The following is a 144,179-nucleotide window of genomic DNA, read 5'->3' as shown; positions in this document are numbered from 1 at the left end:
AAGCCTAAACACACAGGCCTTGCTGGGTTTAGATAATGTGCTTTTTGTCCAATCACATTTCTACATGGTTGTCTATCATGCCTATGTAATGCAGTCTCCATAAACACCCAGGAGGACAGGGTTTGGAAAGCTTCAGGATAGTGGAACTCAGGAGGTTCCTGGAGGGTGGGGGGCTCCGGTGGGGGGTGAAAGCTCTGTGGCCCTTTCCCCATACCTTACCCTATGCATCTCTTCATCTGTATCCTTTGTAATATTCATTATAATAAACCAGTAAACATGTTTCCCTGGGTTCTGTGAGCCACTCAGCAAATTAATCAAACCCAAAGAGGGAATCGTGAGAACCTCAACTTGAAGCCAATCAGTCAGAAGTTCTGGAGGCCTGGACTTGCGACTGGGGTCTGGAGGTGGCAGAGTGGGGGCAGTTTTGGGAACTGAGCTCTCACTCTGTGGGATCTGATGCTACTTCCAGCATCAATGTCTGCTGCTTGGTGTGTGGGGAAAACCCCCCAAGCCTTTGGTCACAGCTTTCTTCTGTGTTGATGGTTGTGGTGGTGGTGTGAGAGCAGAGGAAAAACAGTTTGAAGAGTTTTCCCCAAATAACTGAGGATGGTGAATACAAAAGAACTTGTATAATTTAAGGAGCCTCTCAAATGGCCTATTAAGTATTCTGTGTGATACTTTGTATTAAGAGCGATCCTCACTGAATCGTGAAATTAAAGCCTAAGTGTATCCTTAGAGAAAAGCAACTATTTCCGAACCATATTATTAGAGGTTTCCTTATTATATTAGTCTGGGTTCCCCTAGAAGCACATCCCAAGACAGAATGAGTACAAGTGATTGATTCAGGAAGTGATCCCAGGAAGTCAGGGAGGGGAATGGGACAGTGAGCCAGGAAAGAGCATAAGCCCAATATGGTGCACATTCATGAGAAGGAGACCATTGTGGGCAGCTGGAGTGCAGGCTAATTGGCAACTGATAACTGCTGGGTGGGTGGAGGTATCCTACCAGAGGGGTGAGGCAGCCAGTTGTATATACTGCAATCCTCATTTGTCATTGGTGAGGACTGTCCCCTCAGTCAAAGGGGATCATGGGAATCATGGAAGAGTTGCTCCCAAAATCTACATGGAGAAGTACGTCTGTGTAGCAAAGGAGTGGACCGTGGTGGCCATGAGAAAGCTCCTCACAAACCTCCAACCTCAGAGAATATCATTGATTAAGGGCCCCAGCAGCTGCTCCCTGAAATTGATGTGCTAAGGCAGACCCTTTCCTGGAAAATGCAGGGTGCCTCTTACAGCAAATTGTGCTCAAAGCCTCTCCAGGTACCTTTACCAAACTGCCCTTAGACTGGACAGGGGTCTAGAATGCTTCTGCCCACCCTCTCTCCTTCGCTGGAAGATTAGATTTGCATTGCAGGCAATGGCTCTCTCTGCCTTTTCCAGATCCCTCCTCACTTTCTCTTACATGAGCATTTTCCCTAATAAAATATTGCATATTTAATTCCATCTTGGTGTCTGCCTCTAGAGGACTCAGATTAACAAAGACAGTAAGTGTAGTGACACAGCAGCACTTTGTACATAGTATTGAATACAAATACATTAGATGGATAGATGGTGTGATGGTTAATTTTATGTGTCAATTTGACTGGGCCGTGGAGTGCCCACATACTTGGTCAAATATTGCCCTGGGTGTGTCTGTGAGGGTGTTTTGGGTGAGATTAACATTTAAATTGGTAGACTGTGTAGATTACTCCCTCTAATGTGGGTGGGCCTCATCCATTCAGTTGAAGGCCTGAATAGAACAGAAAGGCTAAGAGCGAATTCTTCAGCCTGACTGCCTTCAAACTGGGACATCACCATTTTTACTGTCCTCAGACTCAAACTGAGCTATTTGCTCCTCCTCGTTCTCAAGGCTGTCAACTCACCCTGCAGGTCTTGGGACTTGCCTGCCTCCATAACCACCTGAGCCAATTCCTTATAATCTCCCTCTCTCTCTCTCTCATATATAATATATATTATATTATATACTAAATTATATAATGTAATAGAAAGAGATTTATGAGGATGTTTATTATAATTTATACACGTAGGTGTGTGTGTGTGTATATATATGTAAGGGCTCAATAGGCTCAGAAATCTCACTTCTTATATTCTACAAAAAAAGGGTTTGGAATCTGTTGAATCAAAACTCAGGTCCCATTTTGTGATATGAAACAGCTCATCACAAAACATTTTCACAGCTTGTTTCTAGATTTTAGGGCTTGATATTCATATGTTTGTGTAAGGGCTCAATACTTTTATATAGGCTTAGAACATAAAATATATGTTCTGTTTCTTTGGAGAACACTGACTAACATAGATGGGTAGAGGGATGGATGGAAAGTTGGATGGATGGATGGATGGATGAATGAATGGATGGATGGATGAATGGATAGATGGGTTGATGGGTGGGTGAGTTGGTGTGTGGATGGATAAATATGAGGTCATGAAGGAGGATATCTCTGTGGTTCAGGGTCATCAGGGAAAGTTTCCCTGTGGAGGAAGGACTTGAACTTGAAGAAGGACAGGAGAGAAGGAGGAGAACATTGGGGAGTGGGAGGTAGAGGAAAGAAATCATGGCCAGCAAACGCTAAGAGGAGGCAGACTCAGAGTATTTGGGGACAGTGAACAAACCAGTGTGGTTGGATCCAAGAGTCTGTAAATAGGAAGAGTGTGAGTTATATTTAATGAGATAATGAGGCTGAGATTCGAAACCAGTTTGCTTCCCCGTAGAGTACTCTTTCACACCATTCCCTTAACTTCCAGGTGAATACCTTTGGTCAAAGAAAAAGATGTGATATGTTTACTCTTTTCCAAAAATATTTTAAAGTGCAGTTCCTTCAAGAGGCATGGAGGTCACCTCCTCAGGAAAGAATTCCCTGTGTAACCCTGTGTAACATAGGAACTCTCATCATGTTCTATCTTAGCACCCAACTTCCTTCTTTCCCAACGTTGATCGTAATTTGCACATATTTATTTGCATGCTCATTAACTGACTGTTTTTCCCACTCATCTGTCAGTTCCATCAAGATAGAGACCTGCACTATTCACCCCAGCACAGTGCCTGGTTGACTGGATAAAACACGGCAGTTAGAAATGTGAGATTTAGGACTGGGCACGATAGCTCACACCTGTAATTCCAGCACTTTTGGAGGCCGAGATGAGTGGATCACTTGAGGTCAGGAGTTGAAGACCAGCCTGGCCAACATGGTGAAACCCCATCTCTACTAAAAATACAAAAATCAGGCAGGTGTGGTGGTGGGCATCTGTATTCACAGCTGCTTGGGGGGCTGAGGCAGGAGAATCACTTGATCCTGGGAGGTGGAGGTTGCAGTGAGCCAAGATTGTGCCACTGCACTCCAGCCTGGGCAACAGAGTGAGATTTCATCTCAAAGAAAAAAAAAAGGAAAAAGATATGTGAGATTTAGGCTTATTATACCCTAGCTCCATTAATGACTCTAACAGCTTGACCTTGGGCAAGTAACTTCGGCTTCAGTGTCTTCATCTACAAAATGAATGATAATACCTCACAGCACTATCATGAAGATTAAATAGGATAGTTTATATAAAGCACAGTGCCCCGTACATGGTAAGCATTCAATAAAAGGTTGCTATTTTTTGTTATTACACCTCAAGACTGCTTGGTGTCATTTTTCTGCTGGGTGAAATTGCCTCTGATCAATTAATTATGACAGACATTGAGAAAGAAGCTTTAAACATTTGAATCATGACATCTAGATCAATGACTCCTTGAACTTTTTTGTGACAGTAAATAGCCCTTAATTACTTCAAAAAATTGTTAGATCCCTCCAACATGATAATAATTGTGTATTTTTAAAACTTTGATTGAAATACATATAAGACCAAAAAACTCTCTAAATTCAATATTGCTTTAAATGTATTTTATTGGCCTTAACAGCATTGATATGTGTCTTAAAAATAGCAGGAAGGGATGGCCACAGTGGCTCAATGTTTATAATCTCAGTGTTTTGGGAGGTCAGGGCAGAAGGATTGTTTGAGGCTAGGAGTTCTCGACCAGCCTGGGAAAAATAGGAAGACCCTATCTCTCTAAAAAGTTTTTTTAAAAAAAATAGCCAGGTATGTAAGAATGTGCCTGTAGTCCTAGCTTCTCCAGAGGCTGAGGTGGGAGGATCACTCGAGCCCTGGAGTTTAAGGTTGCTGTATTAGTCCGCTTTCACACTGCTGATAAAGACATACCTGAGACTGGGCAATTTACAAATGAAAGAGGTTTATTGGACTTATACAGTTCCACATGGCTGGGGATGCCTCACAATCGTGGAGGAAAGCAAAGAGAAGCAAGTCACATCTTACGTGGATTGCTGCAGGCAAAGAGAGAGCTTGTGCAGAGAAGCTCCCATTTTTAAAGCCATCAGATCTTGTGAAACTTATTCACTATCATGAGAACAGCACAGGAAAGGCCTGTCCCCATGATTCAAGTATCTCCCACTGGGTTCCTTCCATGATACATGGGAATTGCGGGAGTTACAATTCAGATGAGATTTGGGTGGGGACACAGCCAGATGTGTGTGTGTGTGAGACAGAGCATTTATTCAACCAGAGACAATGTTTGGTGGGCATCTGGGTTTAAGACCCCATAGGCTTACCTCCAGGGCCATCCCAGGATCTGAGACCCAGTGGGGTGGAAACACTGATTTTGTTGGGTAACTGTGCAACTCAGAAAAAAACCTCACCTTTTCCTCCCTGTGGGCTTGAAGTAAGTGTCCTTCCCTCTCATCCTTCCAACAAGGCAGCCCTGCTCAGACAGGTGTGTGCCCATCTCAGACTTCCCTCAGCCATCTCCTTTAGAGGGGCTGCCTGTTCATGCACATCAGTCATTTGCTCTTTTATATACCCCATCATGAATATGTGACTATGACTATGACTTCACATCACTTCATTCTCAGAACCATATTTCTGAGTGCATTGGCCAGAAAGATGAAAACCCTGAGGAGACCACACATGAGCATAATGTCCAGCTAATTTTTGTATTTTTAATAAAGACAGGGTTTCACCATGTTGGCCAGGCTGTTCTCGAACTCCTGACCTCAAGTGGTCCACCCGTCTCAGCCTCCCAAAGTGCTGGGATTACAGGCGTGAGCCACCACGCCCAGCTGAGATGATGGCAATTTGAACTTCTGTGGTGATGTGGATGATGTGAGAGATATCTGGCAGGTAAAATTAGTGGGTGATAGAATGGACGTGCAGGCTGGGGACGGGAGGTAATGAGATTGTCTCCTAGATCCCTGGCTTGCACAGCTGAATGCATGGTAGGGCGATGCACTAACATAGGAAGCACATGGACAACAACATCAAAAGGGAAAACCTTTGTCATCCAGTCACATGCTTTGTCTACATGCCACTCATTTTGTCAGTTTATTGGACTAATTCCCCAGCCCATTCACTAAATTGATAGATGCTGGAGCAACTATCATTTGACCAGCTGCCATGGTACCACAGAAATGGTCCCCTGGATACCATGTGATGAAAAGGAAGGAACACAGATGTTGAAGTCAGAGAGTTATGGTTGCAAAGCTCAACATCCTGGTTACTAGGAGATTACAGTTCGTGCTTTGCTAAATCTCAGGTTCCTCATCTGTAAAGTAAACTTACCTTGCATGAGTGCTTTTAGGATTATAGGAGTTACTGCGCATAAACTGCTAAGTGCAGGTGCTGTTCGGGCACTGCTGAAAAATCTAAGAGAAATTGCTCCACTCGCTGTGTGAGTGCAATAATTCTCCATGAAGGCAGTGAATCATCGATGTGTTGGATGGCAAGAAGACACACTTTGGTGAAGAATGCCTTTTGCAGAGTGCTGTAGGTCTGAAAATTGGGAATGAAGGGTGGGAGGCAGGAGGCTACAGGTATCTGAGAGGAGTCTGAATATATCAAAGAATCCCAAAGGAGTTTTCTCAACCATGGCCATAACCCCAAAGAGGTGAACTTAGTTTATTAATTAGCATTTGCAATTGTAGCCTAAAGTCTAAGAAATTTTTTAGTTAATTAACACTTGTATGAGATTGGATATGATCTACTCAAGAAAAAACACACACATATTTTTATGACAGAAAATGTAAAAAATTCATAAAATCATATAGAAGAACATTTAAAAATAATCCATAATCCCACCAACTAGAAATAATTACTATTAATATTATGTCACATAGCTTTTCAGACTAAAAATACTATAAACACTTTAAAAACAAAATTGTGATCACACAGAAAAACAAATTTGTAATCTATATTTTAATTATATCAATGTCATGAACATTTTTGCATACTATTTTTGCAAATTGTTCTACAACATGACTTTTAATTAATTAATTTTTTTTTGAGATAGAATCCCCTATGCCCAGGCTGCAGTGCTGTGGCAAAATCACCTCTCACTGCAGCCTCAACCTCCCAGGCTCGAGTGATCCTCCCACCTCAGCCTCCTGAGTATCTGGGACTACAGGTGTGTGCCACCACCCCCAGCTAATTTTTTGTAATCTTGTAGAGACAGGGTTTCACCATGTTTCCCAGACTGGTCTCAAACTTCTGGGCTCAAGTGATCTGCCCGCCTTGGCTTCCCAAATACTGGGATTATAGGTGTGAGCAACCACGTACGGCCTTACAACATGACTTTTTAAGGCACAAAGTAGTATAACCTAAGTGCCATAATTTGTTTAGCCAGTTTCTTAGTATTGGACAGTTAGATTGTTTTTTCAGTATTTGTTATTGTATATAACTCCGTATTTTAAGTTATATACAAGCAAAGATCTTACACATAACATTTTGTGTACATCTCGGATTACTACTTTAAGAAAAATTACTAATGGAATTATTAGGCCAAGGCATATTAACATTAAAGATATTAAAATATTAATCCCCCCAAAAGATTATACAAAATTCACTCTTGCTCACAAAGTTCAAATGTACCTGTTTCTGGTCCTGCTTCAAGGATGTGATAGCCTGTTTGTTAAAGAGTATATTTGGGTTCAGAGATTTTGACCTTCTCTACCTGAAATCCGATAAATATATAGTGATATTTTCTTCTTGCTCAATTTTATTTTCTGTTTTTTAAACCTCTCTGGAAAAAAAATTGATGTATGATGATGTGAACAACATTTGTTCATTCCCTCACTGATTTAAAATAACTCCTCCCCCTTGATCTGTTTCTAGTTTGTTTTGTTTGTTTGTTTTTTAGTGTCATTGACTTATTTGTGTGCAAAAACTACTATATTCATCATGGAAAAGTCAAAATATCTGGCAGTGTAGCTGCCTCATCCCCCTCAGTCTTCTTTTTGGAAAGAATAAAATAAAAACAGAAAATTACAGCAAATACTTTGATACCACCTACCGCATATTATTAAATGTTAGTATTTTAACATAGTTGCTTCAAACATGTTTCTTAGAAAAGAAATAAAATATGACAGATTGATTCAAAGTCCCTTAGGCTTGGTTTTCCCACTCACTCCCCTTCCTCCCACCCTAGAAGTAACCGCCAACATGAACTTGGCATGGAAACTTCCAGGCCATGTGTTAAAACTTTAACTTCATATATATCTGCCCATAAATAAAATATTGTGTTGTTTTGTGAGTTTTCAGTTACATAAATAATCTTCTAGATGAATTTTAGAATCATGCCGAAATCCCTGTAGACTCTTCTTTTGGATTTTTATTGGAGAGGCATTAAAGGAATGTATTACTTTGGGGAGAATTGACATCTTTACATTATTAGTTTTTTCCTCTAAGGACTAAAGTATGTTTTTCATTTATTCAAGTCTCTACTCTGTCCCTTAGCAAAACACTGTTATTTTCTTCTTGTATGTCCAGCACATTTCTTGCTAAGCGATATCTTTTTTTGTTTGTTTGTTTCCAGGGCCCAGTGTTTATTGCTAACTTACTTCTAGGTATTTTATGATTTGTGTTGATACTGAGAATAGGATTTTATTTTTGTATTATAATTTCTAACTCATTATTACTGAGATGAAAGAAAGCAGTTAACTTTAAATGTTTATTTTGTAACTGGCCATATAACTGGATTCTTACTATGTGTATCTAATACTATAATTTTTCAATTGATTCTTTTGGGTTTTCCTGGTAGAAAATTATACATTATGTATAACACTAAAGATTTGTAAATAATGATAATTTGGTCTGCTTCCTACTGACAGTTACACTTAATTTCTTTTTCTTATCTCTATGAATTAGCTTGGACTTCTACAACAACAAATTACAATGATGATAGAAGGTGTCCTCATCTAATTTTTTATGTTAAAAGGAGTTCCTCTAACATTTAATACTTACATAGAATGTTGACTGTTGCTTAAGACAGCCTTTATTATGTTTTTTCTTTTAGTATAATGAACATTTTTCCCAATCTGTATATAACTGCAAAAACAGAGTGATTTTTGAAAATTGGAACTCAACTACAATTTTTGGTAGTATTTGTAAAATTGAAGATTCAACCCTCAACATTAGTATTTTTGGTTAATCATATGAGAAGGAGTGTTAGGCTATTCCTAATCCTGGCTTTAAAATGAGTTAATGATTTTATTTTGATCAAGTCCTCTCACCTCTCTGGGCCTCAGCTTTCTCCTTGTAAAATGAAGAGTTAAGATAATTGCTGAAAGTTTATTCAATTGGGTAAGAATCCAAGCCCTATTTTAACAAAAACTTATTTTTTTTTAGTCAAACAATTTTACAAAGTCAGCCACACCTAATAAATTCACAAGGCTGAAGAAGATTGAAAGTGGCCAGGTGCTGTGGCTCACGTCTGTGATCCCAGAATTCTGGGAGGCACAGGCAGGTGGATCACTTGAGTTCAGGAGTTCAAGACCAGCCTGAGCAACATGATGAAACCCCATCTCTACCAAAAATACAAAAATTAGCTATGGTGGCATGCACCTGTAGTCCCAGCTACTCAGGAAGATGAGGCGGGAGGATCTCTTGAGCCTGAGAGGTGGAGGTTGCAGCGAGCTGAGGTTGCAGCGAGCTGAGGTTGCACCACTGCACACTGTGGGTGACAGTGAAATTCTGTCTAAAAAAAAAAAAAAAAAAAAAGATTGAAAGCTTAGGTTTAGTACACAGAAAAATGAACTAAAAACAAGTTCAATATAAGTGGACTGTGAAACCTGCATAAAGTTCATAGCTGAAGTTTTAAAAATAATAACTACTACCTATTGAGTATTCATGATGTCCCAGGAATAGTGTTTTACTTACAATATAAACTACTAATTGTTTATAACAATGAAGTAGGCAAAATCAGTTTTCCTATTAGAGACAAGGAAACTGAGGTATTGTAGGGTAAGAACGCTGTAGATTCACTCACTCAAAGTCCAATCCAGCCTCCTTCTGGTGTGTTTCCTTCCTATGTTGGATTACCCAAAAAGCTCAAGTCCAGATATCCCAGACTTTCATGTAGATAGCATTCCTGATAAGATTTAGGTTGCATCAATAAGCTTCATTGGCCAGAGACTTGATTTTGAGACAGATCTAGGCAGAGAGAAGTGGCATGCAAGACTCTGCTTTGCAGATTGTTGTAGTGCAGTCTGGGGCCTACAGTTCTGGGAGTGGCTTTCTAATCTCCAGATCACAGTCAAGGCAGGGTACCTGGACCCAGTGGCTGGAATAGCAGCTCTCTGAGTCCTCAGAATGAGATGGAGAAGGCAGTCCCCTACACAGGCCAATTCTAATGTGTCTTTCTGGAAGCCATTCACAGATGGCCTGTTTTTCCAGCCCTTCCAGCAATGTTGTAAGCACCTAGAGCCCTTCTGAAATCCCTTTCTCCTTGAAGTATCTAAAGTGGTTTCTATTATCTGCACTTGAACTCAGATAATTATAAGAGGTGCAATCTTGCTTTTCTTATGTGCCCCATTCAGCTAAAATGACCCACCACATAGTATAATGGACCCGGGATTAGATTTGGATCAGGTACCCTGGCTTCTTAGTCCCAATTGTTATTTAATAGCTGCATGACTTTGGGTAAATTTCTTCAACTCTTCTGGGACTCAGTTTTCTATCTTTGACATAAAGAAATTGTCTTTTCTGGTGTTAACAATGTATGATTATCATTGACACAGAAGAAAATGTAACACCCTCGATGCAGATTTCCTGCTCAGCAGTTCCTAGTCAGCCAATGACAGACCTGAAAATAGCAAGCAAGGCTATTTCCCAAGTCTTGGCTCTTCCTTGATTTAACGCATCTGGCAGAATGCCCTGTGGTGGGCGTAGAATCCAGACCCCTTCCCAGGTAGGGACTTGAACCACTGCAGCATCACCCTGGGGGGCAGGGTATGACACCAGCAGGACTTAGCATCATTAGGAAGTCACTGAGCAGGCAAGCTGAGAGTTACAAAGCCTGTGGCCACTACAGATCAACCCAAGCAAGAGGTCAGGAAACTGGAAAATGAAGACAGGACCACGGAGAATTCTGGGGGCAGAGGTCAGTCACAAGTCAGCGATAGAAGTCAGGAAGTCTAGCCTGAGGCCATGGAATCTACGGTTCATAAAATTCTGGTCAAACAAGGAGACAGGGATGTGGACAGGCACTCAGGCCTCACTAGTGAGGACACAGAATTCACAGTGCAGTTTACCAGGTAAGATGAGGTCCCTCATCCACTCTCTCCCTGTCCACTCAGATTCAGCTAACTCAGCACTGGGGCCGTAGGTTTTTGCCTGGTGTGAAAGGAAACTCAGAAATGATTATTGCATCAAATTGACTTGAATGAGTTAAGATCTCAGGGATCATTACACAGAGTAAACCTGGTCCCAGAACAGATGTTTCCAGCCCCCACGATAAGCAGGAAGTGTTTTCAGAAGTGAGCAAATCCGTGGCATTTGGTTAGAATGTCTGGCTGACTGAGGACAAGATAATGAAGTGCAATTGAATTCTGGCAATTGTCTGGGGGTGGGGAAGGGGAGGAAGGGAACTGGATGGGGTGGTGGGTGCTCTGGCCATAGGAAGGTGGTCTTCTAGTGTCCCACCATCTTTCAGGAGGAATGAAGATACATTCTAACATTAATAATGCCTTCTTAGTTTCCTATCTTCATGTGTACAGTTCTCTATCAACTCTAGCCCAAAACTCCAAACACTACCCTTTTCTATACCTGCCTTCAGATACAGAAAGGGTATATCTTTCTATATACCCTTTAGAAAGATTTAGATTTAGAAAGACTTAGATTTAGAAAGGGTATATATCAGCCTCTTACCTTCTCAGCAAAGAGGCTGATAAATAAATCCATAATGAGATACCAATGATTAAAATAACATAATTTGTTTCCCTTCCTAGAGGTTGTTGCCTTTCTATAGGCAAGGTAACAATGATGAATTTAGAACTGTCAGGGAAATATTACGGAACAAGAACACGGCTGATAGACTCTTACCCTGTCAATCTTCATTATTTACAGATTTCATATTTATGAATTTGCCTCCTTGCTCAAATGTATTGGTAACTGCAAAACCAATATTTGGCAGGGATTTTTTCATCATTCATGGACATGCATTGTGGCAAAAAAAGTGAGTTGCCCAATGGGAATGTTCCCAGATGAGGTTGAACAAGGCAACACTTTGCCTTCTTGTTTCAGCTCCTATTCTAACAAGTGTCCTTTTCTAGGTCTACATAGTGTCACATTTTTCCCATATTTGTGCTTCTTGTTAGTTTCACTGTATAAAATGGCCCGCACTACAGTGTATGGCTACAACGCTGTCTGGCCTTTTAGAGGAAATACAAAGTATGTGTGTTAGAGAAGCTTAGGTCAAGCATGAGTTATAGTGCTACTGGCCATGAGTTCAACATTAATGAATCAACAATATATATTAAATAAGGTGGACCGGGCGCAGTAGCTCACGCCTGTAATCCCAGCACTTTGGAAGGCCGAGGGGGGCAGATCACCTGAAGTCAGGAGTTCATGACCAGCCTGGCCAAAATGTATTTTTAGTCTCTACTAAAAATACAAAAATTAGACGGGCGTGGTGGCGGGCGCCTATAATCCCAGCTACTCAGGAGGCTGATGCAGGAGAATCTCTTGAACCCAGGAGGTGGAGGTTGCCATTGATTGTGCCATTGCACTCCAGCATGGGGTGCAAGAGCGAAACTCTGTTTCAAAAAATAAATAAATAAATAAGGTGTCTGTAAACAGAAACACACACAAAACAAGGTTACGTATTGATCCATTGATGACAATGTTGTGACCAGAGGCTTGAAGAACTTAACCCTGTATTTCCCCAGAAGTAATAGTTCCCTACTTTCTAATTCAGCATTCGCAGAGACTCTACAGAACCTAACTACCTGAATAACAAGAACAGACTGTGCTCGGTCTCCACCGAGTGACTTGCTCAGCCTAACGCCGTTCCTAAGAAATGCTCACAGGGGCCCCTTGCATGACTGCTGCAAAGAATTACGATGAAAATACTTGGAAACATTTTTCAAAATCTTTACTTCTTAACCTTTTTACAGGCGTGGTCCAAAATTGTCACTGACAAGCCATGAATGGGATGGCCCGTTTAGGATTGGATGTGCTGTTCCGGAAACTGAGATAAAAGCAGCTCTGTAGTAATTCTGTCTGAACTGCTTTTTCTGTCCGAAATGTTTTTTATGTCCTCTTCAACAGATTCCGGATGTGAATGCAACACTCTTAAAAGAGGCAACTAAGTAAGGAATAATTTCACTAAAACGTTTCCACATAGACTTCCCAGGTGGAATCCTCAGCAGGAGGTTTGGCTCAGGGCAGAAATGCGTTGATGGAGGTTTCCAGAGGGCGCTGTTCATCCTACTCTGGCAAATTGGAGGGGGTTTATTGATTTATTTATTTATTTTGAGATAGAGTCTCGCTCTGTCGCCCAGGCTGGAGTGCATTGGTGCGATCTGGGCTCACTGCAACCTCCGCCTCCCGGGTTCAAGCGATTCTCCTGCCTCAGCCTCCCGAGTTGCTGGGATTACGGGCACGCGCCACCATGCCTGGCTAATTTTTGTATTTTTAGTAGAGACGGGGTTTCGCCATGTTGCTCAGGCTGGTCTTGAACTCCTGACCTCAAGTGATCCACCAGCCTCAGACTCCCAAAGTGCTGGGATTATAGGTGTGAGCCACCATGCCTGGCCAAGAGAGTTTAATTTGGTCACCAACAGAGGGAAATCTTTCTTTGGCACTTAGTACGAACTGTTTCTGTCCCTTGAAAAACTATTCTGACTGGAATTGCAACCTGACAATGGCCTGGCAAGAATCAGTCCAATGACACCAGGACACAACTGCCCCTATAGAAGCCTGGTAAAGCTTCTTCATCATCCTTAGAAGACACAGCCTACAACAGGAATCCTGTGTTTATTTTTAAGCAGTAGTACCAGATAGGTCACTTCTCAAAATTGTTAGTGCAAATGTCAGCTAAAAGTTTTGTTTTTCTGGAAGGAAAGCATTTCAAGGTGACACAGAGTCCCTTTCTCCTGTATTTTTCTTTTCAGCTAAGTGTTGCGAATTTCTTTTCTTTGCACTTAAATTCATGAGATAAAAAGAAGGCTCCCTCCCCATCATTCACTGCTCCCTAGACTCGTAAATGCCACATATTCTGAACACCACATCTCGGACACAAATTTCTCACAGAAAAGAGCTGAAAGGCCTCTCAGTGAGGCCTCCGCCAGCTGAGGGGCCCTCTCAGCCCGGCCTCCCTCAGGGCCTTCCCAGCGCCTCTGCAGCTCCAAGCACAGCGGTTTGTGTGGCTGAGCCTAGGGAGGAATTTGTAGCTGGGGACTGGGGTCATGGGCCTTCCGGTTTTCTACTTAGTGACACGCTTTCTCACACAGGGGTCAAGAGTTAGGGCCTCACCAGTGCATCCTTCAAGATGAGCTGCTAGAAATGTTTTCTTAATAAGAGTCCTTTTCTTTTCCCTTGAGACATGAGGGTTTGAACCCTAGGCCTTTCAATCCCTCGATAGAAGCTATAAACCACAAACGTGCTTCATGTTGAAAGGATATGCAAGTGACCAGCACTCTCTTCTGCTTTCTGCCCCTACACCCCCCGCCTGTCATATGTGCCGACAACACTCTCTTCTCTTCCTCAGCCGACTGCTCGACTGCTTGGGCAGTCTGCCCATTCTGGTGGGGAAAGAAGAGGGGGAAAGCTTCCTCTGTCCCCAGGGGGCCATCAGGACCACATCAGCTCTGGCGGGTGGTCTCTAGCAGGCCTTTTCTCAGCCCCTGCCCCTGGCCCCAGACATGTGCACCATTCTCCGCTTGTTTGTGGATGACCTGCCTTTTTAACACATCCTCTAAGAGTTCTGTCTGAGAAGTCACATTTGCCCCGTTGCTGTGAGGCAGAAAAACCCAGCCGCTGCTCTACGGGGAGAACAGGAGAACCAGCCCAGCTCTGGAGGGACGGATGAACCGGAGCACACCCGCACTTGTGCTTGCCCCTAAAGCCAGCCGATGAAGATGAATTTGGAATGTTGGAACATATCACAGTGCAGATTTTCTTCTTCTTCTTTTAAAAAATTTTTTTTTGCAAATATTTTTAGCAAGTGTTAAAATGTGTGTGTGTGTGTGTGTGTGTGTGTATTGGGATTTTCTTTTTTTTTAAAATTAATTTATTTTTTTGAGACAGAGTCTCACTCTGTCTCCCAGGCTGGAGTCCAGTGGCACAGTGGTGTGATCTTAGCTCACTGCAACCTCCACCTCTTGGGTTCAAGCAATTCTCCTGCCTTAGCCCCCAGAGTAGCTGGGATTACAGGCACATGTCACCACACTCGGCTAATTTTTATCTTTTTAGTAGAGACAGGGTTTCACCATGTTGGCCAGGCCAGTCTCGAACTCCTGGCCTCAAGTGATCCGCCTGCCTCAGCCTCCCAAAGTGCTGGGATTACAGGCATGAGCCACTGCACCTAGCTGGGATTTTCTTTATTTAAAAAAAAAAAAAAAAAGCCTGAAGAAAATGCAGGAGGGTAAATAGAGACGAAGAAGAGGCCAGGTACTCAGCTAAGCAAGTGAGGGCAATTCTTGACCTCCAATGCTCAGTCCCCCTGCTGTCTTGATTGGCGCAGGATGTGAAGGGATGACAAGAGAGGATGGCTAAGAGCAGTGAGGGCCTGAGCAGGAGCCATGAGCTCTGTGTTGCTGGATCTGAAGTCCCGAGCCTGGGCCTTCACTCCATACCCCACCCCTGCACTGACTCTACCCCAATCTGCCTCTCACTCTCCCAGCTCTTTGCACCTTGTACTTCCCAGTACAAGCTGAAAGAGCCTCTGACGGCTGTCCCGGATGTCACAGTGACACAAGGTGTGGCTGGATCAGGAAGGACAGAGCGGCAGTCTCTGTGGTAGCATCTCAGGCATGAGGAAGGTTCCCAGTTCTCTCCTGGGTCCTGCTCAGGTTCCTGCCACCTGAAATTCTCTCCTCACAAATTCTGTCTTGTGACTTAAGCTTATAAGAATTTGTCTTCTCGAAAAATGCAAATGTTCTCAGGATGGGATAGCACTTTAAAAATTATGACTACAGAGATCTTATCATCCAAACACCAAATCAGAATATTTTACAAAGCACATTTCTTATCTTTTTTCACTGGATGAATTTTATTTTCTAGATTTTTTCCTATATCAAAGCAAGTCATAAATGTTATTTAAAAATTTAAACAAACATAAAAGGAAATCTACTCCTAGCTACACATCATTTCCCTGGCATCTACTTCACGAGAAGTATAACCATGGTTAACAATGTGTGGTTGTCCTTCTAGATGTTTCTCTGTGTGTGCATGTGAGTGTGTGTGTGTGTGTGTGTTGTTGTTGTTTTTAACAAAAATGTTATTCCACATTACATACTGCTGTGGTATTTGGGTTTTTTTCCCCCATTGGAACACTAGAAACATCTTTCCAGGAAGAACTTTTTTTCAGTCTATAAATATTGCTTGAAAAATCTTCAAAAGTTACATTTCATTACTATACTTTTAGAAGATCATGGGATTTTATTGTTTGTTTTTGTTATCATTCTTGGCCTTTATTAAACAGAGTAAAATTATAAGAAGTCAGGGATTGTCTAGGGCAGTGTTGCCCATTCAGGCTTTGTGTGATGCTGGAGATGTTCTTTACCTGTGCTGTCCAATACAGTAGCTGGCAGCCACTTGTGGTTGCTGGATACTTGAAATGTGATCAGTGTGACTGAGCAACTGACTGTACAATTTGCTTAATTTTAATTAATTTAGATGTGACTTTCAATAGCTGCATGTGACTCATGACTACCGTATTGGACAGCGTTTTTTTTGGACAATCGATCATTCACTCCTAAAGGACTTATAGAAAGAAACTTTGAAGCCAAATGTCCTGGATTTGAACCCTAATTCCTTCTACTTGCCAGCTGTGTGACTTTGGATAACAATAGAAACACTTTATTGGGTTGTTATAAGGATTCAATGAGTTAATACTTGCAAAGCAATTGAACCAGTGCTTGCACATGCCATTAGAGCTCAACAAATATTAGGTATAGAATTCTTTCCTGAGAACAGGAACGGAGAGGAAAGAAAACTTTGGGTCAGGAAGGGGAGAAGGATGGAGAAAGGAAGTAGTGAGTGAATAAAAGGGTGCTTTATTCCCACATTAAGGGTAGGGCAGAGTGCTACCAAACCACAATAGCCTCTCAATATTGCATAGAGCTTACCTTGACTGCAGTCTTAAAAACATGAGGGAGGCAAAAGTATTGCCTGGAAAGTCGATTTTTTCAACCCTTTATAAAATTCCTCTTTTCTCTTCGGCTCTTTATTAAATTATGATAGGGTTGTGAGCAGCTCTGCAGGGCACCTCCCCTGCATGAACCCTGCCCAGGGCCAGGCCAGACAAAGCCCTGCTCAGGACAGCCACTGATTCACTCTCTAAGCCCAGGTGGCTGCACAGGCCTCCCAGAGCCTGTGGCAAACAGCAGGCACAGTGTCTCCAGCCCCCAGGGCGGTCCTTGTCCTGCAGCTGTTTTTAAGGCTAATCCCAGCAAAGGGTGAGAAAGAAGAATCTAACTTTGTCACAGAAGCAGGATCCTCCTTCCCAAGGAAAAGTGGAGTCTGTATAGTTAGACTAAGTTGATGAAGTGAAGCAAGTATTTTTCTCGTGGGCTGTTTAAGAGGAGTTTACTAATTCAGACTGCAGGCCCCTCCTGCTACACACACACACCACCCCCGCCCGTGTCTAGGCTGTCTGGAATGTGTTTCTCTGGTTATCGCCACCTCCTGAGACACTACTTTGAGCAGCAAAATCAATTGACTTATTTGTCTCTCTAACCCCTGCCCACTGAGTGATTCATGAATGATTTTTCAATGAGTCCTTAAAAATCCATTTCTATCACGTATGTTCTCTGAACACTAAGCATCTTTAACATTAGGAACAGGATTTAAAGCAGGGGGGATCCATTGTGTTATCAGTCTTGAGTTAGCACAGATTGTAAAATGCACCCCTTTCTTAGGGAAAGGCATCAACACTAAACTGGTCATTGGGATGCCTGGGTTGACAATCAAGCCAAGATTGCCCTCCAGCATGAATCTCAACTTCCTTTTTTGGTAAAATGTGGCAGAGACACAGGTGACCTTCAAGATCCCTCAAACTTACACACATTGTACACTGCCCCAAGCTCTCAGGGTTGAGAAGATCCTCCCCACCTGGCGCCATTTTCCCAGCCAGGCAGCCCTTTTTCAGGACTTGCGGGATATTGTTGCTCTTACTGCAGCTTCTGAAAAAAGGGCCAGTTATTCCAGTGGCACAACAGAAAGGTCCACAACGGTTGTCTTCTATGGGAGCCAAACCCATCCCTCCAGGCCCTAGCTACAGTTCCGATCACCTCAGTTGCTTTTGAGGGGGGATTTTCATTTACAAACCCCATTCAGAGGCTTTTTGGATGCCTTCTGTCCTGGTGCAATGAAGCAGGCTGCCTTTTTTTCCACCAAATGTCCCAAAGGGAAATGACATTCACCAAGAATTTGGACAAACTTTTTGAGAAGAAGAAACAGTGTGAAAATTGCACAGATCCTTGTTACTTAAAGCATTTGAGAAGAAAACTGCAGGAAGTAGTAGATTCGGGACATAAAGGACATCATTTGCCTGCCTTATTATCTCATTTTTCAGTGAAGCTGACAGGACAGCTGCCTGTTATTACGGGGCACACCAGGAAATGTTTAGCTGCCAAACAGAAAAGAACGAGTGAGGGATTAGCAGCCCTGTTCATGCCACACAAATAGAATTCTTGCACCTGGTAGTCACGCAGTTAGATTTATTATTTCATAGGGTATGTTACTTAAATCCCATTTACAAAGAAACAAAAACAACCCAAAAAGGCACCTTAATGATATTGTAATTATGAGAAGTATTAGTAACCATTTTGCAGTTTTTAGTCTAGATTAAATTAATTGGTGGTGGTTTTCATTTAATCACACTCATCTTTTATTTGGTTTCTATAATGTCGCAAATTTACTATTCTATGTTGCAAATCTAAAGCGTTCTTAAAAATGAAAGATCGATAACAGTTTAATCCTCCACAAGGCTGCTCTCATTAATGATGTTGTGTAACAATAGAGAGCTCTTTGCAAGGTGGCAGATCACCTACAGAAGTGAGATTTCAAAAAAGGAAATAATTTCCATCTCAGCTTCATTTCTAATATTAGGAGGTAGAGGGGACAGTTGGGGGGAGCCAACTCCTTGAGCTGCTATCAGAGATCAGAGAGGCTGCAGGGGGGATGGCAGGGCTCCTAAATGGCTTTTTTGTTCCCACCCAGAGTGAATTCACTTCCCTCGTGCCAAACTCCAGTAAGGAACCTGACAAGAGAAAAAGTAAGTTTAAGATCCTGTGAAAACCACCCTTTACTGTCACTGATCATGTACTTTATCAGATGATTCTTTGAATTAATTAAAAACAAAACTCCTCATGGAGACTTGCTGCTTAAATCCTTAAAGCATTAGGGTAGAAGCTTGAGATTGTTAACTCTTCATTTTCCTGTAGCATCTGTTATGGACTGATTGTGTGTATCCATAAGATTCATAGGTTGAAATCTTAACTCCCAATGCTATGGTATTAGGAGGTGGGGTCTTTGGAGGTGATTAGGTTAGAGCCCTCTTGAATAGGATTAGTGCTCTTAAAAGAAGAGACACAAGAGGGTTCTCTCTCTCTCTCTTTTCCTTTCTCTCTCATTCTCTCCTCTCCACCATGTGAGGATACAAAGAGAAATAGCCATCTGCAAACCATGAAGGAGGCCCTCACCAGACACCGGATCAGTCTGTCCCTTGATCTTGGACCTCTTGAGGCTGGGAAGGATCCAGATACAGATCCTTCCAAGCCTCCAAAACTGTAGAGTGAGAAACAAGTGTTTGCTGTTTCAGCCAGCCAGTCTGTGGTGATTTGTCATAGCAGCTCAAACTAAGACAACATCTACTAAGGCCTCTCTGTACCAACCCTAGATATTAAAAAATGAGTCCGAGTCTGACCCTGTAGGGGCTCCTCACAGTCGGAGATCACCAACTCTTCTTGGAGATATCAGGAATGTCTTGGTTTTCAAGGGCAGTATTAGTTTTTCAGGTGGGCAGGAGTCAAGGACATCCCAGCCAGAAAGAACCACAAAAAGGGCATGCAAAAGGCTTGAGAGGGGAACTGTTAAGTAGTCGGGTGTGACTAGAACTTGGGTGGCTATGGGTGAATGAAGGGAGGGGAGGCTAAGCCAGCACCCAGGGCCTTAAATGTCCTTTTAAGGGATGTGGTCTTTGCCCCCAATGTGATGGAGCATCATAAGCAGCAGAGTAATATAGCTTCGTGTTGACTGGGAAATTTACTCCTATGGCACAGGGGAAGATGAATTTGAAGGAAAACATGCAGAAGATGGGAAGATATAGGAGACTCAGGATAGTCCAAGTAGGAGATGCTCAGGTGGGTTAGCAGTAAGAGTGGAGAAGAAAGAACAGTTCCCAGAGAGCTTTGAGACATAGCTTTAACAAGACGCCAAAGGGATATAGAGAAGAGGTTCTAGATTTTTCTCCTTGGACATATGGGTGAAGAATGGCACCACTAATATAGATGAGGAACTCAGTAGAAATTTAGATTAAGGAATGAGGGAAGAGTGGATCTGCTCCATTTGAGCATGATAAGTTTGAGGAACGGTGGCCTGTGTAGGTGGAGATGTCTGGTCCGGTAGCTCAGAAAAGAGTATGAGCATTCAGGCACCAGAGACCTGGTGCATAAAGGGAGTTCAGGAAGCACAGATTTGGGAGTCCTTGTTAGAGCTCTCTTGTACTTATCTGAACAGAGATAGTGGTTGAGTCCACCAGATTCAGTAAATTCACTCGAGGACTGAGTGTGCACTGAGACTAAACACGGGCTGAATACCAAGGTTAGAGACACCACTCTAAACTTGTACATACAAAGAGCCAGCGAAGGACAGCAAGCTGGAGGCCAGAAGCTGAGGAGAATCAGGTTTTCATGAAAAAGAATGTGAGCAGCCACGTCACCTGCCAGCCAGGCCGTGTCCGTGTCTATGGGAGTTGGCAATGAGGAGGTCATCGATCATCCTGGCAAGCGGTTCTGTCTCTTGAGGTGCACGAGGTGGGAGGTGGGGTGCCCGGTAGGGTACAGTAAGGGCACCGAGTAAAAGAGCTGAATTTCACTGGGATGAGGAGAGAATAGAGGACAAGAGCATGGAGACCACAAACAGAGACTTGCTTTTGAAGACTGTGATAGAAAAAAACAAATATCCACAAGGAGATACAAAATTATGGAAGGAATTTTTTTTTTAAAGATGGAGAAAACCTGAACATGTGTGTGAACTACTGGGAGAGAACCAGGAGACAGAGAGAGATCAGAGATGGAGGAAAAGACAAATTAGTGTGCAGGTGTGGCAGCTGGCCTTGTACTCCTGCTGTAAACCCTGTCTGTGGGGTCAGAAGTGGCGGTGCTGGGAAGAGAGTGGCTGAAGCGCTGGGTGACTGTGTCAGGCTGGCTTTGCACATGCTGATGCTCTTATCCCTGTCACAAGGGCTCCCCTTCGTCCTCTGCCCCTATCACCTCCAAACCAGATTCTGCATACTCCAAGGCCCCTTACGTGCCCTTTTCTCTGAAGACCCCCTCATTCCTCCAGCTGTAAGTGATATTTCCCTTATCAGAACCTGGGCACTTCATCTGTTTTCTTCCTCATGGGCCAACATCTTGTATTATTATTATTTGAAATCAGGGCATAACCCCATTATTAGATGTTTAGCTCTTTGCGGGAAGGAACCTTGTCCTAAATAATTTCATGCCTCCCATATCCACCCACATAACCCAGAACAGTGTGTTACACATGCTAAGTATTCAATAACATTCTCTAAAAGGACAAATGCATAACTTGAAGCTAATTTTAATTTCCTACTGGCTGCAACCACTTCTGGGCCACTTCTTGCCATCATCAATTTCTATTTTCTAAAAATGTAAATGATTTTCATTTTAGCTTGGATGAAATTTATTGGAAAGATAAATCTACTGTAATCAAAGTCAGATATACAAATATTTAAATTATCTCTGCCACCCAAGGTAAGTTATATAATATCATGGGGTATTTTTTTATCAGTAAAGTAGAAATAATAATACTATCTATTGTATGAGGTTGTTTCCATCATTAAATGAAATAATGTATATACAGTGCTTAGCACAAGACCTGGGATATAGTAAATGCTTAAAAACAATAGACATTAATAATAACAGTTATTAGCCAGCTAGATAATTTCTAAGACCTATTCCAATTATGTTTGTAATTCTCTCTCTATTAGTGCAGACAATTAAGAATAGATTTTAAACATAAAATATGCACATATTTAATAATACACCATAGTCATGATGGTATGGTTAATCCTACATTTAATGTTTGTGTTTTGTTTGTTTGTTTGTTTGTTTTGAGATAGGGTCTTGCTCTGTCACCCAGAGGTGGAGTGCAAGTGGCACAATCACAGCTCCCTGCAGCCTCAAACTCCCGGGCTCAAGCAATTCTCCCACCTCAGCCTCTCGGGTAGCTGGGACCACACACACATTCCACCATACCCAGCTAATTTTTGCATTTTTTGTAGAGATGGGTTTTCTCCATGTTGCCCAGGCTGGTCTCTAACTCCTGGGCTCAAGTAATCCTCCCACCTTGGCCCCCCAAACTGTTCGGATGACAGGCAAGAGCCACTGCGCCTGGTGCCTACATTTAAAATTTAAAGTAGGGGAAAGAAAAACCAACTCAGAACTTGAAGCAAACTGGGAACATAGCACTTCCATGTTCCTCTTTGTAAACCTTCCTGTGCGATCAGTGGCTATGACAGCTCATTCATTTGTTCATTCCACAAATATGTTTTGAGCACTTACGACATGCAAGTTTCTCTGGAAGAAGCCACAGGGGAACACAAGGATGAACACAACCCAGGCTTTGCTCTGAAGCATTCTGAGGTGGGAGGAAGATAAATAAGTACACACAAAGCCCAGTATTGTGCGATATGACAAGATACTGAAGAAGACAAGCTACAGGAAGGAAAGTCATCAGAAAGAAGGGGAGGGGACCACAACATAACCTTGCACCAGGCACATCGATTTAGAAGCAAAAGCCTTAAGATCTTGCCTTTCAGAAGACGCATGCTCTTTGTATGAGCCTCCTTCTCTCTTTTTTTATTTATTTATTTATTATACTTTAAGTTCTAGGGTACATGGGCACAACGTGCAGGTTTGTTACATATATATACATGTGCCATATTGGTGTGCTGCATCCATTAACTCATCATTTACATTAGGTATATCTCCTAATGCTGTCCCGCCCCACTCCCCCAACCCCACAACAGGCCCCGGTGTGTGATATTCCCCTTCCTGTGTCCAAGTGTTCTCATTGTTCAATTCCTACCCATGAGTGAGAACATGCGGTGTTTGGTTTTTTGTCCTTGTGATAGTTTGCTGAGAATAATGGTTTCCAGCTTCATCCATGTCCCTACAAAAGACATGAACTCATCCTTTTTTATGGCTGCATAGTATTCCATGGTGTATATGTGCCACATTTTCTTAATCCAGTCTATCATTGATGGACATTTGGGTTGGTTCCAAATCTTTGCTATTGTGAATAGTGCTGCAATAAACATATGTGTGCATGTGTCTTTACAGCAGCATGATTTATAATCCTTTGGGTATATACCCAGTAATGGGATGGCTGGGTCAAATGGTATTTCTAGTTCTAGATCCCTGAGGAATTGCCACACTGTCTTCCACAATGCTTGAACTAGTTTGCAGTCCCACCAACAGTGTAAAAGTGTTCCCATTTCTCCACATCCTCTCCAGCACCTGTTGTTTCCTGACTTTTTAATGATCACCATTCTAACTGGCGTGAGACGGTATCTCATTGTGGTTTTGATTTGCATTTCTCTGATGGCCAGTGATGATGAGCATTTTTTCATGTGTCTGTTGGCTGCATAAATGTCTTCTTTTGAGAAGTGTCTGTTCATGTCCTTTGCCCACTTTTTGATGGGGTTCTTTTTTTTTCTTGTAAATGTGTTTGAGTTCTTTGTAGATTCTGGAATTAGCCCTTTGTCAGATGAGTAGATTGCAAAAATTTTTTCCCATTCTGTAGGTTGCCTGTTCACTCTGATGGTAGTTTCTTTTGCTGTGCAAAAGCTCTTTAGTTTAATTAGATCCCATTTGTCAATTTTGGCTTTTGTTGCCATTGATTTTGGTGTTTCAGACATGAAGTCCTTGCCCATGCCTATGTCCTGAATGGTATTGCCTAGGTTTTCTTCTAGGGTTTTTATGGTTTTAGCTCTAACATGTAAGTCTTTAATCCATCTTAAATTAATTTTTGTGTAAGGTGTTAAGGAAGGGATCCAGTTTCAGCTTTCTACATATGGCTAGCCAGTTTTCCCAGCACCATTTATTAAATAGGGAATTGTTTCCCCGTTTCTTGTTTTTGTCAGGTTTGTCAAAGATCAGATGGTTGTAGATGTGTAGTATTATTTCTGAGGGCTCTATTCTGTTCCATTTGTCTATATCTCTGTTTTGGTACCAGTACCATGCTGTTTTGGTTACTGTAGCCTTGTAGTATAGTATGAAGTCAGGTAGCGTGATGCCTCCAGCTTTGTTCTTTTGGCTTAGGATTGACTTGGCGATGCGGGCTCTTTTTTGGTTCCATATGAGCTTTAAAGTAGTTTTTTCCAATTCTGTGAAGAAAGTCATTGGTAGCTTGATGGAGATGGCATTGAATCTATAAATTACCTTGGGCAGTATGGCCATTTTCACAATATTGATTCTTGCTATCCCTGAGCATGGAATGTTCTTCCATTTGTTTGTGTCCTCTTTTATTTCGTTGAGCAGTGGTTTGTATTTCCCCTTGAAGAGGTCCTTCACATCCCTTGTAAGTTGTATTCCTAGGTCTTTTATTCTCTTTGAAGCAATTGTGAATGGGAGTTCCCTCATGATTTGGCTCTCTGTTTGTCTGTTATTGGTGTATAAGAATGCTTGTGATTTTTGCACCTTGATTTTGTATCCTGAGACTTTGCTGAATTTGTTTATCATCTTAAGATTTTGGGCGGAGATGATGGGGTTTTCTAAATATACAATCATGTCATCTGCAAACAGGGACAATTTGACTTCCTCTTTTCCCAATTGAATACCCTTTATTCCCTTCTGCCTGATGGCCCTCGCCAGAACTTCCAATACTATGTTGAATAGGAGTGGTGAGAGATGGCATCCCTGCCTTGTGCCAGTTTTCAAAGGGAATGCTTCCAGTTTTTGCCCATTCAGTAGCTGGTTTTTTGAAAAGATCAACAAAATTGATAGATCGCTAGCAGGACTAATAAAGAAGAAAAGAGAGAAGAATCAAATAGATGCAATAAAAAATGATAAAGAGGGGGAGGGATAGCATTGTGAGATATACCTAATGCTAGATGACGAGTTAGTGGGTGCAGCGCACCAGCATGGCACATGTATACTATGTAACTAACCTGCACATTGTGCACATGTACCCTAAAACTTAAAGTATAATAGTAAAAAAAAATGATAAAGGGGATATCACCACCGATCCCACAGAAATACAAACTACCATCAGAGAATACTATAAACACCTCTATGCAAATAAACTAGAAAATCTAGAAGAAATGGATAAATTCCTGGACACATACATCCTCCCAAGACTAAACCAGGAAGAAGTTGAATCTCTGAATAGACCAATAACAGGCTCTGAAATTGAGGCAATAATTAATAGCTTACCAACTAAAAGAGTCCAGGACCAGACGGATTCACAGCCGAATTCTACCAGAGGTACAAGGAGGAGCTGGTACCATTCCTTCTGAAACTATTCCAATCAATAGAAAAAGAGGGAATCCTCCCTAACTCATTTTATGAGGCCAGCATCATCCTGATACCAAAGCCTGGCAGAGACACAACAAAAAAAGAGAATTTTAGACCAATATCCCTGATGAACATTGATGCAAAAATCCTCAGTAAAATACTGGCAAACCGAATCCAGCAGCACATCAAAAAGCTTGTCCACCATGATCAAGTGGGCTTCATCCCTGGGATGCAAGGCTGGTTCAACATACACAAATCAATAAACGTAATCCAGCATATAAACAGAACCAAAGACAAAAACCACATGATTATCTCAAAAGATGCAGAAAAGGCCTTTGACAAAATTCAACAACCCTTCATGCTAAAAACTCTCAATAAATTAGTTATTGATGGGACATATCTCAAAATAATAAGAGCTATTTATGACAAACCCACAACCTCCTTCTCTCCTTAGCTCAAGTTCTTCACAAAGGTCAGGAAAGAGGCCGACTTGTCAGCATTAAGTACCCAGTGGGGCATCAGTAGACTAGTTCCACAGGGACTTCTATTATTAAGCCAGCTGGATTATCCTGCTCTCAGGGGCAAAGCAATTTCTATACGAAGGGTTGGTGGTGAATCTTTTTTTCTCCTTTTAAGACCCCAGAAGAGCTAACAGAATCAAAATCCTCTGTCTGAAAGAGAGGTAGTTTTTGGCAGCCTATGGAAGCCTGAGTCTTCCTTCTATTCAGGTGTCTGGCTGGCTCCCCATCATTGGGAAAGAAGCCTCATGCTTCAAAGAAAATAAATCCTCAGAAAACTGAGCATCATTTTAAAAATAGAATTTCCAGACCATTTGCAATTTGTAATATAGACTTGGGCTCTTTTGGAGAGGGGAAAGTGAACAAATTGTTGGGACTCTAATTGATACATGGATCGGCAGATATCCTGGAGGAACTTCAGCCTGTTGGTTTATCAGGTGGCTTGTCCCTTCTGCCTGTGATGGGTTTCTGGGAGGTAAGCAGGTGGTGGTAGTGACTGCGAGGCCACTTGTGGAGACTGTTGGCCAGTTATTTACAGATCATATGCAGGAGTATTTCAGGAATAACCTGAAGATTATGCCTTTGAAAGTTTTAGCACAAGCGGTGTGTCCCACACTTAAAAAAATGTTCTTTGCTTTAAAATGTCTCTAAACTTGCTAGATACTGATAACAATTTGAATTGTTTATGTCAATATCAATTTTTGGTGGCCTTAATGGAAACTTCAGGGCATAATGAAGACTGTTTGCAGATACATTGGGTTTTTTAATTAATATAAAATTAATTAAAGGAACACATTTTAATTCTAAAACCTAGTTTTCTTAAACCTTGAAGTTCAACATAGAAACCTTATTACTCCATTTATAAATTGAGTAGAGTTTAACCATCAGTTTCAAGGAAATTAAAGCTCTGTCAACTAAAGCTGCAGGAACTAACTTTCCCAAACACTTTCATTTACATATTGAGTTAATTAAATCCTGTTAAAAATTTCAAACTGCATTTACATACTTAATATACTGGACCTTTTTCAGCACTTCAAATGCTTCTATCAAACAAAGTGTTCTCAAATATATGACTCTAGCAAAATGTAACTATAGTAATGGTTTAGAGCCTTAGTAAAAAGGTTTTTAAAGGCCTCCTTATGCCTTTCAATTAAAAATTACAAATTAGACTCTTTAAATTGGGATAATTCCCTAAAAGGTGAAAACCTCCCTTACTAATATTTGAAATACCAAACAAATACATATTATCCTCAAAATCATAAAAATCTCTTCCTGACTTTACATAAAAATGCTAACCCTATAGATTTGATTTACTTCTCTACCGCTCTACTTTAAACCTTAACAAAGTTAAAAGACAGATTAAGAAAATAGCTACACCACCCCAAACAAAAGGAAGTCACTACTTTAGTGGAACAAGCATTCATATTGGCCAGAGGTTTTTAGCTGAGGCATAAGATTTGATTCTCTCCGTGGTAATGACCTGCAACACAGTGAACTCTTTTTATAGTTGCCATAGCAAAAGTGACTCCAAGTCCATGCCCTTTAGATATCACTGGTTTTACCTGGTTTCAAGATACAACCTTACCGGTCTATCTGCAACCCAGACCCTGCACCAGTTTGCTTACCACTTTATTCGCTAGGATAAAGAATATTTATGCTTGATTCCATTCTGACTGTTTTTCTTATTCTTCCATTCTGACTCACAAATATCTAAATGATACCCTATAAAATTCTGCATATCTCTCATCATTGCTCTAACTGATGGCCTCAAACCAAGCTGGTCCCCTTCACATGACCCAGCCAGTCTCACAACATGAGAGACGGTTGACACATGTTCTCTTCCTTTTCCCATTAGGTCCATCTCACACATAAGTCTCTTTGATTGTTCCCAAAGAGATTGACCCAAGTTCAGACACAATAGATAAAGTGAGGTGTGGAAAGGGGCTCTCCTTTAAAGACTGCCTCTCAAACTGTAATGTACATATGTACCACTGAGATTTCATTCAAATGCAGAATCTGATGCAGTAGGTCTGACCTGGGCCCAAGACTCTTCCTTATGAACAATCCTGTGGCAACCCTGATCTGTTGGTCCTCAGACCACACATTGAATAGCAAGACTGCATAGTTGATGGTATGTGAACTGTAGGGTCAACTTGGCACCTCGATTCTATGAATTATGCAAGCAAACATCTTGTTTCCCTTCACTAAAGTCCTTCCGTCTCTTTTGTCAATCATTGGTCCTCAGCTTACATTTTTAATTTAAAAAAATTATTGGTGTAAAATTCACATAACATGAAATTAACCATTTTATTTATTTATTTTATAATTTCACCTTTTAGATACAGGGGGTGTAAGTGCAGTTTATTAAATGGGTACATTGCATGATGTTGTGGTTTGCGGTACAGATCCCATCACCCAGGTACACCCAGGTACTAAGTGTAGTACCCAATAGGTAGTTTTCAAACACACACTCCCCTCCCTCCCTTCCCTCCAGTAGTCCACAGTGCCTATTGTTCCCATCTTTATGTCCATGAGTATCCAGTATTTAGCTCCCAGTTATAACTGAGAACAGGAGGTATTTGGTTTTCTGTTCCTGCATTAATTTACTTGAGATTATGGCCTCCAGCTGCATCCATGTTCCTTCAGAGGACATTATTTTTCCTTTTTAACGGCTGCATAGTATTCCCCGGTGTATATGTACCACATTTTCTTTATCTAGTCCACTTCTGATGGGCACCTAGGTTGATTCCATGTCTTTACTGTTGTGAATAGAGCTGTAATGAACATACAAGTGCATGTGTCTTTTTGGTAGAATGATTTGTTTTCTTTGGGGTATATTCCCAGTAATGGGATTGCTGGGTTGAATTGTAGCTCTGTTTCAAGTTCTTTGTGAAATCTTCAAACTTCTTTCCACAGTGGCTGAATTAATTTACATTCCCACTAACAACATATAAGTGTTCCCTTTTCTTCACAGCCTTACCAGCATCTGTTATTATCTGACTTTTTAATAATAGCTATTCTCTGCAGTGAGCCCAGATTGCGCCACTGCACTCCAGCCTGTGTGAGAGAGTAAGACCCTGACTCAGAAAAATAATAATAAAAATAATAATAGCCATTCTGACTGCTGTGAGATGGTATCTTATTGTGGTTTTGATTTCTCAGCTCATTTTTTCACAAGTATTCTCTCTCTGAGACACACACACACACATACACACACACACACACACACACACACACACACACACACCAGGTCCTTTTCCTAATCCTTTTCAAACCTGCCAGTGAGAATCTAATGCTTTAGTCACTTGAAAAGTACTCTGTATGCAGATTTGAAAAGAAGGCTATATAGAGAGAACACTGGGATAGTGCTACAGTTTGGCTGTGTCCCCATTCAAACCTCATCTTAAATTGTGGTTCCCATAATCCCCATGTGTTGTGGGAGGGACCAGTGTGAGGTAATTGAATCATGGGGGCAGTTATCTCCATGCTGTTCTCGTGATAGTGAGTGAGTTCTCATGAGATCTGATGGTTTTATAGGGGGCTTTTCCCCACCCTCACTCGGCACTTCTCCTGCTGCCATCATGTGAAGAAGGTTATGTTTGTTTCCCCTTCCGCCATGATTGTAAGCTTCTTGAGGCCTCCCCAGCCCTGGGGAACTGTGAGTCAATTAAATTTATTTTCTTTGTAAATTGCCAGTCTCAGACATATTTTTACTAGCAGCATGAGAATAGACTAATACATATAGTAAACACAAACTTCAGCTATGTGTTAATAATAATGAGCATTTATTATGTGCTGATTACATGTTTGTCACTAGAAGTATTTATCTCATATAATCCTACGAAAAAGGTATCATTGTCACATGTTAAAGGAAGAGAAAACTGAGGTTCAGAAAGGTTAAGTAACTTGTTTCAGGTCAAAGCATTAGTACATGACAGAGTGGCAGATGTCCACACTTCTTTGAAGCTCATCCCACCAGGCTGGCCTTGTGAGTAGCTTTAACTGATAGAATGTAGCAGAAAAGACTTCCAAACTTTGACCTCAACAAGGCTGGTAGCTTCTGCTCTTGCCTTTTGAACACTGCTATCTCATGAACAAAATTAGGCTCACCTCCTTGAGGAAGAGAGACTTTACAGAGATAGAGGCTCAGTTATCCCACTGTGGCAGCCAAACCAGACATATGAGGCAAGTGAAGCTATGTGGGACCAACCATCCTTCAGCCTATTTGCAAGCTAACTGTGGACATATGAGTGAGCCCAGGTGAGCCATCCTAGGCTGAGCCCTGCCTAAATTGCCTACACATTATGGAAAATAAAGCGTTATTGTTTTGACCCAGTAAGTTACAGGATGGTTTATTATGGAACAATATACAACTGAGCTAAGATTTGAATTATAAGGAAGTCTAGCTCTAAAACTCTTCTGAGCCCAAAGCCATGATCCATCATACACTAACTCGTGGTCCATAACTGATTTTGGTCCTGCTTGTTCCTTTCAGAGTTCTAGCTCTAGACCTGGTATAATCCATATGTCACTTCTGATTTTTCTGTGCCTCCAACACCTTCACCACCCTTGGGCTGACTGTCTTACCTTTCTTATCTTTGGGCTCCAGTCCTCCTTCAAGATTGCCCTGTGTGTCCTTTTTTGAGCTGTCTGCCTGGTAATCTGTATGTGGGGGTTCATGTTCTGATCCTGCTTGGGGTCTCTAGGAGACTGTTTCTTAAATTGTACTGTGCTTACACATCTAACGATTTTGTTAAAATGCACATTCTGCTTTAGGTGGTCTGGGGTAGGACCTGAAATGCTTCATTTCAAATAGGCTCCCAAGGTGATACTGACGCTACTTGCCAAAGGATCACACTTTGAGTAGCAAGGCTGTAGGCTACTCTGCAAAGAAACTATTTCACTGTTTCCTCATTCACATAAATAATAGTCATAGCTGATGGGGATCATGGCTGGATTCTTCAGCCAAAGAGGGAGTCTCAGCTGTGCATTTATCAGTGACCTGCATGCTTGCCAGTTTAACCCAGGGAACAATGTTAAATGGAGGAAAAGATAAAAGATAAAGATTCAATTTTCAAAGTATTCATTCAATAATACAACAAATATTTACCAAGCATCAATGCCAAACCACTATGTGGTAGCATCTAGGTAGGAAACCTCAGGACAACCTCTTCTGAGGGCTTGGATCACGTAAGAAAATACCATTTTATAATGAAATGTCCTTTCTCTAGTCACCTCACAGCCCCCTGAACTAATTAGCTGAACTCTTTGAGCTTTATATATAACGCTGACTGAAACAATTTGTTTGTAATGTAGCAGTTTGAGTTTGGGAACCAGTGTTACGTTTGCAATGTAACAGTATGGTTAGTGTTTAGTTATCTGTACATAGGTGAATGATCAATCTTGAAAAGTATATGCCTTGGCAGCCCAACCCCTTTCCTAAGAATCAGAGATACATTGGTGGGGCGCAGTGGCTCACGCCTGTAATCCCAGCATTTTGGGAGGCCAAGGCGGGCAGATTGCCTGAGGTCAGGAGTTCAAGACCAGCCTGGCTAACATGGTGAAACCCCGTCTCTACTAAAAATACAAAAATTAACCAGGTGTGGTGGAACACACCTGTAGTCCCAGCTACTTGGGAGGCTGAGGCAAGAGAATCGCTTGAAGCTGGGAGGCGGAGATTGCAGTCAGCTGAGATCGTGCCACTGCATTCCAGCCTGGGTGACAGAGCAAGACTCTGTCTCAAAAAAAAAGGATCAGGGATACACATGATACATGTAGGTAACCCTGTAAATAGGGCTAGATAGGTGACTTATTTGATCTGAATCCCTACATTCTTTGCGTCAGGAGTCCCCCCTCGAAAGAGAATGTCCTGGAGCTCTCCAGATAGATACCACCATATACTGTTTGGCATAGGTGTCTTGTGAATAATTATTGTATTATCGAATGAATGCCTTGAAAACAGAATCTTTATCTTTTATCCCTTTTCTCCTTTTACCTGGTAAGTCCTTCTAAGACAAGTGCTGTCTCAGCCCTGACTAGATGAAGGACTCAGTTTCCCTAGGGACCAATCAGCTACAAGAACCACTCCACCTTCCTCTACTCAACACACGTGCCTGTACCTGGAATGGTGAGAAAGTGTCATTCTTTTTTTTTTTTTTTTTTTTTTTTTTGAGACAGAGTTTTGCTCTTGTTGCCCAGGCTGGAGTGCAATGGCGCGATCTCAGCTCAAAACCTCCACCACAAAGGTTCAAGTGATTCTCCTGCTTCAGTCTCCTGAGTAGCTGGGATTACAGGTGCCAACCATCACACATGGCTAATTTTTGTATTTTCAGTAGAGACAGGGTTTCACCATGTTGCCCAGGCTGGTCTCAAACTCCTGACTGACCTTAGGTGATCTGCCTGCCTCGGCCTCCCAAAGTGCTGGGATTACAGGTGTGAGCCACCACACCCGGTCCGAGAAACTATCATTCTTAACTTCTCTCTCCTGCCAAGAATCTACCTTTTTCCTTTTCTTCTAGACCTCACAAGGAAAGGGATGAGAGCTTGCTTTGTTTTACCCAGTCCTGGGTTTGCAGTGCAAAGGCCTACTTCTGGAATGATAAACTTCATCTTTAATTAGTCTAACACAGATGGGATCCAGAGAAGCAATGTGGTGTGAGACAGACAGGGTCCCTCCCCTCGAGATGGCCCAGTGAGAGATGGAGACAAGCTGTTGGGCACTACAGGTATGGCTACTACAATGGGGGAACACACAGTATTCCTCTGAGCATTTAGGAAGGCACCCACTCTTGTTTTGGGAATGGGATTGGGGTGGGAACAGGAAAGGCTTCCCTAAGAAGTTATCACCTAAGGTGGATATTAAAGAATAAATAACAGTTAGCCAGGCAAAAAGGAAGGAAAGGGTGGTAAAAGAACATCCTGAAAGAGAAAAGCCATTGTGTAAAATAATTTGAAGAACAAGTCATTAATTCAAGTGGCAATGGTAATTTGAGATATGCAAAACATCCTATCTCTTAGTATTTGAGATTTTGCTCCATCTGTTACAATTGTGCTTACTTTTAGAAAGTGAATTCCATAGTGGAAAGCTTCCCTGAGGAATATGTGATAATTGGACAAAGCTTTGCTGACATTTACCTTTGCTGCATCTACAAAGAAATAATTTGCTGAGATAACTAATAGAGCAACCAAAAGCAGATGTACCTAATCTACTTCAAGGACACTTTTTTTTCAGCATTTTGTAAGCACACTAAATGCAAATTATATTATGCATAAAATTAAAAATCAACCTCATCTAGTCATCAAAACAAGTTGTGGCTTAACATCTACCAGGAAACAGCCACTATAAAAATAAATTTGAATTTAATTGCACAATGCAGCTTTTTAAAAGCCCTTTCCTTTTAACTTTGTATTAAGTTATATTAAGTTAGCCTGACCTTCTTGTAATTTATCTCACCTACAAGGTTTCACCAAATTTGATAGATGCTGAATTACCTGTGACTGACTTATGTTTTTTGTTAGCTTTGAATATGAAAAAGGAAGTTTCCAAATTCTTTTGTTAGTATCGGTTTAAACAGGACTATAATAATCAATCAAAATAAGCTCATTTATTAACACAATTTGAATATCCCTTTTCCTAAATACATAGGATCAGAAGAGTTTTGGATTTGGGATTTTGGGGGATTTTGAAACATTTGCATATACATAATGAGATATGAGACCCAAGACTAAACACAAAATGCACTTATGTTTTGTATATACCTTATTCACACAGCCTGAAGCTCATTTAATACACTATTTTAATAATGCGCATGAAACAAAGTTGTGTACACTGAATCATCAGATGGCAAAGGTGTCATTATCTCAGCCACTCATGTGGACAATCTGTGGTTGTTTGACATCATCCTTATTCCTGACTTTGAATTTATATGCTACAAATTAACAATCATTTTCACTTATTCACACATAAGTACTTAACAGTAAAAAAACAACATCCCATTAATACAGTTAAAAAATAATATGTTCAGGGTAACTCAGCAGCACAGTAGCTTCACTAGAACACCTGCATCAGCTGCTAAACAACAGTAGCAACGAATAACAGCAGGCTTTCAGCCTCCACCTATGATGCTGTGTTGTGATTAAAAGGTTACTGTCCACTGTATTTTATATTTTTAGGTGAGAAGAAACATCAGAAGAAGTCGAAGGACCAGGAAGTGGGTCTTCTAGGGACTAAGAGGCATTCTGCTGAATGGCTTTTAAAAATGTTTCCTCTAGACTCTTCTGCCTCATTAACAACAGTTGCTGTCTCAGAAGTCTCTTTGATTTTGTAAACTGTCATGATTTCTCATTCTTGAATGAATGCACGCTGCTCTAGTCCTTCAATAAGCCCATCACACATTTTCACCATGTTGTCTATAAGCACTTTTTCTGTAGTGTTAACAAAATCAAATTTATGACTATTATGACAATTACCTTGATTCAGAACCATTTTGGTTATTCTACCATCAGGTGGTGAATGAACAACTGGAGCCTCATTATCGATGTCAAAAACTTCTTCAGGCTGGGCATGGTGGTTCACGCCTGTCTTCTCAGCACTTTGGGAGGCTGAGGCAGGCGGTTTGCTTGAGCCTAGGACTTCGAGACCAGCCTGGGCAATATGGAGAAACCCCATCTTTGCCAAAAATACAAAAATTACCTAGGTGTAGTGGTGTGCACCTGTAGTCTCAGATACTTGGGAGGCTCAGGTGGGAGAATCGCTTGAGCCCAGGAGGTTGCTGTTGTTGTGAGCCATGATCACACCACTGCACTGCAGCCTGGGCAACAGAGTGTGACCCTGTGTCAAAAACAAAACAAAACTTCTTCAATAGGCCGGGCATGGTGGCTCACACCTGTAATCCCAGCACTTTGGGAAGCGGAGGTGGGAGGATCACTTGAGGTCAGGAGTTTGAGACCAGCCTGGCCAACATGGTGAAACCCCATATCTATTAAAAACACAGACACACACAAATTAACCGGGCATGGTGGCATGCACCTGTAGTCCCAGCTACTTGGGAGGCTGAGCCACGAGAATGGCTTGAGCCAGAGAGGCAGAGGTTGCAGTGAGCCAAGATCAGCCTGGGCAACTGAGCGAGACTCCATCTCAAAAACCCCAAAAATGGCAGGGTGTGGTGGCTTATGCCTGTAATCCCAGCACTTTGAGACGCTGAGGCGGGCGGATCACAAGGTCAGGAGTTTGAGACCAGCCTGGCCAATATTGTGAAAACCCATCTCTACTAAAAATACAAAAAATAGCCAGGCATGGTGGCGGGTGCCTGCAGTCCCAGCTACTTGGGAGGCTGAGGCAGGGGGAGTCCCTTGAACCTGGGAGGTGGAGGTTGCAATGAGCTGAGATCGAGCCACTGCACTCCAGCCTGGGAGACAGAGCAAGACTCTGTCTCAAAATAAATAAATAAATAAACCCCCAAAATGAAAAAACTTCTTTAATATAAGAAGAAAGTAAAAAAACTTCTTCCAGCTTCACTAATGGACTCCGAAGGTATATTTTTTGCATATGTAAGAAGGCCAGACATCATTTTTTTTCTCACTTGACATACAGAATCGTTCAAACTTGTCACCTTGCTCGTCATCATCACTGAAGACAGTTGCAGGCCAGAAGTTGTGCCAGACATGCCCAACCATGTGTTTAGTCATTGTGTTCCAAGCACTGGCAATAGCATATATAGTATCCTTCAGGCTAAACTCCTTTTGAAAACTTTCCACAGCCACGCCTCTGTTCACTATTGCTAGCATGCTGTTCAAAAAGTTTATTGATCTAAGGATAGCATGGTCATATGGCTAAATTAATAAAGTCATCTTTGTGAGAAAGTATATGACATAAACATTTTTGCTGAGGATCTCAGGTGAAGGATGAGCAGAACAGTTGTCAAGGAATAACAAGATCTTTGAGTGGACATCCGGTTCAGCTTTTCTGCAGTGTGCATGAACCACTGGTACAAAATATTTGAGAAACTGCCAGAAAAAAATGTCCCTGGTGATCCATGCCTTTTTGTTGGCATAATAATGGACTAGTAAGAAATTCACTCCTTGTAAACATCAAGTATGCATGCTTTTGCCTATCACAGCAAGTTTACACTCTGTGTGGCTGTTGCATTAGCACATCCCAGCACAGTTATTCTATCCTTAGTATCCTGAATTCCTACAGGAGCTGCCTCATCAGCTGTAGTCAGAGTCTTCCTGGGGTAATAATGCCAAAACAGAGATGTTTCATCAGCATTATAGACTTTTTCTGGGATAAGACTCTCATCAGCAATGACCTTGTCAAACTGATACACTTTTATGTGTTTTATTTAATTTTGTTTTTTATTTTTTAAGAGACAGGGTCTCACTCTGTCATCCAGGTAGGAGTGCAGTGCAGTGGCATGATCAGAGCTCACCGTAGCCTCAAATTCCTGGGCTCAAGTGGTCCTCCAGCCTCAGCTTCTGGAGTATCTAGGACTACAGGCATGAACCACCACCCAGCTAATTTTTTTAAAAAAGATTTGTAGCAATTGGGTCACGCTATTTTGCCCAGGCTGGTCTCAAACTCCTGGGCTCAAGCAATCCTCCTGCCTCACCCTCCCAAAGAGGTGGAATTACAGGCATGTGCCACTGCATCCAGCTGATGCTGGCAAACTCATCAATGAATTGCTCCGCTGCTTCACGATCAGCAGAAGTTTTATCACCACAAATCTTTAAAAATTTAATGCCAGGTCTGTTCCTAAATTTCTGCAACCAGCCTATTGACTACTCATAGTTCTCTTCAATTTTCAATTCATCGTGACAGATCTTTGCTTGTTTCATGATCTACATACTATGAAGTGGCATGTGTTTGTTCACTGCAACACTGACAAACCCACTCTTTCAACACATGATTGAGGTCTTTATTTTTAACTTTATGCCGTGTTTTTCTATTTTTAATTAACTTCTATTCATCACTTTCAGCATAGAACTTCAACAGTCCTGTTTCTTCATGTCATACAGGGTGGTCATTCTAACACCACACTGCTGTAAGATGTTTCACACTTATACCACTGTCCAGTTTGTCCAATAGCTTGACTCTCTGTGCTATAGATAAATATTCTTCCTCTTTCTCTTACCACTGTTACCCATAGGGGTATCTGTAGGGCTTTTTGATATTTTCAACAATATCTTTACAGAGAGTAAGCAAAAATAAAGTAAGTAATGCACGTGGGTCTTGGTCCCATGTGGGGCATCATGGGGAACCTGCTGTTGGCATATCTGGCCTGCACACATGCCATGTTATTACCTTTTGTGGGTGTGCTTGCATGAAGGAATCTGGGCATGCCTAGAAAATATACATCACAATTAAAGGGCCTGGGAGGGTGTTTCTTTGCTCGGGGACACTGAAGGAATTGTGTGTTGTGCATCTGTGTTTTGACTTCGACTCATCACGTGAGGTCAGCTGTGAAGTTTTCCACTTGTGGTGTCATGTCAGCACTCAAAAAGTTTCAGATTTTCAAGCATTTTGGATTTGGGGTTTTCATATTAAGGATGCCCAACCTCTTTATTCAGTTGTCTTATGGGGAATTGAGTCCAGTGAAGGGTATCAAGGAATCATAAAATGTTGAGCAGGGAAGTAGTTCAGAAATTTCCAAACTCAAAGTCCTCTAGAGAGATGAAGTATTTCCCCTAAGTCCACGATGCTTAGTGAAAATGTCAGTACAGGTTCATCTTTTTTTGTTGCAATTCTGAAATCTCAAAGTTGAAATCTTAAAATCCAAAGTTTTGTTTTTTAAAAATTTAGTGCCTAACTTATGCAGCAAAACGTGCCCTACACCAACATGAGGCTATCCATCCTACTTAATATGAATATTCATACATTTTCCTGAAGACACGCTGATGTGCTGGATTACAGAAACCTTTCCAGGACCTCCATGGAGGTGTATATACACCATGAAGCTTTTCTACAGTCTGAAGAATTCTAAGTTACAAAACAAATCTGGTCTCAAGGGTTCTGGATAACAAGTTTTATGAATCCCTAATAATAGTCATTAATTACTGGGCATTTGCTTTGCACCACATATTGTCCTACAATTTTAGATGCATTTTCATAACTTTGATTTGACACATTCCACTGACCTCACCTGCTATCTTTCCAGCTCACTAATTCTATTACCCCAATTCCAAACCTTTTAAACCAAGGGTCTCTCCACCATTGGTCCTTCTCCCACTTTGCACTTGAGGTCCTATCTTCTCTTTATAATCACCTGACTTAAATGCTTTGGTCAATTATTATGCTGTAAATACTCACTTCAGAATCCCTCAAATCCGTTGCCCTTCTCTGGCTTTGACTTATTTGTTTAGCAAAACACAACCCTAGTGAAACCCACCTCTTTCCCTGCACTGGAATGGTTGAATATGTCTGGTGAAAACCATGCTGACTGATCTCGTTTTGAGTTCATAGTCATTAACCCTTAACTGGGCCCTTAATGCTGCCTGGCATTCATAGCCAGGCATGAGGTTCACAGCAGGATGAGGTTCCCCTCATCCATTCACTCTCCTGTTCTCCTAGAGAACAAGCTCATACTTCCTTCTTCCCCTCAAGAATACTCCTTTCCCCACTTACTCTTAGGTGATTACTATGCTACCTATTTCTCTAAGAAAAGTGAGAGAAACAGAAGAAAACCTCCACAGACTCCCACAACCACATACTCTCCTACCAGTCACTGTACCCACACTCTCAGCCTTCCTGCCTAGTTCCTATGAAAACTCCCCGTGAGTCCCTGGCACCAACCCCTCTCATACTCAAGCACATTCTCCTCTTTCCTGTATTGTCAATTTTCACCCAATCATGCACAGAGTTAGATCAACAACACAAACCTCCCATAGCCACCCACCCACATCAGCAATCTGTTAAATGGTTAGACGGGCTCCTCCATTTCACACCAAGCTCTGACAATAGCCTCAAGGTCCTATACAACCTGATCTGCAGTTACTTCACTTCTGCCTCTCCAACCACTCTGTCTTCTCTGATCTTTGCTGTCAAACATGCCTGGCATACACCTGTCCTCTGGCCTTTGTAATGGCTCTTCCCTTTGCCTTGAATCTGCTGCCTCTAGATATCCACATGGCTTACTCCCTCACCAGTTTCACATCTTTGCTCATGTTATCTTCTCAATGGAGGCTACCCTGTCTCCCCTATACAAAATTGTAACCCACTACCAGCCTCCCATATCCCCCAACCCTGCCTTTGGAACCCTTACCCTGCACTGCTATTTTCTTAGCACACAGAACTTCTAACATATTAATATATTTTCTTATGGTTATGGTGTTTTGCTTCCCATCCCCCTCCCCTCACTAGACTGTACATGCCACAAAGACAAGGATCTGTATTCTGTTCACTGACATATCCCAAACACCTGGAACAACGCCTGACACATAGTAGGCATTCAGTCCATGCTGAATGAATGTCATAGTTTAAATTTCACAAAAATCTAATGTGTTAGGTTTTATATTATCTTTATTTTATATATGAAGAAACAGACTAAGTTTTAAAAATAGGCCCATGGTCAATTTACAAGAAAGGGAGACAGCCAGGAGCCCAGTCTTCCTGATTCCACAGTCTACTTGCTAAATGGCCAGGCCATGTGGCCTCCCTACAGTGCACTTGCCTCAAGGTTTGGAATAAACATGCTGAACTGCATCTACCGTCAATAAACCATCATCAAATGCCACAGAATTTTATTGTGTCCTCTTGGGGTACATGACAGCTTGGTAGTTTTGATCTAACATCAAATTCTACTCAATTTACTTCCTGACTCCAGAAGATAACAGGTCCAAAAGCTCATCTATTCTAGGCCAAAGAGGTTGGTTTCATTCATGTATCTTTTTTTTTTTTTTTTTTTTTGAGACAGAGTCTCACTCTGTTGCCCAGGCTGGAGTGCAGTGGCACGACCTCAGCTCACTGCAACCTCTGCCTCAGTCTCCTGAGTAGCTGGGATTACAGCAGTGCACCATCATGCCTGGCTAATTTTTGTATTTTTAGTAGAGACGGATTTTCACTATGTTGGCCAGGCTTGTCTCAAACTCTTGACCTCAAGTGATCCACCCCTGCCTCAGCCTCCTAAAGTGCTGGCCAGGCTGGTCTAGAACTCCTGACCTCAAGTGATCCGCCTTGAGGTCACTTGGCCTCCCAAAGTGCTGGGATTACAGGGGTGAGCCACCGCGCCTGGCCATTTATCCACTGATTCATTCATTTATTGAGCACCGACATGCTGAGGGTATCCTGTAGATGGTTGATTTGGATGCAGTCAGTAAACCAAATTTCTCGTCTTGAAACTACCATGAAGGAAAAAATGCCCACATCATTTTTGGAACTAAATCCACAGATGAAAAATCATCTTTTCTCTAACTGCATCAGAACTAATGCTACTCCCTCCAGCTCAGGAAGAGCCTCCTATCCCAGCCCCTGTGCTAGAGCCTCCATTCCAGTGGAAGTAAATGTGAGCTACATGACTGACAGCTTACTAGTTCTGAATAGCTTTGTACTGGAATTTGGAAGGAATATGTATAGTGCTCAATATGAAGCTCAGTTTGGCTTCAGGGACCATTTTAATTAAATTAATTATCTCTAAAAGAAACACTTAGAGCTGTTTAAGCCCAAACAATAGGTACTTGTTCTCATTTCTAATAGGAGTCACATTGTTCAGAGAGTTCTCTTGGTGAGCTGAGGACAATGTTACCACCAGCTATTTAAGGAAGGCCTTCCCCTTCTTGCCCCATGCCTTCTCTCTCACACACAGGAGAGAGGCTTTCAGAGAAGTGGGATGGAGAGCCTGGCACATTAATGTACCAAATCTACAAATGCACTCCACTGCTTTCTTTTTTGTTGTTTTTTGATTTTTTTGTTTTGTTTTGTTTTACAGCCAGAGGTCTTTTATTTTATTTTATTTTATTAACACCTACGATGCCATGAATTCACAGGGAATAGGTTCCAGCAGCTCAGGCTCCTTCCCACAAGCTTTCACAAAGTGCGCTTCTCTGGGTGGAGCAGGCTGGTGCTTCACTTGTACCCAGGTACCTTCTTCTTTGGCTTCTTTCTTTTTCTGATCATTTTCCTTCACACATTTCAGGAAGCTATCTCGGCTCTTAGAGTGCTTAATGTGCTCAATATGCACATTAATTCTCTTGGCAAGAATCTTACCCTTGTTTGTTTACGACAATGCCAACAGCATGCTGGGGAACACTGTAGACTTTCAGTTTTGCCATGGTAACACCTGTGGGGCATTCCCTTTTGAACAGTATCCATTCCGTTGATGTGTACCATACCACCTTTCTTATAGATTCGCATATTTGTGACCAAAGGAACAAGTCCACGTTTTCTAAAAGGCCTAGAGAATGTATATCGGTGCCTCTCCTCTTCCCCCTTTGTGTTCATCATTGTGGCAAATTACTGGAAGGTGGCAGTTTTGGCCGAAAGGAAGGACTGCTTCCTTAACTTTCCTAACTCATATGTGTCTTGTGTTTGTTTCTGTTGTGGATTCTTAGTCACATGGTCTTGTTCTGTATGGTCTGCATTTTCAGGAAAAGGGTCCCAGCCTAAGTGGCCCTTGTTCCCGTGAAGAAATAGGCAGTGTCACTTTTACTTTGTGTTCTCCTTTCCTCCACCATTTCCTCCTAGTGTGTCCTTGTTTTCAGAAACACTAGACTGATTTTTAAAAATAATATTGTATACTCCGCCTCACTGCAAGAAGACTCAATCTGGCTTCTTCACTCCATTCTTTTTTTTTTTTTTTTTTTTTTTGAGACAGAGTTCGCTTTTTCGCCCAGGCTGGAGTGAAGTGGCGCAATCTTGGCTCACTGCGACCTCCGCCCCACAAGTTCAAGTGATTCTCCTGCCTCAACCTCCCGAGTAGCTGTGATTATAGGTGCCTACCACCACGCCTGGCTAATTTTTGTATTCTTAATAGAGACGGAGTTTCTCCATGTCGGCCAGGCTGGTCTCGAACTCCTGACCTCAGGTGATCCACCTGCCTCAGCCTCCCAAAGTGCTGGGATTACAGGCATGAGCCACCGCCCCTGGCCTCTTCATTCCATTCTATCTGTTCTTTTTATTATTGCAGTACAAAGAAGTAAAATGATATCTCCCTCTCATCTTCTGCTCCTCACAGTCAGCCATGCCCCCACAACCTTGTCATCACTAGGAAAAGGAATGTAGGAGGGCTCTCTTCACCCCCGACATTCACTTTTCAGAGCTGTGTGTTATTTTTAAGGATGCATCATGGCTTTGTGGGAAAGCCTTAGTGTGTGTGTGTGTGTGTGTGTGTGTGTGTGTGTAATTCCAGTCAAAGGTAAGAGTGTTTAAAGCTTTTCTGTGTTGTGCTAAGCCCTTCTCCCTGAGTCTTCTCTCTTAGATACAGTGTGATCCATCTAACTCCAGTGACTCCTTAGCAGAGCTGCAAATGGCCATGCCAAGTACAGGGTGTTGGTCTCTGTTCTTTGGTCTCTCTCTCAGTGAGTGAAGAGTGGACAAGGCACACAAAAGAGAACTCTAAAGGCAGTCAATCAATACTGCAGACTGACTGACAATGGCAGTATTAAGTGCCATAGTGGTTGGGTTTACTGGAATGAGTGCAAAATAAGGACCAGAGCTGGCCAAGTTAGCTTTACATAATAACACTAGGCAATTGGTATTGGAAGAGATGGCTAAAGCCCAGGCCACAGGATAAGCAGGTCCCTTCCAGCTTTGACTATAGTTTTGGTGTTTGTTTTTTTGTTTTGTTTTGTTTTTGTTTTTTTGTGAGACAGGGTCTCTATCTCCCAGGCTGGAGTGCAGTGGTATGATCCTGGCTCACTGCAGCCTTGACTTCCTGGACTCAAGCAATCCCCCCACCTCAGCATCCCAAATAGCTGGGACTACAAGCATGCCACCATGGCTGGCTAATTTTTGTATTTTCTGTAGAGACAGGGTTTTATCATGTTTTCCAGGCTGGTCTTGAACTCCTGAGCTCAAGTGATTTGCCTGCCTCAGCCTCCCAGAGTGCTGAGATTACAGGTGTGAGCCACCGTGCTCAGCCTTCACCTTTAACTATCTGTAGTTATTTAGCAAGTAGGACTTGGTCTGCAGCACAGTGGTAATTCCACTACTCTTTAACTAAAGTGAGAAGTAACAATGACACTCAGAATTATTTTTAATTTACTTTTGGTATATTCTAATTCATTAATGAGCAAATAACTGAAAAAAGAAGAAAAACATGTTAATCTTCCATCGTTATTGGAAAAAAACAGCTTTGTTGTAACTAAAATTTCATGAATTATTAATTTGAGACAAGGTCTCACTTTGTCACCGAGGCTGGAGTGCATGGAGTGCAGTGGTGTGATCATGGCTCACTGCAGCCTCAAACTCTTGGGTTCAAGCAATCCTCCCACTTCAGCCTCTAAAATAACTAGAACTACAGGTATGCACCACCATGCCAGGCTAATTTTTTAAATTATTTTTTGTAGAGACAGGGTCTTCCTATGTTGCCCAGGCTGGTCTCAAACTCCTGGCCTCAAATGATCCTCCCACGTCAGCCTTCCAACATGCTGGAATTATACTCAGCCTCATGACTAATTGTTAATGTCTGTTTTTTTCTTTCTTTCTCTAGAATGACCCAACCCATTTGACAAAAAACATTGTTTTGAATGCACAAATTCCAAATCATATCAACATCACTTGTTTACAGATAACAATCAAGTGGGTAGGCCAAATCCAAATAACCAATTTTTAAAGTTTTTCTAATATGCCTTGGTACCATGTATTTTGTATCTTAACAATATTGACCTCTACAGGTACGGAAGCAGAGACCTAGTAAAGATTAATGGCAAAAGTCAGTGCGTTAACAGATTAGATTGCAGCAACCCTTAATCACGAACTGCTAAACTTTAGACCATGAGCTACCTGTTTCCTAAGATCATCTTAGTGTACAGAAGAGTTTCCATATTTGAAAACAAATTTTGAAAATGGGGGAAAAAGTGAGGTAAATGAGGGTATTAATCACACTCTGCTTTCCATGTTCTAATGCTTAGTAAATTTACTTGGCACACACACATTCTTACATTAGGAAATACATTTAAGTGAGTCTAAGTTTAATCGTTTCACTCACTGAAAAAAAAAATCTACTTTATACAATTTGGAGAAAGGAAAAGATTATTCTGTAGTTGGAAAGGCAAGTATTATACTCTTAGGCTACCCTCTTAACTCTGCTTTGGACAAACACAATAAAGGATAAAAATGTTTATGCTGCTTTTCTTCCCTGTGTTTTCCCCATAGGACAGTCTGTATGTGGTCTAAAATCATGACCTATCAGAGACTTACATATTTTTAAAGTAGACTGGAGCCTCAGTGTCATCTCTCTTCATCATGATACTGTATTACCTTTTATCAGCCACATCAGGGAAGTATACTTGTTCATTTAAATCAAGGGTCAAACCAAATACTCACATGTGTGGGAGGAGTTCTTTTTATAACATGACAATGTGTCTATCTTTTGTTTTGGCCTGTATTGATGATTTAATGATGAACTTCCTCCCTGATGTTTATTCAAAGACATTATTATCCTTCTTTTCATTCTAAGGGATTTGGGGGCTATTATCTTTTAGCAGTGGCTGGTATAGGTGAAAGCAGTGACAAAGCTTCTCAAAGCAAGGAATAAGGCAGTGAAGCCACCGACACATAAAGCCATGGGAGAAACAAGGCCATGGGAGAAATATGACTTTCCTCAGGTTAAAGTCGTGGGGTTAAAACCCTTTTATATTAAAACAAGTATGATTATAAAATGTACTTATTGAACAAACATTTATGGTGCATTTATCATGTGTCAGGCAATATTCTTGATTCTGGAAATATACTGGTGAAAGTTAAGGTGGCCAGACGCGGCACCCAATTTCATGGAGCTGGTATTCTAATAGAGAATGACAAAAATATGAATAAGAAATTCAGATAGTGAAAAGTGTAATGAAGAAAATATACAATGTCACAGTGACAGCGCAGAAGAGCTCATTCAGACTGGCAGGTTGGGAAAAGTTTCACTGAAGAAGGGACATTTGAGCTGAGACCTGAAATCCTAAGAGGAGGGGGTCATTCTAGGCAGAGACAACAATGAATAAACAACCCCAAGGGAAAACTAACTTTGCCTTTCTGAGTAACCGAAAAAGACAATGCAGTCAGACTGGAGTGGGTGGAACACTGATGATAAGAAATGATGTCAAAAGGCAGGCAATGGCCAGACTGTGTAGAACACTGGGAGAATAGCTAAAGAGGCAATTGCAATTCAGGTAAGAACTGATAGAAGATAACGGAAACTTAGAAAAAATGAAAAGCGATGGATATGAAGGAAAAATTAATGTACTGCAGGTGTATTTTTGAAGTAGATTATGAGATTATGGGAAATGGAGGAGAAATGACAGCTCCTGGGTTTTTGTCTGAGTGAAATATATGAGTGAAAGGAGAAGGACCATATAGTGAGATGAGGAAGAATGAAAAAAAGAACCATTTCACAGCGAGAAAGTCAAGAGTACTGTTTTAGCCATTTTAAGTATGAAACACCTTTTTATTATTCAAGTAGCGAACGGTCAAGTGGGCATTTAGGTATCTAAAGTTATAGCTCAGTGGAAAGGTCAGAACTGGCAATATAAATCTGTACATAAGATGGTATCTAAACCATGCAATTAGATGAGATCAGTATAAAAACAGAAAAGTCTTAGGCCTGAGCCTGGAGCACACCAACACTTAAGGCTTAAGAGGAAGACCTACAGCCAATGGACAGAGCAAGAAGCAAGAAACTGGGAGAGCATGCTGTTAAAGAAGCCAAGAAAAGACAGACAGTGCATGAAGAGGACTTAATAAATGCGGCAGGAGTTAAGAGAGAGATGACTGATTTGGCAAAGTGGAGGTGTTTGTAATCTTGACAAGAGCAGTTTCAGGGAATGGTGGGATCCAAAACCTAATTTTAGGGTCCATAGAGGTAAGCTGGAAATGTGAGGAAATTTTTGAGCAGGTTTCTGTGAAGGTGTGAGAGAAGTGGCAAAAGAAGATGTGAGGTCAAGGGAAGGTGTCGTTTTGTTTACAAATGGGAGGCAGAAGAAAATGTTTGTATGCTGATGGAATGGTCCAGTAGTCAGAGGCTGGTGTTGGAAAAAGGTGAAGAGGGAAGTTATGACACAGTAATTTTGGAGAGGAAGAGAACAAACATGTTTGTGAAGCACAGTAAGATCTTTGGGTAGTACCTATTTGAAATTTGTGGTAATGGATTTAAAATGAAATTAGTCAGCATTGGCTTTAGATTTTTCTCCAGCCCCATTCAGCTGTTAGGTGTAAGCGCAGAGTAAAGAGATGGAGCAGTGCTTAAAACAAGTTAGGACTCGCAGGTAGGAGACTATGACAGAGAGTAGATGAAGTTGATACGATTACAAAAAAGCAATTGCTAATGATAGGCTATGATAAATTCCCAACATATGTGTTTATTAAATGTTTGATGAATGACACAGACCTGGAATCAGACTTTACCCCCTTCCTAGAAGGGTAAGTCGCTGAACTTAAGTCAATACTTCCTTTACAGAATTTCTGAGAGGACTTAATTATAATTTTTGTATAGTGCCTAAAATAGGACCTGGCATTGAACAGTCACTCAATACATGTTAGTTTTCAACTCCACTTTCCAAGCACAATTTCTCTTCCTCATTCAGTTACTCAACAATCATTTCTTCAAAACAGTCTGTGCCAGGCACATACTGGGCGCTAAGATATAATAGCAAGGCTGATAAGAACCTGCTTTCATGGTATAGCAGGAGAAACAGATATTTTACAAATAACTAAACTTAATATTTATGTTCAGTTGTGATAAACACTGTGAAGACTGACCTAGGGGGATGTTGAAAACAGATTTTTAAAACTTTTAAACTTTTGTAAAAATGTTCAAAGAGAATCCGTTGTTAGAAGTTTAACATTCTGATTTATCTGTTTTGAATACGAAAAATACAAACTCAAAGTAAACATCTAAAACATAAGGCAAATCTATCCATATAGAAAAGGAATAAGAAGGTACTGACCAATGAAGTTGAAACAACACTGTCATATTAATCTCAAAAATGGACCAAACTGGCCTTTATTTTAGGGTCAGAATGCATGTGAGAGTTGGGCTCAATTCTTTTAGAATTGTTCCTTAGGATATTTCTTAAGCTTTAACTTTATGCCAGGCATTGTGCTAAGTGACAGAAAGAGAAAAGCAGCCCTTGGCATCCAGGACTTGGCTTGTTATTACCAGCTAGGCCTTGGTGTTCTCCTGTTGAACATAAACAATCTCACAGAAGACCATCAGTCAAGGTTACTCTGTGACCATGATGAAACAGAAAAGACCTCTTCACATCTTGTGTAATAAGACAAAAACAAAGTCGCAGTGCAAAGCACAAAATACTAAATATGAGTGACTGCTGCTTCTTTACAAATTACAGCTTTAACTTAGCTTCGTGTCTCCCACCTCCTAAATGAGATCTATTCAGACCAATCATAAAATTACCCCACTGCCTTACAGAATCGAAATCCAGTGCAAACTCTTGCTTGAATCCTTCCCAAATCACTCATCACAAGCCCAAATCCTAAAAGAAGGCCTTTCCAGCACTCAGGATTCCCTACAATGTATCTCTAGTTTCAACAAACAAAAAAACTCAACTTTGTTCAACTCCTTGTGTGTTCCTAGTGGTCTCCTGTGTTGAGTGGCATTACCAGTGGAATATATGCATTATATTGTATAATCCTCATAAGTATTTCTTGAAACAGGTACTATTAACAAATCCATTTTACAAATGAGGAAATGGAGGCACAGAGCTGTTAAGTAACATTTCCAAAGTCACACAGCTGGAGAGTGGCAGAACCAGAATTAGATTCCAGTCTGACCCCAGTGAAATTCCCTGATAATGTTCCAGATAATTATTTAGAATTGTTAGTAGGCTAGTCTTTCAGTTTAACAAAGGGCAAAACAGTCTTTCTATACCTCTATTCCTTCCATCTTACATACATACTCTTTGGTCTCATTGCTAAACAGTGAAACAGTTGAGTTCTTTATTTAAGGAATTTTTACTTGCTAGCTTTCCAGGTTAAAACAAATTAACACTGGAGCTTGCTAATTTTGGCTTATTTCAGGGTCAGAATGAGCTTCATCAATGACAGATTTGACCAGGTCCACTCACATTCTCAAAATCTTTCAATAGCTTCAGGCTAGAGTTAAAAAAATTTCAGCATGATACACTTGTCCCTTCTCCCTTTTCTGACCTTATCTCTTGATGCTTCTGCACAATTCATTAAACAGGTATTTTGTACCAGACCATCTCCCCATATTTTCCAATCATACAGAAATCCTCCGTACTTTTTTAACACAGCCTTTTCATGTGTTAAGCTTCAACCCATGCAACCGATGACCTTTCCACCCCAAATATATTGCTCCTTTGAAGATCCACCCTATCACTTACTTTCCTTGATTATTAGCACTTTTCATACCATGTGCTTATTCCTCCAGCCTCAACTCTTTAGAAACCAAAAGGCATTATTCTCTTTGCTATCCTTTATACTTGGCATGATGCCCGAGATTGGGCCAAGCTTAGACCTTAGACCATTTCTTCACCAAATTCAAATGTCTCCAATTTCTTTAGTAATTGGTATGGTTTGGGTCTGTGTTCCCCCACAAATCTCGTGTTGAACTGTAATCCCCAATGTTAGAAGAGGGGCTTTGTGGGAGGTGATTGGATCATGGGGGCAGATTTTTCCCTTGCTATTCTGGTAATAGTGAGTTCTCACAAGATCTGGTTGTTTATAAAAATGTGTAGTACCTCCCCCTTCATTCTCTCTTCCTCCTGCTCTCTCCATGTAGGAAGTGCCTGCTTCCCCTTTGCCTTCTGCCATAAGTTTCCTGAGGCCTCCCCAAAAGCCAAGCAGAAGCCGTCATGCTTCCTGTACAGCCTGTGGAACTGTGAGTCAATTAAACCTCTTTTCTTTATGAATTACCCAGTCTCAGGTACTTCTTTATAGCAGTACGAGAACAGAGTAACACATTTCTAGTTCTGTTACTGCACTCAAAAAATCTAAGTTTAATAAATTGTGCATTAGTCATAATGGAGGACAATTGGTTTTCAGATTATTTTCCAAAAATTTATTGTGGATCAGAAGATAACTGGATTTTTTGGGTGTGTGCTTCTCAACCAGCAATGTAAGTTCAATAGGTCTTTGGGTTACAGCAGTGTCAACTCTTAAAGTAAACTACGATTTTTTTTTTGAGGAAGTCTTCTTCTGCTTTGCCAGGCCACTGGTTATACGTGATTAGGGGACACAGTGTAATAATGAGTCTCCTTGATAATCAGTAATAATGAATCCTAATACCAAAATGCCAATACCAAAAACAAAACACCTCACAGTAGAATGATTACTTGGGGAAGCAGACTGAAGAGAATAGAAACTAGCTACTACTCTCTTTTGTATATTGAAACTTGAAATTGATGCAAAAGCAATAAAAATATTCTTTAAAGCTAAAAATGTAGTTGCTGGGGATAACAGAAATAAAGTCATACAGCTAGTGTGAAATAACTGAGACAATTTATCTATTTAAATATAATGGGCTGTCCTATGAAGAAAAACATATCAAAAGAGTGGCTTTTAAGCATAGATTAAAAAAATTGGTCCAGATTCCTTTCAGTTTCAGGAAAAAAGGTTAATCATGTATTTCAAAACTGTTAAAACTAGGGACAAAGAAAACACACTTGGCATTAAAATGTCAGTAAGTTTTTGAAAAAGATTACCTTGGAAAAGCAATTTTTGTGAGTAAATAAATTTGCTGTAATAGTATGTTCTATCTTGTTCATATTAGCAGTCTCTTATTTCTATAGGATTTGTTTTAAAAACTTCAACAATTATATCAAAGTTTCAAAAAGTTCAAAGCCTTAAACCTCTTGTTGAAGAAAGCAAAAGAACCATTTTGTCAAAACATAAAAACTCAAATTCTGAAATCTAAATGTTATTCCAAGACTATGATTGACTTCCTCTATCTCGCCAACACTTTTTAACTATTTAAAAATTGTCTTTTTTGTTGTATTCTGTTTTAAGCTGTTATAATTTTATATATCACCCCAAAATACTCTAAATAATTTTTTTTTTTTTTTGGCAGGGGGACTGGGTCTCATTGCTGCCCAGGCTGGAGAACAGTGGCATGACCATGGCTCACTGCAGCCTCAACCTTCCTGGCAGCTGGGACCACAGGTATGCACCATCATTCCCAGCTTTTTTACATGTTATTTTTATTTGTAGAAATGGGGTCTCCCTATGTTGCCCAGGCTGCTCTCAAACTCCTGGGCTCAAGGGATCCTCCCACCTTAGCCTCCCAAGTAGCTCGGACTACAGGCGCATACCACCATGCCTGGCTAATTTTTAAAAGTTTTTTTAGAGATGGGGTCTCACTGTGTTGCCCAGGCTGGTCTTGTGGGCTCAAGCGATCCTTCTGTCTCAGCCTCTCAAAGGGCAGGGATTACAGGCGTGAATCACTGCAGCCAGCTCTTTAAACAAATTTTAACATACTATTAAATTATCAGTAAATAGGTTTTAACAATGTCAGTTCCTTTACTTCATCTTCCTGTTCAATTAATTAAAACCATTCTCTAATTGATTTTGAATGATTTAATGTCATTTTGACCCTGATACAAATTTATTCCAAAAATGCAATTTTGATGAGAACATTAGAATTTTAATTAATATGGACTTACTAAAAAAGTAGTTCAATAGGGGAAACAAAGGAAAGAACCAAAACACTGTTCATGTCTATCCACTCATGTGTGAAAATGTAGCATTCAAAAATGACAGCACATTTGAAGCATAATTATAGGGACACCATAGTGGTGGAAGAAGACAGTGTAAGAAAGACAACTGTCAGAGTGCGGTACTCTGGAACATCAAAAGGCTATATTTGTCATTGATGGCTGTTTCTTTGAGAACTCCCAAACTATGTAAGTTTCTGAAACTGCTCCAGGCATTCAATAAAGCAAAAAGTACACTTATAAAAGTGTTTAAAACTTCGTGATTTTTCAAGTATATTTTATAGTTTTATCAAAAATATATCTAAAGTTTTTTTTTAAGTAGCTAAATTTTCAAACTGCACAATGACAAGCTCTTAAATGGGGGATTCTGGTCAAAAGGCATTCGGTCAGCAAAAACAATTTTAGATACTGTAGTTTTCTGCTACTAGTTAACACACTTGAATTTTATATGATACACAATTGTGCTCGCAGGAAATATATTCCTCAATCATGGTCTAAAGCCAGAAGGTTATTAGTACTGATGCCAACAACCAAAAGTAGGGCCTTTCCTGTCATTTCTCAGGCACCTGCTTGTCATTTACCCTCAAATGACAGCCTGCGGACAGCCAGGTCCCTTGGGCATAGAGTTCTTGATTCCAACGTTTCAATTCATTACACTAGTCAGCCACTATTTCCCGCACCACACTTTCAAACTTTTTCTAACTTCACAGAACTTCCCAAAATATAACTTGTTTCAAAGAATGGCAAACTGAAGTTGAATAATTGTCTTAATTTCTAGTTAATATTAATCATAAAATAGTACATTTTTATATTGCTAATTCATTTTCAAGTAGATTAATTTCTACCCATGTAGCTGCAGAATTAGAAAGGCAAGTCTCTGTAGAGCTGGTTTACTAAACAGCTGAGGAATGATGCTCGAAGTACCCTTCATTATCCCAAAGCATTTGTTACATAAGAAAACATTATGTAGACTTTATGTGCACATTATCTACAGAGAACGTAAAGTAGGTTTTACTAAAATTAATGTCACTACACATCACAGCTTACGTTTTAAAATAAAAAGAGAAATCAAAAATAAAAAAAACAAAGGATACAGTTAGCACGATTCACTTGTTTGCTTGGAAAATGCAATGAGCACACACACACACACAAACACACAAATCGGTATTTGTAGACCTGCCTTTGTAATTTAAAATGTTAATGAAATGTAAATTTTTTCAGTACAAAATTCATGACTGTTCATCCCTAGGCTGCATTGTGTCCAACCTTGTAGGAGTCCTTTTTTAAATTTTATTAGTCCCAAAAGTCCCTCATTGTCCCTTTCCCTTCCATCCTACCAGCACCAAAGAAAATACATTTGACAACCACAATTGGATCGGTGGCAGTAAAACATAAAATAATTTTAATTTAGAAAACAACACACCCCTTGCACTTTTTGTCACGAAATTAAGTTTTTAGGTTCCAAGCTATTCATCATGAAGAGAATGTGTTTAATCTGATGTGAAGTTGGCTACCCGACAGTCTAGTCAGGCTGTAGAATGTTTAACTCGGGGTCTGGTAGGCTGCCAGCCATTCTAAATGTTTTCACACGGACAAGCAATAAATAATTAAATGTCTAAGTCACAGTTCTCAGATTGGGCAGTAGATAGAACTAAAACTTAACCACTTACAGAGAGAGATAAACAATTTTTGAGTGGCTGGAATCCAACAATTTACCTTTCAGTTCCCCAGGCATAGGCGATGCTCTTTCAGTTACAGTGAGCCAGTTGTGGTCATGCTTTCTGACAAGGATTCTAAATGATCACTTTTGGGATTTTTAAAAATCACTAACAACCTGCAATGGAAGATAAGTGACAAACTTCCTAAGCCTTATTGTCATTATAAAATTAGGTTAGAGAGGTAAGGGAAGATATCTTTTTTTAAAATTTTTAAAATAAGAATAGAGACAGGTTCTTGCTATGTTGCCCAGGCTGGTCTTGAACTCCTGGGTTCAAGTAATCCTCCCACCTCGGCTTCCCAAAGTGCTAGGATTACAGGTGTGAGCCACCACATCCAGCTGGAAGATATAATTGATAAAAATATTGAAAATATACATGGTCTTCTTTCCTTCCTCCCAATTCTAACGTGGAGGGTAGAGCCAAGTGTAGTTTTAAAACCAAACTACTGGGCTGGGCACAGTGGCTCACGCCTGTGATCCTAGCACTTTGGGAAGCTGAGGTGGGTGGATCATCTGAGGTCAGGAGTTCGAGACCAGCCTGGGCAACATGGTGAAACCCCATCTCTACTAAAAATAAAAAAATTAGCCAGGCGTGGTAGCAGACACCTGTAATCCCAGTTACTCGGGAGGCTGAGGCAGGAGAATTGCTTGAACCCGGGAGGCAGGGGTTGTGGTGAGCCAAGATCACACCACTGCACTCCAGCCTGGGTGACAAACTGAGACGCTGTCGCAAAAAAAACAATTAAGCCCATATTAAAATTCTAATTTACTCATCAAAATTACAGTTTTGGAATGCATTTGTATCAAGATCAAAATGACATTCATTAAATCATTCAAAATCAACTGGAGAATGGTTTTAATTGAAGAGGAAGATAAAACAAAGGAGCTGACCCTGTTAAAACCTAGATACTTGAATAGTATGTTACAATTTGTTTAAAGGGCCAGCAAAGGACTCACGCAGGTAAATCCAAACACTTTGAGAGGCCAAGGCAGGAGGATCGCTTGAGCCCAGGAGTTCAAGAACAGCCTGGGCAACATAGTGAGACTCTGTCTCTTAAACAAATCTTTAAAAATTAGCCAGACATGGTGTGCTCATCTGTAGTCCCCGCTACTTGGGAGGCTGAGGTGGGATAATTGCTTGAGACTGGGATATGGAGGCTGCAGTGAGCCTTGATCACACCACTGCACTATAACCTGGGCAACAGAGCAAGACTCTCATAAATAAACAAACAAACAAACAAAAAACTTCCCAGCTGATTTTATGCACATCTCCACTAGATACTTCCAAGGTTTCTTCCAGCTCTGAGACTCCACCTTCTTTTAGATGGATGTGGCCTATAGCTTAGAAGCAAGACCCAATGCTAACAGAATTTGGGAAACAAACTAACAAAAAATGCCTCTCCCATCCTCCTCCCCCACTCTTTCTTCAGAGCTCTTTCTTGACACACCTGTCAACAGTTTTGATAGACAGATATAAAACATGTAATGCATTTGTTTATAGATGACCTAGTTTCATCTTTGCTCTAAAATGCATATAGAAGAAACGCTGGTCAGATGATCACAGCAGAATTACCATCCAGCAGATATGTTACAAACAGAAGACTATAAAAAGCTGGCTTTGCAGGACTAATAAATCTAGAATATTTCTAGTAAAACTTATGTATCTTCAGACAATAACTTAGAGTTTTTGTAACATGCTTGATGTGCAGAATACTACACTGCTAACATCTTATGTAGACAAACGGGTTTACCTACCTGTCAGGGTTTCTCAGCATAAGAGTTTTAAAATTTAAAGTCAGTTCTCAATATATTGATTCCAACTTGAAAAATACAAAGCTCTCAATATTTAGTATAGAAATATGTGTTTTTTCTATCTTTCACTTATAATTTATTCATAGCTGTTTTTCTCATTCTTAGAATTTTTAACTTTAGGATTACACAATGGAACAATGCTGTCGTTAATATAGAAACCATTGACAAATACAGTCAGAACTACAAGGCTGGAAACAGAAATTCATACTTATATTTTCCAATACTTATATTGTCTTTAAGCTGAAGTTAATTTTAAAAGCTTTAAAAATATTACAGGGAGAAAAAACCTCTTAAGTACAAGTAAATTAAGATATAAGACCAAAAAAAGTTACATTTGGCCTGGAAATTGAGATTTTATCCATTAAAGCAAAGTAACTGACAAGCACCCTTTGCAGGAAAAACCTACTGAAAAAGGCACTGTAAATACAGGAATTAAGAATTTCCTTTTCAGAGTTGTTTTTATTTTATTTTATTTTTCCTGTTCCATAGAAATAACAAGGCTATCCCCCTAGGCAGTGGCCCAGTCTCACCCTTTTTCAGATGTTTTTATAGATTTCTATTTCCCAGTGATTGCAGAAACTCTCTGCAATTATTTCTTGCAAAGACTATCAGATCATCCAACATTAGACTGACAGACTTCTATTTTGCTGAAATAACAAATCGTGTCAAAAGAAAGTCATTTTTCATCTCCAAATACTGCAATAAAAACCTAAGAAGCTTCCCTTATGATCAATTTTTAATTTCCTAACGTCTATAGAAACTTTTCTTCACGGTTTTTATATTTTTGGCATTTCTAACTTAAAATATCTAAAACTTTAAGTTATATGCATGAAGCATTTGTGCTTTGATTTAAAAAAAAAGTTAATATCATGCTGTTTGAACAATGTGAGCCATTAAAGGGTATGACTGTGCTACCATGGTATTCTTTTTTTTTTTTTTTTTTTTTTTGACACAGAGTCTTGCTCTGTTGCCCATGCTGGAGTGCAGTGGCGCGATCTCGGCTCACTGCAAGCTCCGCCTCCCAGGTTCACACCATTCTCCTGCCTCAGCCTCCCAAGTAGCTGGGACTACAGGCGCCCGCCACCACGCCCGGCTAATTTTTTGTTTTTTAGTAGAGACGGGGTTTCACCATGTTAGCCAGGATGGTCTCAATCTCCTGACCTTGCGATCCACCTGCCTTGGCCTCCCAAAGTGCAAGGATTACAGGAGCCACTGCGCCCGGCCCATGCTATTCTTTAGCACCTCCATGCACTGCAACCTGAGCAAACCACCTCGCTGGTTAAAGACACATCTAGTTGGTCTCTTTCCACTCACAGATGGAATACTTGGGTTTCTTTGGTAGGAAGACAGTTTTTGGAGTCTAAAATATGACACAAAGTAAGAAGCATATAACTAAAACCAATTTAATCTAGTTAATAGCCTCCTCACCTAGGAATACATTCCAACATTTGAAATACACTAGTCCTCAGAACCAAAAGAACTGGTCCATCCATAGGTTATCCTTTACAAGACAATTTCAGGTCATAAGGCACAGGAAGTGTGGCCTCAGTCATGCTCTAGGAAGGACTCAAAAAAGAGATTTAGAACTGATTTTGCCACCTCAGAAATTTTCAAGCCCTGTACTAATCAATGAGGTAATCTTTGGTGTGCCAGCCTAGGCTCCAAAAGTGGGTGGTCTTTGCAGAGGGAGGTGCTCACTCACTCTACCTCTGGCCAGAGCCAGTTCCTGCAGCTGGACCAAGGGCAGCCCACAGACTGCACTCGGCACATTTCTTCATTTCTCACTTGAGTGCCCTTCTTTAGTTTCCTTTCAACTGCCCACTTTATATCGGCTTCATTACACCACCGCTCCATTTGTAATGTAAATTGGGAAACTCGGGGAAGTTTTTCTTTTGGCCTTGTCTACGAAAGAATACCGAGAGGTATTCAAAACGTATTAACACAAATCAATGGCAGCAATAAAAGCAAAATCTCCTTAGCAACATAATCTTGATTGCAAAAGGAGAACTGAGAGCATTTAGCAGAACAGTGGCCCACATGGAATACGCATTTGTCTGGAAGAATCCAGCACAAAGCCTAAAAGAGAGATTTTGAAGAAATCCAAAATTAACTCACAGGGAACAGTTACTCTTTTTTTCAAAAGTACACAATTGGCTACATTAAATCTATCGTGTGCTTTTGGCTCAGCAACATTGTATCACACCGCTTTGCAAACTGAAATTACAACACCCTGCATGCTTCACATGAGTTAGAGGGTGTTTTTTGTTTGTTTTTTTTTTTTGGATTTTTTTTCCCTTGGTTGATTTCTTTAGTAGAGCAAACAAAAAAGTCTCAAGAAATATTCATCTCATACACAATGCAAAGAAAATTGAATGGCTATCTAACAATATCTAAGACTGTAGGTACAAAAGGTTGTGCTATCTTTTGGGCTTTCTGTGATGGATTCTAAGATAGTAACTAGTGCAAGCAGCAATGGCATTTTTTGCATAGGTCTCTATTTGTGAAAAAAGAAGCAAGGCCCTTCTGAGAATGCTCACGTTTTTCTGGTCAGGATGAAAAATTTGAATAAAAGAATAAAAATTCAGAAAATAAGTTATCAATTCTTTAAAAACTACAGTATGATGACTCAAGGAAACAAAACTAACTCACAAAACTTCCCTTTAGTTTTTGTTTCATATAGAATCAACTGTCATTTTGTATTTTAACTGAAACAATCCAGGTGATGGAGTTACCTTTACTGTCTACTGCAAAGAGATGTCTTAGTGTACTGAGTCACAGTTACGTCATCTTTGATTCTGCGTGTGTATGTGTATGTGTATTTCCATATATGGATCTATATTAGTAAAGGTTTAGACTGGAATCTGGGTCAATTGAGTAAAATGAAAAATTTGTATTACAAATAGTCACTTGATACAATGCCACAGATAAGCTGTTTTAAATAGTGCTAAACGTCTATTTACAGAAGTGGCAACTGGAATTATTTCTGCCTCCTATTGAAAGCTTAAAAACTGAAACAGGATAATTGAGAATCCTATTTACAAGCTGCATTAATTTTAAACTTAAGGGATAACTAAAACACCATTGTGGGGAAAAAAAAGGTAATATTATATAAGCTACATTTTTCCCCTATTCTTTTTTCCAACTATGATGTAAGTTCATGAACATATAACATAAAACTTTATTTAAATTCATTGTACACAGTTTCTAAACTCATATTCATAATGACGTCAATTTAATTAGTTTTTCCCCACACATTGTACAGGTCAAATCTACAGAAGCAGGTGTGTGTGCGTGTACGCATTCATTCATATTGCCATTTTAATAGACATTATTAGTTTGGCCAATTTTCTTTAAAGTGATTTGATCTAAGTTCCAGATTCCCTTTTCCAATTCCAACTACATTGGCTTACGATCTTATTTAATATATTATATTCTTTAAAGACAAAATGCTGTGAATTAGCCCATATTTTAGTTTTGAATATGGAATGGTGTGTTGAAATGACATGTTGTAGTAGACTCACTTAAAAGCAACAAAACTCAACTAGCCAAAGCAAGCCAAAATTGGGGAAAAAAAAAATCCCTAGCTCAAATTAGTCTCCATTTGTTTACTAAAAAAAGAACAATCAATACAATCAATGAAGACTTAATTTTACAAGACTAAATATACTACAACCAACACAGGACCAAAAACTAAGCCACCTTAAATATAACCCATTATGTATTTCTTCATAATTATGAAGGCCAACAAGTTTTTATCTAACAAAACAATCTCATTTTAAGAAAAATAGGCGGGGTGTGGTGGCTCACACCTGTAACCCCAGCAGTTTGGGAGGCTGAGGTGGGCGGATCACTTGAGGTCAGGAGTTTGAGACCAGTCTGGCCAACATGACAAAACGCTCTCTACAAAAAATGCAAAAATTAGCTGGGCTTGGTGGCTCACGCCTGTAATCCCAGACACTTGCGAGGCTGAGGCAGGAGAATTGCTTGAACCTGGGAGGCAGAGGCTGCAGTGAGCCAAAATCGTGCCACTGCACTCCAGCCTGGGCGACAGAGTGAGACTCCGTCTCAAAAAAAGAAAAAAAACCATGTTTATTTGGCAGTGGGATTAATATCTTAATAATGAAAGCAAAAACATAATACACACCTTTGACATTCAACTTTATATTTTACCAGTTATCTTCATTTTCTAATGTTACTAGACTTACCTGAATGCTGTATAATTATCTGAAAGCATATTTTTAGGGACCCTGCTCTTAGTTCTACATAACTGCTCACCATCAGAAATTTCTGATGATCTTATATGAAAACTATTCCATGTTCATTTAAGGATATAAATTACGTTAGTGGCAAAAAAAAAAAAAAAAAAATATAGGAACAAATTCCTGGAACCCTTTTTTTTTTTTAATGGTCACATTTATATTATAAAAGATAAATCTAAGTATATTTGTTTCAAGGTAGCCTCCCATTATCTTCTCAAAAGACATGATGATAAAGGAAAATTCTATCTAGAATAATATTTTTTCTTTTTCTTTAAAAATAATTTCCATTGTAATATATAAAGAATGTATAAAGGAAGCAAAAAGCTGTGTGCAATTCCTGACCAATGCATAACATTCACCCTTGTAAACCAAAGAGTAGGATAATAATGCAGTTATTTCTCTCAGCCAGTAGATTTCAGCATTTTGCCTTCCAATCATGTTTGCCTTGCTTCTACTGCCTCAACCGGTAAGTTTCACAATACTTTACCCTTCTGAGAGGGCATAATGCTAATAACCTCAACAAACATAAAAAGAAATACAGAATTTAAAAGTGCTTTGATACTTGCGTTAAACAAGCTCCTGTTTATAAAGACTTGGTGGCCATGTAATGAGATGTTCTAATTACCTAATTAAATAGCTGCTACTAAAGGAAGAGGAGTTCTTTAATTTAGAGCAAAAGGTTTCTTGAGGAAATACTCTTTCCTTCTCGAATATTTTAAATCTATACAGAATTTATGCCAAGAAAAAGAAATGGAACCAGTTATACTAAATTAAGAACCAGTAGAAGACACAATAGGATAGAAACTCTGCAGTCTGAGGGTACGTTATGTCTCAATAAAGTAGAGTAGACAAAACACTGACCCATCACTTATGTCTCTTGAAGGCTGCTTAACACTATGTTTCTTTAAATAAAAAACAACAGAGCAATATACAGCTTATTTGCCAAAATTAAGGATACCGGGTATGGTCACTTCATCAAAATACTTTCTAAGATAGAGAGCTAGGAAAGCAATATACTGGTTTTCATAAAGAGAAAAAAGTGATCAACTCAATATCAGAGCACCATGTCTATGAAATAGAGGGGATATAAAAAAAGGCATGATTTTGTTTAAGTATCTCAGACGTAACTATATTTTTAAAAATCTTATTAGAAACTTTCTTCAAAGTACTATATTTAATGTTTCCCTGATTTTTAAACATGCAAAGCATTATAAGTATATATAGGGAATACCCAATCTCTTCCACTGTAAATGCAAAACCTGACAATAATTCAAGTTTGCACTGACTTTGTAAATAAATTGAAAAACCTATTCAATCATTATTATTAAACATCTAACTACTTACTTTTATATAGGACTTAATAACAGGAAAATAAACTATCGAAAAATATTGCTTCACAAGGTAACACCATGAGGTAGTCATAGTATCTCCCTGCTTGGGAAATGAAAATGAAACCAAAAAGGCCAAGTAGCTGGATGATCTTGTAGAATATCAGAAATGAGTTCCAAATCAGGATCAACATCCTGAATTTCTGTTTTCAGTACTACCTATTAAGATTATAAACAACCTCTGTTAGTTCAATATGCCATTGGGGTGGGGGAGATAATGCTCCATATTACAGAAACAGAATTATGATTAATAATACCAATAATATTTAGGCTTCTCTTAATTATTATCTAAAGATCTCCATAGAAGTGCAGAACAAGATAACTCAAGATTTAAAGACATTCTTCAAATCTCAAGATATATTCCTAAAAACAACATAAAGTTGGCCATGATATCAAGGAAAAATTAAGAGTTACTTTATTTAAGAAAGGGTTAAATAAACACAAACGGCTATGGAATAATTAATAGTTTGGTTTAAAATTAGCCTATTCTTTCCTCCCAAAAACTAATTATTAATCACCTTCTTTCAAAAACAGGTTTGAGAAGCAACCCCATGTCCAACCATCCTATTGTTCCCTCCCTAGAAAGCGTGGACCATTAGGGTCTTTTCAGAAGGAAACATCAATTGCACCACTGCATCAATTAAGAAATCTCTTTTTAAAATGCATTTTTAAAATGCAAGTACCACCTTAGCAGAACTGAGGGTGTCAGCCATTCATCACTTAATGCGACTTACTTTAATTGGTCTTCTAAACACCTACCTAAGAATACAAAAGAATTACTGTTCTTATTTTGGGAGGCCGAGGGGGGCAGATTGCTTGAGCACAGGAGTTTGAGACCAGCCTGGGCAACACGGTGAAACCTCGTCTCTACTAAAATACAAAAAAAATAGCCGGGCGTGGTGGCGGGCGTCTGTAATCCCAGTTACTCGGGAGGCTGAGGCAGGAGAATTGCTTGAACCTAGGAGGTGGAGGTTGCAGTCAGCCGAGATGGTGCCACTGCACTCCAGCCTGGACAACAGAGTGAGACTCTGTCTCAAAAAAAAAAAAAAAATTACTGTTCTTACTGGGAGCTTTGAGGAAGAAAGATAAAAATGCAATTCTGAACTATGTTCAGGCCTAGGTAAAGACTCTGGACATCAGGAGGACAGCAAAAGAATCCATGGTGTCCAAAAGGATAAAAAGAAAGAGGATGCAGGACTAGATGCTGGAGTTCAGTCCAAGACAGCTTTAACACACTATAGTTTTGATTTAGTACTACTGATTAACAGCAAGTCAAAGCAAATATTTACAGTGAAACATCAAGCATGCAGTTAAAGGTTATAATTGTGAAGCTAAATACCACAAAAGTTGAAACAGTCTGACTATGTACACAGTGTTATACAAAACTAGTAGTTTGAACTCATGCAACTGTGGGTCCAACTGTACGTATTACTATTTAATGTCCTTTTACATCCAAAGATAGAGACACAATATTGTCAAAGATTTTTATGGTTGGCCTGGGTCTATTAATATAAAGAAACAACCAGAAGCTCTCTACCACTGAAAAAATAACACTAAAGACAAAACCTTGGGGAAAGCTGGATTCTTCCTGATTTAAAATTATTCAATTACAAAACTAGTTTTTCTCATAAGAAAAGAAAATCATTGTTTACTATTATTCAAGGCTTTGTTGAATTTATTTTGTTGATTTTAGGGCAAAATGACATGTTTATATTTTAAATAAATGAAATCTAGTCATTAAAGAGTCTTAATAAAGCATCTGATGATCATTTTAGATAGGTAAGGTGATCTCCATGTAAGGGAGGGCCAACATCTACCTTAGAAGCTAAATGTGTCACATCAGTTTTACTATAGTCATTAGGCTTTGGAGTATCATTTTAACCCAGATAGCCAGAGTTATATATTAAAATATAACAGGGTTGTCAACGTACATTTGTTGAGAAAAGAATGTTTCTATACAGAAATGGTGACTGATTGTAAAATGCCAGTAATGTATTTTAAAAAGACCATAAGTTATTTACCTTAGCCTATGTAGAATCCATATACCAAACTTTCTGCCAATAATATTTTTTCTTGGCCAGTTTAAAAAGCTCTACAGTTTATGTCCCACAAACTTTAAGTCAGAAAACAGAAGCTGAAGAAAAATCATCACTTTAAATATTTCCTTAGACTGATGTTTACTTAATATGGGCATCTCTACTATCCAGTAATGTGGGCACTTAAATTCATGGTTCAAGAAAGGATACAGTTATACTACAGGCTACTAATGAAAATCCAAGCATGAAAATCTAAATGCCCAAGGCATAACTGGCTTATAATACCACATATTAAGTATTCACAGTTATTTTCTATATATACATTGGAAGTGTATGTTTCTAGGGAATCTTTAAGCAAATGGCACATGGCTGAATAGAATCAGAAAAGCTTTTAAAGATTCTGTACTTAATATCATCAACTATGAAAATTATCTTACAGTTAAAATATCCCTAAGGGAATATAGTAATTTTAAAATTATTAACCACAGTAGACTAATAACAGGAGAATAAATTATATAAATAGATAAGTTCTTCTCATAAAGCTTATCAATATGGTGCTCTATGGATTTATACAATTTTATACAGGGAACACTGTGTTGCATAGTTTACACAGTTATTATATTTTTTCTGATCTTTCTGAATCCTGAGGCAGATTTAGCGTTGTATGAAGATACAATTATTTTTCACACTGAAACCACAGAGGAATACTGAAGTTTCTAGATGGCATTATTTTTAATTGCACTACTTTAAGGTGGTAGGACACACCCTAGATACAAGTTAAATAAAATAAGTATTTGAATTCTTTGTACTTTGAACTCTTCACAGGAAAAGTGTTCTACAAATTCAAGTTGTTACTTGGGGGGCAAGGAAAACATATAATTCTCAAACAAAAAAAAATCTTAAATCCTAGTTTTTAAGATAGCTCCTAATATCCAAGACAGGATATAGGACATGAGATACTGGCATCTGACTATTCAAATTTATATAGGATTACAGTACTTTGGTAAGTACAAAGAAATACTTTTAAAAATACAGGTATATAAATTAATGAAACTGGTATTTAAAAGATTTAATACAGGAAAAAAGTATTGTATAGTGGTACCAATTCTCAATACAAATTATTAAGCATAGTTTATATAATTCCAAAAGTTATTAACATTATTGCTCGATACCACAGTTATATGGAACAAGTTCTTGACACACGTTAAAACTTGTATAATTTCTGGTTTATAAAAACAAAAATTTACACATAGGTCATTCACAAATCTAAAAGTTTAAAAATGCATAGAGATATGCACAACAAAAAGGAGAAAAAATTATATGTATTTGTGTATATGTATATTTAAAAGAAACAAGCTAATCTGATTTAACATGTATGTCACACTCTCAATCAAAACAAGTATACATAACTGTACTGAAAGTGAACTAGTGGATAAAAATAGTACTAAATGCATACTCCATTTCTTATTAACAATCTTTTCTAAATATCAACGGGATATTAAATACCAGCTTACTTTTAGTTCTAGAACTTTTGCTTTGTTTCAAAAACTTTTCAGAAACATATATCCATTCTACAATTGTGATAGATTGGAAGAAATATTTTCCTTAGAAATTTTGTAAAGGAATACTTCCACTCTTTTGTATGTAAGATTTGATAAACAATAAAAACCCAAGTAAGGCCATTATTATCATCTTGATCAAAAATATACACAGATCGTGATGCTACTATATTTTGTGATCCTGAGTTCTAGTAACCACTAGATACATGCATACCATTCACTGATTTGTCTATTCTAATAAAAATTTAATACTGTCTTACTACCTTTGAAGACAGAAATACTTTTAAAACTTTTTGATAGGTCTTCATAACGTTACAGATTATCTGCCATAAACAGAGCATTAGGAATTGTATGAGAAAGGGTATGTCAGGTTCCAAAAGACTATTAAAGAAAACTTACTATTTTAAAATAATGACAATATCAAATTTTAAAAGAAAGAAAAAATGACAGAAAAAGTGTGCTTGCTGGAATAGGTAAGTTGAGCCTTACAAAGGTGTTTTTCTCTGTTAAGGAATTTATAAATAAAGGACTGTGTGTACCTTGGTGACAAAATAAAAAAGGCTGGCCACTTTTTATGCTAAGTTCAAATGTATTTTTTTGATAATACAAAAAAGTAATCCTTGAAAATCAGAATACATAACAGAAAAGAGCACAATAACTTAAGTATTAAACATCTGTATGAAATAACTGTTGCAAAGATTGACAAAAATGCACACTTAGAACATGCGGTTATTTAAAAAACAAAACAAAACAAAACAAAAAAAACACCACACGATTCTGTAGAACCAATGTTATGTCACCACCAGGAGAGCACCAAGCAAGGCACCATTGGAAAGACAACATACTTGGAAAGTCTCTATAAATAAAGTGAATGCTAATCTGGTCGAAAAATCGGTGTCTTTGGTAAAAATTCTATGAGGATGACCTGTAAAAGGAGAAGAAAAAGGTTTTAAAAGATTTAAACAAAATTTTTTCTTAAAACTTCAATTATACGCTTTCACAATTTTTTTGAAAATCCATTCACATTTTAAAACGCAACTTTGCATTACTAAAACAGATCTTTATCTGATAATGCAGAGTTCCATCACTGAGAATTTTTCTTTTTATTTCTGGACCTTTACCAAATACACGAAATACCTTGGCTGTATGAAAAGGAAGACAAATAAGCAAGTAAAACCACCAAAGTCTGAGAAGGGTGATATAGATAGTGCCCCTGATACACTGGAGGAGCAAACATGCACACATGCACGCTCCCCTGCACTCATGAGAAAAGGGGCTAGTATTTACTTAGAACTAACTGAATACCAGGTGTTCCATACTACATTGGGTCTCTTTAAACCCAACAACTTTTCTATGAGGCAAGTATTATAATCCTTATTTCACAGATGAGGAAACTGATGACCCAGAGAAGTTGTATCACAATTGAATGTGGACTCACTGTTTGAATAAAAGACTGTCTTAACTCCAAAGCCTTGCCCTTTCTACCACCCTACGTGACTGCAGCTCACCCAACATTTTTCTTTAGACTTTCTCCTTTTTAATCAACCCAACTACATGAGTCTTCTCTAAGTTCTAGAGTTGCTCTCATTTTACTCTACCAGAATATGTAATCTTTAGATAAAAGGTCCTTTATCTCTTAATTTTTTAAAAAGTCCATTTCTTCTTAGGTTAGCAAAATTAAAGGCTAAAATTTGTTCCAAAAGGCCTTTTAATAGGAAACTAAAGGAAAACCAACAAAAACAAAATATGGTAACACAGAATTACACAAAGTGACCAGAGCTAATTTTTCCAAATTTGAATTTTCTTAAATTACAATCAACTCTTTCTTTTGCTCCAAATTTGTATTAAATAGATGGTGATTTAAAAATTATTTGATTTTAAAAGTTTCTAAGTCTAGTGAACTCATCATTCTTTTTCAGAAACTGTGTCTTGCTTGATATGACCTCCAGATTTCAATACTTCTACAAATTAGCTGTCTGGGCCAGGAATCTTCATTTTCACTCTTCAGTTCTCCTGGCTTTTGATCTGCCTCAATAAAGAAGATACACTTCTGCACCTGGCTCAAAAATATTCCTGTCCTACTCTAGGTATCCTGCACTAAGGCTTAGCTGTCACATTTGCCACTCTCCTGACCTGTGATTTGCCTACAAAATATTCACTAGCTCCCTGTTAAAATACTTTCTCCCAACTAGCTTCTTCATTTGAGCTAGATTTTCCTGTTTCTCAGGTTTCTTATCTATAAAATAAAAGCATTGAACTAGATAACAAGATTCTTTGCAGCTTTAAAATTTGACAATTAAATGTTTAAACTACTTAGGAGTCAACATTAAATAAATAATTTTGCATTTCAAGTATGTCCTCAATCAGTCTTTAATTTTAGTCCCCAGGTGTGGGCATCCCCACACTTTATAATATACACTATTAATACATAACATAAAATAAAGGCTATCTTTGCCTACATTTGAACTATTAGTTTTTAAATAATATATTCTACAAATTTTTCCTTCAGAAGCCACACATAGAGACTGGCCACTTGTCTCATTTATTCTAAATCATCCATCTCTACCATATCTGAACAAAGAAAAGTTAGCGCCAAGGTGGAATATATATATATATATATTTTAGTATCTCCAATGTTCAAATTATAATCAAGGATAATTATTTTCTTTTAACAAAATTAAATTTCTGTAAGTTAAAGAAAAGTTGAAGAAAAGAGGGACACATGGTTAAAAAGGCCCAAATTCATTAGATAAAATGAATTTTATTTGCTAGTTTAACTTTTAAAATTCATTTTTATAAATTTTTTAAGCTACATTATTCTCACTTTCAACTATCACAAATATATATATACTCTAAGAAAATCCAGCAGAACACATTTTTTCTCCCCAGCTTATTATTATTTTTTTTTTAAAGAGAGGCGGGTATTGCTATGTTACCCAGACTGTCTTTGTACTCCTAGACGCAAGTGATCCTGCTGCCTCAGCCTCCCCAGCTAGACTACTGGCATGCCCACTACACCCAGCTTTTTCCTAGCAATTGAAATATTTATTTTATCTTTACTACTCTTCTGGGTATCTTCTATGATGGAGTGAAAATAATATAATGGCTTTAGCAGAAGTGCTTAATTATCTAAAAATTCAAGGAAACTTATTTGACAAACAAAGCATATAGTTCAGAATGTTTTGGAAGGTTATAAATTATTTTATGAATAAATTATAGTCATATAGTTCTATCTGGAATTCATAGCATTGGGATAACTTTTATGTTTTCCTTTCCAAAGTAAATTTAGAAATGCACGAAAAAATTAATACCTCAGTTTTAAGCTTAGTGTTTGTGTTATAAATGTAGTAAATATTTTTTTCACTAAATTATTTACATCTCCTATCCATCCCTCTCCCCAAAATATATACATAAACCCTCTATCTAAGATGAAAATACAAGACTAGTCTCCTCACCTCAAAATGAGTTACTCAAATGTGTTATGATTATAAAGAAGTATCAAGCGTCTTTCTCATCATCATAAATTAACATGTTTGATATAGTAAAGATAAAATCTACATTATTTGGTTCATTGAATAAAGCTAGTCTAAGACATTTTAAAAATATTTTTTATGTTCAAGGCTAGAAATAGGATTTGACTGTGTGATAATGAAAGAACAGGAAAATGCTAACAGACAAAAATGATTTTATGATAATTTACAACTAAACACTGTTTTAATCAATATTTTACACATACACACGCACACATCTATGATGGCTATATTGTTTTAAAGAATAGACAAAATTCCTCAGAAATGTTGTAACAGGTACTTCACAAAGGCTCTGAGTTTTATTTTCAACAATTAACTTTTCCTTAGATCTTTTTCTTTTAAAGTAATAACCTGGCCATATTTAAAATAAAATATCCAAGCTCAAAAGAGAATTAAAATTCTTAATTTTCTAGAGTATTCTGAAATTTTCAAAAGGAGAAAAACTGTTCAAGTAAATCATGGAGTCAGTAAATTAAATCCCACGCTGAGTAAGTTCTAAAATTCATTGTATATATATGCCAAATTAGATATTTTTTAACAAGTAAACACAAGATGATCAACATCTCATCTCCTGCTTACTTTTAATTTTTACAAAGCAGTATTCTAATAACACTTTAAAAGAGATTCTTTAAAGGGCACTGAGGTACGGGCAGTTAAAATCTATAAAGGGTAAAGGTTTCTTAAGCTCCAATGGCTTGGCTGAAAGGTTTTCTTCCATACTTGGAAACTTGATTAGCATTATATAAAAAAGCCATATCTGACTTGCTGCGTAACCAAAGTTGTGGTTATTCTTTATACAGCATCTAAAATTTCACACTCCATCAACACATGTTCAGGCTATTTTATCTTGGCAATTAATTTATTATTTTTCAGAACACAGTGAAGCCTTGTTTTCAAGTCATTCATAACTTTATAAATCAGTCTTGCACATGAAACCATGCATCTGTGAACCGTAGAAAATCCCTGCACTCAGGAGATTAAGCTCCTGACACCTTTGCTGATTAATAATCATGGAAAGAATAAGATCAGAAGCAAAATAAATGATCATTTAATAGAGAAACTCACAAAACAGCCCTTTAACTTACATATTCCATCATGTTATTCGTTTCACATTTCCTTTTGCTCAGTCTCCAATGCAAGCACAGCTAGACAAGTAGGAGAGTAAAAGAAGAAAAATGAGCTCTATTTTATTGCAGCACACAGACTAACCCATTTGTCCACCTTTCATATTTTTAGTTCAACAAAAGCATCTGTTTCCATACTGTGCAATTCAGACCCCAACAGTACGAAGCTGCTCCCTGTGGTACTCACCTTGTGGTATAACCTATTGTTTTCCCATTCTAATAACTTCTCAATCGATCTTCGTGTCTGGAAGACAAATGAGAAAAAAGTTTACTCTTGACTGGTTTTAGAAAACTTTGTTTTGCAGCTGCTTTTTCTGTGAAAAGGGGAGAGGTGTAAGACAGTGACTGAGTATAGTGTGGTGTGCATCACTATCGATGTTCTAAGCACTAAATGGTAACCTGAACACAAAAGAGTACTCTTTCTTAAAAAAGATATGCCTTTATTTTTATCATACGAATCTTTTTTTACTAGCCTCTGATTTAAAACTATCAAGGTTTAAAAAGCTAATGTCATCTGCCAAATAAAATTAAATTCCCACTTCTTTCAAAAATGTTTCCAATACTTAAATACTAACGGAAGTTCCTTAATACATATTTTAAAACAAAAGTAAATATTAGTTAACAAAATGCAAATGGCCTTTCAGTAAGTTCCAAAACAAAAAATTGGAATATTAAAAAAATCAGAGTTATAAAATCAAATTTTCACATCATGCTTAAAATAATGCCCATATTTAAAAGCCAGCTTACTGATTATTCTACCAATAGATTTTTTGAACAGAGCCAAAATTTTATTTAAACCAACATAAAAGTGTCATCTGATAGTAAAATCAAACTCTTAATTCAATACTACTGTTTCAGGAATCAACTGAGAATTTACTTCAGTTGATTGTTGCAAGATATGCTATGCTGCATGAAATGTTTCTTGCTTGAGAATATGAATAAAAGAGGGTAATTCATGGTGCCAGGTGTTAGGATGAGACTGACACAGCTGCAGGTGCAAAAATGACAGTGTTGCCACCAGGATCAACTTGCAACTTGGTTCAGCTGCACTTTTCTTGCAAGGGAAAGAAAAAAAACATCTTACCACTATTAATGTGGTATAAAGAAGTACTAGTAATCAAATATGAAAATTTGCGTGTCAAGCAAGGATTAGCTAGGTGAAAAACTGTTAGGATCAAGCTGGGTTTGAACAGTTTAATGTTACATAATAAAATTTTAATATGTATTTAAAGTATCTACTTTAAATAGTTACATTACCTTTTAGCATATTAAACATGCTAAAGACACACCAAAGTCACATAGATGCCAATTATAATTCATAACTACCAATGAATTACGACTACTGCCTTACATTTTCCAAGCTTATGTCATAAAAATCGGAAAATCAACTACTTCTCTGGGTAATAATATGCCAATGACTAATTTATTACATTACTTTTTCTGAAGAGTCTTTTTGGCAAGAATTTTAAAGAAAAAAAATGTGCCCTTGTTAACAATGATCAGCAGACCTCACTTGTTTCTTTGTAAAGATAGCCTTTTAGAGGCAGCTCTCCTTTTAAATGAAAATAGGGCAGCAGTTATGGTCACACTTTTTGTTAATTTAGTTGCCAGTCAGCCCCAAATCAAAAGAAAATAAGGCTGCAGAGTGTAATTAACATTCAGTTCGGTCGTTTTGTCCCTTGTCTAGCCCCCAAGCTTTGTTAAAATTGCCATCTGAATGCTGAAGGCTGTAGGGAAATCGATTTGATTCTAATCGCACCATGAAAAGAACATGATCTAACTGCTTTCAGCCCTCCGTAAATCTGTACTAGGTCTTTAGCACAATGCAACTTCCAATTTAAAAAGCACTGAATGTCTCGTCAATGACTTTGTGAAGAAAAAAGAACAAGGAGCAGACATAAAAATTCCAATAGTTGTTTAAGCATTAAAGTTCATTTGCATCACAGCGAACCTGAAAAGGGCTGACCTCTCAAACCGCCTCTCAGGTCTATGAAGTTGTAGCCTTGACAAGCTCACATTGACAGAGCTCATTGACTCTGAAAGGCTACTCTATCAATGGTGAAAAATGGCAATAGGTTCTACTCTGAGCAGGCATCTGCCTGCCCACCCGCTGCTAAACCAATGGCAAAACCGATTCAAAACCTGAATCTACCTTGTAATCTTTCTTTCTAGGGCCTTTTAATAATAGATTAAGATTACTATACAATTTGAGGTTTTACTTTTACTGATGATTTTGGGGGTGGGTGGATGATGAAAGAACTAGAGCAGAACAAGTTTTCCAAGCCCACTGTTTTATATTAATGTATAAAATAGTACCAAAAGCTTAATACTACATTCTGCAAACACTTATTACTTAAAGAAAAAAATGTAGTTACCACCATCATTTCATCAGAAGTTTAAACCCATGCTATAATAAGAATAGATCTCATTATGATATATAGACACATACATACACACAATTTTAAAACTTAAAAATATTTACTTTAACTTAAATCAACTACTAGTATTTGAATAAAAGATAATTACAAAGTATAAATCTTAAATTCCAAAATATTTAAGTAGGAATTCTGAATTTCTTCTCTGTTTATAATTAGGAGTTTAATGATAGGGCTTGGTATAATAATTGTATCTTACAATATTTAAGAATTCTAAAACAAAGAAGCCCTGATATGCCACATTCTGAATAAGCATATAAATATAAAATATTTCTACACACTTCACAGTCTGAAGTAAAAGCTGTGAATTAGCACCATCTAATCTTGCTATAAGACTTCTTTCCTGCTTGACAGGTGAAAAAAAAAGCACTTGCACGTGCAGCTTAATTAATCATTGCACTTGACATCTCAATGATTTACAGTGAGGAGCAGGTGAGAACATACAAAACCAGAAAGGAACCCTTGATTTGAGTGGAACATTTCTAGCACACTAAGGTGACAAGTATATAGATTCTAGCAGTCATTTAAAAAAAAAGGAAAGAAACTGTGCCACAAATTATTTGTTAGTAACAACAAAAGCTCAAATTAAATAGAAAAAAAAAGGTTGAGCTACTGAGAATGTTTAATACTATGCAATTGTTGTTAGTTAAGAAAATCAAAATATATTTTCAAGATTAAATACAATACCAATTTGGCAGATACTAAAAAAAATGACACTTCAGCATTTATAAAAGCTACTTAAAAGCTTTTAAAAGAAAGCACTTTATAATTGTAGTCATCTAGATAAAAGTTAAAGAGTTTATGTCCACAAGGCTGTCAGGTAGCTATTTCTAATGAAATGTAAGATTCAACAATGTCGAACTCTACACTTGCTAACTGTGGACAAGCAAATCTAATCATATAACAACCTGTCCTTGGTTTTTAAATGTTTATTTCAACTCCAAATTCAAAACAAGCTGAAGCAAATTAACATGCATCAGAAAAAAATATGTATGGGATCTGTCAACATGAAACAAAGTACCAAAAAACACCATCTTTCAGTATTCCAGGCCAGTTTCTAAAAAAATAAGTCATCTTTAATTTTCTTAAGAGAATTTAGTGCTTGTGAAAAGCACCAGATTGATAGTCATGGGAACTAAAAATCTATTTAGCTGAAAGAACAGGGGAAGGGGCAGTGCAGGCTTTAGTGCAAGCTTCCCTACAGTGGGCCTTAATCCTTTTCACTGCTCACACCCTGGGGGTGAGGGGACAGGTTAGCGGTTCTTTACCAATGTAATTCTCGGTCTTTCTGCAAAAGATGATCAACAAGAAATGTAATTTTATCAAGTATTCTTATCTTTAATTAAAAGGACCAAGACCACCAACTCACAATATGCAGGCAAAACAACTTTTTTGTGTGAATGGCGTCATGTTACTAACCTGGTCTGGAAGTAGACAGCTCCAAGCATCTGGATCCCACCCATCTCCCTCAGCTCACTTTAAATAACCCTTTTTCTTTTTTAAAAAAAAAAACACATTTCTTCATTTCCACACTTTAGTGGTTATATTTTTCTCATTGGTGAACTAGTTTTAATACAGCCATTCAGCTTTGTGAAAGTAAAAATTAACAGGAGATTAAAAAAATATCATTTCAATTACTGAATAGGTATTAAACAGACTTAAGTTGAGCAACAAGTAGTAGTAACATAAGAATAGAAATTTTGGCTTCTATTTATATTGCCTTTGGTCACTTTTGATTTTTGGTAGAATTGTGAAAATAGGAAAAACATGAAAATGGAAAGAGAACTAAAAGGGCCTCAGTAATTCATAAAATGGCTAATAAGGTAATGATTAATCAGCAATATTAGATAAGACATACCCAAATAAGACATACCTTCCAAAGAAGCATCTAAAGTAAGCTTATAACAGCAAAGCACACATACACCTAGACAAACTCAATTACTGCAATAGAAAACTAAGATTTCCTGAAAATTCAAATTTGAATTATTAGGTATTTTTGTAATTTTTCCTAAATACTGTAACTTTCTTAGGAATAAATTATTAATATTATTCCCTATAAACAAATTAAATGCCATTAGACATAAATTAGTCTTCCAGGACAGCAAAGAACCATTTAGAAAATCTTTAAGGTATTAATCTCCTACTTTGCCACCACTATTACTTAAGAATTTCCTAATTCCCAATGACTCATTTAATCACAATCAATTGTTTGAAAACATGGTTTTACAAAGAAGTGGTTTTCTAGACATTACTAATAAAACCAATGGAAATCTCATAAATTTTAGAGTATTGAGAGCTAAAGAAAAAAAAGTGTAGAAACTGTAACAAAGTTCATCTTAATATTTCCCAATAAAATAGTATTATCAGTCTTTAGAACAAAAATATGCTATGATATGCTAATAAAATGTACAGGATACTCACTAATAACTCTTCATAAAAGTTCACCTATTTAAACCTACAATTAAAATGTATTTGAATTGGATTTATTCATACCATCACAAAATGGGAAAGCAAAATTTCAAATGTTCAATTCCCTACTTAAATTTTAAACTCTTAAATCTATAATGTATTAATTAACCTTTAACTAAAATGTTTTGAATATATTCATAATCTTGTTTTTAACTTATATTTTTCAAATAAGAATGCTATTTATCTTTAGACATCTGTGTAAATTGAATTTGTTAAGTAAAACAATGTCTTTAGCTGTAAGTTATTAGGGAGAAACCATATATAATTTAAAATGAATTATTTTAACATAAGAGAACTTAAGAGGAAATTATATTATTCACTTCTGTTCATTCTGGATTAATATGAAATTTTATATTCCAGTGATACGCAGAAAATTAAATAATTATATCACAGTATTATGCTACGTGAAAAACCTAGATTCACCAAAAAAAAAACTAGAATATGATTTCTCAAAAGGATTTTTAAACAAATTCCTTTCCTGTACATTAAAGCACCTTTTAAAATTTTAATATGAACATTAACTTTTAAATAATCTAGATATATTAAAACACCCACTGAAGTATCATGTACTATTTGTTAAAAGTAATATTTTTAGATAGAAATATGCTAAAAAAAAATTGCTAAAATTTTGTGAATCAAAAATATCCTCTTAGTACTGAGCAGTGTCTTAATAGGTGCTAATCTTAAACAGAATTTCATCAAGTTTACGATCTAGGCTAGTGAGAGAATATTAACTTGTTTAGGTTATACTGGCTATGAATTATGAAAGATAGGGATTCTCTCTCTGCAGAAAAAAAGAAACATGTACACAAACATGCACAATTTAAAGGGGGTTATCTACTAACTCTGAGTACCATTTCAGAAAATACTAACATTTTAAAAAACTAAAATTAAGTTTTGAGGTCCCCATCTGACCCATCTTCTGCCTGACCTATTTCCACTAAGCAATCATCCCACTCGGTCTCAAAGGGTTCTTTTGGTTTCCATAATCTAGTCAAATAAAAATGCGCTTGGGTTGGGGCAGGGTGCAGGAAGGGTCTCCTTGAATTTGGGCAGCAAATATGTCACTATTATTGTTAAAAAAAAATTATCCAAAAAATTAAGAGATAAAAATTAATAAATATAGTTTCAACTGACCACAGAATATTAGAAAAACTGTTCATAAGACAAAGGAATTTCACTATGCAAATAAAATAAAAAGTACGGCTATCAGGAATTTTTAAAAATATATGTAATTACAAAAGAAAGAATCAGTGCTTACTGTCAGGCCTCTGAGCCCAGGCTAAGCCATCATATCCCCTGTGACCTGCGCGTATACATCCAGATGGCCTGAAGCAACTGAAGATCCACAAAAGAAGTGAAAACAACCTTAACTGATGACACTCCACCACTGTGATTTGTTTCTGCCCCACCTTAACTGATCAATGCGCTTTGTAATCGCCCTCACCCTTAAGAAGGTTCTTTGTATTTCTCCCCACCCTTGAGAATGTACTTTGTTAGATCCACCCCCTAGCCACAAAACACTACTCTTAACTCCACCGCCTATCCCAAAACCTGTAAGAACTAATGATAATCCCACCACCTTTTGCTGACTCTCTTTTTGGACTCAGCCCGCCTGCACCCAGGTGAAATAAACAGCCTTCTTGCTCACACAAAGTTTGTTTGGTGGTCTCTTCACACTGACGCGTGAGACATTTGGTGCTGAAGACCCGGGTCAGAGGGACTCCTTAGGTAAGACCAGTCCCCTGTCCTCGCCTCACTCCATGAGATCCACCTACAACCTCGGGTCCTCAGACCAACCAGCCCAAGGAACTGGGTGGGTTCAAATCGGGTAAGCGGTCTTTTCACTCTCTTCTCCAGCCTCTCTCACTACCCTTCAATCTCCCTGTCCTTCCAATTCCAGTTCTTTTTCCTCTCTAGTAGAGACAAAGGAGATACATTTTATCCATGGACCCAAAACTCTGGCGCCAGTCACAGACTCGGGAAGACCGCCTTCCCTTGGTGTTCAATCATTGCAGAGATGCCTGCCTGATTATTCACCCACATTTCACTGGTGTCTGATCACTGCAGGGACGCCTGCCTTGGTCATTCACCCACATTCCCATGGTGGCAAGTCAACTGCGGGGATGCCTGCTTTGGCTCCTCACCCACATTGCAGCCCAGGGCTGCTCCCCACCACCCCGCTTCTCCGTGTCTCTACCTTTCTCTTTAAACTTACCTTCTTCACTATGGGCAACCTTCCACCCTCCATTCCCCCTTCTTCTCCCTTAGCCTGTGTTCTCAAGAACTTAAAACCTCTTCAACTCACACCTGACCTAAAACCTAAACGCCTTATTTTCTTCTGCAATACCGCCTGACCCCAATACAAACTCAATAATGGTTCTAAATAGCCAGAAAATGGCACTTTTGATTTCTCCATTTTACAAGATCTAGATAATTTTTGTCGAAAAATGGGCAAATGGTCTGAGGTGCCTGACGTCCAGGCATTCTTTTACACATTGGTCCCTCCCTAGTCTCTGCTCCCAATGCGACTCATCCCAAATCTTTCTTCTTTCTCTCCTGTCTGTTCCTTCAGTCTCCACACCAAGCTCTGAGTCCTTTGAATCCTCCTTTTCTACAGACCCATATGACCTCTCCTCCCCAGGCTGCTCCTCAACAGGCTGAACCAGGTCCCAATTCTTCCTCAGCCTCTGCTCCCCGACCCTATAATCCTTTTATCAACTCCCCTCACACCCATTCCGGCTTACAGTTTCATTCCTCGACTAGCCCTCCCCCACCTGCCCAACAATTTCCTCTTAAAAAGGTGACTGGAGCTGAAGGCATAATCAAGGTTAATGCTCCTTTTTCTTTATCCGACCTCTCCCAAACCAGTTAGCGTTTAGGCTCTTTTTCATCAAATATAAAAACGCAGCCCAGTCCATGGCCCGTTTGGCAACAACCCTTTGACGTTTTACTGCCCTAGACCCACAGGTGCCAGAAGGCTGTCTTATTCTCAATATACATTTTATTAACCAACCCACTCCCAACATTAAAAAAAGCTCCAGAAATTAGATTCTGGCCCTCAAACCCCACAACAGGACTTAATTAACCTCGCCTTCAAGGTGTTCAATAATAGAGTAGAGGCAGCCAAGTAGCAATGTATTTCTAAGTTCCAGTTCCTTGCCTCCACTGTGAGACAAACCCCAGCTACATTGCCAGCACACAAGAACTCCAAACACCCGAACTGCAGCTGCCAGGGGTTCCTCCAGAACCTCTTCCCCAGGAGCTTGCTTCAAGTGCCAGAAATCTGGCCACTGGGCCAAGGAATGCCCCGCAGCCCGGGATTCCTCCTAAGCCGTGTCCCATCTGTACAGGACCCCACTGGATATCAGACTGCCCAACTCGCCCGGCAGCCACTCCCAGAGCCCCTGGAACTCTGGCCCAAGGCTCTCTGACCGACTCCTTCCCAGATCTTCTCAGCTTAGTGGCTGAAGACTGACACTGCCCGATCACCTCAGAAGCTTCCTGGACCATCACGGACGCTCTGGGTAACTCTTACAGTGGAGGGTAAGTCCATCTCCTTCTAAATTAATATGGAGGCTACCCACTCCACATTACCTTATTTTCAACGACCTGTTTCCCTTGCCCCCATAACTGTTGTGGGTATTGATGGCCAGGCTTCTAAACCTCTTAAAACTCCCCAACTCTGATGCCAGCTTGGACAACATTCTTTTATGCACTCCTTTTTAGTTATCCCCACCTGCCCAGCTCCCTTATTAGATCAAGACATTTTAACTAAATTATCTGCTTCCCTGACTATTCCTAAGCTACAGCCACACCTCATTGCCACCCTTCTTCCCAACCCAAAGCCTCCTTCACATCTTCCTCTTGTATCCGTCCACCTTAACGCACAGGTACGGGACACCTCTACTCCCTCCCTAGCAACCGATCACATGCCCCTTACCATCCCATTAAAACCTAATCACCCTTACCCCGCTCAACGCCAATATCCCAACCCACAGCACGCTTTAAAAGGATTAAAGACTGTTATCACTCGCCTGTTATAGCATGGCCTTTTAAAGCCTATAAACTCTCCTTACAATTCCCCCATTTTACCTTGTCAAACACCTGACAAGTCTTATAGGTTAGTTCAGGATCTGTGCCTTAGCAACCAAATTGTCTTGCCTAGCCACCCTGTGGTGCCAAACCCATATACTCTATCCTCAATACCTCCCTCCACAACCCATTATTCTGTCCTAGCAAACCTACCTGACCCCATAGATCCTAATTCCTTTCGCCACTCCTCTTTCCATTCCTTAAAAACAGCCCTAGAAGCTGCCACCACGCTAGCTCTCCCTAACTCATCCCAACCCTTTCCATTACACACAGCCAAAGTACTGGGCTCTGCGGTCAAAATTCTTACACAAGAGCCGGAACCGCACCCTGTAGCCTTTCTGTCCAAACAACTTGACCTTACTATTTTAGGCTGGCCATCATGTCTCCGTGCAGAGGCTGCCGCCGCCCTAATACTTTTAGAGGCCCTAAAAATCACAAACTATGCTCAACTCACTCTCTACAGTTCTCATAACTTCCAAAATCTATTTTCTTCCTCCCACCTGACGCATATACTTTCTGCTCCCCGGCTCCTTCAGCTATACTCACTCTTTGAGTCTCCCACAATTACCATTGTTTCTGGCCTGGACTTCAATCCGGCCTCCCACATTATTCTGGATACCACACCTGACCCCCATGACTGTATCTCTCTGATCCACTTGACATTCACTCCATTTCCCCATATTTCCTTCTTTCCTCTTCCACATCCTGATCACACTCGGTTTATTGATGGCAGTTCCACCAGGCCTAATCGCCACTCACCAACAACGGCAGGCTATGCTATAGTATCTTCCACATCTATCATTGAGGCTACAGCTCTGCCCCTCTCCACTACCTCTCAGCAAGCCGAACTCACTGCCTTAACTTGAGCCCTCACGCTTGCAAAAGGATTACGCATCAAAATCTATACTGACTTGAAATATGCCTTCCATATCCTGCACCACCATGCTGTTATATGGGCTGAAAGAGGTTTCCTCACTATGCAAGGGTCCTCCATCATTAATTCCTCTTTAATAAAAACTCTTCTCAAGGCCGCTTTACTTCCAAAGGAAGCTGGAGTCATTCACTGCAAGGGCCATCAAAAGGTGTCAGATCTCATCATTCAGGGCAACGCTTATGCTGATAAGGTAGCTAAAAAAGCAGCTAGCGTTCCAACTTCTGTCCCTCATGGCCAGTTTTTCTCCTTCTCGTCAGTCACTCCCACCTACTCTGCCACTGAAACTTCCACCTATCAATCTCTTCCTACACAAGGCAAATGGTTCTTGGACCAAGGAAAATATCTCCTTCCAGCCTCACGGGCCCATTCTATTCTGTCGTCATTTCATAACCTCTTCCATGTAGGTTACAAGCCGCTAGCCCATCTCTTAAAACCTCTCATTTCCTTTCCATCGTGAAAATCTATCCCCAATCCGCCACTCTTGCCTCTCTCTTGGAGTGGATAGATGATCTTTGCTGACAGAACACACTCCAATACTTTCACCCTGATGAAGTCTTATTCTTTACTTTTATACTCATTCTTATTCTTGTTCCCGTTCTTATGCCACCCACTACCTCTCCCCAGCTATCTCTATCACACTATCAATCGCACTCACTCTCTCCTAGCCATTTCTAATCCTTCTTTAACAAACAATTGCTGGCTTTGCATTTCTTTTTCCTCCAAAGTCACCGAGGCCCTGACTTATTCACTGCTAAAAAAAGGGGACTCCGTATATTTTTAAATAAAGAGTGTTGTTTTTCTCTAAATCAATCTGGCCTGGTATATGACAACATAATAAAACTCAAGGATAGAGCCCAAAAACTCGCCAGCCAAGCAAGTAATTATGCTGAACCCCCTTAGGCACTCTCTAATTGGATGTCCTGGGTCCTCCCAATTCTCAGTCCTTTAATACCTGTTTTTCTCCTTCTTTTATTCAGACCTTCTAACTTCTGTTTAGTTTCTCAATTCATACAAAACCGTATCCAGGCCATCACCAATCATTCTATATGACAAATGTTTCTTCTAACAACCCCACAATATCACCCCTTACCACAAAATCTTCCTTCAACTTAACCTCTCCCACTCTAGGTTCCCACGCCGCCCCTAATCCCGCTCAAAGCAGCCCTGAGAAACATCGTCCATTATGTCTCCATACCACCCGCCCCCCCAAAATTTTTGCTGCCCCAACACTTCAATACTATTTTATGTTATTTTTCTTATTAATATAAGAAGACAGGAATGTCAGGCCTCTGAGCCCAAGCTAAGACATCATATCCCCTGTGGCCTGCACATATACATCCAGATGGCCTGAAGCAACTGAAGATCCACAAAAGAAGTGAAAACAACCTTAACTGATGACACTCCACCACTGTGATTTGTTTCTGCCCCACCTTAACTGATCAATGTACTTTGTAATCTCCCCCACCCTTAAGAAGGTTCTTTGTAATTCTCCCCACCCTTGAGAATGTACTTTGTGAGATCCACCCCCACCCACAAAACATTGCTCCTAACTCCACCGCCTATCCCAAAATCTGTAAGAACTAATGATAATCTCACCACCCTTTGCTGACTCTCTTTTCAGACTCAGCCCGCCTGCACCCAGGTGAAATAAACAGCCTTGTCGCTCACACAAAGCCTGTTTGGTGGTCTCTTTGCACGGATGCATGAGACACTTAGGACCAACAGGTAGAAAAAGGGTAAAGGCCAGGCGCAATAGCTCACGCCTGTGAGCCCAGCACTTTGGGATACCGAGAAGGGTGGATCACTTGAGCCTAGAAGTTCAAGACCAGCCTGAGCAACATGGTGAAAACCCATCTCTACAAAAATTACAAAAATCAGCCAGGTGTGATGGTGCTGCACACATGTGGTCCCAGCTACTTGGGAAGCTGAGGTGGGAGGATCACTCGAGCCTGGGAGGTCAAGGCAGCAGTGAACGTGTCACTGCACTCCACCCTGGGCAACAGAGTAAGACCCTGTCTCAAAAAAAACAAAAAATAGGAATTGTTTTAAAAAACAAGAAGAAAGGGGTAAAAGAAAATCACCTGCTGATGGATGATAACACAACTGGAGAAACAAGAAGAGATAAGGAACCAGCATTTGTGGATCCTCACTTTGGGTCTGACCCCATGTTGTGTCTTGCTTTTATTACCTTACTTAATCTGCACAACAAGCCTATATGGCGGCTTGGACTACTTTCTTTTTACATATGAAAACTAAAGCTTACAGAGGTGAAGAAATGTAAATCTATACTAGGAAATGATGGAGCTCGGATCTGAAACCAGGATTAAATGGCCTTCAATTTCCTGTTCTTTTCATCATGCTATAGAACTATTATAATACTATCACAAAAAAACAATTTTTTTTGTTTTTTTTTGTTTGGCTCACACCTGTAATCACAACACTGGGAGGTGGAGGTGGATGGATCACTTGAGGTCAGGAATTTGAGACCAGCCTGGCCAACATGGTGAAACCCCAACTCTACTAAAAATACAAAAATTAGCCAGGCATGGTGGTGTGCACCTGTAGCCCCAGCTACTTGGGAGACTGAGGTAGGAAAATTGCTTGAACCCGGGAGGAGGAGGTTGCAGTGAGCCAAGAGTGTGCCACTGCACTCCAGCCTGGGTGACAGAATGAGACTCTGTCTCAAAAAAAAAAGAATTTTTGTCAAGAACTTTTCTTTTTTACAGATATGTTATGGATATTTTACAGATATTATTCTGAGATGAATAAAGGAATGGCCCTAGTATACATCTACTAAACAAAGCTGGAAAACAGAGATAATAAATCTTTATACACCTCCTCCTCTGCCCTTCACCTTTTTTATTTCCTAGTATGCCAAACTCTGACAGTTTTTGTCTTTTAAGTATCATTTTAATCTGTTTACTTCTCTTTCTTGTCTACTTTTATGCCTTTCTCTTCTTGACTAATGCAGTCACTTCACTAAATCCACTCTTCTTCCTTTCACTTTAAAATCTTAATGATTTCATTTCAATTATATTTTACATACATTTGTTGTTAATTTCAAGGCCATTCATGATTTTATAAAGAAAAATTTTTGTAAATCGAACTTTTTTACAGATATTATCCTGAGACAAATAACATATGTATAACATGCAAGTTTTCTTAGCCACTAACAAGGCTATCGGCCTTGAATAATCAACTTACTCTAAAACTATGATTAATGTGTTCAAGAAAAGAAAGTAGAAAGCTGGATGAAAAAATGAAGAATTTCAAAAGAGAACTGGAATCTATTTTAAAAAACAGCAAATGGACACCCTAGAATTGAAAAATACGGTATCTCATATTAAAAACTCAGGTCACAGAAGACAGGTGCAAATCCTTCTATAAACCACCACACCAATATTATGTTCTAAATATTTACAGAGAAATGAATGTCAGCCAGCTGTTGACAAAACACATTTTCTAAGGATTCTAGCATATCTTTACAGTGCTACCTCTGCATTTTTAAGGCTCAAAGTTTACATTTTTATGAGTATCCTCTTTTATGATGAAAACTTAGTAATGCGGTTTAATTTTAATTAAAAACAAATTGTCACTAGTGTTCATAATAATGGCAGTAATTTACATAAGAATCTGTTTAAGTTTCAAGGCCAAAGCATTCTTTAAAATGGAACGGTAGTAAATGTATTCATCTAGTTATGAGAAATCTTTTATGCAGGACCCCTTTTGTAAAGGGACTGAAATAAGATTTCAAAAAGGTCAAACCTATTTCATTATTCTGTATCTTATAATGGGGAAGATAGTGAAAAAGGGGCAAGAAACCACAAATTAAATGCCTAGGGCTAGATAAAGAAAACCCAGTTCTTTCATTCAGAGTTCCTGTCCCATCTTTACTGCATGGGACATGCACTCATTACATGTCATTCTCAATCTCTCTAAAAGTAAATACACAAGTTTCAAGAAAGGATCTAATACTAGAAGAAAAATAACTTTACCAGAAGTTATGTAAACTTATTTGCTAGGGAGTAGGAACCTAATAAATAACTTTTCAAAGACAGGATGTTGATTTTCATTTGTTTTTATAAAAGCAAAACAGAAGCAAAAGCAATATATCAACTCTTGGTTGTCCAACTATAACTTTGTATAAAATCTGCTTAAAATGTATATTTTTCTCCTATACCCACTTTACCTGCTTTACAGTTTCTTTCCTTTACTGTTTGTGTCTTCAAGAAATACAAACTTATTTAAATATTAAGAAAAAATACTTACAAAGAAAAATCTGCTAAAAAACTAAAGTACTGCAAAAGTTAATATAATAATGCTTGGATATTGTTACCATTTATCAATCAACTGGACAAATTAGGTAAATTATAACCCATAGGCCTGAATTTCCTAACTTATGAAATCTTTTAAATTCCTTCCAAAGCTCTAAAACCTCTTCTCTGCTGGTAGGTATAAAGTCAAATTTTAATAATAAAAAATAGCTTGATTTTTGTAGCTCTTTAAAATAGTAAGAAAAGCATGAAATTTTGAGCTGTAAGATTGGAATTCTAGTTTGGCTTAACTTTATAAACTGGGAGATCTCAAATAGGTTACTTGACTTCTGAGCCTCAGTTTTCTCATCCTTAAAATAATCTGAACATCTGATTTGTAATTTTGTAAGAATACAGTACATGTAAATTGATTAACTCCATCCCTGGAAAAGAGTGAGTAAGGACTCAACTTTCTGATGTTACCATGATATTTTCCACATAGGGTGTTATGAAGATTAAATTAAAAGAGAATGTATGTAATGTGCCTTGCTAATAGCCGGTATACAATAATTATCTTTCTCTTCATTTGTTCCTTGTAGTCTATTATTTCATTGCATATCAACACATATTTTCCATTTTATAGCAAAATCTTTCAAGTTAAACATCAGGAATTTAGCCATTTGGAATAACTGGTATTATAAACTAAGTGTTTCTATCTTAAATTACATTTAAGTAGGTGCAAAAGTCAAACATTGACTGGGCGCAGCGGCTCACGCCTGTAATCCCAGCACTTTGGGGGGCCGAGGTGGGCAGATCATGAGGTCAGAAGATTAAGACCATCCTGGCCAACATGGTGAAACCCCATCTCTACTAAAATACAAAAAATTAGCCAGGCGTGGTGGTGTGCACCTATAGCCCCAGCTACTCTGGAGGCTGAGGCAGGACAATCACTCGAACTGGGGAGGTGGAGATTGCAGTGAGCCAACATCGCGCCACTGCACTCCAGCCTGGTGACAGAGCGAGACTCCATCTCAAAGAAAAAAAAAAACAAAAGTCAAACATCAAATATGATGTGAAAGGTTTTATTAAGTGTAAAAGTAAGATGTTTCTGATTTAAATACAAACCATAACTCAAGTTTGTTTCTCTAAATTTACTCGACAGAAATTTCTCTATGTTCTATTTTATATTGCTAAGTCTATCACTGTACATTAGAACAGTATAAACATCCCCTGCACAAGAAAGATCAGGTTCCTGAAAAACCTCTGTAATAAAATCATATGAAAGACAAGAAATATAGGGTAATGAAGATTAAGACCATTATTGACCACATGAATATTTGTTATATTTACCAAAATAAGGCAAATTGGATAGCATTCTAAAAAAATAGCATTGATTTTCCACATCTTCAATCAATAATAATAGCAGTTATAAGACTACATTTCATTCATCATTCCTTGTTCACTAGAAATTACTTGGGATTCTCACTTCACTAGAATTTCAATATAATTTCAAATTTGTTCTGCCTTGTTTCAATATCTGTAATATGTTGTTAGAGGTATTTTTCTTTATCTGATTCTTCATCTAAATGTTTCTTTCTCATTTTATGACTCAGAGTTACTGACTATAAATGGTCAATCCCAAACACAGAGTAAATCAGTTCTGAAAGTTTTGGATAATTTTTAATACATCGGTATAACTGAATAAGGATATTTTATATTCCTCCCATATACTAATATTCTTAGCTTTCTGCTTATGATTCCCCCAGGTTCACTTTCCTTTGAATTTCTTTAAGTCTTACAAAGTTGCAATCTAACTTAAAAACAAAACTTTACTATTCACTTCTCCCATTTAGATTCTCAACACTACTACACCCCTAACCAGAGTAAGTCACAATTATTGGATAACTAAACTTGAACTTGAGAGCAAAGATATTCAGAAGAAACATAAGTAAACTAGAATCTCAACTAAAAAAAAATACAGTGAACTGGATTACCATTTATTTGTATGCATACCAAATACTTTACATGAGAGAAGTACAGGCATCTTAGCCAAAGTTTCAAAAACTAAATAGCAATTATCTTTAAAAAAATTCAGAAAAGAAAAAACCTAAGAAACCTATATTAAAATATTTATTACAATGATGGCCAGGTGCGGTGGCTCATGCCTGTAAATCCCAGCACTTTGGGAGGCCGAGGCTGGAGGATTGCTTGAACCCAGGAGTTAAAGACCAGCTGGGGTAACCCAGAGAGACCTCATTTCTACAAAAATGTTTTGTTTTAAATTGGCCAGGCATGGTGGTGTGTGCCTATAGTCCCGCCTACTTGGGAGGGTGAGGTGGGAGAATCACTTGAGCCCAGGAGGTCCAGGCTGCAGTGAGCCATGATCATGCCACTGCACTCCACTCTGGGCAAGAGAGTCCCTATCTCAAAAGAAAAAAAAAATATATATATATATATACACACACACACACACACACACACACACACATATACAATATATAAATGTATAAATCTATATTTATAAAATATATAAATATATATACACACATATATATATGTTTATATTTACTAAAAATGCTAATTTTTTTTTTTTTTTTTTTTTTTGAGACGAAGTTTTGCTCTTGTTGCCCAGGCTGGAGTGCAATGGCACGATCTCAGCTCACTGTAACCTCTGCCTCCCAGGTTCAAGTGATTCTCCTGCCTCAGCCTCCCAAAGTGCTGGGATTACAGGCATGAGCCACCGCACCTGGCCTAAAATGCTAATTCTTAGGCTTTAAAATAAAAATTAACATTGAGAATTTGTTTTTTTTTTTTGAGACGGAGTCTCACTCTGTTGCCTAGGCTGGAGTGCAGTGGCGCAATCTTGGTTCACTGCAACCTTTGCCTCCGCCTCCCAGGTTAAAGCAATTCTCCTGCCTCAGCCTCTTGTGTAGCTGGGATTACAAGTGCGTGCCACCACTCCTGGATTCTTTTTAAAGCATGGAAATAGAAATAGTTTATAGACCTACAAAGCTCAATTTTCAGACGATTACACATTTTTGGAACTGGAAAATATGTGAACAATCAGCTGGCCTGTCCTTTGCTCAGATTAAAAAGAAAGGAAAAAAAAAAACAAACCTAACGTTGAGAGAGGTTTTAAGCGACTCTCTCAAGGTCACCCAGCTTCAAACATTGGTTTACTATCCTTTATACTGTATCACACTGCTCCTACAGCAGTAAGAGCTCCTATTACTTATTCTAAAAGGCAAGATGCTTCTATTTATCAGGGAATCTTCTTCTGATTAGTAAGCACCATATCTTATGAAACATTATGATCTTACTAATGCCAGGATTTTAAAGGCCAGATGAATACATTTATTCAACAAATATTTATTGAACACCAAGTAGAGGCTAGGCACTGTGAGAGCACTCAGGATACAGTAGTTAAGAAGACAAACACTGAGAATAATAATACTAAAATGATAATAACAATAACTACATTGAACTAAGCACCTACTATGGGCAAAATACTATATTAAGTAGCCTACATGTACTTGCTTTTTTTTTTTTTTTTTTTTTTTTTTTTGTGAGACAGAGTCTCACTATGTAGCCTCAGGCTGGAGTACAGTGGTGCCATCTCAACTCACTGCAACCTCCACCTCCTGGGTTCAAGCGATTCTGCTGTCTCAGCCTTCTGAGTAGCTGGGATTACAGGCACGTGTCACCAAGCCCAGCTAATTTTTGTATTTTTAGTAGAGACGGGGTTTCACCATGTTGGCCAGGCTGGTCTTGAACGCCTGGTCTCAAGCAATCCACTTGCCTCGGCCTCTCAAAGTGCTGGGATTACAGGAGTGAGCCACAGTGCCCGTCCCACTTGCTCTAATTCTTAAAACAACACTACAAAGAAGGGTTTAGAGTGAGTGGTTTGATAAGTGTCGCAGTCCAATCCAGCTAGTTCTACCACCAAAATGCAAGTTCTAGCCACCACATGTTACAGGCCACTTCCCTATTCCTAAATGAATGATTTCCTGATATAATTTTAAATATAAATAAAAGCACAAAGGAAATGAAAATATGCAATATTTTTAATAAATCCATATAGAGACCACTTTTAGAAAGTGGCATAATTCTGGTTAGCATATCTAAAAGAGTAAAGCATTTTTATAAAGGAGATAAGACAACTAACAAGGTTAAGAAGTTGGTGTGTAAACAGTCTAAAACTTAGGGTTCTTTACTCAGACATGATGAAGGCTGAAAGCATATATAAACAAAGTCTATAAAGTCATTAAAGTTGCAACAGGAAATAAATGTACAAAATCTTAGAAGACTGAAGACTGAAACTAACAGTTGCTTAGGATGGAAGACAAACCAAAACAAAAACATACTATGACACAGTATATAGTAAAATTATGAAACATTTCTTCAAAAAGTGAGCAAGCTGAAGGCACATACAATACGTGATATCCATTTAGTTGAATATAAATTTTCTAAGCTATAATACTATTAATTCAGGTACAGCCAAGAAGCAAAGTATAATAAAAATAAGCTTTACAAAGAAAATGTCATAAAATCTATTTAATAAAGCTGAAGCATTTTATTCACTTGTAAGTTTCTCAGGTTCTTACAAAGAAACCTACTAAAAGATCAAAGTTTCCTGTTTTACTGACTTCTAAGCATTGATTACTCTTTGAAACTATCTTGAATTTATTTTCCTGCTTTTGTCTACTGTTTAAGTCCACAAGAGAAATCATTTAACCTAGGCATCTGAAACAGTACCAAGCCCACAGTGCTGCTTCAGGAATATTCACTGAATTAATCAACAAATGAAATGCAGAGAATAGCACACTAGCAGAATAAAGAAATGGTAGCCAAACCTAGCAATTTCATAAGACGAATATGCTTATCTTCCTAGATTATCAACTTTACTCAATGTTGTTATTTTAAATAGTCTATTAAAACAAATATATACCATGTAATAGAATGTAAAATTCAAATGAATGTTTAAGATATGAGATTTCAAATATATTTTGTGACTGCTGGTGGCTATTTCATATTTCCAGACCCTAAGGACACATTTTTATTGTCTTCTGTTATCAGAGCTACTTCATGAAAAACAAGAAAAGTACCTACAAGCTTACACTATCTCTGTACCCACGTAGCCAGCTCTCTGAATAGACTATATGCTCTTTAAGGAGAACATTCATATAACCCTTCCTCCCTTCCTCCCTCCCTCCCTTCCTTCCTTCCTTCCTTGAGGAGAACATTCACATAACCCACCTTCCTTCCTTCCTTCCTTCCTTCCTTCCCTCCCCCCTCCCCTCCACTCCCTTCCCTCCCTTCCCTCCCTTTCTTCGTTTCTTTCTTTGTTTTATTTATTTATTTATTTATTTATTTATTTACTTATTTATTTATTGAGACAGAGTCTCACTCTGCCACCCAGGCTGGAGTGCAGTGGTACAATCTTGGCTCACCGCAACCTCTGCCTCCTGGGTTCAAGCGATTCTCCTGCCTCAGCCTCCTGAGTAGCTGGGATTACAAGCACGCACCACCACGCCCAGCTGATTTTTGTATTTTTAGTAGAGACGGGGTTTCACCATGTTGGCCAGGCTGCTCTTGAACTCCTGACCTCATGATCCACCCACCTCGGCCTCCCAAAGTGCTGTGATTACAGGCATGAGCCACCGCGCCCAGCCTTAGTATAGACTTATACTATCCCTGGCACCTAACATGGTACATATATGTCAAGAACACCTCTATAAAAAGAGGATGTTTAGACTTCCATTTTCAGCCAAGATGTAGCAATGGACACCAGATTTACCTTCTAACTTGAAACAACCAAAAAAAGACAAAACATCTGAAATAGTTTTCAGGACATGGAAAAGGAAAGACAGTGATCCCTGAGAAACCAGAAACAATTTCGACAAGCCTTACAATTTCCCAAACTCCCTGACTTAAAGCTTCCAGGCCACAGAAAGCAGGAGAAATCAGGCAAAGCCTAGGGACTCCCTAAGTTAAAAAGATAGAAGTGAAAGAATAGGAAGACCAGGGCAGCTAGAAGTCACAGAGCGAGTACCAGAGGAGAGTGCTGAACAGAGAACGAACTCCAGAGATCTGCAGATAGTCCTTACTGAATATCAAGGTGAGTAATGAGCAAGTAAAGAAACCATCAGAGGCAGATAAGATCCTATGTAAGGCAAGGCATGGTGGCTCATGCCTATAATCTTAGCACTTTGGGAGGCTGAGGTGGGAAGATTGCTTGAGCCTAGGAGTTCGAGACCAGCCTGGGCAGCATGGTAAGATGCTATCTCTACAAGAAACAAAAAATAAAAATAAAAATCCAGCATAGTGCCTCTTTCTACCAGCCAGACTAGAAAATGTTCTAATTCAGAGTACCCAGAAGGGTCTTACTTCACGAGGGCACTATTCTGGATCCTCAAGAAGTGAAAAACAGAATTACCATATTTCTAGGTATATACACAAAAGAACTGAAAACAAGTCCTCAAACAAATACATGCACATCCATGTTAATAGCAACAACTGCTAGTGGAAACAGCCTAAATGCCCATCAACTGATGAATAAATAAATTGTGAGATATACATATAATGGAATATTATTAACCCATAAAAAATGAAGTACTGATACATGCTACAATGTAGACAAACTTGCAAAAAATTATGCTAAGTGAAAGAAGCTAGACACAAAAGGTCATATATCGCATGATCCATTTATATGAAATATCTAGAATCAATAAATCCATAGAGATGGAACACAGACTGGTGGTTGCCTGGGGCTACAGGGAAGGAGTAATGGGGAGAAATTGCTTGATGGGTAAGGGTGTGATTCCGTTGTGGAGTGATGAAAATGTTTTGAAACTAGATAGAGGTGGGAGTTGCACAATACTGTGAATATACTAAACATCACTGAATTGCTCACTTTTAAATGGCTATGTTACACGAATTTTACCTTACTAATTATTATTTTCAAAAATAAGAAGGCAGGCCGGGCACAGTGGCTCACACCTGTAATCCCAGCACTTTGGGAGGCTGAGGCGGGCAGATCACGAGGTAAGGAGTTTGAGACCAGCCTGACCAATATCATGAAACCTCAACTCTACTAAAAAAAAAAAAAATACAAAAATTAGCCAGGCATGGTGGTGCATGCCTGTAATCCCAGCTACTCAGGAGGCTGAGGCAGGAGAATCACTTGAACCCAGGAGGCGGAGGTTGCAGTGAGCCAAAATTGAGCCACTTTACTCCAGCCTGGGTGACAGAGTGAGACTCTGCCTAAAAAAATAAATAAATAAATAAAGCAAAAAATAAGGCTAGGTGTGGTGGCTCCTGCCTGTAATCCCAGCACTTTGGGAGAACAGGGCAAATGGATCACTTGAGGCCAGGAGTTTGAGACCAGCCTGACCAATGTGGCGTAACCCCGTCTCTACTAAAAATACAAAAATTAGCCACGCATGGTAGCGCATACCTGTAGTCCCAGCTACTGAGGAGGCTGAGGCAAAAGAATCACCCGAACCCAGGAGGCAGAAGTTGCAGTGAGCTGAGACTGCGCCACTGCACTCCAGCCTGGGAGACAGAGTAAGACTCTGTCTCAAAAAAAAAAAAAAAAGAAAAAGAAAAAAGAAAGGAAAAGAAAGAAGAGAAAAAAAGAAAATAAGGCAAAAAATGAGAAAAAATGTAAATTTAAAATCTGATTAAAAACACAAACAGCAAAATGAAAGACGAACCTAGCCATAATGATGATCACAAGAAATGTAAATGGATCAAAATCCCTAATTAAAAGGCAGAGATTGTCAGATTGAATAAAAAAGCAAGACCCACCACTGCCCATAAGAAACAAACTTTAAATAAAGGGAACAAATAAGCTAAAAAAGTAAAAGGATGGAAAAGATATACCATGCTAACATCAATCAAAAGAAATGGAATGACTACGAATATTAGACAAAGTAAATTTCAGAGAAAAATACAGATCAATTTTATAATGATAAAGAGGTCAATCACAAAAATCCTGAAAATTTATATACCTAATTATAGAGTGCCAAAATACATACAGCATAAGCTGCATGAATAAATACACAAACCCAAAATTATAGTCAATCCATAGAAATGCATTTAAGGAACTGAGAAACTGCCAAAAGTGGAAGTACTATTATTTTATGATCTCACACTACTGTAGGATAGATTCTGTTCTGCTACATACTTGTCAACATTTAGTATAGTCTTTTAAAGAGTTTGGGTATGTGTCCCCTCTAAATCTCATGTTGAAATGTAATCCCCAGTGTGGGAGGTGGGGCCTCGTGGAAGGTGATTGGATCATGGGGGCAGATAACTTCACAGGTTGGTGCTGAGTTCTCTCAAGATCCGGTTTTTTAAAAGTGTGTGGCACCTCTCCCAACCCCGTTGCTCCTGCTCTGCCATATGAGATGCCTGCTCCTTTTTATCGTCCACCATGATTATAAGCTCTCTGAGTCCTCCCCAGAAGCTGAGCAGATGCCAGTGCCATGCTTCTTGTACAGCCTGTAGAACCATGAGCCAATTAAACCTCTTCATTATAAATTATCCAGTCTCAGGTATTTCCTTATAGCAATGCAAGAACAGACTAACATAGTCTTTTTAATTTCAGTCCTTCTAATAAGTATCTAATGTTATCATTATGGTTTTAATCTGCATTTTTCCTAATGGTTAGTGATGTTGAGCATCTGAAAAAATGCTAATTTTTCATTTACATATCTTTTTTGGTGAGGTGTCTGTTCTAAATTTTTGCTCAATGTTTCTTCAATTGTTTTCTTATTGTTGAGTTTTGAGAATTCTTTATATATTCTGGATAAAAGTATCTGCTTTGCAAAGATTTCTCCCAGTCAGTAGTTTGTCTTTAAATCCTCCAATAGTTTTCAAAAATGGAAATTTTTAACTTTTATGGCGTCCAATTTGTCTGGTGTTCTTTTAGGGGTTGTGCTGCTAATGTTATACCTAGTAATTCTTCCTAAGCCCAGGTCACAAGGATTTTTCTCCTATGTTTTCTTCTAGAGTTTTATAGGTTTAGGTTTTACATTTTAAGTTAAACTTTCTATTAATATACGGTTTAATGTACAGATTGAAGGATTTTAAAAAAATATATAGGCATTTAATTTTACCAATTACATCTCTTTAAAAGACTGTTCTTTCTTTACTGAATTGCCTTTCTACCTTTGGTGGAAATCAGTTCATAAAGGGGTCTATTTTTTGGCTCTGTCTCCTCTGTTTATCTGTTTGTCTATCTTGATGCGAGTACCACACTACTTTGAGTATTGTAGCTTTATAATTATGTCTTGAAATTGGGTAGTGTTGGTTCTCCAACTTTGTATTCCCTTTTCAGAGTTGTTTTGCTTTTGTAGGTTGTCTGTATTCCATATGAATTTTAGAATCAGTCTGTCAATTTCTAAAAAAAAAAAAAAAAAAAAAAAAGTCCTGCTGGGAATTTAGTTTGGATTGCACTAAATCTATGGATCAGTTTGGAGAAACTGGCCACTTAAAAGTAGTTCCTCACCAGACGCGGTGGCTCATGCCTGTAATCCCAACACTTTGGGAGGCTGAGCTGGACAGATCACCTCAGGTCGGGGGTTCGAGACCAGCCTGACCAATATCGAGAAACCCTACCTCTACTAAAAATGCAAAATTAGCCAGGCGTGGTGGTGCATATCTGTAATTCCAGCTACTCGGGAGGCTAAGGCAGGAGAATCGCTTGAACCTGGGAGGCAGAGGTTGTGGTGAGCTGAGATCACACCAATCCAGTTCAGCCTGGGCAACAAGAGCAAAACTCTGTCTCAAAAAAAAAAAGTATTTCCTCTTCTGACACATGAACCAATATTTTCCCCCATTTACTTAAGTCTTTTAAGTTTTTTTCTGAGTGGTATTTTGTAGATTTTAGTGTGTCTTATATATGTTTTTTTCAGCTTTCTCTGTAAGTACCTAGCATTTTTATGCTATTTAAAAATTGTTTTTCATTTTAATTTTTTATTTTTTGTTGATATGGTATAGCTTTGCTAAACTGACCTGTTAGTTTCAAGAGTTTCTTTAAAGATTCTATTGAATTTTCTTCATAGACAAACATGTCATCTGCCCATCAAGACAGTATTATTACTATATTTGTTGCTTTTTCTTGCCTTACTGCCCTGGCTAGAATCTCCAGAATAACATTGATTAGTAGTAGTGAGAACATACTCTTGGCTTGTTCTTGATCTTAGAAGAAATGCATTCGGACCTTCATTATTAAGTGTCATGTTAATTGTAGGGTTTTTGTAGATGTCCTTTATCAGCTTGAGGAAGTTTTATTCTATTAGGCTGTGAGAGTGTTAATCAAGTATACATGCTGGATTTTGTCAAATGCTTTTTCTGCCACTTTAGAGACTGTTGTGTGGTTTTTCTTTTTAGTTAAGAAATATGTTGAGTTACATTCATTGCATTTTTGGATGTTAAACCAACCTTACTTACCTTCCTGGGAAGGACAATGTACTTGGCCATGTGTGTTTTTCTTTTCATGTTTTTGTTGGACTTGATAGGCTAAACGTCTGTTTAGAAGTTTTATATCTATGTTCATGAGGAACATTTTTCTGCAGACTTTTCTTTTAGAATATCTCTGTCTGGTTTTGGCCTCAGGGTAACGATGGCCTCATAAAGTGAGCTGGGAAGGGTTCTTTTCTCGATTTTCTAGAAGAGTTTGCGTAGAATAGGCATTACTTCTTCCTTAAATTTTGTAAGAATACACCAGTAAAGGCATCTGGGCCTGGAATTTTCTTTGTTGGAAGTTTTTAAATTACAAATTCAATTTACTTAATTGATATGGGACTTTTCAAGTCATCTATTTTATCTTGGTTAAGCTTTACAGTTTTTGTTTTTCAAGGAATTTGTCCACTTTAAGGTGTTGAATTACAGGCATACAGTTTATAGTATTCATTAATCATTCTTTCACTATCTTTAAAACCTCTTAGTCTCATCACCTGTTTCATTCCTGAAACTTAATTTATCTCTTCTTTCTCTTTTCCCCACTCTGGCTAGAGATTTATTAATTTTATTGATCTTCTCAAAAGTTTGATTATTTCTATTGATTTTATGCTTTATATTTCATACGTTTCAGTCTGACCATTATTTTTCCCCCTCCTTACTTTGGATTTAATTTGCTCTTGTTTTTCTAATTTCTTAAGATGAAAACGGAGGTCATGGATTTGAGGCTTTCTAGTGTAGACTTTCAGTGGTGTAAATCTCCTTCCTTGAACACTGCTTTAGTAGTATGACACAAATTTTGACATTTTGTGTTTTAATCTTCATTTAATTCATTCTGCTTTTAAATTTCCCTTTTGATTTCTTTGACCAATGAGTTATTTAGAAGCATTTTATTTAGCTTTCAAATATTTGGGGATTTTCTAGCGATTTTTCATTTACTGATTTTTAATTTAATTTTATTGTGGTCAGATAACCTACTTTGTATGTTTTGAATCCCTTTAAATTTATTAAGACTTGTTTAATTACTTTGAATAAGAACTATCTCAGTGATCTGTATGTATTTGAAAAGAATGTGTATTTGCCTATTGTTTGGTTAGAGTGTTTTATAAATGTCAATTAGGTTAAGTTGGCTGATATCTGTAGGGATTTTCTGTCTACTAGTTCTATCAGTTATCAAGACAGTGGTACTAAAATCTCGTTAGGCTGTTCTTGCATTGCTATAAAGAAATACCTGAGACTAGATAATTTATAATGAAGAGGTTTAATTGGACAGGCTGTACAAGAAGCATGGCACTGGCATCTGCTCAGCTTCTGGGGAGTACTCAGGGAGCTTATAATAATGGTAGAAGATGAAAGGCAGCAGGCATCTCATATGGCAGAGCAGGAGCAACGGGGTTGGGGGAGGTGCCACACACTTTTAAAAAACCGGATCTTGAGAGAACTCAGCACCAACCTGTGAAGTTATCTGCCCCCATGATCCAATCACCTTCCACGAGGCCCCACCTCCCACACTGGGGATTACATTTCAACATGAGATTTAGAGGGGACACATACCCCAACTCTTTAAAAGACTAACTAAATGTTGACAAGTATGTAGCAGAACAGAATCTATCCTACAGTACCGTGAGAACATAAAATAATAGAACCTCCACTTTTGGCAGTTTCTCAGTTCCTTAAATGCATTTCCATGGATTGTCCCACAACCACAAAAAAAAGAAAGGAAAGGAAGCTAAACATACACATGACATATGACCAAGGCATTCCACTCAGGAATTTTTACTCAAAAAAAAAAAAAAAAGTGTATGTCCCCAAAAAGACCTGAACAAGAATATTCACAGCAGCTTTATTTATACAGACCAAAATGTCCATCAACAGGTAAATAGATAAACAAATGTGGCATAGCCATATAATAAACATTATTCAGCAATAAAAGGGAATGAACTACTGATACAACAACATTGTTGAATCTCAAAATCATAGTAAGTAAAAGAAAAAGGGGCCGGCCAAGCACGGAGGCTCACACCTGTAATCCCAGCACTTTGGGAGGCTGAGGCGGGTGGACTGCTTGAGCTCAGGAGTTTGAGAGATGAAACCCTGTCTCTACCAAAAATACGAAAATTAGCCAGGCGTGGTGATGCGCACTTGTGGCCCAAGCTACTTGGGAGGCCAAGGTAGGAGGATGAGTGGAGCCTGGAAAGTCTGGGAAGGCTGTAGTGAGCCATGATCATGCCACTGAACTCCAGCCTCAGTGACAGAATGAGACCCTATCTCAAAAATAAATAAATAAAAAATAAAATAAGAAGACAAAAAAAGAATGCATATTGTATGATTTCATTTAGATAAAACTCTAGAAAATGCAAATTAATCTATAGTGCCAGAAAGCAGATCAGCACTTGCACAGGGAAGTTTCTGGAAATGATGAGTATGTTCACTATCTTGATGCACACAAGTGTATCAAAACTCATCAAATAATATACTTTAAGTATGTGTAGTTTATTGTATGTCACTGACACTTCAACAAAGCTAGTAAAATATAAATAAAAGTTTTGAACATGCCATTACCAAAATACACTGTATTCAAGGCTGTAAAATAAAACACATTTAAAAGAACTGATATCACACCAAGTATATGTTTTAACAGTAATAAAATTAAACTAGAAATGAGTAACAGAAAAGTTTCTGGTAAATCTCCAAATATTTGGAGGTTAAACAAACTTCTTGATAATCCATGACTCAGAGAGAAAATCACAAATACTTTGAACCAAAAGAAAACAAAAATACTATATAAAAATGTGTAGGATATAGTCAAAACAGTGCTTTAGAGGGAAAGAGCATTAAATGCTTATACAAGAAAAAAAGAAAAGACAAATCAATGACTTCTACCTTAAGAAACTAAAAAACAAAAGTAAATTATATCCAAAGCAAGGAGAAGAAATAATAAAAACAAAAAATCAATGGAAGTGAAAACAGAAAAACAACACAGAAAATCAAGAATAAAGCAAGGAGTTTGCTCTCCTCACTCCTATTCAGCATTTTATTAGAACTCCTACACTGTGAAAAAGAAAAGGAAAAGAAAAAGTACACAGATTGGGAATAAAACTGTCATTATTTTCTGACAACATAGTTATCTCTGTAGAAAATCCCAAGGAATCTACAAAAAAGTTCCCGGAATTTAATAAGTGAATTTGGCAAGGTTGAAGGACATGACGTTAATATGCAAAAATCAACTGTATTTTATGTACTAGCAGTGAACAACTGGAAATCAAAATTTAAAAAACAATACCATTTACAATAGCTCCAAACCCAAAGAAATACTTATGTATAAAGCTAATAAAACATGGGCATAATCTATATGCTACGCAAAAAACTACAAAGCTCTAACAAAAAAAAAGTCAAAGACCTAAATACATGGAGACTATGTCATGTTCTTGGTTTAGAGGACTTAATATTGTTAAGATGTCAATTCTCTCCAATTCATCTGTAAATTGAATGTAATTCCAATCAAATACCAGTGTTTCTTATAGATATTTGACAAGCTAATTCTAAAATTCATAAAGAAAGGTAAAGAAATTAGAATAGCCAAAACAATCTTGAAAAATAAGAAAAAAATTGAAAGGCTCAATATACCTGATTTCAAAACTTACTATAAAGCTACAGTAGGCTGGACGCAGTGGCTCACATCTGTAATTCCAGCACTTTGGGAGGCCGAGATGAGAGAATCGCTTGAGCCCAGGAGTTCGAGACCAAACTGGGCAACACAGCAAGACCCTGTCTCCTTTTTAATTAAAAAAGAAAAAAAAGCTACAGTAAACTAGACATTGTGATATTTAATCAAGATAGACATACAGATCAATAGAACAGAATAGAGTATGGAAAGAGACCTACACAGGTATTGTTGACTGATTTTTGACAATGTACAATGGCAATTCAAGGGAAAAAGGATAGTCTTCTCAACAAATGGTACTGGAAAACCTAGAAAGTGATATGCAAAAAAAAAAAAAAAAAATTTGACCCATACCTCACACTCATATAAAAACCTGAGTCAAAACGGGTCACACACCTAAAAGTAAAGAGATCACAGGAGAAAATTTTCATGACCTTGGTTTAGGCAAATTCTTAGATACAGCACAAAAGTACAATCTATTTTTTTTTAAAGCGATGAATTCATCAAAAGCAAAAGCTTTTGTTCTGCCGAAGACATTGTTGGAGAATGAAAAGACAGCTACAGACTGCAAATATATATTAGCACATATCTGCCAGGGGACTTATTTTCAGAATTATATGAAGAACTCTCAAAACTCAACAAGAAATAACAATTTTTAAATAGGCAAAATATTTCAATGAACACTTTAACAAAGAGGTACAAATGGCAAATAAGCACATGAAAAGGTGCTCAATATCATTACTCATGAGGGTAATGCAAATTAAAACCACAATGAGATGCTACTATGTATCTTTTAGAATGACTATAATTTCTATAACTAACCATATCAAGTCCTGCAAGGATGCTAAGCAATTGGATCTCTCATGCATTGCTGGCTGGAATGCAAAATGGTTCACCCACTTTGGAAAACGGTTTGGAGATTTTTTATAAATTAAACATTCACTTACCATATAACCCGGCAATCCCCTTCCTAAAAATGAAAACTTGTGTTCACACAAAAACATGCATGTGAATGTTTATGGCAAGCTTTATTCAAAAACTGGAAACTCAGTGTCTTCAACTGATAAATGGATAAACAAACTGTGATACATCTATACAATGGAATACTACTCAACAATAAAAAAGAATAAACTATTAATACATAAAAGAAAATAGACGAATCTCAAATGCACTAAGCTACATGAAAGAAGCCAGACTCAAAAAGTTATATACACTATTTTATTCCATTTATGTAATATTCTAGAAAAGACAGTATTGTAGGGATAGACAACAGATCACTGGTTGCCAGGGTTGAAGAGTTGACGAGCGTTCAACTACAGAGGTAGTAAGTAAAAAACTTACTACAGCACAAGTAAGTTTTTTATGGAAAACTGTTATGCATCTTGATTCTGGTGGTGGTTACAAAACTCTATGCGTTTATCAAAAATCACAGAACTGTTTACAAAAATTTTACTATATATTAAAAAACAATTTTCAAAAATAGGCAAAGGTAGTTAAGAAAAAAGGCAATTTGGAAGGTCTAAAAAATAATCAAAATAACAGAACATGCTGGGGGCAGTGGCTCACGCCTGTAATCCCAGCACTTTGGGAGGCCGAGGCAGGCAGATCACCAGAGGTCAGGAGCTCAAGATCAGCCTGGCCAAAATGGTGAAACCCCGTCTCTACCAAAAATATAAAAATTAGCCGAGCACGGTGGCTCACACCTGAATCTCAGCACTTTGGGAGGCCGAAGTGGGCAGATCACCTGAGGTCAGGAGTTCAAGACCAGCCTGGCAAACACGGTGAAACCCCGTCTCTACTAAAAATACAAAAATTAGCTGGGCGTAGTGTCAGGAGCCTGTAATTCCAGCTACTCCGGAGGCTGAGGCAGGAGAATCACTTGAACCGGGGAGGTGTAGGTTGTGATGAGCTGAGAGACCACACCACTGCACTCCAGCCTGGGTGATAAAAGTGAAACTCTGTCTCAAAAAAAAAAAAAAAAAAAAAAATTAGCTCGGTGTGGCTGCAGGCGCCTGTAATCCCAGCTACTCAGGAGGCTGAGGCAGGAGAATTGCTTGAACCTGGGAGGAGGAGGTTTCTGTGAGTAGAGATCGTGCCATTGCACTCCAGCCTGGATGACAAGAGTAAAACTCTGTCTCAATAATAATAATAATAATAATAATAGAACAGAATAAAAACAAGGTCTTGGGAATAATATCAGGTCATAAAAAGAGGGCACTAAGTTGGGGATAGATTTTTTTTTTTTTTTGAGACGGAACCTCCAACTCCCTGGTTCAAGCGATTCTTCTGCCTCAGCCTCCCGAGTAGCTGGGATTACAGGCACGTGCCACCATGCCAGCTAATTTTTATATTTTTAGTAGAGATGGGGTTTCACCATGTTGGCCAGGATGGTCTCGATCTCCTGACCTCGTGAGGGGATGGATTTTGAAGGCAAGACAGAACTGCAGTTTTCCAAATCAGTGAATAATGCGAAGAAAGTAAAAACACTGAGCTGCATATCAAGTATGCCTTTGGTCCTGATTTGTCTTAGAGTCTGAGACCATTCTAATCACATAAGAGGATTTCACATCACAAGAAAGAAAACAGTTCACAGGCTGGCAATTTTTTATACTCATGCCTCTCGATCGAGGGTTCTTAACATACAGTACCTAGACAGAATTCTGGGAATCTGTGAAAGTGAGTGAAATGAAAATACATCTTTTTAACCACTAACTGAAATGTATTACATTTCCTTAGGTTATGAATGTATGCAACTAATTGCAATAGACTGAACAGGACCTGCACCTTCATCACTTAAAGAAATCACAGATTCTTCCTATCATATCATTATTATCATGGATTTGTTGCTATCTCATTTTGTATGCATTAATAAACATATTTATAAATCACAAAGTTTTCTAGTATTTTGATAACTATATTTTATATAATTGGTTTCCTTTGTAATCCATGTATTTTACCTTATGCATTTAGAATACATTAAATATTTTTAAATATATATAAAGCATCTCAGAAAGCATTCATAGGCTTCCCTAAACCATCAAAAGGATTTATGGCAAATAAAACGTTAAAAATCCCTGCTCTAGAGGGGAACATCACACACTGGGACCTGTCAGGGGTTTGGGGCTAGGGGAGGGATAGCATTAGGAGAAATGCCTAATGTAGATGATGGGCTGATGCGTGCAGCAAATCACCATGGCACGTGTATACCTATGTAACAAACCTGCACATTCTGCACATGTACCCCAGAACTTAAAGTATAATTTAAAAAAACAAAAAAAGGAAAAAAAATCCAAATTATTTTGCCCCCATCTTACAAAGCACCTCTTTCTCCAGGGCCGGTAATATCCTTCACACATGCATGAAGTGTCACTCTTACCATGGTTATGTAATAGTTTACACCCAAGGACAGATATGTATGGCTTTTTTAAAAAGCAAGTCATGTTTGTTTATGCTCCCTGGATAGTACTCCATATAAAATTAAATGCATCAAATAAATATTCCATCTAGTCATATAAAATACAAAGAGAGAACTTAAGACTGAACACTACAATGCTAAATGAAATGTACTTTCAGAAACTACAGATTAAACTAGCTTAAAAAGTCAATCTTACATCTCACATAAGAAGGAATTTAATGAAGGCATTTCAAAAAGGATCTCAAGTTGATAAGAATGCAAAGTTTAACTCATTTACCTTTGTTTTCTAAATACACCATACACACTGCAACATCTTGTTACTCATTTAAAGGTTTAAAAAAAGGGTATCAAAACAAAACCAACACAAACAAACAAGCCAGATCTCAAAGGTATCTACAGTATTAAAACTCTTAGGATTTTCTGGGTTACATGATGGCAATTCCCAACGAAGAGAGACATAGCAGGCATTGAAACAATGGAAATGCCACATAGCAGAAGGGAGTGAGGGGATCCAAACTACAAGAGCAACAAAATCAACTGTGGATCCAGAGACGAAAAAATGTTCTGTAGTGCAAAGGTAATCTGGTGAGAATGATGAAAAAAAAAGAACCATTTTTAGAAAAAAGGAATATTAGACATATTGAAGTAAATATCATAAGTCATTCTATTACAAAGGCATTAACTCCTTCCTATCAATAGAATGTACCAGTTTAAAAATTTTTAGTAGGAATATATCTTTTATTTTATAACACAAATCAAGGGACAAAGAGAATTTGATCATCCATACTTCCTACTCTTACTGGTTGTCAAAACGTAGCCACATAAAACTGTTCATTCATTTTCAACTTAACAAAATTTCATTTTTGGCTGGGTGCAGTGGCTCACGCCTGTAATCCCAGCACTTAGAGAGGCCAAGGAGGGCAGACTGCTCGAGCCCAGAAGTTTGAGACCACCCTGGGCATAGAAACCCTGTCTCGGCCGGGTGCAGTGGCTCACGCCTGTAATCCCAGCACTTTGGGAGGCCGAGGCGGATGGATCACGAGGTCAGGAGATTGAGACCATCCTGGCTAACACAGTGAAAACCTGTCTCTACTAAAAATACAAAAACTTAGCCAGGTGTGGTGGTGGGCACCTGCAGTCCCAGCTACTCGGGAGGCTGACACAGGAGAATGGCGTGAACCCGGGAGGTGGAGCTTGCAGTGAGCAGAGATCATGCCACTGCACTCCAGCCTGGGCAACAGAGTGAGACCCCATCTCAAAAAAAAAAAAAAAAAAAGAAACAGTTGATCACTTGGCAGAAACTCTACAAGCCAGAAGAGAGTGGGGGCCAATATTCAACATTCTTAAAGAAAAGAATTTTCAACCCACAATTTCATATCCAGCCAAACTAAGCTTCATAAGTGAAGGAGAAATAAAATACTTTACAGACAAGCAAATGCTGAGAGATTCTGTCACCACCAGGCCTGCCCTAAAAGAGCTCCTGAAGGAAGCACTAAACACGGAAAGGAACAACCGGTACCAGCCACTGCAAAAACATGCCAAATTGTAAAGACCATCAAAGCTAGGAAGAAACTGCATCAACTAACGAGCAAAATAACCCACTAACATCATAATGACAGGATCAAATTCATACATAACACTACTAACCTTAAATGTAAATGGGCTAAATGCTCCAATTAAAAGGCACAGACTGGCAAACTGGATGAAGAGTCAAGACCCATCAGTGTGCTGTATTCAGGAAACACATCCCACGTGCAGAGACACATATAGGCTCAAAATAAAGGGATGGAGGAAGATCTACTAAGCAAATGGAAAACAAAAAAAGGCAGGGGTTGCAATCCTAGTCTCAGATAAAACAGTCTTTAAACCAACAAAGATCAAAAGAGACAAAGAAGGCCATTACATAATGGTAAAGGGATCAATTCAACAAGAAGAACTAACTATCCTAAATATACATGCACCCAATACAGGAGCACCCAGACTCATAAAGCAAGTCCTTAGTGACCTACAAAGAGACTTACACTCCCACACAATAATGGGAGACTTTAACACCCCACTGTCAACATTAGACAGATCAACAAGACAGAAAGTTAACAAGGATATCCAGGAATTGAACTCAGCTCTGCACCAAGCAGACCTAATAGACATCTACAGAACTCTCCACCCCAAATCAACAGAATATACATTCCTTTCAGCACCACATCACACCTATTCCAAAACTGACCACATAGTTGGAAGTAAAGCACTCCTCAGCAAATGTAAAAGAACAGAAATTATAACAAACTGTCTCTCAGACCACAGTGCAATCAAACTAGAACTCAGGATTAAGAAACTCACTCAAAACTGCTCAACTACATGGAAACTGAACAACCTGCTCCTGAATGACTACTGGGTACATAACGAAATGAAGGCAGAAATAAAGATGTTCTTTGAAACCAATGAGAACAAAGATACAACATACCAGAATCTCTGGGACACATTCAAAGCAGTATGTAGAGGGAAATTTATAGCACTAAATACCCACAAGAGAAAGCAGGAAAGATCTAAAATTGACACCCTAACATCACAATTAAAAGAACTAGAGAAGCAAGAGCAAACACATTCAAAAGCCAGCAGAAGGCAAGAAATAACTAAGATCAGAGCAGAACTGAAGGAAATAGAGACACAAAAAACCCTTCAAAAAAATCAATGAATCCAGGAGCTGGTTTTTTGAAAAGATCAACAAAATTGATAGACCACTAGCAAGACTAATAAAGAAGAAAAGAGAGAAGAATCAAATAGATGCAATAAAAAATGATAAAGGGGATATCACCACCGATCCCACAGAAATACAAACTACCATCAGACAATACTATAAACACCTCTACGCAAATAAACTACAAAATCCAGAAGAAATGGATAAATTCCTCAACACATACACTCTCCCAAGACTAAACCAGAAAGAAGTTGAATGTCTGAATAGACCAATAACAGGCTCTAAAATTGAGGCAATAATTAATAGCTTACCAATCAAAAAAAGTCCAGGACCAGATGGATTCACAGCCGAATTCTACCAGAGGTACAAGGAGGAACTGGTACCATTCCTTCTGAAATTATTCCAATCAATAGAAAAACAAGGAATCCTCCCTAACTCATTTTATGTGGCCAGAATCATCCTGATACCAAAGCCGGGCACAGACACAACAAAAAAAGAGAATTTTAGACCAATATCCTTGATGAACATTGATGCAAAAATGCTCAATAAAATACTGGCAAACCAAATCCAGCAACACATCAAAAAGCTTATCCACCATGATCAAGTGGGCTTCATCCCTGGGATGCAAGGTTGGTTCAACATACGAAAATCAATAAACGTAATCCAGCATACAAACAGAACCAAAGACAAAAACCACATGATTATCTCAATAGATGCAGAAAAGCCCTTTGACAAAATTCAACAACCCTTCATGCTAAAAACTCTCAATAAATTAGGTATTGATGGGACATATCTCAAAATAATAAGAGCTATCTATGACAAACCCACAGCCAATATCATACTGAATGGGCAAAAACTGGAAGCATTCCCTTTGAAAACTGGCACAAGACAGGAATGCCCTCTCTCACCACTCATATTCAACATAGTGTTGTAAGTTCTGGCCAGGGCAATCAGGCAGGAGAAGGAAATAAAGGGCATTCAATTAGGAAAAGAGGAAGTCAAATTGTCCCTGTTTGCAGATGACATGATTGTATATCTAGAAAACCCCATTGTCTCAGCCCAAAATCTCCTTAAGCTGATAAGCAACTTCAGCAAAGTCTCAGGATACAAAATCAAGGTGCAAAAATCACAAGCATTCTTATACACCGATAACAGACAAATAGCCAAATCATGAGTGAACTCCCATTCACAATTGCTTCAAAGAGAATAAAATACCTAGGAATCCAACTTACAAGGATGTGAAGGACCTCTTCAAGGAGAACTACAAACCACTGCTCAATGAAATAAAAGAGGATACAAACAAATGGAAGAACATTCCATGCTCATGGATAGCAAGAATCAATATTGTGAAAATGGACACACTGCCAACGGTAATTTATAGATTCAATGCCATCCCCATCAAGCTACCAATGACTTTCTTCACAGAATTGGAAAAAACTACTTTAAAGTTCATATGGAACCAAAAAAGAGCCCACATCACCAAGTCAATCCTAAGCCAAAAGAACAAAGCTGGAGGCATCACACTACCTGACTTCAAACTATACTACAAGGCTACAGTAACCAAAACAGCATGGTACTGGCACCAAAACAGAGATATAGACCAATGGAACAGAACAGAGCCCTCAGAAATAATGCTGCGTATCTACAACTATCTGATCTTTGACAAACCTGAGAAAAACAAGAAATGGGGAAAGGATTCCCTATTTAATAAAGGGTGCTGGGAAAACTGGCTAGCCATATGTAGAAAGCTGAAACTGGATCCCTTCCTTACACCTTATACAAAAATTGATTCAAGATGGATTAAAGACCTACATGTTAGACCTAAAACCATAAAAATCCTAGAAGAAAACCTAGGCATTACCATTCAGGACATAGGCATGGGCAAGGACTTCATGTCTAAAACACCAAAAGCAATGGCAACAAAAGTCAAAACTGACAAATGGGATCTAATTAAACTAAAGAGCTTCTGAACAGGAAAAGAAACCACCATCAGAGTGAACAGGCAACCTACAGAATGGGAGAAAATTTTTGCAACCTGCTCATCTGACAAAGGGCTAATATCCAGAATCTACAATGAACTCAAACAAATCTACAAGAAAAAAACAAACAACGCCATCAAAAAGTGGGCGAAGGATATGAACAGGCACTTCTCAAAAGAAGACATTTATGCAGCCAAAAAACACATGAAAAAATGTTCATCATCACTGGCCATCAGAGAAATGCAAATCAAAACCACAATGATATACCATCTCACACCAGTTAGAATGGCGATCATTAAAAAGTCAGGAAACAACAGGTGTTGGAGACGATGTGGAGAAATAGGAACACTTTTACACTGTTGGTGGGACTATAAACCAGTTCAACCATTGTGGAAGTCAGTGTGGCAATTCCTCAGGGATCTAGAACTTGAAATACCATTTGACCCAGCCATCCCATTACTGGGTATATACCCAAAGGATTAGAAATCATGCTGCTATAAAGACACATGCACACGTATGGTTATTGCGGCACTATTCACAATAGCAAAGACTTGGAACCAACCCAAATGTCCAACAATGGTAGACTGGATTAAGAAAATGTGGCACATATACACCATGGAATACTATGCAGCCGTAAAAAAGGATGAGTTCATGCCCTTTGTAAGGACATGGATGAAGCTGGAAACCATCATTCTCAGCAAACTATCGCAAGGACAAAAAACCAAACACCGCATGTTCTCACTCATAGGTGGGAATTGAACAATGAGAACACATGGACACAGGAAGGGGAACATCACACACCGGGGGCTGTTGTGGGGTGGCGGGAGGGGGGAGGGATAGCATCAGGAGATATACCTAATGTTAAATGACGAGTTAATGGGTGCAGCACACCAACATGGCACATGTATACATATGTAACTAACCTGCACGTTGTGCACATGTACCCTAAATCTTAAAGTATAATAATAATTAAAAAAAAGAAACCCCGTCTCTATTTTTTTAAATGTTTTTTAAAAAATAAAAAAAAATTATTTATTTAAAAAAAATTTTTTAAAGTATCATTTTTATACATATAAATACAATTTTTAAAAATTTTAACAAGAATATAATACATTCAATCTGTAATAATTTGTCATATCTCTACCAACATCTTAAAATTTTGTTTATTTGTTTGTTGAGACAGTTTCACTATTGTTGCCCAGGCTGGAGTGCAATGGCGCGATCTCAGCTCACTGCAACCTTCGCCTCCCAGATTCAAGCGATTCTCCTGCCTCAGCCTCCTGACTAACTGGGATTACAGGCACCCGCCACCACGCCTGGCTAATTTTTTGTATTTTTAGTAGAGACAGCGTTTTACCATGTTTGCCAGACTGGTCTTGAACTTCTGACCTCAAGTGATCCGCCCGCCTTGGCCTCCCAAAGTGTTAAAATTGCAGGCATGAGCCACTGTGCCTGGCCAGAATTTTTTATTATAAGCAGTCAAAATAATGAGTCTTCAAAATTATTTTTTCTGATTACAGAATCACTTTGTGCTCACTACAGGAAACTTGTAAAATATAAAAAGCAGAAAAGAATGTCCCATAATCTTACCAAAAAGAAACAACCATTGTAACCATTTTATTTCTTGTATGGGTACTATCTTACAGTCAGTAAGAATACTATTAATTAATACTTATTAACCACTTCCTTTGAGATATTCAGCTAAGAGTTTTCCAAACATTTTCATTTTACCTTTATATTCAAGTAGTAGGTGAACATTTTACAGTTGTGTCAAGTAGGGTTTAAAGAGGTTAGGAAACATGCCTAAGGTCACAGAGAAAAGTGGTAGAGCTGAAGCCAGCATCCTTGATCACTATACCACACCACCATCAATGTACAGATACAGACAATGCCATACACTACTCCTTGCTCCTAAAATTATAAATATAATTTTTAGATGGCTATTTAATAACAGCACTTGGATATATAGTAACTTTACTGACTCACTCCTCTCCTGGATCAGATTATTTTCATTTTATTCAGGATAGTGTGATTCATTCAATATAAAAAATAAAAACTAGATAAATGCAAGACTTGCTTGTCCACTTCTAAATTTAAATTAAAATATATAATTCAACTTACTCTTTTACTGAGGCAAATAACTGGCCACATACTGCAACCTAATGTGCAGCAGCAACAAAGGCAGCCACAAAGTAGCCAACGTACATTAACAGGAAGGTTCTTCTTAAGACAACTGTTAACTCTGTTGATGCTGGCTTTAAATTCTTCAGGAGCTACCTAAAGAAAAATTTTAAGAAATAATAACAATGCAATATTAATGTCAAAAAACATGACTGATGAGCATACTTTTTTCTAATTTTCTCAGAAAAAACTTTCATTTTGAGGCATACAAATAGTACATAAATGAGACACTCACTTTTCCAGTTAATGAAGAAGGGAATTCTGATTCAAATTTGTTGCTCAGTCCAAATCTATTTTAAAAAATAAGAAGAATATGTTATTACATGTTATTGTTGCCAAAAATGTAGACCATTTAATTTAAAGGTCAAGTCAATAGAAAGCATTTTCACATACGGAGGAAGTTTGAGACATAAAATGGAAGTTTGAGATAAAATAACTGTAACAAGCAATTTATGAAACGTAACAATTATTTTAGCAGTTAAATGGAAACTTTTGCATAATGATAAGGGGCTGAATGTTAATTATACAGCAGTATGTAAACAAAAATATAAATGGTTCCTTTAATTTGAGCTACCAACTTTATATCTTAAAAAGTAACTACAAAGCATATTATTTTAATGGGTGGGATAGCGATTTTTTCCAGCTTTTAATGTTATTGGTGGAAACAAACAATAGTTGTGAATTTTAGCAGGTGTCCTACACAAGCAATAAAATGAGAAGGAAAAATGCAGGAAAAAGAGTGAGGAGGGGAAGAATAAGGAAAAAGGGAGAGAAAAAATAAAAAAGTAGGAATGGACAAAGTGCTACCAAGAACCGTCTTAGGTTCCATTCAACACCTATTTGTCAGTGCATTAGATGGTATGAAAGAAAATGTAGACGTGTACTATACCTATATCTATTCCTATTACCTAGAATACCTTTTCTTGAATCATGGTTAAAATACTCCATGGCTTTAGAATTGATAAAAGATTTAAACTATTTTCAAAGGATGGTAAATATAACACGAAGATAAAAGACATAATAAAAACAACCTATCTTGCTTTTATCTATTAGAAGTCTACCAGTACTTGGAGAACAGAGAATTCATTCAAATCACAACTACTGAGCACATTCCATGCAACACTTCAGTACAGGCTTTTATGGCTTTTACAGCTTCCTTTGTTTCCTTAAGAAATCACGCACGAGACCAATTTTACTTTTATATAATTTGAGATAATTTTGAAAGGTCATGTAATACACTGTAAAGTTTTGAAGGGGGGACTCCAACTTTACACCTAAATCTAAATGGAATCTTGAAACAGGCTTGTTTACTCATATCCCACATACATCCATTTCACTATCTCTACATTCCTCCAGTCTATAGTCATAACTCTGCAAACCACTCCGATCTGTTATCCTGCTTTCTCATGATCATCAAATTCAAGTTTATCTTTCCTGATAGACCTTGAAACCCTCAATCTGTTGATCTGTGGCTATCAGGATACCTCCTTATATCTTATCTTAAAAAACAAAACAAACCTTAAATACATACAGTCATGTGCCATATAACAATGTTTCAGTCAGGACATACTAGAAGGTGGTCCCACAAGATTTTAATACTGTATTTTTACTGTACCTTTTCTATGTTTAGATACACAAAAACTTACCACTGTGTTATAACTGCCTACAATACACAGTACAGTAACATACTGTACAGGTTTGTAGCCTAAGGGCTATGGGCTATACCATATAGCCTAGATGTGTAGTAGGCTACACCATTTTAAGTTTGTATACACACACTCTGTGATGTCTGCACAATGATGAAATTGCCTACTGATCCATTTATCAGAATAGTCCCCATAGTTAAGCACCACATACTTGTATATATCTTCACTTTAACCACAAACCCTGTTGAAATGCCACTCTTTCCTTAGAAATCCTCAACTACAGTTCACTCCTGACCTTATCTATTCTAAAGAACTTTACCTCCTGCACCTCCATCTAATTCAGCAACCTACTCACTGTGATATATTCTGCATATTGTCATCACTTGGGACTGTATCACCTCTGAAATTCTGAACTGTAAAATTCTTCTCTTACCACTGCCATCAATCATTTCATTTCTCCCATCCTTACTAAATTTGTTTTTTGGCCTCTGGTTGTAATATCTTGCTTCCCACCCCTCCATAGCTCCCTATGACTCCATTTCCTTCCTTATTTGCCAGAACTACATAGTCAATCATTTTGAACATACTCCAACAAACACCTTTAATCATCTCTACAGTGTCCCTTGCCAACCCAGGTTCAATTAAATTGTTTACTTTCTTCACACTGCCTGGAGCTACTGGAGAAAAATCACATTTATAAATGTATCACCAATAATATATATATAACATACATATCTTATTTCTAATCTCATGAGCATTATTGTAACAATCTTTATTCATGCCCAGTAAGTTCTCTTTTCCATGCTCCGTAGTTGTTGTGCCTGTTTTTAGGTACTCCACTTTATCCTCACAACCAACATTTTCTTGCAAATAACCACAGTTGTCAACTCTGAGAGAAAAAAATGTCATGGAATATAAACTGCTTTACCTTCCCTCCCTTTTATTTTAGGATTTACTTATATATCTTCAGTATTTTTACCATCTCTCAATGGAGGAAAGCTTCCAAAAACTAACCATTTACTTCTGAGTGCATCTCCTCCAGTCTCCTCTGCAATTCACTGTATTTCTACCTCGCTTCAGGCTCCTTAAACATAGCCTACAAACCTGAATTAGTCTATCCACCTGAGGATGTGAATCCTTATTTCTTCTTCTCTCTCAATGTCTGATGGCATCTATTTCTTTACGTCCTCAACTAATGTTTTGAAAGACTCCTTTACATTAACTATCTTTACGTTACCTCCCATTCATTATTCAAACTACCACAATCCAGGCTTTCCTACACACTTCTTTACTAGCAAGACTGTTCTCATCAGAGTAGTTGAAAACAACTCTTTTCAGCAAGTCTTCTTTCATATAGCATGCTTTCTCCTGGCAAAGAGCTTGAATGTCAGAATTTCTTATTTGGCACAGGCCACAGCAAATATCTCCTTTGCTATGTTTTTCATCCCTGCCAAAACCTTCTCTTTTTTTAATCCAAATCTAGACCAACCAAAACAATAGTAGCAGGTAGAATTTTAGCAAGACCATCTTATTTTATTAAATGGATAGGAAAAGTCACACTTCTTGTTTGATAATATAACTGTAAAATATCACCTCTAATGATTTATTTTTGACATAAACCACTTAATTTTGACAATACCTTAGTTCTGGCTTCTTTTTTAAGTTCAGCAGGAGGCAGAGATTGTTAGAATGAAAATGGCATATATGTTTTGTTTTCAATTGACAGCATTATAAGTGTACCTACAAGTTTACATAAAACTTTTTATATATGGTAAAAATAATTTCCTTTATTCTAAGACAAAGTACAACTGGCTCAGCACAGTATTAGAAAGGCCAAGTTTCATCCCATAAAATAATAATTTGATGTACTTGAAAGAAGAGCAATGATTCCTGCATTGAGTAGGAAGCTGAACCCCCTTCAGACTCTAATAACCAAACATTCTACTAATCCAAAAAGCCAGAAGTAACACTTGGATAATTTTTAAAAATATGATTTAAAGTAGGTGGCATCTTAATTCAGTTATCTACAAGACTAATTAAATTTAAAAAAATATTTTATGTTGGCAAGAAGGTCAAGATGGAAAAATATCACACACTGTCAATGGAACTATAAATTGTTACAACCATTTCAGATTAATTTGGCACTGAAAATATTTATACCTTTGTCATACTGTTTTCTCTTTAGAAATGTAATATTACGTAAAAAATAACTTGAAATGTGGATTAAATTTATGCATAAACAAGTTCATTGAATCTTTATTCACAAATATAAATATGTATCTATTTACAACATTTTAGGAATGGTTAAGAAAATTATCTTATCTCAATATAACAGAATATTAAACAACCATTAAAAATGAAATTTGCAAACTAAAAACATGGAAATACCATTGAACATAAACTTATTTACCTTCCCTCCCTTTCATTTTTAGATTTATTTATGTATCTTCAGTATTTTTACCATCTTTCTCAATGGAGGAAAATGTTGAAGAAGAAAATTCAATATACCATGATATTAACTGAAAAGAACAAAAATCTTGCAAGTTGATAGAATTTTCAGGAGTGCCATCTGGTAGTATGTAAAACAGGTCTTAAAAAATATTCCTACCCTGGCTGGGTGTGGTGGCTCACACCTGTGATCTCAGCACTTTGGGAGGCCAAGGCAGGTGGATCACCTGAGGTCAGGAGTTCGAGACCAACCTGGCCAACATGGTGAAACCCCATCACTACTAAAAATGCAAAAATAGCTGGATGTGGTGGTGGGCACCTGTAATCTCAGCTACTCAGGAGGCTGAGGTAGGAGAATTGCTGGAACCCGGAGGCGGAGGTTGCAGTGAGCCGAGATTGCGTCACTGCACTCCAGCCCGGGCTGACAACAGTGAGACTCAGTCTCAAAAAAAAAAAAAAATTCCTACCCTTTGACCCAGTAATTCTACTTCCAGAAATGTATCAAGAGAAAATAGCTGCAGTGGCACAGATATGTTAATGAATAATCAAGTATTCTGCAGTGTTATTTTAGGGAGGGGGTATTAAAGACATTTTGTGTCATTTGTTTTTTTTTTAAATAAGAGCTATTTTTCAGAAATGTACAGTTCCTGCTAACTAAATAATTGACGAGTATTTCATTTTTTTTTTTGAGACAGAGTCTCGCTTTGTTGCTCAGGCTGGAGTGCAGTGGCGTGGTCTCATCTCACTGTAACCTCTGCCTCCCGGGTTCAAACGATTCTCGTGCCTCAGCTTCCCAAGTACCTGGGATTACAGGCGCTCGCCACCATGCTGGGCTAATTTTTGTATTTTTAGTAGAGACGGGGTTTCACCATGTTGGCCAGGCTGGTCACAAACACCTGACAAGTGATCCGCCCACTCTGACCTCCCGAAGTATTGGGATTACAGGCGTGAGCCACTACACCTGGCAGACAAATATTTTATAATGTACAATACCACCCTAATTTTGTTTTCTTATTTGAATATTTTATTTGGTATTAACTAGGTATTTTAAGATAAGTAAACAAGGAAATTTAGGTTCACTAATCAATAGTTTTCTTGAATGCATTTCAATGTTTTCCATAGTTCAAGTCCATCTAATCCTCTGTCCTTCTTACTTCAGTTTTAACTTCTTCTATGTTCCTTGTATCTCCTCATATTAACAATGTCTCTTGGCATTCACTACTGAGCTATCATTTTAAATTAAGACATGTTTTGAACTCATAATGAATTTTGCTTTTTAAATGCAGAAATGCAAGAATCCACTGCTTCAACTTGTTTTGCCCTTAATCAAAAATATATGTTCAATGTTTCTTTTCTTCTGAGTTACAGTGATATTTTTAACAGTGAAATTTTTAAAACAGAAATATCTTATAATTAAATTAATTATAATACAACAATCTGAAAAGATGCTACACAGCTCAAAACCATGTATACTAGAGAGAGTAGTCTGTTACTCCGCATGCCTAACCAGGAACTCCCTATACTTTGGCTAATTAGATCACAAGTGGGCATCTGCTTTAAGAACAGCTAATCCCTGGGCTGGGTAGCAGCACATGGAATGGCAAGGCCAAACAGTCCTGCCTAACTTAGATAACATTAACTAACTCAATCAGCTCTCTCTTGAGGTATCTGAACATAAGACAAATAGATGGTAACATGCAGAGCTGACAGAGAGAGGGCTTAAATTGAAGTCAAGATGTAGTAAAGCCATCGATAATTTGAAATCAAAATAAACTGAAGCCAATAGTAAGCAGAAACTGAGATCACCAGACAAGTAATGATGGGCCAGATCAGGGAGGGTCTTGTAGAACATTAAAAGGACTCTGAAGGAGATGGGGAACCTTTGAGGGGCCTGATACAGAGAAAAGACTTAAACTGACTTATGTTTTAAAAGGATCACTATAGCAGATGTACCAAAATGGTTGTATAAGAGGAGAGGCAAAGGTGGAAAGGTGGAGACAGGGGGAAGAAAAAAATATATATATATATTTTTTGTAATTTAGATGGATTCTTGCTATGTTGCCCAGTGTAGTCTCAAACTCCTGGGCTCAAGTGATCTTTCTGCCTCAGCCTCCCGTGTAGCTGGGATTATAGGTACATGCCACCATACCTGACTTAAGAAATACATTAAGCGTAAGGCAGAAGGGAGACTGGCAATTCACTCCAGCCGTGTAGGTGGCAAAATAGGGCCAAATTTTGAAGACAGAGCCAAGATGTCAAGACAGAATGGATGCAGTGAAAGAGAAAGAGGAAAATCAAGAATACATCAAAAAGTTTTTGATCTAAACAAACAGGGTCCTCGATCTGCCATCAACTGAGAATGGAAGGCTGCCGTTGAAGCTGATTTGGGGTGTAGATTATGAATTCCATTTTGGATATTCTGGATTCTGCGACATTCAACCTGTACAAATCTATAGATACAGAGGATTTTTATGTTCCTACAGATATGACAAGACCTATGAGCATATGAACTAGAAATTTCAAACTGAACACATTGGTTATGCAGATGGCACATGAAGAGAGTGCTTATTTCCTAATGTTGAAGTTTGAGCTCAATGAACTCAAATTTTTAGCTAGTTTTGGAGATAAAGTCATAACTATGGAAAAAAATTAACAGGCTTTGATGCATATAAATCATGCTTTAAGTTTATCTGGTTGATTCAACATATGTCTGAATATCAATGTAGCTCAAGGAGGATGGGACCTAATTGAAAGTATACTCTATTTATACAAAAGATACAGAGACCCTGGAGTTGGAGACGTATATTTGGGTTTCAGAATAATTCTAAAAATCTTAACTCTGTAACCACATTCTGAACAATATTTGAGTTCATCTGGTTTTATGAAAGTTTAATCTCATTCAGGAAACTAGTGAAATCAAAGACTTAATTCTCCAAAGCATGTGTTAACTTTACTCTATCATAAACCTCACCATTATACATAGTCTTATAATAATCTAGCATTAGCATTTTATCAATTTTTAATTATTAAGGTTATAATTTCCATTATTAACAGATTAAATATGTTGTTAAGCAGTGAAAGTTATATAAGTGTATACTGATGAAAATGCACAGTATAACTAACTTCTGGCGATATAGGGATGCAGCTGATCTAACTTAACAACTTTTAAATTTTCTGTACTACAGAAAAAAGATTTTTGTATATCTGATTTATACATATTTTAGAATATTCTTCATACCTCTATAAATCTTAAGAGCAAAATAATGATGCTAAATTATGTTCATTTAAGCAAAATATACGGTTGAATTGATTTACAATATAGACTAACAAAAATACTCATTTCAAGTAACATTTATAATTGAGCAGTTTAGAAAAGACCAAGAAAGGAGACTGGGTACATAGGAACTCCACCACTGAACTAACCAAGGCCCACATTATGACTACAATGCAAGATCAAAGAGAATAAAACAAGAAGTTCTTGCAGGAAGCTCACTATATATAGTACATTCACTTTTTTTATCAATCAAAATAACAAAGTTAGGTTACCTTCAAGTCCAACCAACTCTATCCTAAGTAGATAGTGGGAGAGAAAAAAAGCTTAAGAACAAAAAAATTATTCTTCAGGGACACTGTGAGAACATTTCAGCTCCTACGGATGCAACTGAGTTTTAAATGTAAGATATAAAAATCACAATTTTTTTCCTCAAATCTAATGAATCATGTACTGAGGGCTGTCACATACTACACACCTTACAGCTAAAGGATATCACGTTTACGAGGGTTCCCACTTCAAAATCTATGATCTTGTGGGAAAGACTCTCTACTTCTGGCATGTGCTATTCTCTTGGCATACTAGCAGCCCCAGCAGCAGAACAGAAAGTGCAGGTATGCCATCAAAATCACTCCCAGTGAACAGTAAGGGTAGCCAGTTATTTAACCTCAGCCTACAAAAAGCTAAAATTAAAAAATAAACAGACCAAAACAAACATAAGAACTGAGGAATTAGACAGCAAAAGTGGCCACTGCTATGTATTTCCATACCTCATAGGAAAAGCTGTGAAATTTCATGGTTTACACACAGAACTGTAATAACTCCTTTAATCTAGAGATCAACACCCTAGCTGGGGCCACTATCATGTCTTATGGAAGCTGCTTCTATAACCTTCTAAATTTCATTCTAATTCCTTTACAATCCTTTCTGGCCCCTACTGAACCCTCCAATCTCATTTCAAGACATTATCCCCTTTGTTCACTATATTCTAGCCATAATACAGAGGTATCCTTTCAGTTCCTCAGGCAAGTCAAGCTTGTTTTGGCTTGGAGTCTTAGCACCTGCTGTTCTCCAGATCCAGGGGCTCCTGACAGGACTCTCATCCTTCCTAAATGTTAGCTTCCTCAGAGAGGTTCTTCCTAATCACATTATTTTCAATCACAGGATCTCATCCATTTCCTTCACTGCAACTTTATCAGATAAAATTTGTCTATTAGCTGTAAACTCCATGAGGGCAGAAACTATGTGTGTTTCATTTTGGGTTTCATTATATACCCAGAGCTTTGTGCAATACCTGGCAGAAAAATGGGCATTTAACAAATACTCATTAAATTACTTATCAGGAAACCTCAACAAGACAGCTGATAATCAAAGATTAAGCAAAAAATACTCTGAGAAAACAAAATAAATATTGTAAAACCCAAGCATCAAAACCCAAGCATCTACATTCAACAATCAGGATGAACTTCTCTTACTTTATATGCAGTTCTAATAAGGCTGGTTAGTTGTTTTGCTTCCAAGAACAGCTGACCAATTACAAAGACAGAAGAAAGCAAACCAAAAAGAACAGCCCACATATGAAATTTAAATGAAAGTGCCATTTAGAGATGGTTCTCAAACTCCAACATACCTCAGGGCCACTAAGGCATCACTGTGTATCAATCTGATAGCCGCTTTTGATTAAATGATTCCTCTGGTCAATTAGATAATTCTGAGCTATGCTCAGAATCTTGTTTTAAAGCAGAAAAGCATACATCACATTTTAGACTGACTTCCCACAAAATGGTAAAGAGTAACCAAAAAATGTGCATGCAGGGTTAAACATCAAAATATGTCATAAGTAATAATTTATTGAATGCCTATTAATTAGATAAATTCTGACTCTCACACGTAACCTCTAAGGTGGATATTATCTCTTTCGCAGATGAAAAAACTGAAGTTCAGAAAGGTTAATCTGCTTATGGTTACTGTCAGGAAGTGACTGAGAATTGAAACCAATTTGCCTGATATCAAAGACCATACTTTTTCCACAGTACCATCTATTACTTTCCAAATATGTCTGATAGAATCACGTAACACTCCTACCAAAAATAAAAACCCCTAGACTCTTCCCTTCCAGACCCAATATTCTGATTGGGTCAAAAGTCACATACACACATACACACACACACACACACACACACACACACACACAGTCTTACACAGAAGATACTTGAAGGATACTTAAGAGCATCTGTTGCTACATGTTATATTTAAAGCTTAATTTTATTAAGAATAAAATCTAAATAGCTTTATAGCAGATTAGAAACCTAAGCCAGACACAGCTATTAGAGATTTGAAAGATTTCTTTCTGAGTATACAGCTGGCCTAATATCCTGGGCCTTTAACCTGTTGACAGTATAAACTCCAGCTGGAATTCTGCTTTAGAGTAATATTATTTATTTAAATTATTTAGAATAGTATTTGATTAGTATCATAATAATTACATATAATTTACTTTTCACCATTTAATCCCTCTTTTCCACTTAGCTAGTCATATAAAATTTTAAGTACTAATCAATTTCATATCCCTTGGTAGGCAAAAATCCAACACTGAACTCTTTGGACCAAATGTCATATAAATTCTCAAATTCAAATACAGTAAAAACTTTGAAACCTCAGTTAATTATCATATTTCTCATTTCTTCAAGAAAATCTATGCATTAAGAAGTTTTAGTAGTTGGTCCAAATAAAATGCATAGAATTTTTTCTTCACATTACCAAAGATATGTATTATATCAAATTACCAAATTATAATCAAATTAATTTCCTCTCAAACTAAATGGAATAAGAAAAATCTCTGGGAAGCCACGCATGGTGGTTTATACATACAATCCCAGCATTTGTGGGGGCTGAGGCAGGAGGAACACTTGAAGCCAGGAGTTCAAAACCAGCCTGGCAACACAGTGAAGCCCCATCTCTACAAAAACCAAAAAAATAATTTTTTAAAAAAATTAGCTAGGCATAGCAGCGTGTACCTGTAGTTCTAGCTACTTCAGAGACTGAGAAAGGAGGATCACTAGAGCCAGGAGGTCAAGGCCACGGTAGGCTGTGATCAGGCCCCTGCCCACCAGCTCAGGTGACAGGGAAAGATTCTGTCTCTAAAAAAAGAAAACAAAAATCTCTGGAGAAAAAAAAAAAAGAGTTATAAAAAAAATCTACCTTAATTTGATAATTTCCTCACAATGACCAGATTTCATTTTTTAAAACAGAGGAGCTATTTATCTTTACAGTGTGATAAGTATTCTATTATAGAACATTGTTTGCCTTTGTTCGGAGGTGCAGAGAAGAAAACAGTGATTCATTTGGCAATTCTGACAAAATCCAAAGATGTATACAATTACTTCATTCATTTAGAAAATATTATAGGAACTATAATATTCTGGACACTATATTAAATAGTAAAGAAAGATCAATAAACACAACCTCTGCCCTCAAGAACTTATAGCCTGTGGAGATACATCAATGACGCCTTCAAAAATTTCAAAACAGAAAGCTTAATCTTTAGAAATAAATAGAATGTGTCTTAAATATTATGCTGGGTGGGAGAAAGAAGTAGGAATTATAAAGTTTAACAAAATTGTTTTATTGACATGATTCTGTAATTTGGCAACTCACATTCAGGTCTCTTACTGCTAACCACAGCATTTAGTAGCAGTCCTGAAATACTGACACATTTCAAGACAATTTTTTACTAACTCTACCATTTGAAAGATCAATAAACACTAAGGTGTTCTTGTGATGTCTCTTATTCAAAAATCATATTCCATCCCAATGTAGTTCCCAAACATTTTCAAGTCACATTTCTAAATCTTTAATCTTCCATAACATACCTGGAATGAAAACAAGCAAAAAGTGGTTTCCGACAGCCATTGATAAAAACTGGTGTTGAAGGAATTATTTGTGGAGATGGTAAGATTACACCTCAGAAGAGAGTACATGAAGACACGGTAAAATTACACGAGAATAACATTAGAAACAAACCTCAGCAAAATAACTTGGCTCTATGACAGGGCTTGAGTTAGAAGTCAAAGATTATACATACTCTAGGAAAGCCCCAAGTTTGATTCTGATACAAGAAGGGTAGAAAGTGGAGATGGGAGCAAATAATGTCTGTTATAATGACAGATTACCTAGGAAATATTGGCCTAAAACTACTTTTAAATTCTAACTTTTAGACTGACACATCCTTTAGAGTTATCACTGTGAAAAATGAAACTCTTCAATAAATGATCAACATATTTTGCAAATATATTTTGAAGCATAAGGAACTCCATAATTTTAAAATATTAACCAATCTGGTCAAGACTACCTAATAGTCTTTTTACAGTATTACTGTTTATTTTAGAAACTATTTTTCCTCATTGTCAATTATATGAGAAGTCACCATGAAAGCAAAAAGGAAATCTACTTTTAATTGAATGGTGACTGTAAGCCTTTTAGGTTACATGTACCTAAACACTATGCAATAACAGGAATTTATCATTTATTTTCCTTCCTTCCAATACCACTTTCCTCAAAATATGCTTCTGCACAAGATTTCCCCATATTGCTACCTAGAAATCTAACAATGAAGGGAAATATTATACTTACACAGAAGAATGTCAGAAAAGAATACTGATCATGAGAGAAGTATAAAAAATAAGTCTGATTTGGGGGTCAAGATGAAAACATTTGTATTAAAAAAAAAGGAAAATATTTGTATTAAAAGCCACTTTAAAGCAGACTTTAGGCAAATCAAACATGTTGCATCCTATGTCACAAAAATCTGATTATGCCTAGAGACTAACCTAGAGAATGGAAGGTAACTTTCTTTCTCACATCACCACAATGACATGCCAATCACGTCACGTGAGAATACAAGTTTCTAAAATAAACAGTAATATTGTAATATATTAAAGTAGAAAAAAATAGCAGAAATAGTCAACTGTAAAGGGCTACTGAAAAGTTACATCTGTGAAAAACATATGGATTGATCTATATCCTTCTAGACTGATCTAGACTACAGATGATTCAGTTTACATGGTCAATTACTTTCAAATTGGTAAGGGAAGACTGCTCTGATCAGCACCTAATTAAAAAAAAAGGTGGGGGAGGGGGTGTTAAATTTAGCCAGTCTTACTACAACTGTTCTAATAGCTCTTCCCATTTATATTTAAAGCAAGAAAAATTGAATGTGCTCAACAGTTATAGTAACACATATGCACCAATTCTAAAAACCTTTATAGATGTTAACTGGGCTACCCACTGGCATGGTGTGCTAGTGTGCCTGGGAATTATGCATGACAGAGCCATGTTAAAAAAAAAGTTTTCTATTATTACCTATGTCGCCACAAAACAGGTTAAGTTTTCAATGCAGAAAGATCCTTATTGTCATCAAAATACTTCAAACACAGTAATTTAAGCACATACACATTGCTTAGAAATGGAAAAATAAGACTAAGGTGAATCATTGTTATGTTTGATAATGGCAGTTCTAATTTTTTAGTACTTTGTTTTACACCTGTTTCTCAAAGTGGAAAACTATATCTGAGGAGGAGAATAATAAAAACTAGTATCTATTGAACATAGTACCACACAATGCAATAAATTCTTTTCATGTACTATCTCATTTAATCCTTAATAATCATAAAAGGTATCGACTATAACTATCCCCATCTCAACTAAAGGTCATGAATAAACAATTTATCCAGGAAGTAGCTGAGATAGATTTTAACCCAGAGCCTAGAACCAAGATAAATGGGAGAAGAAGGAAGTTGCTGAGGAAAATCAGAGATTTAACTCACAATGTAGTAAGGCATACTGTTTATTGATGATAGATAGTCCCTCCCTATAACCTGGAACAGTTTTCAATCTTGGCTACACATTAGAATCACCTGTGAGATTTTATTTATTTATTTATTTATTTATTATTTTAACTATCCACTCCTAGGACCCTCACTTAGTATTTGGCCTTCAACTGGCCTGGGGTGGAGCAAAGACAATGGTCTTTTTTTAAAGACACCCAGGATTCTAATGGACAGCTAAGTTTGAAAACCACTAATAATTATTTTCTACCCTATTAACCTCTCCACGTAGCCAACTACAATCAAGTTTACTGATTACCTAGGTTCTGAGCACTTTGCCCACTATTGCATTTCCCACTTGCCCAACAAAGTGCTTAGCTTTTCTTCTCCTTAACAGAGGAAACATTACAACTACAGCGGCGCCTTTTTAAATGACAAAATTCTCTAGCTTTTCTTTGACATGAGGAATGTAGAAGGAGGGATAGACGGCATGACAAAGTTTGGAAATCACTTCTTTAAGCATCCACATACTCCTTAGGCTTAAAACAGTGCAAAAAGGTCCTAAAAGTCAAAATAAAATCAAATGGCAGGTTATGAATTCTGTGATATATGTTAAAAGTTTAATATCCATGATATTTGGTTATATTTCTTAAGCTGGTGACAACACTTAGAAAGTATTATTGTGGTGAATTAAATTCCACTGTCTTGTCATGGTGCTGTGATGGCAATTATGCAGTGTTTTTACCCTGTTAAGTCACCTGCATATAAACTAACAGGTACTAAAGAAATTAAAGCATTACATAAGCATACTCAAACAACAATATGGCTGGTCATACGAGAAATGCAATTATTTTGCTGACAAACTAATATGAGAAGTCTTACTGTTTCCCTAAGTTATTCACAGCACATCCCACTCACTCTTCACCAAAATATAATGAAGACTATCCCAGACATTCTCAGACTTGCTGGCTCTTTTGTTTTTACTGAAAAGGTGAAGAAGTACAGAGATACCTGACAAGTATGGAAGTCTGATCTATTATTTGAACAAGAGATCTAAAATGAGAGAGTATCAATGTAATACATCAAGTGGTACAAAACTGTGGACTTCATAGTGAAACATTACAAAACTTCCTGCTTCCGGACAGCTCATTATTTGGTTCAAGTCTTCACATTCCTTTATTTGTCATGGTCTTTCCGAAAGCTTTCATTCCTTATTAATATCAGACTTTTAATGTTACTAGTGGTACTTTCCAAATTAAGAAGCCCCAAGTTCGTGCCCCAAGGAGGAGCTTCAGGACTACAATTTTCCCTCAGTAACCTGAGCAGAGTGTATGTCCCTCACGTAGTTGTTGTAAACATATTTCTTTCTGTATATCTTAAATTTGTGTTCAACTATATATTTTTATCACGTACAATTACAAGAACTTGCATTAGTTCTGCGGAAATTAGTGGAAAAACTGGGAGACCTGTGGGTATGTGTGAAATAGACACGAAACGGAGCTTCGCTGCCAATTGTCACTGGGGTCTCACACGGCCCAGATCTGGCCTCTGAGCCATGTCACTGGGTGCAAAGGCACAGACAACCACAGGGTAACTGGGCGAGAAAACAAGGAGGCTCCCTGTCAATACACGTACTTCCACCCTGAAGAGGAAGGGTGGCCCGCAGGGCAGACCCTAATGAAAACCCGTGCCTACTGGGATCGTCACATCGCCCGGGCCTGTAGGGCCTGCTAAAGGGGTGTGTGGAGGAGGAAGGACAGCGTCCATCCCCACTTCGGAGACCCAAACAAATGAAAATAAGCCAAGTTCTCACTTCCTGGTCGCCTACTCTTTCGGAAGGCCCCCGACACCAGACGGACACAGGGGAAACGGGGCTCCCGTGGAGTAACGGGGCCCACCCCAGCCCGCACCTCCCGCCCTCGCCCTCCTCCGGGCCTTACACGGTGACGTGACCGGAGCCGCGGACGACCACCGGGTCCGGCGAGTACTTGAGCAGCTGCTCCTCCAGGGCCCGCTCCTCGTCCTCCTCTTCCTCATAGATTTCGTCGAAATCCGCCATCCTGAGCCTCCGAGCTCCCCTGCCCAAAGGGCCTGACTCCCGGGGTTGGCGCCGGGGTACCGGCGGGCGAGGCGGCGGAGGCTGAGGGGAGTCGCCGCTGCCGCCGGCTCCGAGGCCGCGGAGTTCGCTGTCGGCTGTCTCGGCTCCGGCTACAGAGGAGATGGGGTCTGGACCGTCGCCGCCACCGCCGCCGCCATTACCATCAGCAATAACAACAACACAATGTCAACATCCGCCCAGAGGCCGACACCTCCACAAGCACAGCCGCCGCTGCCGCCGCCGCCGCAGCAGCAACTCAGGCAACCACAGCAACAGCTCGAGCCACCCGCAGCGGGAGCACCCGGCTACGGCATCGCGAGACTTCCCGGGCCAACGGGCGGGCGGGCGCGTGCGTGGGCGCGTGGGTGAGCGGACTGGCTGGCGGGCGGGCGGGCGCGCGCACGTGCGGCCTCGCGCGCTCCCAGGTCGCCGTCTTTCCTCTGCTTCTACCCGCAGACGGCGACCGGGGCGCGCGCTCCCGCCGGCGGGCCCCCCTCCGCCGGCTTCTGGGTGGCGGACCCTGGGGGCGGCGGCTCCGCTGACTGGAGGCCGCGACCCGCGACTCCGACAACGCAGCTTGGAATGTCCAGTGGGACATGCAGTTCCCCAAAGTCATCTCTAACCAAAACAAACAACTGAAAAGAAAAGCCCTGGCTGGAATAGACACATTTTTGTGCGTGTCATTGCCAGTTTATCTAATAATCGCATCTCGCTTTTCCTCAGGTTTTGAGTCTATGATGAGTACCAGAGTCTCTTTTTTCCCAATTTGAGGAGTCCAGCAGAGACACTGCAAACGTTTGTGCTCACCACAGGATTTTCCAAGACATCTCCAAATTCAAACATCTTGTCCCTTGAGCCCCTTAAGTACAATCCAATATATGAGGCCAGCGATGCTGGTATTTTTTTTTTTCTTACAAGAAATCTCACCGTAGTCATGCTATGAAAAAAAACTGATAAATTACCTGGATTCCATATTAGAAGATGCAGTTTCTTGCCCCAACTCCCTCACCAAACATAACCTGGTTTTTGTTGTTGTTTCCTTAAAATCTTAGGGAATTCCTTTCCTTTTCTTACCAGTTCCTACCACAAAAAAGACCTGAAAGAAAGGGCGGAGGAGAGGAAGAAAAGGAGGCAGGAAGGAAGAAAGGATAGAAGGAAGGACGAGAAGAATGAAAGAAGAATGGGAGAGAAAAAAAGAAGGAGAGGAAGGAAGGAAAAGGTTTAATGGAGTCTGCTTAGCTGCCTAGTAACAGTTGAAGGGTCACTTTGGGTACTTGGTTTCACTAAGCATATAAACAGTACAGGGGAAGGAGTGGGCTTCTGAGAAGAGAGTCCTGGACAGTGAGGATACACCATGGGAGAAGAAAGGATAGTTCTACTGAGCCCAGCGCTGGTCAGGCTCTTCAAGTGCAGTGTTCATGTCACAGTAGTCGGCTTTAGATGGGTCTCTGTTGATGTGGAGAAAGTGCAAAGGAGGTCAATGAGGACAGTGAGAGATGCCAACCTCCTTTTGGAAACAACTGAAGGAAATGAGTGTGGTTAGCCAAGAAAAAATGAAGGAAAAATACAGTAGTTGTATCAGACTTATTGTATCCCTCCCTGGAGGGTATTTGTTCATTCAACAAATATCTACTGAACTCTAGCTATGTGGCAGGCACTGTGGACGTGTGTGAATGAGGCACAGGCCCTGCCTTCTGGTAGCTTATCTATTGTTAAGGCAAGCAATTGTCATCTCTGCCAGGGGCTCATGGAGGAGGACACAGGAAGTGTCAGTGGGGCACACAGGAGGCAGCTTGGTCTGGTGTTTAACAATGTGTGTTCTGGAACCTGACTACCTGGCCTTGAATCTCAGCTCTGCCACTTACTGTGTGACCCTAGACAAGCCACTTAACCTCCCTGTTCAGTACCTGCCCCATTGGGATGCTCAGCAGATTCAAGGGCTTAAGATGGGTGAAGTGCCTAGAAGAGGGCCCAGCACACAATAAATACGGGGTAATAGGTGATGCTTAAGGCTCCCTAGCTTATCAACCCTATGAGGGTTACCACAGCATTATGTAATATTTTACTGCTTATAAAGCACATGCATAATATATCATTTAATATTCCCCCAAGAACCTGTGAGGTAAGCAAAGAGGGTGTATTTATTTTCAGATATGCTATGTTTCAGAGATGCTATGATATGCTATATTTCAGAGATGCTATGTGGCTTTCTCAAGGCCATGTGACTTTTTAAGATTTAATGGCCTAATTGAGTGTACTGGTGGTCCAAGCTTTCCTGAATGTCTTTTTTTTTTTTTTTTTTTTTTTTTTTAAGACAGAGTCTCACTCTCTCACCTAGGCTGGTGTGCAGTGGCACCATCATAGCTCACTGCAGCCTTGAACTCCTCAGCTCAAGCGATCCTCCCTCCTCAGCCTCTGAATTTCCTTCTTGGCAGGAACCAGGAGACTAGTGGCTGCACTCAGTTAAAGGAACAGCTGCAAATGGGAAGATAAGAAAGAGAATAAGAGGAAATAAGGTCAGTATGTCCTGGCACAGCCCACACCTGGCTGTGGCTGAGAATTCACCCTTATGTAGAAACAGTGGCCAAGATAAGGGGCTAGTGCCCCAAAGTATCTAAATCATCACATAGCTGACAACTTCTCAAAGACAGAGGAAGCCACACAGAGCTCCTTAGAACTCCAGCACCTTCCACAGTTCCTGCTTCAGAAAAGGAGCTTAATAAATGTTATCTGAATTGAGATATAGTGTTACTAGTGCTCTTTCCAGAACACTATGACTTAATTAGGCTTCAGAGGACTGAGAGAACCTCACTCTTATCTTCACACTGGCTCGATGTGGGAGAAATGTTCTTATTCTAAGATCTATTCAACAGAGAGATCTTTGTAACTCCCACTGCCTGGGTATACGGTGGAGGGAGGGAATTGCCTTTTCTTTTTCTTTTTTCCTTTCTGTGTGTGTGTCTGTGTGTGTGTGTGTGTGTGTGTGTGTGTGCTTCTTTTTCCTGTTCTGAAAAACCTGTCAGAGCCAGCAAAAGGGTGTGGGACCTAGGAAGAAGGCCAAAGGGGTGAGCGAACATGAGTCAAACATTTTCCTGATGAGAGTTGACATCATAATTCCAACCCTCCACCTCCGCCCCGCCAACCTTCCAAGATCCAGTTTCCTGTAAAACTCCTCCCCCAATTTCTTCCTGGAGATAAGCCGCTTTTCCAGGATCCTCTCCCTCTGTGTCCAGGTACTCACTTGCACCCTGCTAAGTGCCCATCCCTCCATAGCCTCCTCTTCATTGGAGTTTCTCTTTATATTCTTGCCTCACATATTTTCATATTTACCTTTAGACCAAATGGCTCAAAACCAAACTGGATAATGTCAGGCCTCAGGAGTCAGCAAGACTTGTTTTTAAGGCAAATATTCCTTAGTTAATTCCTTAGACTTGAAAACTTCCCAGTTCCATTTCTACCTAGCGGAGTGGCCATTGGCAGCTTCACCTTTCTAAGCTTCCTTTTCTTCATCTTCAAATGGAAACTATGTCATGGGGTTCTGGAAGATCAAATGAGATCATGCGTGTACTATGGACTGAATTTTGTCCCCCACCCCCAAATTCATATGTTGAAGCCCTAACCCTCAATGTAATGGTATTTGGAAATGGAGCCTTTGGAGGTAATTAGGTTGAGATGAGGTCAAGAGGCTGGGGCCCTCATGATGGAATTTGTGCCCTTACAAGAAGAAATACTAGATAGTTTTCGATCTCTCTGTGCCATGGGGACACAGCAAGAAGACAGTCATCTGCAAGCCAGGAAGAGAACTCTCACCATGAACCAAATCATCAGGAACTGTGAGCTAAATTTCTGTTGTTTAAGCCACCCAGGCTACGATGTACTGAATGTTTACATCCCCCCAAATTTGTATGTTGATATCCTAGCCCTCAAGGTGATGGTATTAGGAAATATTAGGGCCTTTGGGAGGTGATTAGGTTATGAAGGCTGAGCCCTCATGAATGGGATTAGTGCCCTCATAAAAGAGGCCCCAGAGAGCTGGTTTGCCCCTTCCACTATCTTAGAACACAGCAAGAAGACGACCATATACAAGGACGAAGCCCCTCACCAGAAACCAAAGCTACCAGCCATTTGATCTTGGACTTCCAAGTTTCCAAAGCTATGAGAAATAAATGTTTGTTTATAAGTCACATAGTTTATGATATTTGATTATAGCAGCCCAAAGGGACTAAGACACAGTCTATGGTATTTTGTATGGCAGCCTATTTGTGTGGAAAATATACTCAATGTGCTTTTTCCCATTCTCCTGCTTAACAGCAACAACCAACACAGAAGACTCTCTGTGACCAGATGTGTTGGGGGGTTTTCCCCACCAACAAGCAAGCAATCAATTCTGCAGTGGGCACCAGCTGTATGTCCTAATTCAATTCCAGCACTCTCTACCTGGAGATAGCATCAAATCCCACAGGTTGAGGGCTCAGTCCGCAAGACTGCACCCTCCACTTCAAACACCAGTCACAAGTCCAGGTCTCCAGAACTTCTGACTGACCAGCTATAAATTGGGGTTCCCACAACACCCTCCTCAGGTTCAACTAATTTGTTAGAGCGGCTCACAGAACTCCGGGAAACAGGTTTACCAGTTTATTAAGAAGGATATTTCATTTCATTTCATTTCATTTCACTTATTTATTGAGACAGAGGTACAATCACCATTCACTGCAGTCCAATAGTTATTTATTTATTATTTATTTATTGAGACAGAGGTACAATCACCATTCACTGCAGCCTCAACCTCCCCGGGCTCAAGCAATGCTCCCACTTCAGCTTCCCGAGTAGCTGGGAATGCAGGCATGCACCACCACATCCAGCTAATTTTTATATTTTTTGTAGAGATGGGGTTTCATCATGTTGCCCAGGCTAGTCTCCAACTCCTGGGCTCAAGTAATCTACCCACCTTGGTCTCCCAAAAGTACTGAGTTTATAGGCATGAGCCACCACACCCAACCAAGAAGGATCTTTTAAGGGTTACAAATAAACAGCCAGATGAAGAGACACAGAGGGTGAGGTCTGGAAGGGTCTTGGGTGCAGGAGCTTCTGTCCCCACGGAGTCAGGGTGCTCTGCTTTCCCAGCACACGGATGAGTTTTTGTTCATCTCCCTGTAATCCTCCACGTGTTCAGCTGTCTGGCAGCTCTCAGAACCCTGTTCCTTCAGGGTTTTATGGAGGCTTCATTAAGTAGGCATGATTGATTAAACTGCTGGCCATTGACTTAATCTTCAGCCCCTTCTGGTGATCGGCTCTCATCCTGAAGCTACCTAGGAGCTGCCAGCCTACAGTCAACTCACTAGAGTACAGAAAGACATTGCTTTGGAGTTTCTAAGCATTTTAGGTATTGTATGCCAGGAAACAGGGTCAAAAACCAAATATGTATTTCCTGATATCACACAGCCCAAGCTGACTTGAGAAAGCATATAAACCCTCATTTGTTCACTCATTCATTCATTCAACAAATTTGCATTGAATGCTTCTCATGTGTCACACACTGTGCCAGGAACTAGGGATTTAGCAGTAAACCAAACACAGCCCCTGCCTTTGTGAGCATAAAGTCCACTGGGGAGGACTGACAGATAATTATAAAAATAAATAACTATTAGAATTGTGATCAGTTCTGTGGAGAAGCACAGGGGTCCATGGGAGTAGTAAACCCACTTAACTCACTCCAAGAAATCAGGATTTATTCTCTGGGAAAATGACATGTAAGCTGATGAGCTAAGCAAAGGTATGGAGGTAGGGAAGTAGAGAGAAGAGAGGAGAAAGCTCCAGACAGTGGGAATAGCATGTTTAAAGACCTTGAAGTAGAAAAGAGCACAGCTCAAATGAGGTACAAAACAAAGCCAGTGTGGGTGGATCATAGTGAGGAAGGCAGAGCCAGATTGGAGTTGAGGTCAAAGAGGCTGGTGGAAACTTGATGGCCTTTGTAAGAAATCTTAAATGCAGGCCAAAAGTAAAGGAGCGGAGGATGTGAAGCCAGGCAGTGACATTATCAGATGTGCATTTTTATTATTTATTTATTTATTTATTTATTTATTTTGAGATGGAGTTTACTCTTGTCACCCAGGCTGGAGTGTAATGGCACAATCTCGGCTCACTACAACCTCCACCTCCCGGATTCAAGCGATTCTCCTGCCTCAGCCTCCTGAGTAGTTGGGATTACAGGCATGCACCAGCACGCCTGGGTGATTTTTGTATTTTTAGTAGAGATGGGGTTTCACCGTGTTGGCCAGGCTGGTCTTGAACTCCTGACCTCAGGTGATCTGCCCAACTCGGCCTCCCAAAGTGCTGAGGTTACAGGCGTGAGCCACCAGGCCTGGCCCGATGTGTATTTTTAAATCCCCAAGTGGGAGACCAGTAGTCCAGCCTAGCCTGCCTGCACCACTTCCCAGCCTGTTATTCTGTAAATGGCACACATTCTGTAACAACACTCTCAGGATTTTCAGTAAATCATATCCCCTCCATCCTCAGTACATGTGATTAGGTTAAGCTGACCATATCTCCAGTTCCAACAGTGGGCATCTGACCTAAAATATTCAGGTTGTGCCCCAACCTTAGAGTTTTTGGTGCCCACAGTATAAGTAATAGAAAATAGCACTACTGCTCCAATGCTTTAGGATTAATGTATGTGCAATACAACTATGCAAAAGGCCTTTAGAGAGCAACAGAGATCCTCTTCGGCTTCCATACAACTGTGGCCACTAAAGGAGAGGGAAGGAAGATGATCTAAACTAGGCTGGCAGCTTCCTGAGATCAGAACCAATTATGCTTGGAGAAAAAGCTAAATGTGTATATAGATTAAGCATCCTTAATCTGAAAATCCAAAGCTTGAAATGTTCCAATGAGCTTTTCCTTTGAGTGTCATGTCAGCGCTTAAAAAGTTTCAGGTTTTGAAGCATTTTGGATTTTGGATTTTTAGATTAGGGATACACAACCTGTATAGCACATATAGTATTCAAAGCACTATTCTAAGCACTTTGTACAAATCAACCCACTTAGCCTTATAAGCCTTGTAAACATTCCTATAACATAGGTACCGTTTTCATCCCTGTTTTAGACATTATAAAACTGAAGTACAAGGAAGTTAGGTAACTTGGCCAAGGCCACACAACTAGGAAGTGGTAGAGCCAGAACTTGAACTCAAATAGGATCTTTCCTCATCCCGTAATCTTACCACTATGCTACACTGGTCTTAAACACCACTAGAGAAATATTTGGGTTCCTTACATCAGTCTTCCTAACACCTACAACAGTACCTGCCATATAATTAGTGCTTAATAAATATTAAATGGGGTCAGGCGCAGTGGCTCACGCCTGTAATCCCAGCACTTTGGGAGGCCGAGGCAGGCAGATCACGAGGTCGGGAGTTCGAGACCAGCCTGGCCAGCATGGTGAAACCCTGTCTCTACTAAAAATAAATACTAAATGGATGGCTACATGTATAAAATCATATTTTCCAGATCATTTCACACCATGTGTACACATTTGGTCAAAATTTGTCCCTAAAATGTTGTTATAATAAATCTATGAAATCCATGTGGTTTCTCTTAGATTCCCCCTGGAGTAATATCTAAATCTAAATAATAATAATACCTATAAAGTATCTAATTTAGGCTGGGTGCGGTGGCTCACATCTGTAATCCCAGCACTTTGGGAGGCCAAGGCGGGCGAATCACGAGGTCAGGAGATCTAGACCATCCTGGCCAACATGGTGAAACTCCATCTCCACTAAAAATACAAAACTTATCTGGGTGTCATGGCGCGTGCCTGTAGTCCCAGCTACTCGGGAGGCTGAGGCAGGAGAATTGCTTGAACCCGGGAGGCGGAGCTTGCAGTGAGCAGAGATCGTGCCACTGCACTCCAGCCTGGTGACAGAGCAAGACTCCATCTAAAAAAAAAAAAAAAAAGTGTCTTGGCCAGGCTCGGTGGCTCACGCCTGCAATCCCAGCACTTTGCGAGGCCAAGGCAGGCGGATCACAAGGTCAGGAGATCGAGACCATCCTGACTAACACAGTGAAACTCCGTCTCTACTAAAAACACAAAAAATTAGCCAGGTGTGGTGGTGAGCACCTATAGTCCCAGCCATTCGGGAGGCTGAGGCAGGAGAATGGCGTGAACCTGGAAGGGGAGCTTGCAGTGAGCCGAGATTGCGCCACTGCACTCCAGCCTGGGCGACAGAGCAAGACTCCATCTCAAAAAAAAAAAAAAGTATCTTTTAAATCAACACCATAAATATAAAATACTTAGTTTATGTACTTAGCTCTCTTCACTACCATCTTTTAAGTTCACGACAATCTGGAGATTACTACTAGAATCATAGGTTCATAAAACCAGAATGAACCCAAAAGTCATCTGGCCCACACTGGCCTTCAAAACCATGTACCAGTCTGCATCACATGGTACTTCCTTCTTTAGCTGAACAACTACAATAATTGTATTAAATATCTATAGTATATTGAGCATATACAAAAATATTATGTTCTTCCACATAAAAGACTAGATTCTTTAAGGTCTAGAACTATGACTTAGTTATTCTTGTAATCTAAGCCCTTGACTATTGCCTGGAATCCAAGAGTCATTCAATACGTCTTCATCTGTTAGTTCTGGTTCCTGTCTCTGAGGACACACAAAACAAGTCTACTTCTTCTATATGATGGTCCTTCAAATATGTTAAGATGTGCGCGTCTGGGCGTGGTGGCTCATGCCGGTAATCCCAGCACTTTGGGAGGCCAAGGCGGATGGATCACAAAGTCAGGAGATCAAGACCACCCTGGCTAACACAGTGAAACCCCGTGTCTACTAAAACTACAAAAAATCAGCCAGGCATGGTGGTGGGCGCCTATAGTCCTACTTGGGAAGCTGAGACAGGAGAATGGCATGAACCCAGGAGGCCGAGCTTGCAGTGAGCCAAGATCGTGCCACTGCACTCCAGCCTGGGTGACAGAGCGAGACGCCGTCTAAAAAAAAAAAAGATGTTCACATCCCAAATCTTTTTTGTTTGTGAGCTAAACATGCCCATTTACTTCAACCATATTTCCTCCTGGAAGGGAGTTTCTAGTCCCTGCCTCTTTGCAGAGGCAGTCTGTCACTCCCATCAGCCTTGGTTTGGTCAACAGCCTTCTTAACATTTGGGGCTCTGACTAGATGGTGTGACTTAACTATTGTGATAGCCAGCCTTCAGGATGGTCCCTGAGAGACTCATCAACTTGTGTGCAAGCCATTCTGTAGTTCCCTCCCACACTGAATAGAGGTGACCTGTGTGACCAATAGGATTTGTGAAAGTGACAGTATATGACTTCCAAAGCTAAGTTATAAAAGACATGACACATTTTATCTTATTCCCTTAAATAACTCATTCTGGAGGAAGCCACTCACCATGTCATGAGGACACTCAAACAGGCCTATGGAGAGACTCACATGAACAGGAACTGAGGCTTTCTGCCACTCATGGGAGTGAGCCACCCTAAAATTGGATCCTCCAGCTCCAGCCAAGCAGCCCCAACTAACATCTTGACTGCAACCACAGACCACCCAGCCATTCACCAATTCCTAACCTCCAGAAACTGTCAGAAATGACAAATGTTTATTGTTGTTTTAAGCTACCAAGTTTTGGGGCAATTGGTTATGTAGCAATAGATGACTAATACAGCAAGGCTAGAAGAAAGAGGGACTTAGCCCTTTCTTCCTGACCCTGGATATCATAAGAAACAGTAGAAAGACAAAGAAAAATAGATCAAACTATTAATTTTTAAAGTCATAGGTTTTAGGCCGGGCGCAGTGGCTCATGTCTGTAATCCCAGCACTTTGGGAGGCTGAGACGGGCAGATCACAAGGTCAAGAGATCGAGACCATCCTGGCCAACTTGGTGAAACCCTGTCTCTACTAAAAAAATTTCAAAAATTAGCCGGGCATGGTGGTGCACACCTGTAGTCCCAGCTACTCAGGAGGCTGAGGCAGGAGAATCGCTTGAACCCGGGAGGCAGAGGTTGCAGTGAGCCAAGATCATGCCATTGCACTCCAGCCTGGGTGACAAGAGGGAAACTCCATCTCAAAAAAAAAAGTCATAGGTTTTTTTCTCTTCTATGTCTGTGTGTAAAATTTCTTAAGGGATATTTTTAATTAAGTTGTGTCATGTCTCTGTTAAGTGCCATACTTAACTTACATGGACCCTTAAAACATGGCTTTTAAGACACTGGTTTTCGCTTTTAAGATCTGAGAGGCACAAGCACTTTTTTTTGGCCCCTGAATGCATGCTGAGAAAATCTACTCTTTATCCTTTGGATCTCTCACTTGAAGTCAATGGCCTTCTTACACACCAGTGTTAAGATTTTCTGTAGTTCTTTGCACATGGTACAGGGAAAAGTTGGATTTAATAGTTATAATCATGTTGGCCTTCTCACTTAATTGGGATTAGGAAGTACCCAGCTTCATCTGGGAACTCAAAAGAGAAGTTGTTTCTATGTTCTCCCACTGCCACCTCCACCTACAACACACACACACACACACACACACACACACACACACTGGCCTTACTATGCTGTTTCTTCCCTATTTTTAATTTTTTCTTATATTTATGTGATTTTTTTTCTGAATATGTCTACTTTTTGAATTCATACTTTTCAAATTTCTTTCTTTTCTACTTTATTGGCTAGTATATCTCAACCTCTTCTTAACCTGAGTGACTCTTATGTAGAACTAAAATGTTTTTTAAAAATCTCAGCTGGGCACAGTGGCTCATGCCTAAAATCCCAACACTTTGTGAGGCCAAGGCAAGAGAATTGTTTGAGCCCAGGAGTTCAAGACCAGCCTGGGCAACATGGTGAGACCCTGTCTCTACAAAAATACATTTTTAAATTAACCAGGTATGGTGGCATGCACCTGTAGTCCCAGCTACTCAGGAGGCTGAGGTGGGAGGATCACTTGAGCCAGGGAGATCAAGGCTGCAGTGAGCTGTGATTGTGCCACTGCACTCACCTGGGCAACAGAGTGAGACCCAGTCTCCAAAAATGAATAAAAATAAAATAAAATAAATTATCTCAAGTCAGTTAACTTTAAGGTGTCAATATCCAGGGTATAACCTTGCTCTCAGTGACATTAAGCACATAAAGAGATACCTGAATTCGAGCTTTGAGGATCATCTGGTGACTCTGCACTTGATATATTTAAAGATATCAATGTGTCCTTTGAAGCTATAATGGACTATGACGGAATCTGAAGGTCCAGAAAACTAAATACACGTTAGTTACTGGACTAATAACTTAGTCTTGGAGAAACAAAATAGTTTTAAGTGAACGTCTTCAGAAATCTTGCTATTATCTTTTTATGCTGTAGTAAATCACACCATTTGGAGGATATTTGGGTATGAACATGTAAAGGAATGCAATATCTTTATTCAGAAAAATAAGGGGAAAAATCAGGCAAAGAAAAAAGTAGAAATAATACTTATTTATTTTTATTGTTATTTTAAGACTGAGTCTCCTCTATCACCCAAACTGGAATGCAGTGGCTCCATCTCAGCTCACTGCAACCTCTGCCTCCTGGTTTCAAGCAATTCTCATGCCTCAGCCTCCTGAGTAGCTGGGATTACAGGCACCTGCCACCATGCCTGGCTAATTTTTGTATTTTTAGTAGAGATGAGGTTTCACCATTTTGGCCAGGCTGGCCTTGAACTCCTGACCTCAAGGCCCGCCTCGGCCTCCCAAAATGCTGGGATTACAGATGTGAGCCACTGTGCCGGCCATATTTATATCAGTATTTACATACTGCTTAATATTTTATAAAACATGTTCATTTGCAATGTCACATCTGACCCTCACCATACCCCAGTGTTGTAAACAGAGAGATATTCATCCCATTCTATAAACTTCAGAGAAAACTTAAGTTAAATGACTTACTCAGGCTGGGCATGGTGGCTCACACCTGTAATCCTAGCGCTTTGGGCAGCTGAGGCAGGAGGTTTGCTTGAGCTCAGGAGTTCAAGAACAGCCTATGCAACATAGCGAGATCTTGTCTCTACTAAAAATTCAAATAAATTAGGTAGGCGTGGTAGGGCACAGCTGTAGTCCCAGTTATTTGGGGGGCTCAGGCAGAATTGCTTGAGCCAGGAAAGCCAAGACTACAGTGAGCCATGATCATGCCACTGTAGTCCAGCCTGGGCAATAGAATGAAAATCTGTCTCAAAAAAAAAAAATTAATTAATTAATTAAATTAATTTTTAAAAATGACTTACTCAAGCCCAAATGGCCCCTAAAAGCTGAAATACAACTAAGGTCTAAGACTTCTGCTGTAGGTAAATGTTTCTACTGCAAGGGAGAAAAGATAAATAAGAAGGAAAAAATATAAGCAATGAGAAAATAAAGCTAACCGGTTTTACTCAGTATAATTAGCAATTGTTGAGTGGTTATTTTAAAAGTCTATATGCTTCCCCAAAGATTTTACAATCCCATGATGATATTTAAGAAACTGGGCATTTCTCCATCAGCCAGGAAGGACATTGGTGTTGAGGACAATCCATGGCTTCCAGTGTTTTGAAGAAATTTCAGATGCATAGCCTTCTGGCCAGGTGTCTGTGATTTCATATTGTCAGAGCATTTCTTGTAATGCTGGGGGTTGCAGCTCTCTTAAAGTTTACATGGCTGAACCAAGAAAGAAGATATACGTAGATTTCTACAGAAACTATGATTCCATGAAAGATTTTGAGGAGGTGAAGAGGGCTGGTATCTTTCAGAGTGCAAAGTGATTTTGGAATGTTAAGAATGTTTTGGGATTGAGTTCCTCAGAAGTTTGTCACTGACCTATGTTCTTGAACTATGAAACATGAATATGTGGGCTAAGGAATCATTTGTACTGATAAATAAACAATTAAAAATTTAAAAAAGAAACTGAGGAAACTGGGTTAACTCAACAATTGTCATCCTTGTTATCATCTGTGTAATGCAGCTAATTATAGTACTCATTCATAAAGTTATTGGGAGGATTAAAATGATACAATATATGACAAGTGCTCAACGTTAGTTGTTATTGAGGGTGTTGTTATTTTAATCAGGATGGACAAAATTCTAGATAAAGAGTAGAAGATATGCGTTTTCATGCTGTTATAATCAGCCAACTATAAATTCTCTTCCTTCAGTTCTTTTTTCTAGAGAATGAAGACAATATTCCTTTCTAGTGAAAAAATTCACCAGAATGGATTATGTTGTCAGCACCGTCAAAGCCTCGTAGAAACACAAGAAGATCCTGCAACCATTTTTCTCTTCCAGTCTTTCTCCTTGCCATTCTGAGCAAAGCCATATTGCAGGGCAGTGGAAAGGGTATATGAATGGTCATTCATTCAGACTTACATGGCTGTCTGGCAATTTAAGAGTTCAATGGCTGAACTGGAAAGAACAGCCAGCATGATTTTATTGTTTTCTGAGAATCAAATGAACAGCTCACACTATCTATGCACCTATCATCTAAGGAACAGACAGATTATTTTGCTGAGGATGAGCATAGTCACTAGCCTGTAAGAGGTTTCTCCACAAGAATATGCTTCCTCAAAATGTACTTACAAGGCTGTTGAGGCTACTGCTCACCTTAGACATGATCCCACTTTGGCTCAAAGATCCCACTCTGCCAGTGGTTCTGTTAGGTCTCTATAACTTCATTTCTATAGCAGCCCTCCTGCCACCCGGCTGCCAACTGTGAGGACCTGTTGTTGAAGGGCGTATCACTTGAGCAGGTGAGCATTCTTGTTAGTATCACAGAGCAGCTATCATTCACAATTACAGCATGAGTGTTGACTAAATCAGAGACCATTCAAACCCACCTACACCCTGTGACATCAGCATGTGGTTCTATTCTGCCCTGCCTGATTTTAGATGCTTTAGGAATGATGTAACTTGGCAAAGAAATCCTAAGTCAAAATTTTTTTGATGATAATCTCAGATCAACTGAGAATGATGCCAATCAACCCATGAATGTAATGTGTCTCACATGTGGATTCTATAATTAGTGCTTACTAATAGAGGTTTCTTCAAGTTACTGAAATGAGTTTACAAACTTTAGGTAGCTCAGGACCCTACCCTCATGTATATGTGAGATTTCATTTTTATAAATGCCACTGTCAAAGGGTCAGATGTTGCTTTTTATTCTCGTTGCTAATTTGGTCAAAATCAACATTTTGATGGTTGTGTTGAGCAGAGCAGTCCAGTCAGATTTAATCCAGTCATATTAGGATCATGCCATTAGAGAACAGTTCCACAATCTTTTCTAATTCCTCTTTTGTTTCTGGATCATAATTAAAATAATATAGGAACAACCTTATTAAAAAAGCTTGAATTATGTTTGTCTGTATTGAGCTGGCCTTTCATTTTTCTGTCATACAACCTTAAAAGATCTCTCATGATTTATTTATTTATTTATTGTTTTGAGACAGAGTCTGTCTCTGTCCCCAGGGCTGGAGTACAGTGACATGATCTTGGCTTACTGCAACCTCCGCCTCCTGGGTTCAAGCAATTATCTGGCCTCAGCCTCCCAAGTAGCTGGGATTACAGGCATGCACTACCACACCCCGTTAATTTTGTATTTTTAGTAGAGATGGGGTTTCGCCATGTTGGCCAGGCTGGTCTCAAACTCCTGACCTCAAGTGATCTGCCCACCTTGGCCTCCCAAAGTGCTGGGATTACATACGTGAGCCACCGTTCCCAGCCTCTCTTATGATTTGTTAACTATTATCTTTATGTTTTCCTACATGACATTAAATTATACAATCTTTGAAATTTTACTATATACTTTCTTTTCCAAGTTAGTGTTAAAACTTCCCCTTACAGAGCCGGGTGCGGTGGCTCATGGCTGTAATCCTAGCAATTTGGGAGGCTGAGGCAGGTGGATCACTTGAGGTCAGGAGTTCGAGACCAGCCTAGCCAACATGGTGAAACCCCGCCTCTACTAAAAATATAAAAATTAGCCAGGCATGGTGGTGGGTGCCGGTAATCCCAGCTACTCAGGAGGCTGAGGCAGGAGAATTGCTTGAACCTGGAAGGCAGAGGTTGCAGTGAGCTGAGATTGCGCCATTGCACACTTGAGCCTAGGTGACAGAGCGAGACTCCATTTAAAGCAAACAAACAAACAACAACAACAACAAAACTTCCCCTTCCAGAAAACTTTTATCCTTTCAGACTTAAGCTAAAGTCTGAAACCACAAAACTCCTAGAACAAAACATAGGGGAAAATTTCCTTGACATTGTTATTGGCAATGATTTTTTTTGGATGTGATACCAAAAGCACAGGCAATAGAAACAAAAATAAAGAAGTAGTACACTGCATCAAATCAAAAAGCTTCTGCACAGCAAAGAAAACAAGCAACAAATGAAAAGGAAACCCAAAGAATAGAAGAAAATATTTAGAAACCACATATCAGATAAGGGGTTAGTATTTAATATAGAAAAAGAAGTCATACAACTCAATAGTGAAAGACAAAAAACCTGATTTAAAGATAGGCAAAGGACCAGAATAGACATTTTTTCAAAGAAGATGTACCAATGTCCAGCAGGTATATAAAAGTTCCTCAGCATTACTAATCATCAGGTAAGTGCAAATCAAAACCACAATGGGATATCACTTCACACCTGTTAGAATGGCAATTATTACTATTTTCATCCCTGAGAGGTCTCAGAAATAAAAAAAAAAACAAATTAAAAAATAAAATTTTTTAAAAATAGAATGGCTATTATCCAAAAGATAAAAGATGAGTGTCTGCAAGGGTGTGGAGAAAGGGAACCCTTATACAGTATTGGAGGAAATGTAACTTGGTATAGCCATTATGAAAAACAGCACGGCAGTTCCTCAAAAAATTAAAAATAGAACTCCTATATGATCCAGCAATCCCACTTCTGGGTATGTAGTCAAACAAAATGAAATCGGTATCTCAAAGAGATATCTGCATTCTCATGTTTACTGCATGTTATGATATCAACTTAAGTATTCATCCACAGTTAGTGGATAAAGAAAATTTGGTATATATATATACATATATATGTGTGTGTATATTTATGTGTGTATATATACATATATATGTGTGTGTATATATATGTGTATATATATACATATATATGTGTATACATATGTGTATATATATGTATATATATGTATATTCAGCCATTAAAAAAAAGAAAATTCTACCATTTGTGACAATGAGGACATTATGCTAAGTGAAATAAGCCAGACAAAGAAAGACAAATGCTATATAATCTCACTGATAGGTGGAATCTAAAAAAATTGAACTCACAGAGGCAGAAAGTAGAATAGTGGTTTCCAGGAGCTGAGGCAGGGGTTTGGGGTGCAGGTAAGGGGAAGAGATGGGAAGATGTTGGTTAAGGGTACAAACTTTCTGTTGAAAGATTAAAGAGCACTGGGGTCTCGGCTGGGTGCAGTGGCTCATGCCTATAATCCCACCACTTTGGAAGGCTGAGGCAGGTGGATCATCTGAGATCAAGAGTTCAAGACCAACCTGAGCAACATGGTGAAACCCCATCTCTACTAAAATACAAAAAATTAGCTGGGCGTGGTGGCACACACCTGTAGTCCCAGCTACTTGGGAAGCTGAGGTATGAGAATTGCTTGAACCCAGGAGGTGGAGGCCGAGATCGCACCACTGGACTCCAGCTTGGGCTACAGAGTGAGACTCTGTCTCAAAAAAAAAAAAAAAGTACTGGGGTATCTAATGTACAGCATGGTGACAATGGTTAATACTGCATTGTATACTTGAAATTTGCTGTGAGAGTAGATCTTAAGTATTCTCACCACACATGGTAACTATGTCAGATAATGGATGTGTTAATTAGCTTGATTGTGGTAATCATTTCACAATGTGTGTGTGTATATATATATATATAAAATCATCACACATATACCTTAAATATATACAATTTTTATTTGTCAATTAAATTAAATATATACAAATTTTATTTGATTAATATCTCAAAAAGCTGGGGAAAAAAAAGACTTAGGTTTGAATCCAGGTTCCACTGCCTATAAATTAAGACCTTGGGCAAATTACTCCTTTATTTGTTTCTTTTCTTTTTTCAGAGACAGGGTCTCACTATGTTACCCAGGCTGGCCTTGAACTCCTGAGCTGAAGGGATCCTCCTGCCTTAGCCTCCCAAGTAGCTAGGACTACAGGCACACACCACTGTGCCTGGCTTCAAATTACTTATTTGAACCTTTGTTTTCTAGTCTATAAGATGGGCATGATACCCTTCTTACTCTTTATTGTGATAGTTAAATGTAATAACATTACAAAATGCTTAGTAGAGTGTCTGGCATGGCAGACACTTGATGAATGATACTTATTATCGCTATTATTCTCATCATCTAAGATACTTCAATTTGATGTAGTCAAATATTCTATTCTACTTATCTACCTCTCTAAGTGAGGGCTACTCTGTAACATACTGCTATGGAAAGATCAGGAATCTGCCCTAGACATGTATAAATAAGTACTTTATGCCCAAATGAGTATAAATTTTACCTCTGGTATAATTTCTATGGGGAGACAAAACTTTAATTGCCATATAGGAAACCATTGGTGAATTTGGGATGATTTGATGTGTTTGTTTTGGGTTGCTTGTTGCTGTTGTTGTTGTTGTTGTTGTTTTTAGAGATGAGGTCTCACTATGTTGCCCAAGATGGTCTCAAACTCCTGGTCTTAAGTGAGCCTCCTGCCTTGCCCTCCCAAAGTGCTGGGATTATAGGTGTGAGCCATAGCACCCAGCCTAAGTTTTTACTACTGGGAAGCAAATGTTTTTTGGAGAAGCTATAGTTTTGAATAGCAATTTAAAGATGAAAAATAGATGATAGAGGTGGAGAAAGGTGTCAGTGGGAAACCCCACATATGGTAAGATAACTATGTGTGCCATGGACCACAAACAGGCTAGCCTGGTCGAAGCAAAAAGGTTGATCCCGAGCATAATGGGATGAGGGCATTAGATAGGTAAGGAAGTGACTGATGGAAAATCAAGAGTGATAGCTGATGATGAATGGTGATACTGTATATGATTTTGTGCATTGATATACCATTTTTCCTTTCTTTTTCCATCTACATGGATCTCAAAGATGAGCAATCTTCTCTCTGGAGGTGGATAAGACAGAACATTTTGCAAGCCCTTTAAGTCCTTCAGGAAACACAAACATCCTGTGATCTGTCACTCAGGATTCTGACTCAGACTGGGAATCTGAGCAATGCTCATGGTAATAAGCCAGGACCAGGCCCTAAACATCTGGCTGCTCCACTGTATGGATCTTTGGCATGTTAAATGTCAACAGACCTTGTGGATATAAAGTTGACTCAGTCAGAAAACATCTACGGTCTACATGGAAAAGAAAGTCTTTTGGAAAGAAAAGAAGGCAGGGTGTCTGAACCCTCCATCAGGATTTCCCTACTCCACTCTATTTCTATTAGATGAGAGGGATGAGGAAAGAGTACTCAGCCACCTTTTCAAGTCAACTGCTGGTCAGGGCTATTTGTAACTCTAATCTCATATTCATACCAATCGTTTCTAAATCCAATCCCATATTTACACCAACCTGTCTTACAACCTTAATTTGGTTTCCCAGGTGTATTCCAGTTCCACTGTCAAATGGTAAGTACTGGATTATCCCTAGATAGACTCACCAAAAGATTATACAAGTCCTTAGAGGAGGGAAGTGAGACTGTAGAAGAGACTCAGCATCCAACAAATATATCACATAGTATATTCAAACTACAAGTACTACACCAAAACAATGACTTTCCTGACCACCATCCTAACCATGACACCAACCCTGGGTAATTTCATCTCATCATATTGCTTCAAATATTATATATGCTTTAAATAATATAGGCTGATGCCATTTTTATTTCTACTCTCACTTTCTTTTTTCTTTCTTTCTTTTTTTTTTTTTTTTTTTTTTTTTTGATACTGAGTCTTGCTCTATTGCCCAGGCTGGAGTGATCTCGGCTCACTGCAACCTCTGCCTCCTGGGTTTAAGCGATTCTCCTGCCTCAGCCAGCCAAGTAGCTGGGATTACAGGGATGTGCCACCTCACCCGGCTAATTTTGTATTTTTAGTAGAGACAGGGTTTCACTATGTTGGTCAGGCTGGTCTCGAACTCCTGACCTCAGGTGATCCACCCACCTCAGCCTCCCAAAGTGCTGGGATTACAGGCATGAGCCACCACGCCCAACTCCAATCTCAATTTCTGTTAAATTCAGATCCATATTTCCAACTGCTACTCTACATCAAAAATTTCCTCTTGGCTATTCTTATAGCACTTAAAACTCAAAATGTTTATAACCAATTTATCTTTTTTCTGTTCCACTCATCTAAAACAGTCTCATCTGAAACAACAAAAAACTGCTTATCTTTCATCTGTAACCACTGTATTTGTTAACACAATCATATTCAATACAGACACCTGAGCTAGAAACCCAAGTCTCCACTGACCCATTTGTCTTTCTGTACCCCTGTCCTATCTAATTAGTAACCAAGGCTCATTGGTGCTACCTTCCAAATTACTCTTGAATTTATTCTCTCCTCTCCATTCCCACCACCACTGATTAATGTGACACTTATCATTTCAAGTCTGGACTTTGGTACTGGACACTAACTGTCTCTGGTTTCTCTCTCTTCCAATCCCATCCTTTACAATGATTACAATATAATCATTTCAATTTTCTGCTTAGCATCCTTCAAAGACCGTTCATCTTGCTACAGAGGCCTTCATACTTCTTCACCTGCCACTCACACTCTTTCTGCCACTAAGCAGCCCTTCCTGCTTCTGTCTCCTGCATGCAGCTTAATGCATATCCATCCTCTGGGCCTGTGCTCACTCTTGAAACTTTGGCCTAGAAGTCTCTTCTCCTGCTGTTGTTTTTACTCTGAGCATCTCCTAGAAATAGTTCAAGCCTCAGTCTCAGAGTCCATGATGCCAGTAGGAAGAAAGAACAGATCTCTCCTCCATGGTTCCACAGTTGTTGCATGCCACTATCACACACTTATTTGAATTCATTGATGGCTATGGTTAGGTGAGCCACTGTGCCCAGCCCGGGGTCTAGTCATCTTCGTAGCCCTAGTACCTAACATATGTAGGCACTCAGTAAATAATGGTGAATTAAACTAAATTGAATTTTAATAGCAACTGTCTCCTATTTCCAGAAGTTCCTCTAACAATATGATGCAGGCCTTATATTTAAAAGTAGCCATTATTCTGATAAGTTTTATATTTTGTTGACAGCTAAATACACTAAGAGTCCTGTCTGGATAAGGGTCATTCTTTGGCCAATTTAAATGGAATTGTGATTATATTAGGCCCATATTGTTTGGAATCTAACTAACTTGTCTGATCTCAGAAAAATCACACACACAAAAAAAAACACACAGGTAAAAACCCCTCTCAAGGACAGCAATGACGTAGTTAACTTTGGCTACCAATGCACCTTCTACATTCATAATTATTGTCACTGATGCTTTAGAGCACCCAGAATAGTGAAATAGTGTATAACTGAGACCTATTAAATTCCAACAGGCTAAGCACAGTGGCTTACACCTGTAATCCCAGTACTTTGGGAGGCCAGGGCAGACAGGTCACTTGAGGCCAGGAGTTTGAGACCAACCTGGCCAACATGGTAAAACCCCAGAAAGCAAAAAATTAGAGTATACTCAAAAAAGTATAAAAAATTAGTCAGGAGTGGTGGTGTATACCTGCAATCTCAGCTACTCGGGAGGCTGACGCATGAGAACCACTTGAACTCAGGAGGCGAAGGTTGCAATGAGCCAAGGTTTCACCACTAAACTCCAGCCTGGGAGACAGAGCCTTGCTCTGTCTCAAAAAAAAAAAAAAAAAAAAAAATCGAACAGGTAGCATAGAGACTTTTGTCTGTGAAAAACTAAACACTGAATTGATATAAATAAAGTTTTCTACTCCTTATCTCAAAATGTTAAAGTGCTATATTTTCCCCACTAACATAAAAAAGTAACAATTTATGTCATTCAAATGATAATAAAGAAATAACTCATTTATTTTATTAAATATGAATGTCCTTAAGGAACAAGTATTATCTTTAAAAACCTGTTCAGAATTGGTAATTTTATATTTACATCTATCTTCTGAATTATATTACCTTTTTATCACTTTTGTAGGTTTCTATGATAAATTCTTGCCTTAACAACAGCTATTGATTTTAATTATTGAGATACCAATGATCTCGTAGGGGGATGCCAATTATTACGAAGTATCTGTGGAAGACAATGGTGCTGTGTACGCATACAGAATTAGGGACACTGTCTTGCTCAATCAATTTTCAGTCAGTGAGCTCATCAGCTAAATCTGATGGACTGACAGAGAATCCAAACAGAGTAATACAATGACTAAGACAGTAGTTGGTTTGCCCAGAGCAGTCAGATGAGGAAGGGCATCGAGCCAAGTCCAGAGACTCAGGGCAGAGTCCAAATGAGCTCTAGCTAACAACAAGACAATATCTCTTGTTTTCAACCCTGTGTAAATTATAAAAACAAGAGGATGTGGCCATTATGGTGTGTTTCCCAAAAACTGTTCATGTAGCTGTGATGTGAGCAGCTGAAGAATTCCACAGGCCGACAGTGGAGGGAGAACCTTAGCCCTAATCTCAGGGCCACTGGATTTAGAAGCATCCACGGTAAATCCAGTAACTTATTAGTTTTCCTCATTTAGCCAGGAGGTCTGGAAAGGGAACTTGTCTCCCACCAAAAACAAAATGATACTTTGATTGCAAGTCTAAATCCAGGATCTGATTTTGGCAAGTCCTTTAACCTCTCAATATCTTATTGTGGAAATAACAGTTAAAAAAACACAAAAAGTCCTATCTAGCTTAAATAATTGTGGTAACCCAAGGACATAACTGGTTAGAGTCTTTATAAACTGCAGTCCTGTATACAGGTAAAATAGAATGGTGAGGAAGCATCCACCTAGAACACTGACATTCTTCTTTCAATCCTTTATAAATTATTGAGCATCTCCTCTGCCAGGTTCTGCTTTATATGCTTAGGAAACCATGTAAACAAGATAGCTTAGATCTCATTTGTTTTGAAGCTTCCACTAGGCCTTTGATTCATGTGCAACCAGCTTGCAAAATGCTGGTCATACACAAGTTTTGGGCTCTGTCCTCAAGCAGAGGGGCATGGAGAA

General features: G+C 38.9%; 1 protein-coding gene and 1 pseudogene across 1 annotated transcript; both read right to left on the bottom strand.

Moving 5' to 3' along the window:
- Window positions 1-33,148: 33,148 nt before the first annotated feature.
- LOC129533309 (large ribosomal subunit protein eL21-like) lies at window positions 33,149-60,037 on the bottom strand (annotated as a pseudogene).
- Window positions 60,038-62,918: 2,881 nt separating this feature from the next.
- CHIC2 (cysteine rich hydrophobic domain 2) lies at window positions 62,919-122,496 on the bottom strand. The gene is made up of 6 exons (XM_004038681.4): window positions 121,795-122,496; window positions 106,900-106,954; window positions 106,605-106,760; window positions 68,265-68,321; window positions 68,039-68,098; window positions 62,919-64,348 (listed from the first exon to the last, which is right to left on the bottom strand). Exons 1-6 carry the CDS (start codon window positions 121,911-121,913, stop codon window positions 64,298-64,300), a joined length of 498 nt encoding a protein of 165 aa, XP_004038729.2. The 5' UTR covers window positions 121,914-122,496; the 3' UTR covers window positions 62,919-64,297.
- Between the last annotated feature and the right edge of the window lie 21,683 nt (window positions 122,497-144,179).

Source organism: Gorilla gorilla, chromosome 3 (genome assembly GCF_029281585.2).
Source record: "Gorilla gorilla gorilla isolate KB3781 chromosome 3, NHGRI_mGorGor1-v2.1_pri, whole genome shotgun sequence".
NCBI lineage: Eukaryota > Metazoa > Chordata > Mammalia > Primates > Hominidae > Gorilla > Gorilla gorilla.
This window is presented reverse-complemented; position numbering and strand designations above follow the sequence as displayed.

Excerpts from the sequence above, each read along its gene's own strand:
- CHIC2 (XM_004038681.4), bottom strand. The coding sequence starts at position 121,913 with ATGGCGGATTTCGACGAAATCTATGAGGAAGAGGAGGACGAGGAGCGG. Across the intron at positions 68,322-106,604 it reads TTATTTGCCTCAGTAAAAGA|ACACGAAGATCGATTGAGAA; the intron begins GTAAGTTGAATT and ends TTTGTCTTCCAG. Across the intron at positions 64,349-68,038 it reads CGAATAACATGATGGAATAT|GTCATCCTCATAGAATTTTT; the intron begins GTAAGTTAAAGG and ends CTCCTTTTACAG.